General features: G+C 44.4%; 2 protein-coding genes and 1 long non-coding RNA gene across 3 annotated transcripts; 2 read left to right on the top strand and 1 right to left on the bottom strand.

Annotated features, from left to right (window-relative positions):
• Positions 1–63,377: 63,377 nt before the first annotated feature.
• On the bottom strand, positions 63,378–66,594 carry LOC129385355 (uncharacterized). Its single transcript, XR_008612924.2, has 2 exons — positions 65,281–66,594; positions 63,378–63,595 (listed from the first exon to the last, which is right to left on the bottom strand). It is a non-coding gene; the product is annotated as an uncharacterized lncRNA (long non-coding RNA).
• Positions 66,595–66,920: 326 nt separating this feature from the next.
• Positions 66,921–126,931, top strand: Polr2B (RNA polymerase II subunit RpII140). Its single transcript, XM_050180986.3, has 14 exons — positions 66,921–67,026; positions 72,729–72,952; positions 74,729–74,841; positions 81,157–81,376; positions 83,405–83,563; positions 85,389–85,750; positions 88,148–89,470; positions 99,877–99,971; positions 100,056–100,177; positions 104,972–105,190; positions 108,657–108,878; positions 117,111–117,271; positions 121,951–122,146; positions 126,788–126,931. Exons 1-14 carry the CDS (start codon positions 67,008–67,010, stop codon positions 126,875–126,877), a joined length of 3,525 nt encoding a protein of 1,174 aa, XP_050036943.1. The 5' UTR covers positions 66,921–67,007; the 3' UTR covers positions 126,878–126,931.
• LOC126533791 (uncharacterized) lies at positions 94,545–95,670 on the top strand. Its single transcript, XM_050180987.2, has one exon. The coding sequence runs from the start codon at positions 94,610–94,612 to the stop codon at positions 95,534–95,536; it is 927 nt and encodes a 308-aa protein (XP_050036944.1). The 5' UTR covers positions 94,545–94,609; the 3' UTR covers positions 95,537–95,670.
• Positions 126,932–144,179: the final 17,248 nt, after the last annotated feature.

The following is a 144,179-nucleotide window of genomic DNA, read 5'->3' as shown; positions in this document are numbered from 1 at the left end:
GTTGATCAGTAATTTACCTAAATGTCGTAATTGGAATTGTGAGTTGTTTTACTGTGTTTCCCAGTGCACACTGTCAAATGGTCTGTTGAAATGGCATAACTTTCCTTGGAATATAATTTACCAAAGTTATACCGTAGCAATACAGTCGGGTGATGGTTACGCACTAGTCACCATGTCCCAAAAGTTCTAATTTCAAATTAGTTAAGGTGACACAAACATTTTTCATGTTTCTATTTTACTGTTTAGCTAACAGTTCAGAATCATACTCCAATTAGATACAAACCCTCATGTGTAACATCACTGACATGTATATACCTTGAAATACGCGCACAACTTAGTTGCACGCGCTCATATCCTTGGTTACGCTCGACTCGGAAACGTATATGGCGGTGTTTAACACGTCGTGTTAAGCCTTCGGCTCCGGGACCTCGGCTTCCTGTACATATATATATATATATATATATATATATATATATATATATATATATATATATATATATATATATATATATATATATGCAGAAGATATGTTTGAACATGGCATAATTCCAGTGCTTCCAAATGTGCTCTTGTTAGGGTATGCACAGCCACTCTAGAGCCATTGATAATAAGGCAGCACTTCCTCCAATCTTATTTATTATTGTTAATCTTATTTTATTAACAATGTTAGTTAATTATTCATTAATGGGCAGCTCCATCACTTTTCACGAGGCCGTATACACTTACCTGACTACAGGAAATATTGTACTGTTTCTTATCCCCAAGTGACACCGACGCAGGTTGCCAAATGCCAGATTTATAATTAGAGTTGTAGAAATCTGTCTTGATGTCATTCGTTTATCTTTTAATGTCATCCAATGTATTTGCTCGTGCTTGGTAAACGGTACATCATAAACACGGTGTTCCAGTTCGATGCAGGAAACTTTGAAGGAACACGGCAAGTTCCATTCGAATAAGAACTACTAATGGTTGAAAGTGCTGTCGAGGATCCAGGCAGTAATCCTTTGCCTCAGATATCCAATACGTTCATTAAAAGTAATGAACAAGCTTTCAATTTGCTGTAATTTCCAATATGTAAACAATGAAACAAGGGTATTGGAGACAGTATCAAATGGGTGGTTTTCAAGAACATGAAGGAAGAAGAAGAAGAAGGAAGAAGAAGAAGAAGCCGGAGGGAGCGGATGCACATCACGTCGGCTCCGTATTCCACGAATGTTCTTGTAGCGCAAATCGCCAAAAAGCCACCCGCTATTGCACGCCAACGGACTCAGCTCGTTCCCCGGAACAAGTGGATACCGAAAACCAGGTGGGATTCCCATTTTTCAAGCCTCTACGACAATATTTTGGCCGGACCTCGTAGCGGGAGAGCCGCGAGGCCACGCGCCGGAGCCGGCTTCCTCAACAATTGCCGATCATTTTCTCAATGATGGAAGTCACCGTAGAGGGGTGCAGCATATCCCAGGAAGAAGTGGATACAAGCAAGGGATGGAAGGAGGTCAGACTCAGAAGATCAGACCGGCGAACCTCCCAACATCGCGAGAGCACCTTGTCGCCGACGCGGCTCGACAAGCGCAACAATAACCCATGGAAAGGCAGGCTAGAGCAAATACGCAAGGCAAGCAGAATGCCACATTTGCCAAGAGGGGATTACAAGATTGTGATCAGACCGCGTGGAGGACTCAAGATATCCGAGCACGGTATAGTTCCCCTCACAGCTGCGGTACAATATGCGGCAGGCATTCCTCGAGACGAAAGGGAGGAGGACATTGTCTGCCCCAACAATTATCAAAATATCCTCATCGTCAGTACATCGGATCAAGAGCGTGCAAACAAATATCAGGAAGTAGCACGTATCAAGATTCAAGACACGTTTTACGAGGCCAATGCTTACGAGACAGCGCCTGACATGACGGCCAAAGGAGTCATCAGAGGAATCCCACTCGACGAGGGCCCAAGAGACATCACAGCAGCGGTGGTTACGAGTAAAAACCCAACGGCGATAGCAGCAAAGAGACTGAGTAATACTACCACAGTGATTGTGCTCTTTGAAGGACACAAAGTGCCCGCGTACGTCCGATACAGGGCAGCGCTACTCCCTTGCTCCCTGTACAGGAAACAAGTGGATTTCTGTCATCAGTGCAACAGACTTGGACACAGAGGAGATGTATGTCCCAACCCTGACAACAAGATTTGTGCGGGATGTGGAACATCAAACCCAGATAAAGACCACAGGTGCCAACCTAAATGTCAGTTATGCGGCGAGGACCATCCGACCGCAGACAAGACGTGCAAAGCCAAATTCAAAAAACCCTTCATCGTTAAACAGAGACAATGGCACAGACTGCAACGAGAACGACAAGAAGAACATGAAGACGCTATCTCAACAGAAGACAGAGCAGAGTCTCGCGGAACGCCTGGCCTCCTAAACGCCAGGGAACGACGCTCCAGATCGAGAACAAGGTCTCCATCCACCACCAGATCATTATCCCGGTCCGGCTCGAGGCAACCGGGGACACGATCCCGATCCAGGTCCAGAACTAGGCCATCCTCTTCAGCAAACCAGACTAACACGGTGAGCTGGGCAGACGTGGTCGATGGCGTGCGCCCGGGTGCTGGTGGGGAGACTGCCATTAATAACGAGATCAAGCAACTAAAACACGAGAACGTGCAGTTGAGGATTTTGCTAGCACGTATGAGCGATGAAATCAAAATTCTGAAGGAAGGAAAAAGCCAAATAAATCAGGTAACTCCCACTCCACACGCGAGCACGAAAGAGCCATCTGAAATCCCGGACAATAAGATGGACGAAGGGGATGACCCCCCTCCACTCAAACGCAAGGCCCAAGCCATCAGTGATAAACAAGATACCGCAGTGGTAGATAAAGCATTAGCCGATATTCAAAAGACCCTAGCAGAAATACAAAAGTCAAATGAAAAACGGGACGAATTGATGAATCAAATGGCTAAGGCAATAGCAGCAATTATGAGTAGATTAGACATCCTAGAGGCAAACCAGTCACCAGGTAACGGACTCCCCTCCGTTGCCTCCGAACCATCACAATCATTACCCACTTCACAACCACATAACTATATAAGATCAGCTTCTCTGCAACCTCCCGTCTCCCTCCCATGGTCGCACCCGAAATGAAGCGCGCTAAAAAAGGGTTCAGGATATGGCAGTGGAATTGTAGAAGTTACGAAAACAAAAAGTCAGTTTTGCAGCAGTATTTAAAAGACAAGGATACACCAGACGTCATAATTCTGCAGGAAACACACGGTATTGCAAAGCTAGCAGGATACAGATCTTTTGGCTATGCCGAAGGGGACACCAGGGCATTAACTACGCTGGTAAAAAGAAACATAACTTGCGTGCAGCACAACACAGGCATAACGCACATTGACAATATTCTATTGGACCTCATCCCACAAAAAAAGACAGGACGTAGCTTATTTATTCTCAACATTTATAGCAACCCCATGCTACATAAACACAAATTCAAGAACCTATTCCAGAAAACACTCAGACTTGCTGGAGAAAATCCGGTAGTTATAGGAGGAGACTTTAATGCCCCGCACACCACGTGGGGATACTTATATACCAGAGCAAAAGGAAGGGACTTATGGAACGACTCGCAAGAGTTAGGCCTCACGCTCGTCACAGACCCCGCCACTCCGACCAGAGTAGGCACGGCACTAAACAGGGACACAACCCCAGACCTAACCTTTACCAAGAATATTGAAAAGGCGACGTGGCACAACACACTGGAAGATTTGGGTAGTGACCACCGCATATTGGAGTTACACGTCAGAGAAGGGCCGAATAGACCCAAGGAACGACAGATAAAATTAGTAGACTGGGAACTATTTCGTAGAACGCGAGAGACGAAACAGCAACGATCAATCGCAGACATAGAACAATGGACTAAGGAGCTCAGTGATGACGTCAAAGCTGCCACAAAAATAGCACCACCTGAATCTAACTTGGATAAATGCGACAGCAGACTTCTCCACATGTGGGAAGCTAAGCACTCGCTTCGGAATAGACTTAGCGGTCAGAAGCATAACAGAAAGTTAAGAAAGCGCATAGCACTCCTCAACAAAAAAATAGAAGAACATGCTAAGCAATTGACCAAACAACAATGGGACGAGATATGTAATTCCATGGACGGACAATTAAGCACCGGCAAAACCTGGCACCTGCTCAGGTTCCTGCTTGACCATGACAATAACAAGAAAAATCACATGCAAGCCATTAATAAGTTAATACACGCATATGAGGGTACAGAAGAGGAATTTCTCAATGAATTACAGCAGAAATACTTAAACCAGGCACCCCCTTGCATCTATCCTAGCTACAACGGGAATACAAACGCAAAATTAGACGAGGAACTCACGGAGGCAGAAATCCGCGCGGCCCTACAAAAGTTAAACACCAAATCCGCCCCAGGCCCGGACGGTATAACCAACAAGACTCTCAGGAACCTCGATGATGAATCGATAGCCAAACTAACAGAATACATAAACGAGTGTTGGGTAAAGGGAGAAGTGCCAGCTCAATTGAAGAAAGCGACGATAACGCTTATTCCAAAACCTGGTAAGAAGCTTGAGATCGACAACCTCAGACCAATCTCCCTAACATCCTGCGTCGGAAAACTAATGGAACATGTAATTTTAAACAGAGTAGACAACTTCTTAGAGGATAATAACATATACCCAGATACAATGATAGGATTTCGCAAAAATCTTTCGACACAAGATGCTATGCTCCAACTTAAGCATCAGATAATCGATTATAAAACGCGCTCGACAAGGGCCATCTTGGGCCTCGATCTTAAAAAAGCTTTCGATAATGCCAACCACGCAACCATATTGGAAAACATCGAACGAATAGGACTAGGGCAACGGACGTATAACTACATCAAGAGCTTCCTATCAGATAGGAAAGCAGTCATCTCCGTCGGAGGGCTCAAGTCGCCCGAGATCGACATAGGGGGGGCCGGCACGCCGCAAGGCGCTGTTATCTCGCCGATGCTGTTTAATCTCGTCTTGATGGGACTCCCCGAAAAATTAAATCACATAGAGTCCCTGAATCACACAATCTACGCGGACGATATTACTATCTGGACCTGTGATGGCAGCGACGGATCAATAGAACAACGACTCCAGACTGCAATTAACACAGTAGAGGAACACCTCATAGGAACAGGCCTCACATGCTCTGCAGAGAAATCTGAACTTCTATTGTACCGCCCCACACTTAGAGGCAGGCCTCCCAAAGGATACGATAGAAACAAGGCTCATGAGGAAATCAAGCTACACACCAAGAACGGGCGGCATATCCCAATAGTCAACCAGCTCAAAGTGCTGGGTCTGGTAATCGAGAACAAAGGCACAAATAGGGAAACCGTAAAGAAGTTAGACACAAAGGTAACAAACACCATGAGATTAATCAAACGAATTACTAACAAGCACCAAGGTATGAAGGAAGAAAGTATCATACGGCTGATATAATCATTCGTAATCAGTCAGATCACATACATAGCAGCCTTCCACAATTGGTTTGCAGCCGAAAAGCGTAAAATTAACAACATGATAAAAAAAGCATACAAACTAGCACTAGGTATTCCCATCAGTACGAGCACGGATCTCTTGCTAAGGTTAGGACTCCACAACACACTGGACGAACTCATAGAAGCACAACAAACATCTCAAGCAGAGCGACCAACCAAAACCAAAACGGGACGGCATATACTAAGCAAACTAGGAATGAATTACCACAATTTATACGGGGAAAAGAGGACGATAACGAGAGAAATTCGTGACAAACTCCTAGTACCAAATATACCCAAGAACATGCATCCAGGTTACAACGACGGCAGACGCAAGAGTAGAGCAGAGAAAATTATCCGAAGCTTTGGGTCAGACGACAGAGCAACCTTCGTAGACGCTGCTGAATACCCAGACAGAAATAGCTATGTAGCAGTAATCGTAGATCACACCCAAAAACTCCTTACAAGCGTATCAGTTAATACCAAACATTCCGAGACCGCAGAGGAGGTAGCCATTGCACTAGCATTGGTCTCCACGAATGCTCAGTACATCATTAGTGATTCTCAAGCGGCCATTAGAAATTATGCAAAAGGTAGGATCTCTCCTGAGGCATGGCACATCATCAGAGTCAATGAAGCAAAGTTCTCCAATGCAGAGAAGAACGGCAGGCAATTGCTCTGGTTCCCAGCGCATACGACTTTAGACATTCCCGCAATCAACCTCAACGAGGTAGCACACCGCGAAGCTCGAGGTCTCACTCGCCGAGCTGAGCAAAGAGTGACTTCCATCGGTCAGGAGAACGCGGAGGAGGAAATCTGGAGAGAAAAAGATATATTAACAAGATTTAGCGATATTACCAAATTCTATCAAAATCGGAGGCGAGTATTACCACCGCCTCACACTAAACTGAACAGAGCTGAGTCCGTTACTTGGAGGCGACTACAAACAGAAACTTATACGAGTCCCGTGCAACTAAAAACTTTCTACCCCGATATATACGAGAGCGATATGTGCAAGCTCTGCAAGTCTGTTAGAGCCACCCTTCAACACATGTTGTGGGGTTGTGAAATATACCAAAATAAAATGGCAGTCTCCCCAGAAAATCTACGGGCGCGGTGGTCGGCCGTGCTGCTCAGCTCAGAACTCCAAGACCAACTTTGGGCCGTCCAGCGAGCCAAGGAAGCCGCACGGGAGCAGCAGCTCCCAGTGGCCATCTAGGCGGCCCCAGGCCCGGGCCTCCCAATCGCCGGATTCCAAATAAAGTTATCACATCATCAACACACAAGAACATGAAACCACGTGGTAGCTTGGCTTAACAAAAAGAGAAAGCCTCAAGGTATGAAATATGCGTATCTATGCGACCGCGTTCGTGTGGTAGCGGCGTGAGAACGTAAGTTATTCTTTAGTGAGAACGCAAGTTCGTCTTTTACAGCAGCTTAGAGGTGGTGACAATAGCAGGCCTGCTTTCTTCTGTGACTCGCTTACAGATTGCGTCGATTTTTGCGCACATAAAAAAATACTGAAGTTTCCTTCAGTGACCCTGGGAGAGCACAAATTACTGAATAAGTTCAAAAGTTTCTCTAAGCATCCGTGTTTTAGTTACACATTGTAAAAGTCCATGCGCAGGGCAGCACAGTGTATGAGCGACAAAGGAGAAACAGAAGGTCAGAGTAACAAGGATACGCTCGAAAGCACGACCTTTCCCTCTTCATTTCTGACAAGGCAGCGTCGTTTACGAAATGTCAAGCAATTAGTTCTTACCACTCTTGAGTATTTCGCGCTGCTAAACTTGATGCTGACGTACATCCGAGGAAGAATTCATGCGGTGTAGTGAGCCTTCAGATTGCAATTAGTTCAGACTGGTATGATTCATTATCACCCTGAAGAGGTGACTCAGCGTTCGGCCCTTGAATCAGAGTTTTGTCTCTGCGCGATATTTGCGCCATGGCTTTATGCACTCTCAAGCCGACAAGCGTGGCAGAGCTGTAGTGCATCTGCTGCAAGTGCTGTATGTCCAACGTTTACGAGAACTTGTTCACTGAGAATAATCTTTGGGCACGAATTCATCGCTATTTCAGCAGAAATTATCGTTTTCGTCATTTGCCCTATATGCCAATCAGGCATCACATGGGGGGCGGCAGAGGCAAGACTTCCTCTTTTAATATGGTAGAAATATAGACGACAGCACTTGCACTGGAAGATGCAATACAGGAGTATAAAACAATGCCTTAAAGAAAGTAATAGATATCAAGCTAAAGAAAACGTGATGCCAACTAAAAAAATACATTCTAAATCACAGGCGTGAGAACCATGAGGAATAATGTTGTATTCATGGTAGCAGCTCTTTCTTTTTTGGTCAGTGAAAGAAATTGGCTCAATGCATCTGAAATTTTATTTGCACTGACTACGTGAGTCACTGATCTCGGCAACTGAGTCCACTCCTGATTGGCCACGTCATGTTACGAAAAACGGAGTACATCCGTCACGGCGAAGGGTTGGTGTACTGGGTAAGAGTGGTTGATGCGCGGAAAAACTGCAGGTACTGCTGTTATTATTATTGCATTATAAAGAGTTCCGTTGTGGTATATCTTGTGAAATAACGTTATTCTGGAACCCTTGACCCTTCTTCTGTCTAATGGCGCAAGGTGAAGCTGGTTTTTATATTATATATACCTAAATTATAAACGTTCACTGCGATCAACCTAATGTTGTTGTTTTGAAGTGATTTTATTCTCTTCGTGAGGCAAGAGGCATGAAAGCTCCAAATCTCTTACGAATAGTTTATATCGCACATTTGAATTGCAGGCAAGAAGTTTTGTGCCCTTGCTAGCTTGATGAACTGTGCATCAGACAAAACCAGTAGTACTATTGACTACCTATAAAAGATAGTTATGAGTTTGGTGCATGCCAGATTAGTATTTAAATTGAAACTGAATATTGAACTGACTCGACTGGTTCACTTTCCTCATTATTTACAGCATAAATGTGCGAAAAGAACTTATTTTGGGTAGTAAACCGCATTCACTTTTGTTTCTTTACATTATTGCTCATGTGCCAATCAAAACACCATTAGCGCATCTTCTGCGACATTTTTTAGCTCACTGCAGCCGTTATGCTCCTTAACCGTCCTTTAAGAACTGAGTAGTTGACAAGTGACGTATGACGGGATTTATACCAATGAGAATAGCGTTTGTGTAGATTACAATCCACGCTTGCCCAAATACTGAGCTCTGGAGCACGCCCGACTTCAGGCACTTGAAGTCAGGCACAACGTCATAATTAAATTGTTATCAACAATAAGTGTTAGCCATGTTTTGCTTTGAACCAATGCTACGACGGTAACGTTTTAACACTTGATGTGAACTTGCTCTGTTATTATCTATAGCATTGCTGGTAGAACCGAAAAGGCATTACGCATTCAAGAAAATGGCTTGTTCACTTTGTTGCACATTCATTTGTCTTTGTTTTATTTTCTGCTAATGTCTCTTTCTCTATACACGCTTTTATCTTGCCTAAAGCTATTGTGAAATCAACGCGCATGTTCGAGCGTCTGTTTCAACGGGCTGACGTAAACATAACTTGATCATTCAGAAAAAAGAACGTTATGAGAAAATTCGACAAGGACACTTAAGACTGCTTGCGTGCGGGAATGCGAAAGCATTATAGTCACTTTGGGGAAATGTTTTTTTTTTCTATCGCCCACTCCTTGCCCGCGCCAGCTCTGGCCTGCGTTTTAACTACGGCTCGGTAAGGCCAAGTAAAAACGTGTCAAGTGTATCAACGCGCTCACTTGCCAGCGAGGAGTTCGTGCTCTGAAGACGGCTCAGCGGGATTCAAAAAGATAATTATGCTTTTCGTTTCATACACTCCTTTTATACACTCATGAAGTTGCGCGACCTCTTACGCTTGGCTGCGAAGTCTCGTGCCCAACGACGCACACTATACGCCACACGTTTTGTCAGTCAAATGGCTTCGAAGTGACGTGCGCAACTTCTCCGCCGTGGCATTAGGGAAGCGTGTTCGGCTCGGATCGCAGAGGCCCGTGTTCGTTTCCGACCCCCACCAAAATTTACGTAATATTCTTATCAAGGCATTAATTTTATATCTCTATAGGAACCTCTCTGAGAAATTTGACGTCAAATCGAGTATTTTTCATAAGGTTTTACGCATTCACGCCGGCCATTTTCGGTACCATCATTCGGTCACGCTGCGGCAGATTTTCGCGTAACAAAGGATATAACGCTTTCGCATGAAAACGGATTGAGAGATTATGCTTATCATAGTATGGTGGGGAAAAAAAGTGACTCACATACCACACATGTAAGTAAGCGGCGAGGGAAGCAGCATCGTAGAATTTCGTGTGCCTGGAAATAAAAGGAAGGTGATAATTTGGTAGATATCATCTTATCTCAGAGTTCAGTGGCATTTCTTAATTGAGCTGGTGTTGATGAGCCTGTCTCCCAATTGGTTCTTTGATTGTATACTGTGATAGGTGCCGTATCGTATGTTTTTTTATTAAGTTTCTCGTTAAGTGTAGCTCTTCTCATTAAGGCCGTTTGCTTTGCCTAATGCCAAGGATACGTGCATTTTTGTGCTTCTTTCCCATCAGTATGTGGCCGACGAGGCCAGGAGACGAACCCGCCATTTAAAGAGCAGCAGGAGGATGCCACAGCCAATAAGCTACCGGGGTCGGTGCCATGCGAGAACAAATGCGAAAGAGAAAGAGCAGGCCACAACCTTCACGCATGAGACTAGAGCACCTTGGCAAACATAATCATCATTTTTACAGAACACATAGGCTTGGCTTTTATAAATCTCCCTTCGTTTCAGCGTTCCCTAATTGCAAACAAACCAATGCGCATGGCTATGCGACAAAGACATACGCATCATTACAGTAAGGTGTTAAACATTGTAAATAGCCCCGCGAAGGTAGGCATGTACTCAGAATTTTTTCTTTTTTTGTGGGTGGACCCAATTCAATGTAACTTTTCCGTGTAAATGAAGGGGGGGGGGGGGGGCACCTTTACTAGTGTATGTGTGAATAATGCCCACCGTTCGCAATAAAAACGCGTAAATCCGCAAGAGAGAAATGGAATAAGGTGTGTCGCACAAGTATACGCCTGTAAGATAGACATATCCTTTGCTTGACAAACAATCAACCACATAAAATGGACTCGCCCAGAAAAGAAGCGCAGGAAGAACACTGCCAAGAACAAGTAAACAAGCGAAAGTGTACAATAAAGATTTCTAGTAGCGTTTGTTTCTTAATTAGCTCTGGAAGAAATACAGAAAAGTATATATTTGGGAAAGATCACAATTCACAATCACCAACTTAAGTACCAAACCGTCTCTTATTGTTATTTGGGAAGTTTGGTAACGATGCGTGGCTGCCAGTACCCCACAACCGCGAAGAGCTCAGCGCGCTGCGGTTCTAGCCGTACCACGCCCGCCACGGAAGGTTAAAAAATACCCACATAAGCACAGCAGAGAAGTGGCTTTGCCGGACGGTTAAATTGATAACGGTAAATGCGTCATTCAAAACACGCCGAATCCTTCTCCACATCCTGCAGCGTGTTCTCTGCTTCCTTCTTAAATAAAAAGATGTTGATCCATAAATGGTATCACAAGCAACGGTCAACTTTAATAATTTTTCTTTATTTCTTTCCTTCGCTGTTGCTGTAGTTGCTTAACTTAATGATCACTTAATGTTGCCCTTAGTAGATCACTTAATTTCTTAACTTCTTGCGACTCTTGTTTCCAGTTGCCCACTTTCCATGAAAAGTGCTGCACAATTGGGGAAAAACGAGACAAGGCAACGGCTGTCATCTATATTGCTTATGGGTTTACAGGTTATGACAGGGTTGGATTATAGACGCTGTTTCGCAAAATTTTGTTTTCCAATTTATCTAACCTATATGTCGGTTATATGGTTCCGAGAATCTGCCAGTGTCGCGGCGAGCCGTCACTCGAGGAAATTGTGAAGCAAAAGGAAAAGTTGAACGCAACTAGCGCGGTCTCGGGCTGCAACTCGTTCTACGAGCATACAGATCAGCTTACTATGAACTGAATTCCTTTCCTGGTCCCTGCATCAGTCTAAAAAAAGGTTGAACTAACAAAGCAACAGCGATGCGCGTGACCGTTGCAATAAATGAAGACAACTGAACGCATCGCGAGTTAACTGCATGCTCACACAATCGATGAGAAAACTCGCCTTCAGACCCCAGGAGAGGCGATAACTACCGGCATCCAGACGGAGTGAAAAACACCGCAAAGTGTTGACCGCCGAATAGCTGTCAAGTCTTAAGATTGATTTGGCGGTGTTTTTTAGAAATGTGTGGGAGCAGTGGTGGCACAGGGGGGGGGGGGGGGGGGGGAGGGGTTATGCCACTCAGTTCCGGGGGGGGGCTGCCCCCCCCCCTGGGTACGTGCCTGCGCGAAGGTATCGTCCAATCATTGAGTACGTTGCAGCCGCCAGTGATAGTACATTTGCAAGGGAAGAGAATCGGGAACATTCTTATTAAGCGAAGATTTCACTGATTTACCAGTGATGCCGGAATTACGTAATAGATGCGAACGGCTGAACCTGCAAGTCCGAAAAATGTTTTGCACAAGAGCTTCCTCTCGGGTGCCATTATTCCTTAAGAAACCATAATTCCCAAACTTAGACGTCGATGTGTCAAGCTGTCGTTTCTTAATTACCAATTCAAATAAAGCAGCCTCCTCTTGATATTTTGGAAGCCGTACGCGGGCCAAGCTCAATTACCATGAGGGAATCTCTCCACCGCTCGAAAAACATTCATCATGCGGTGACGTAGGGTAGAATTGAATTGATTCGAAGAACAGAATGCTTCAACAAATTCTGCGTCTTCAATCTAAATCAGACACGATACAAGGCAGCAGATAGTAATTAAGTACATTTGAACTAAATACACAAAAATACATACTCAATAACAAATAAAACTGCAAGCGTGCATGCTCATGCGACAACGTATAGAAAATTTCTTCATAAGAGAGCAGCTTGCACGTATGCAACATAATTTCAAAAATGCACTAAAGAGCACAATTTACTCCACTGAACAACATAATTCTCCGGGCGAATATAAAGGCCAAGAATAGATCGGCTTATTTCAGCCTTAGTTATTAGTTTCAGATTTATGGCTTTTAATACCTGTTTTTATGTTTTATTTATTGCTTAAAGCACCTGAAATTTGAGGATGTAGAGTTTGGGAGCCATATTACGTCCTACTCTTGTTGTTGCTGTAAGCAAGGAGTCGAAAATGTATACGGTATGCGTTTAATGTTCTGAGATGTTATCAGATCGACAGAACCATTAGTATTGTACGATGTGTCTGACCAGCCTACGTGATGATCTTTCGTCTGTCTAAGTAGCTTATTAGGACCTGGTCTTTATGGTAATCTTCTGTGCTGGTCGGGCTAGAAGGATTGCTTAAGACTGTACAGTTTGTCATAAAGAAGAAACATGAATTCTAATATGCTTACAAAACTCGAATGCTCTTGCGGGAGAGCACATAACAATGCTAGAGCACGCCAAGCAGTCCAACTGAAGGAAATACGAACGCCCCATTCAGTACGGCCAAACTTGAGCGATATCTCTCAGTCACAACCTTACTCTGAGTAAGAAGAAGCAGGAGGCTAAACTCGGTGACCTAGAGATGATAATATTTTGTTACTGTTCTAATACATCATACGTTAGGTTTTCAGACGTTCATTACTCCACGCTTCTTGACTAGCTGGAACAGTCTTTGTCTTCAATGAATTAGACACAAATATAGTTCTCTTATTATTCTTGCAACAGCTTTTCCGGCGCAACTAGTTCTTTTCTTCCTTGCTTCACTTGATCTGGAAGTCGAAGCTGCAAACCAGGCTATTGGTAAACAACCTGCGCATAATCTAAAGAAATATGTGATAAGCAAGTAATTTCCATGATAAATATAAAAGGTGATCAATAGGTAGATGCAACAGAAATGCTGCTAGCAGTAAAGCTTCGCAAGTATTCTCCAAAACGTCTACGTTGAAACTAGTCGTTGCTCCAAAATGAGCAAAAGACGTTGGCGCTCCGCCTCTGAGGCCTTTTAAACTGGACCTTTTGGCAGCGTACTGTTGACGATCGCGCCACTTCACCTCAGCTTTTGCTCGTCTTTATTAGACATCTGCATGACACTTGGCCCCCTTCGCCTGGGTTTCTGCCTGACGATTTGCCGGCTTCCCATCAGCCTCGCAGGTTAACCACCATTGGCCTTCCTCCTCTGACTTGGCAGCATGTTTTCGGCACTTCTCTTCAGCTGGCGCAACCATATGAGGCTTGCAGACTTCTTCTGATTCGGCCTATCGCAGCAGTGACATTATCTAGGCCTTGTTTCATGGACGTTCAGTAGTACTTCTTTCCATACCGCTCGTTGATGCCCCGGCATCCACCATGGCCATGAAAAGCACATTGCATAGTGTCCTGTTGTCGGGAAGAATAGTTGTTAATTGTATTGATATTTCTTATTTACTCAGGTCTTCTTATCCTACGTTTTAACCTTCAGTGGTTGTCACAGAATTGCTTTCCTGCCCACCACGAGGAGAGCAAAGAGCAGCCACAAAGCCGTGTCCTCAACTACAGCATAATATATCTGTTAAGTTAGACCACATATCGATTGCGCCAATAAAAGGCATCTGGCGGTGCTCCCCTAGTAGGATGCGCACCTGTACTACATTCTCTTCTGCGACGATTTCACAGATGCCACTGCTCGCAAACGCTTTGAGTGCTGTAGTTTCTGTGCGTCAAACACAAAATGGGGTTGCTCCAGAATTCCAGTATCCATTTTCTGCGCAAGCACCTGTGGTCTTCTAGGTTACTCAGAAATACTCTGCTTCAGTTCCACAACGAGCTTTCCATAACCTGGTCCAAGAAGCTGCATAAAGCTGCACGTCGTACAGAAAGTGCTGTGTGTGAATAAGCGTCTTGGGAAACACGAAAGCAACGTTTAGGGCACATGTCTACGGCGTTAGTAGTCCAATGCAATGAACCCGAGTTCCAGCGAAATAGTTTGCAACTGCTAATGTCGTATCATTGCCCAAAGCAGTATAATCTCCTGATTGCAGACGCCTTCTTAATACAGAGCTGCGACAAGGCTTCTTTTCGCATTTGACAATACATGCACCTGGTTGTCAATTTTAGATGAGCGCCAGCATTAGGAATAAGTATGCGCTAAAGCTCGTAGAGGAAAATCGTCAGTGTCACATGCTACACTTCTTGCCAGTCAGCGTGCTCATGCCAAGCTTAAAAAGAAATCAACTGTGCGAGCAGCATGTCTTGCGTACTTATAATGCGGTCTGAATACGTTCTTATACATCTAGACATTTTTTATGCGCCCAGCAAAATGCACAATGGGAAAAAGTGCATAGACATAGCACATTTAAAAAGTGCCCGCACCAACTCAGAAGAAAAAGCACGTTTCATCAGACTGGAGGATCGAAAGCCGCATTCGAGGCATTTTCAATACTTGACTGAAGCCGACACAACAGAAGCGTGAAAAGAAGTAATCTAGTCGGGTTCTTGGCAGGTAGAATCTTGTGCAGGTAGAATCTTGTACAGCATCTCGAAAACAATCCGATTTGAAAATGAGAACTTGTGCAAGAAAAACGCACTACAACTGCTGTTCGCGCTGATTGGCTTCGAGGGATTGATAATCAATGGCTATGTTTGTACTTACTATTTCTTCGTGCCTTCCAAACGCAACTTGCTACTTTAAACACAATATTTCACCACTTGGTGTATTTATCATGAAGATGCCAGTATGGTCTCTCGTATACTGAGAAAGCATAAACTACTCCCTATAAAAAGTTCTGTTCAGTCCGACTGACTAATAGCACGGCAACCTACTGTGAGACCACGACGGCTCTTACGCACCAACATCGAGAGATAGAGTGAGAGACAGGAAGAGAGAAAGGGCTAATAAAAATTCAGTTTGCAGGTACAGACACGAAAGATTCAGGGCGCATACAACTATATTTTGCAGTTCTGCGTCAAATGTGACCTTTATTCGCGAACTTTATTCCGTAGAAATTATTGCTCTTAATGGAGCTTTGTTAAGATGGTAGAGTTCCAATTAACAAAGTAAAACAAACTTTACAGATACGAGGCGCATTGCTGGCCTGACGAGGTCTAACAATGGGTAGCAAATTGAGCGATTTGAATTGAGCGCACCTGTTATCGCTAAGCGGGTCCAAAACACTTGATTTGCGCTGATAGGCCTCCAGAGATAACAATCCTAAAATAACGCTGCACAAGTAACCATTGACTGAAGCCGGTTCGCGTACACTCGTGATAAAAAGTGGCCTTAGCAGGACCTGTTCCATTTGGAGCTCAACAGTGCTCGATTGCGATCGAACGTGCCCTTTTTAGACAAGAAATAAATACACTGAGTACTGTCCCGCAGCGGCCATGGGTCCACAAATCACGTCAGTGGGGTAAACGACATGTTGAATCTGGCGCATTTATCACGCGTCTTACAACCAACGACCCACCTGTGTTGCATAGCGACATGCAGCGTTAAGTAACCATGCTCATTTTCAGTGTTGTAACGCTGTATAGCGCGCGACGGGCTTTACAGGCTCCCGTGTCTGTCACTCAGAATTTCCACTAAATACCAGAGTTGCCTGACTGTAGCACACGTATTTCGGCGTTATCTGAGTCCCTTGAAATGTTTCGCTCGTTTGAAGCATTTTCGTGGCTCAGAAAACGCGCTTACTTCGTGTAAATGCATAACTAGAGCCTTCGTAAGCATAACTCACTCGTGCAAGGAATTCATCAGCCACCAACTTATTATGGCACCCTTATAGCTGATGTGTCACATTAAGCTATTGAACTTCGTAGGTAAATCTTGCAATGCGGGTCCCTCAATCCAAATTTCTGACTCCTACGCATCTGAACACGAGGTATACGAAACAAAGAGATGACCTCAATTTATTCGAAGGTCATAGTAGCCTATGTGTGTGAAGAGCAAATTGCACCACATTCAGGCGAAGAGTGGAGCAAACGGCTTCCCCATTTCTGGAAAATGTGGCCGTGAATAAGTTGTGTGTACTTTTCCTAGTCGAACAGTGAGTATCAATCTTGCCGTCAGTGCATTTATTTTTCCATGATGTGCAATACGCTTGACGTTCTTTATAGGTGCTTATCCAATACATTCACAATGCCAGTAGTCTCTCACGTCGTTTCTTCCTCGGAAAAAACTCTAGGGAAACACCGGAAGAAGATAACTAACTTCAAGAGATAATATGCCTGCACATATCCTTAGATATGCTGCTGAGAGACATAATGTATTTATCTATTGCTTATGCTATGAGGGGGGGAGGGGGTGGGTGCTGTGACGTATGGACATCAGGAAGTGGACTACCGTGTCTCACCGTTCGACGAAACAAAGCGATTTTTTCGATGTCCTCTCACTTATGATCAGCCCGCGGAGGACGAAAGTAATTTTTGACGAGAAAATAGTTATGTGCTCCTAGCAAGCACCGAAATCATGAAATATCTTGAAACGATGTTCCCGTGCTCGTTCTTTTTTTTTTTTTTGTTATTCTGTACATGTACATATACGCACTGTAAACTGACAACTCCTTGTTTATATTTTTTCTAGGAACCGCATTTCACCCACTAACAGCTATATGTTATCGCTAAGTGCTTGACGCTACTTTATGATTTGGAACTTACTCGACTGTTACCGCTTATTCTATCTTTGTAATGTAATTGCGTGCGCGACGCCAATAGTGTCGCACCTTGTTGCTGATGAAAAACTGCTGCAGCGTCTTCTTAACTATGCCCTGATTAGCAAAATTGCATACTATGAAAAACTACATCTTTCTTCTTCAATAATTTACGAAGAAAAATCGCGCTGTACTTTCAGAAGTACACTGAGCCCTAATTGGTTAAATACCAGACACACTTGCGGAGCACGATTGCATTTGGCATCTAACACACAAGCTCATCCCATTCTTGCACCTATATGCTGCTATAATATTGTGATTCGTATTCTTAGGCTACTAACATTACCCGACATTTCTGGGTTTGTATTTGGCTGGCACCACTTCATTCTTTTAAAAAATACCTCTCCAAAGGCTTGTTTCCTACCTGAATGCCGCTGCACAATAAATCGATGTTGTATGCGTTAGACCATGGGCACACACCTCTATATCCTCAATAACACATCTGCAATCTTGTATAGGAAGAACCAGTACAACGCGCATCACCAGCGGCTGTGCCAGCTGTTTGAGACTTAGGGCATGGCCTATATTGCATGCGTTTCTACCTAACCACTATCGCATTAGTGTGCTAAACAATTTGTTCGACGCTTGGTTTCAAACACAGATTGCTCAGCACGGCGGCCCGATGATCAAACTATTGGAGCACCTTGCACACCTGCTTTTGTACCCGCTTACGCAACCCACCTAACACATTTACCAGGTTCAATCCAGCATTTTTGACGCTTGGAAAGTGAGTCGCGTTACAAGGCACACTCTTCTGAAAAAAGGGAGGATGCGCGGTGTTCTAGCTGGAGCTGAAGGTGAAAGTTTTACACCTTAGAAATAAGGTTATGTGATCGCGCTGTACTTTCGTCGAAGTCAAATATGCTTAAGCCCCCTTGCACGCCCACGCGCACAATGGTCACATCACCGTGGGGCAAGTTGCCCTCCAAATAACCGTGGCCATGAATATTTGTAAAATATTTCAGTGCCTCTATTTTATTGCTGGCAGAATCCCACTTCAGAAAGCCTGAACGCAAGTCGAGGTCGAAGAGAGGAAACGTCATTATATGCCGATGCTGCACGATTTCGATATGCCACAAAATAGAGCTCATGAAGGAGGAGTTTGGTGTAGAGTAAGCGTTCAGCCAATGCATTCGCCCATTGGGAACGGGTGACTTTCTCAACCACATCCTCGTCGGGGGCCTCGACGGCTTCAGAGCTCTCAAATACTTGCTGTATTTATTGATTCATCTTTCCTCATTATTCGCGAGAGGAAATACTACTGAAGCAATGCATATATAATCGGCAAGTTATAAAGGTCTTCAGCATCGTCACGAAACTTCGTCTTCATCATTATAAGTTGGGCGTGGGCACGAGGTCACACATCTACTGAACATTCTGACGATGGCAAAGAAGGTTCTTGAGGCTTCTCGGTGGAATCATAATGCTGACAGCTGTATGCACATACAAGTGCGATACCTATTTTGAACCCCTTCTTTCATAGTGGCGCATGTCAATTCTGCAGGATTCGGTGTCGCATACAGAATGAATAAATGAACGATATAAAATAAACCAAACGATTTCGTAAATAAAAGTGCCACTTCAATAGGACGTTTGAAGTCCCGGGTGTGACAGCCCGTCTGGTCGGGAGGGTACATGACGAAAATTAGAAGCCACTGAATAAGAAAGGAAAGTTGGAATGACGTTTTGGCTCCCACACGGGAGCCTTGTTCACGATGAGCTATAGTTTTCTCTCTCTTTGTGGTAAACAATGCTCCCGTGGGAGAACCGACACGTCATTCCATCTTTCCGTTTCTTGGACCGTGCCTTTTAATTTTCGTCACAAAGTAAGACGTCGGTGTGTTTTCTGGGGAACTTGGGAGTCAATAATACATTTTGAGGTAATATGTAGTCATTTCTTTAAGGTAACATGTAGTAGTCGTCGGGCTTCATTGTTCGTTTCTCACCTCTAGAGACTTGCGGCGAGCACGCTTCACGTGTAGACATGTACGCGAAGTGGACGCTGGCACTCAATGCATATGTAATTACGTGTCTAATAGATGGTTTCGAACATACTTCTCCCAACACAGATGCCGGGTCACCTAACCACTAGGCTACAGAAGCATGCCTTGAAAACCGGAAGACAACGAGTTTATGAATTGCTTCTTTCAAGCCAAGCCTTTGAGGCTCTTAGTACATTAGCAGCGTCGCAAAGGAATAAATAAGTTCTCAGTGAACATAATTCATTAAGAAGTTTATTACATGCAGCATCTTTAGTACCATTGCATGACGTGCCGTGTTCGCTCAGTCGCTATGGTGCGGCACTCCTTACGTGATTACAGGAAATACCCTACTGTTTCTTATCGCCAAATGACACTGAAGCAGTTTATCGAATGCCAGATATATAATTAGAGTGCTTGAAAACTGTCATAACGTCATTTATTTATTTTTTACTTCAGCCAGCCTATTTGTTCGTGTTTGGCATACGGCGTATCATAAACATAGTGTCCCAGTTCAATGCAGGGAACTTTAAAGGAAGCCGTCATGTTCAATTCGAATAAAAAATGCTTATTGTTCAAAGTGGTATTGAGGATCCAGCAGTAATCTTTTGCCCCAGATATTCCTAATGTTCATTAAAAATAATTAAGCTTTCAATTTGTTGTAATTGCGAATATGTAAAACATGAAACAAGAATATTGCAGAAAATGTCTAATGGATGGTTTTCAAGAACATGCACATCACGTGATAACTTGGTCTAACAAAAAGAGAAAGCCTCAAGGTATAATTTATGCGCGTTCCTATGCGACCGCGTTCAAGTGGTAGCAGCGTGAGGACGTAAATCATTCTTTAGTGGCAACGCAAGTTCGTCTCTTACTGCAGCTTAGCGGTGGCGACAATAGCAGGCCTGCTTTTTTTTCTGTGACTTGCTAAAAGATCGCGTCGATCATTGCGCACACAAGAAAACGAAACTTTACCTCGCTGTTTTTGCCTGGGACAGCACAAATTATTGAATAAGTTAACAACTTTCGGTAAGCATCCGTGTTTTATTTACGCCCTGTAAAGGTCCATCAGCAGGGCGGCACAGTGTATGAGCACAAAGGATAAAGACAAGGTCAGAGTAACAAGGATGCGCTCGAAAGCATGACGTTTTCCCTCTTCATTTCTAACAAGGCAGTGCCGCTAACGAAATGTCAAGCAGTTAGTTCGTACCACTCTTGAGTAGGTGCTCCTGCTAATTTGAGGCTGACGTACATCCGAAGGAGAAATCATGCGTTGGAGGTAGCCTTCTGATTGCAATTAGTTCAGACTAGTATGATTCATCATCTCCCTGAACAGGTGACTCAAGTGACGGTAACGATCTTCGGGCTTTGATGCGGAGTGAATCTAATCTGTCTGCGCTATATTTGCGCCATTGTTTTATGCACTCTCAAGCCTACAGAGCTGTAGTGCACCTACGGCGAGTTGTGTATGTCGAACACTTACGAGAATCCATCGCTATTTCAGCAGAAATTACAGTTTTCGTTTTTTGCCTTATACGCCCATCAGGCCTCACACGGGGCGCGACACACGTAGATTCTTCATTTAATATTGACACGTGTACTTGTCTTCATCGGGCAACACGTTTCACCGCCTAACAAATGTCATCGCTCAGCGCAGGACGCGCTTGCAGGTGTAGGAAGTTTCTGGAATGTTATCGATGGTTCCATTCACTGTCTGTGACGGAACCTTGTGTAATCTGATTGCATGTGTGCGCGACGCGAATAATGTAGAACTTTGTGGAAGGCGCGCGGGTACCAGCGATTAGTCTGGAACATTCGACGATTGGCGTATAAAAGCCGACGCGCTTCACCCATTGATAAGATTTTCGACCATCGCCGACTGTGTTCGCCGCTTACGCCGTTCTTTGAGTGTAACCTGTTTTTGAGGGCATAAGTTTGCCCAATAAATCGCTAGTTTCGTCTTTCTCAGTTTGGCTGCTTTCTTCACAGTCACTACCGCGTGACATTTCGTGGAGGTGCTTGTGCGTTCATGTACCGAACGGGATCGGGATGGACTTGTTGGGACCCTTTCCGACATCAACAACCGGAAATAAGCGGATCGTCGTGGCGGCGGACTGCCTCAGCCGCTGCGCTGAAACTAAAGCACTGCCGAAAGGTAGCGCAGCCGAAGTGGCAAAATTCTTCGTCAAAAACAACCTGCTGCGACATGGCACCCCAGAAGTCGTCATCACCGACAGAGGAACGGCCTTTACACTGGACCTCACCCCAAGCCGATCTGCAATACAGTCAGACAAGTCACAGGAGGACAACGACCTACCACCCACAGACGAATGGTCTTACGGAGCGGCTGAATAAGACCCTCGCGGACATGCTAGCAATGTACGTCGACGTCGAACACAAGACCTGGGACGCCGTCCTGCCTTCCGTAACTTTCGCTTACAACACGGCGGTGCAAGAAACAACCCTGATCACGCCGTTCAAGTTGGTTTACGGCAGGAACCCGACGACGACGCTCGACGCCATGGTGCCGCACGTCACTGATGAGAAAAATATTGACGTCGCTACCTATCTCCAGCGCGCCGAAGAAGCCCGACAACTCGCCCGCCTGCGGATCAAGAACCAGCAGAGGACCGACAGTCGACACTACAACCTCCAACGACGCTTTGTCGAGTATCAGCCCGGCGACCGTGTTTGGGTATGGGTATGGACCCCGATACGCTGACGAGGACTATGTTAGAAACAACTGCGACGCTATTTCGGACCCTACAATATCATCCGACGTATTGGCGCACTGGACTATGAGGTCGTGCCAGATGGCATTTCGCATTCACAGCGGCGCCGCGCACGATCTGAAGTGGTCCACGTGGTGCGTCTTTAACCCTTTTACGGACGCTGACGAACTTCCTTATTTTGCTGTTTTCGTTGCTACGAGTGCTTTTCTTTATTACTTTCGTTTGTTTGCAGCATCGGGTCGATGCTTTTCTTTAAGAGGGGGGTATTGACACGTGTACATGTCTTCATCGGACGACACGTTTCACGGCCTAACAATTGTTATCGCACAGCGCAGGACGCGCTTGCATGTGTGGTAAGCTTATGGAATGTCATTGACAGTTCCATACGCTGTCTGTCACCGAACCTTGTGTAATCTGATTGCATGTGAGCGCGACACGAATAATGTAGAACTTTGTGGAAGGCGCGCGGGTCCCAGCAATTATTCTGGAACATTCGACGATTGATGTATAAAAGCCGACGCCATTGACCCGTTGATCAGATTTTCGACGATCGCCGACTGTGTTCGCCCTTGCTTTCTTCACAGTCACTACCACGTGCCAATATGGTAGAAATAGAGAAGACAATACTTGCATTGGAAAATGCAATACAGGAGTATAGAACAATGCCATGAAGAAAGCAACAGAAATAAAGCTAAAGAAAACGTGATCCCAATTAAAAAATTACATTCTAATTCACAGGCGTAAGAACAATGAGGAATAATTTTGTGTTTACGGTAGCGGTTTTTTCTTTTGGTCAGTGAAAGAAATTGGCTTAATTCATCTGAAAATTTATTTGCATTGACTACGTGAGCCACTGATCTCGGCAACTTAGTCCGCTCCTGATTGGCCACGTGCAGTTACGAAAAATAGAGTACATCCGTCTCGGCGAAAGCTCAGTGTACTGAGTAAAAGTGGTCGATGCGCGGGAAAACAGCAGCTACTGCGTTTATTATTGCATTAAAGGGAGTTACGTTCTGGTATATCTTGTGAAATAATGTTATTCGGGAAGCCTTGAGCCTTCTCTCTAGTGACGCAAGGTGAAGGCTGTTTTTAATTTTAGATGTACCTAAAAAATAAAAATTCACTGCGATCAACTCAATGTTATCTTGAAGTGATTTTATTCTCTTCGTGAGGCAAGAGGCTTGAGAGGTCTAAATACCTGACGAATAGGTTATATCGCATAATTTAATTGCAGGCAAGACGTTTTGTATCCTTGCTAGCTTGGCGAAGTGTGCATCAGGCAGAACCAGTACTACTACTAACTATCTATAAAAGACAGTTATAAGTTTGTTGCACGCGCGATTAGACATTAACTTGATACTGAATATTGAACTTACTCGGCTGGTTCGCTTTCCGCCTTAATTACTGCACAAGTGTGCGAAAAAAAGTCATTTTGGGTAGTACACCGCATAAGCTTTTGTGTCTTTATATTAATACTTATCTGCCACTCATAAAACCATTGGCGCATCTTCTGCGATACTTTTTTTTATTTCACTGTAGCCTTTATGCTGCTTAACAGTCCTATAACAACCCAATCGTTGACAAATTGACGTATCATGCATTGATACCAATGAGAATATCGTTTATGTATATTACAATCCGTGCTTGCCCAACTACGGCACTCAGGACCACGCCCGACTTCACGCACTTGAAGTTAGCCACAATACCATAATTTATTTCAAATTAACTTCATCAACAATAAGGGTTAGCCATGTTTTGCTTTGAACCAATGCTCCGACAATAACATATTAAAACATGATGTGAACTTTATTATCTATTGCATTGCTGGTGGAACCGAAAAAAGCACTACGCATTCAAGAAAATAGCTTGTTCACTTTGTTACACATTTATTTGCCTTTCGTTTATTTTCTGCTAATGCCTCTTCCTTTATTACCGCTTTTATCTTAACTAATGCTATTGTAAAATGAACGCGCATGTTCGGACGCCTGTTTCAACAGGCCGACGTAGACATAACTTGATATGTCAAAAAAAAGAGAACGTTATGAAAAAATTCGGCAAGGTCACTTAAGACTGCTTGCGTGTGGGAATACGAAAGCATTACAGTCACCTTGGAGAAATATTTTTCCATCGCGCACTGCTTGTCCGCGCCAGCTCTCGCCTGCGTTTTATAACTGCGCCTCGGTAAGGTCAAATGAAAACGCGTTAAGCGTCTGAACGCGCTCGCCTGCCCGCGAGAAGTTCGTGCTCTGACGACCGCTCAGTAGCATTCATTTGGATAATTATGCTTTTTGTTTCATACACTCATTTCATAAACTCGTGACGTGGCACCACATCTTACCCATTGGCTGCGCTGTCACGTGCCCAACGACGCACACTATACGCCACACGTTTAGTCAGCCAGATGGCTGTCACGTGACGTGACCAATGACAAGCAGAACCGTGGAGCCACCGCGAAGTCGGGCAAGCGTGTACGGATCGAACCCCGCCGGCCCAGGTTCGGTGGCCTCCCCTGCCGAAATTTACCTAATATTGTTATCACGACAATAATTCTCTATCTTTAAAGGAACGTCCCAGAGAAATTTGACGTCAGTTCGAGTATTTCTTATGGGGGTTTACGCATTCACGTCGGCCATTTTCGGTACCATCATTTGGTCACGCCGCAGATGATAACGCCATATTTTCGCGTAATAGAGCATGTAATGCTCTTGCATGAAAACTAAATCACAGACTATGCTTATCCTATTATGGTTGGAAAAAGAGTGATTCACATACCACACATGCAATTGAGCGGTGACAGAAGCCGCATTGTAGAATTTCTTGTTTGTCAGGAATTTCTGGCAATGAAAGGAATGTAATAATTTGGTAGATATTGTGACACGCTGACGAAGAAGATGTCAGCTTGGTCGGAAGAAGACACCGCTCTGGACTTCGCGCAATGTCTACCATCTTGTCAGCCGCTACGATTATTGTAAATATCCTGTAAATATATGTCTGACTGTTTTTTACCGCGTAACATTTTGGTGGAGGTTGCGGGATCATTATCAAGATGGATTTACGCAGCGGGCGCTCCTTGGATGTGTCTACAATGCCAGCACAAGGCGAGGATGCTTCGGGCCCGTTGGCACCCACGCCCACCGTCATTCTAGCACAACCCCGCAACCCAGGAACGTTTTCTGGCACAGACGACACTGATGTTGAAGACTGGCTTCAACTATATGAGCGGGTGAGCTCCAGCAACCACTGGGATCAGACCATCATGCTCGCTGTTTTGATATTTTACCTCGCAGGCACGGAACCCGTCTGGTTTCAGACCCACGAGGAGGAACTTACCAGCTGGGACATTTGTAAACAGAAGCTGAAAGATTTGTTTGGCAAGCCTGTTGGACGTCAGCGCGCCGCCCAAAAATACCTCACTTCGCGTGTCCAGACGTGCACTGAATCCTACCTCACGTACATCCAGGACGTGCTCGCTCTGTGCCGCAAAGTGGATCCAAAGATGTCCGAACCTGATACATTTGCACACTTCAGTCATCGTAAAATTTCTCTGCTTGGACATCTCGTTGATTCTTCTGGTGTACGCCCTGATCCCGATAAAATACAGGCAATGAAAGACTTTCCCGTGCCAACATGTGCCAAGAATGTTCGCAGCTTCTTGGGCCTTTGCTCCTACTTCCGTCGGTTTGTCCGAAATTTTGCGAACGTTGCGTAGCCTCTCACTCAGCTCCTCAAGAAAGACGCCGCATTCACTTGGGGCCCTGAGCAAGCTGGTGCTTTCACCGAGCTGATTGGGCTGCTTACGTCCCCGCCCGTTCTCACTCACTTTGATGCGCCAGCTCCAAGAGAAGTCCGTACCGATGCCAGTGGCCACGGTATTGGCGCTATCTTGGCACAGAAACAACAAAGGCGAGAACGTACTATTGCCTACGCCAGCCGCCTTCTTTCCTCTGCTGAGCGCAATTATACCATCACCGAACGCGATCGTCTGGCTCTCGTTTGGGCAGTGCGTAAATTCCGCCCCTATTCGTACGGCCTCCAATTCACAGTCATCACTGATCACCACGCTCTGTGCTGGCTTTCGTCCCTCAAAGATCCTTCAGGGCGCCTTGGGCGCTGGGCTCTGTTCCTTCAAAAATACAACTATTCAGTTGTATACAAGACCGGCGGGTTACATCAAGATGCGGACTGCTTGTCGCGCCATCCTGTCAACCCTCCTGACGTTTCTGCGGCCGGCATACCTGTCACCGTTCTCTCTCTGGCTGCTTTTCGCGATATTGGAGCCGAACAACGTCGGGACGCCTTCTTACAAGTCCTTATTCAACGGTTCACTTCAACGACGCCTGATCCTTCCCTTCGCATGTTTGAACTCCAATATTGTATATTGTACCGCATCTAACATGTGCCCGGACGGCCCTGCCCGACTCTTTGTTGTGCCTGAGCATCTGTGTCAGAGTGTTCTCGCCCAGCTTCATGATGGCCCGACTGCCGGTCACCTTGGCGAGTCACGGACCTATGGCCGCGTTCGTCGACGCTTCTATTGGCCTGGTCTACACCGTGACGTCGGCCGTTCCGTCGCTGCGTGTGACCTTTGTCAACGACGCAAAAAGCCGACCACACTCTCTGCTGGTCGCCTTCAACCACTTGACGTACCAGCAGAAGCATTCTTCCGTGTAGGTGTTGATCTTGTAGGCCCTTTTCCTACGTCTGATTCGGGAAACAAGTGGATTGCTGCAGCAACAGACTACGCCACTCGATATGCAATCACACGGGCTCTTCCAACAAGCTGTGCAACCGATGTCGCTGACTTCCTCCTAGAGAACGTCATCCTTCACCACGGCGTCCCTCGACAGCTCCTCACCGACCGCGGCCGCTACCTTCTTTCTAAACTTGTCAACGACATTCTGCACTCGTGCGCGGCTAAACACAAACTTGCTACTGCTTACCATCCACAAACGAACGGTCTAACCGAGCGCCTTAACCGCACCCTTACTGACATGCTGTCCATGTATGTCTCCGCTGACCATCGCGACTGGGACGTTGCGCTGCCGTTCGTTACTTTCGCCTATAATTCGTCTCGCCATGATACCGCCGGCGTCTCTCCATTCTTCCTCTTGTTTGGCCGCGACCCTACGCTACCTTACGACACCATTCTGCCTGCTAGCCTGAATTCCACGTCCGAGTACGCCCGTGAAGCCATACTCAAAGCCCAAGAAGCACGCCGTATTGCCCGACGACGACTTGTAAAGTCGCAGGACAATCAGCGGCGCTTATATGACGCCCGCCATCATGATGTCCATTACACACCGGGCATCCTGGTTGTCCTTTGGTCGCCGTCGCAACGCGTTGGCCTCTCGGAAAAGTTACTTTCACGCTACTCTGGCCCTTACCGTGTCTTGCTTGAAGTAACTGACGGCACCTACGAAATCGCCCCTCTTGAGCCAACCGTGGCTCAGAATCGCTCCGACGTGGTCCATGTCGTGCGTCTTAAGTAGCATCACTCGCCCGCCTCCTAACCAGCACCGAGCCGGTGCTTCCGCCACCGGGGGTCATGTGACACGCTGACGAAGAAGATGTTGTCAGCTTGGTCGATAGAAGACGACGCTCTGGACTTCGCGCGCTGTCTACTATCTTGTCAGCCGCTACGAGTATTGTAAGTATCCCTTAAATATACGTCTGACTGTTTAAACCCGTAACAATATCATCTTACATGAGAGTACAGTAGCACTTCCTTATTGAGCTGATGTTGGAGACACTGTCTCCCAATTGTTTCTTTGATTGTCTGCTATGATAGGCGCCATATTGTAGGCTTTCTCATTAAGTTTATCGATAAGTGTAGGTTTTATCATTAAGGCTGTTTACTTTGCCTAGTGCCAAGGACACGTGCATTTTTGCAATTCTTTCCTATCAGTATGTGGCCGGCGAGGCCAGGAGACGAGCCCGCCACATGAAGAGCAGCAAGGGGACACAACAGCCAATAAGCTATCGTAGTTGGCGCCATGCGAGAATAAATGTGAAAGAGAAGGAGTGGGCCACAGCCTTCTGGCATGACAGTAGAGCGCCTTAGCAAATATAATCAGCATCTTTCCAGAACACATACGCTTCGATTTTGCAAATCTCCCCTCGTTTCAGAGTTCCATAATTACTGACAAAGCAATGCACATTGCTTTACGGCAAGGGCATACGCATCATTACAGTGACGTGGTAAGCTTTGAAAATAACCCGCGAAGGCAGGCACCACGTACCTACGTTTTTTTTCGGGGTAGGGGGGGGGGGGCGGGGCGGGCAACCCAAAGTAACTTTTCCGTGCAAATAAGGAGAGGAGGCACCTTTATTAGTGTAAATATGAATAATGGCCACCATTCGCCAAAAAGCTCGTAAGCCCACAAAGGAGAAATGAAATAAGGTGTACCTCACAGCTATACGCTTGTGAGATAGAGATATCATTTGCTTGACAAACAACGAACCACATCAAATGGACTCGGTTCGTGCCTGCGCGACGCTATCGTCCAATTATTGAGTACGTCGCAGCCGTCAATTATAGCACACTCGCAAGGGAAGAGAATCGGGAACATTCTTATGAAGCGAACAATGCACTTAGTTAACAGTGACGCCGGAATTACGTAATGCATGCGAGTGGCTGAGCGTGCAAGTCGGAAAAAAGTTTAGCACAAGAACTTCCTCTCGGGTGCCATTTTGCCTTAAGAAACCGTCATTCCCAAACTAAGATGTCGATGTGTCAAGCTGTCATTTCTCAACTAACAATTCAAATAAAGCAGCCTCCTCTTGATATTTTGGAAGCCGTACGCGGGCCATCAATTGTGCAGCTCAATTACCATGATTGAATCTGCACACCACTGGAAAAACATTCGTCATGCGATGACGTAGGGTAGAATTTAATTGAATGGGAGAACAGAACAATTCAACAAATTCTGCTTCTTCAATCGAAAGCAGGGACGACAGAAGGCAGCAGATAGTAATTAAGTATATTTGAAGTAAGTACACGAAAACACGTATTCAATAACAAATAAAACTGCAAACGTGTATTCTCATGCGACGACGTATAGAAAATGTCTTAAGAAAAGAGCAGTACACGCACGACAAATCAATTTAAAAATGTAATGGCGAGCAGAATTTACTCCACTGGAAAACATAATCCTCCTGGTGAATATAGAGGCCCTAAATTCGGCAAGAATTCATCGGCTTCTTTCACGCTTAGTTTTTAGTTTCCGATTTGTGGTTTCTGGTATCTTTTCCTATGTTTTATTTAATGCTTAGAGTTCCTGAATTTGTGAAAGCAGGGCTAGTGAGCCATAATAAATCCTACCCTTGTTGCTCCTCTAGGAAAAGTGTCGAAAGTGTATACGATATACGCTAAATGTTCTCAGATGTTATCAGATGGACGAGATCCTTATATTACGCGATGGTTCTGACCAGCTGACCTGATGATCTTTCGCGTATGGAAGTTTATTACGGCCTGTTATTGATGGTATTCATTTGTGCTGGTCGCGCTGGAAGTATTACTTACCACTATATAGTTTGCCATAAACAAGAAATATAAATTTTAGAATGCGTAGGAAACTCGAAGGTTCTTGAGAGAGAAGATATAATAGTGGTAGCGCACGCGAAGCAGTCCAACAAAAGGAAATGCAAACGCCCCATTCATTATGGCCAAACTTGAGCCATATCTTTAAACCACAACCTTACTCTGAGTAAAAAGAAACAGGAGGCCGAACTCGGAGACTTAGAGATAATATTTTGTTACTGTTCTGATACATCCTTCGAGAGGCTTCAAACGTTCATTACTCCACGTTTCTTCAATAGGTGGAACAGCCTTTGCCTTCAATGAATTAGGAAAAAATATAGCTTCTCTTGTTAATCTTGGAACAACTTTTCCGGCGCAAATAGGTCTGTTCTTGCTTGCCTCACTTGAAGTTACAAACCAGGCTATCTGTAAACAGCGCGCGCATAATCCAAAGCGAATAGTTTCGGTGATAAAATTAAAAGGCGATCAATTGGTAGATGCAACGGAAATGCTGCTAGCAGTAAAGCTTCGCAAGTATTCTCCAAAAAGTCTACATTGAAGCTATTCGTAAGCACAAGACGTTGGGGCTCCGCCTTTGAGGCTTCTTTAAGCTGGATGCTTAGCAGCGTCCTGTTCCCGATCGCGCCACTTGACTTCAGCTTTTGCTCGTATTTATTAGACGTCTGCATGGCGCTTGACCCCCTTCACCTTGGTTTCTGCCTGACGCTTGACCGGCTTCGGTTCAGCCTCGCAGGTTAACCACCACTGACCTTTCTCCTCTGAATCGGCAGCATGCATGTGCAAGAAAAACGCACTACAACCGCTGTTCGCACTAATTGGCTTCGAGGGATTGATAATCATTAGCCATGCTTATCCTTACTTTTTCTTCATGCCTTCCAAAAGCAAGCTGCTCCTTTAACACGATTTATCACCACTTGGTGCATTTATCATGAAGATCACAGAATGGTTTCTCGTAAAGTGAGGGAGAATAAAATGCTCCCTATGAAGTTCTGTTCAATCCGACTGAGTAACAGCACGGCAACCTACTGTGAGGCCACGACGGCTCTTATGTACGAACATCCCGAGAGAGAGAATGAGAAATAGGGAGAGAGAAAGAGCCAATAAAAATTCAGTTTGCTCGCACAGACGTGGAACATTCAGCGCAATTATGAATATATTTTGCAGTATTGCGTCAAATGTGACCGTTGATCGCGAAATTTTTTCTATGGGAATTAATGCTGCTAATATAGCTTTGTTATGACGGTGGAGCTTTAATTCATAAAGGAAAATAACCTTTACAGGTATAAGGTGCATCGCTGGCTTGACGAGTTCCGGCAGCGAGTAGCAAAACGAGCACTTTGAGTTGAGCGCAGCTATTATCTCTGAACAGGTTTGAAGCACTTGAATTAAGCGGATACACCTTCAAAGATAATAATCCCACAATCAAGCTGCACGAATAACCATTGACTGAAGCCGGTTGTCGTACACCCGCGATAAAATGTGCGCTTAGCAGGACCTGTTCCATGTGGAGCTCAACAGTGCTCGGTTGAGATCGAACGTGCAGTTGTTACATAAGAAATAAATGCACAGAATACTGTCACGCAGCGGCCGTGGGTCCGCAGATCGCGTCCGTGTCGTAAACGACATGTTCAATCTGGCGCATTTATCACGCGCCTTACGACCAACGACCCACACGTGTTGCATAGCGACACGCACCAACAAGTCGCCATGCCCATTTTCAGTGCGGGAACGCTGTATAAGCAGCACAAAACATGAATGCACGTTTTGGAGCACACGATGGGCTTTACAGGCTCCCGAGTCTCTCACTCAGAATGTCTGCTAGATACCAGGGTTGCCTCACTGTATCCCAGGTTTTTCGGCGTTATGTGAGTGCCTTCATATATTTCGCTGCTTTGAAGCATTTCCGTGGCTTAGAAAACGCGCTTACTTCGTGTAAATGCATAACTAGCGCCTTCGTAAGCATGACTCACTCGTGCTAGGGATTCTTCTGCCACCCACATATTATAGCACCCTTATAGTTGATGTGTCACATTATGCTGGTGAACTTCGTCCGTAAATCTCGCAATGCGTGGCCCTCAATCCGAATTTCTGACTCCTGCGCAACTGGACACGAGGTATAGGAAACGAAGAGATGACCTCACTTTATTCCAAAGTAATAGTAGCCTATGCATGTACAGAGCACATTGCACCTCATTCAGGCCAAGAGTCGTGCAAACGGCTTCCCCATATGAGAAATATGTGGCCGTGAATAAGCTGTCTCTACTTTTCCTAGTCGAACCGTGAATATCAATCTTGCCGTCAATGCACTTATTTTTCCATGACGTGCAATACGCCTTACGTTCTTTACAGGTGCTTATACAATACGTTCGCAATGCCAGTAGTCTCTTACGTCGTTTCTTCCTTGAAAAAAGCTCTTGGTAAACACCGGGAGATAATAAATATCTTCAAGAGATAATATGCCTGTACATATGCTTAGAAATGTTGCTGAGAGAGATAATGTATATATCTATTGTTTATGCGATGAGGGGGAGGGGATAGGTGCTGTGACGTATGGACATCAGGAAGTGCACTAGCGTGCGTCACCGTTCGACGAAACAAACCGATATTTTCGATTTCCTTTCACTTATGATGAGCCCGCGGAAGACGAACGTAATTTTTGACGATACTAAAGTTGTGCGCTTCTAGCAAGCACCTGAATCATGAAATCGTTTGAAACGATGTTCATGTGCTCGTTCTCAATTTTTGTTATTCACAAATTCATAAAAAAGTCCAGGACACCTAGGCACTTGTTGTGACTTGGGAATGCGAAAAATATAATGTCCGATGGAATGACGCTGAGTGGTCCTTCGAGATATGAACTCCTCACGTGCAAGCGAGACAGTTGACAGGCTTGGTGCGCTTTGATTTGCCTTACCGAGGCCCATTTATAACGCAGGCGATAGCTTAAGGGTATAGCTCACTGCGTTGGCGGGCCAGTTGGTGCAAATCCGTAATTACTTTCTTTAGCGCAAAACAACGGACACAAAAGAGACGAAAGGACAAGCGCCTTGTCCTGTCGTATCTCTTGTGCCCGTTGTTTTGCGCTGAAGAAAGTAATTAAACTTGAGAGTAACGTGGCTTCCCAGTCATTCCCTCTCACCTCGCGAAACACTTGGCACGCTAGAGCGGCAGCAACTGTTCCATTTCACCTGCTATGCTCCGTCGTAAGGAGGTATTGCAGCCGACGGGAATTTACCTGTCGTTTTGCTGCTAGAGACGACAGGCGCCGGATTTTTGACTCAATGACCCATTTGACGCTTTCGTGTCAACAAACGACTTTCAGACAATAAGAAAAGAAGAGCTCCGCGTTTAAACATCTTTTGGAAACTTAATTAGTGCAATTGAAAAATGGGAACCCTGCGAAGTGCATAGGGAGTGGGGACAAAGTTCTTCGCGTTTGCTGACCTTCTAGCTGACCGCACGCTCCCCAGTAACACGGATCCGCTCTCCTCAGGTCAATTACCTTGATAGTCATATTATGTTTGCAGTTTGGACACACGATATGTTGGCGAAGCTTGATCTAGTGCTAAGAAATATTACCGAAATGCAGCAGTTTCGCCAGAAAGGTGAAGTTTTGCATGTGGACTTGTCTAAGTTACCGGCCATAATAAAACTCCACCTGAATGCACCTTATTCCATCCAAACACAAGAATTATCATTAATGCACCGCATGCTTTTGCGATTACCACAACAATTTTGTTAGCAAAATTGTGTCTGTGACACAAAAAAAGTGTTACGTCTTTCTCATACGAATACATAGTGCTCCTTAGAAAAGACATGGGGTTAGGTTGGCCCAACTTTATTTTGAGAGTGCATGAACATACATTTGTGGGTGATGTGGGGGTGGGCCAACGTAAATTTGCGTGTGACCCAGTGGTAGGCCAACCTAAGTTGGCTGTGATATGGGCGTGGGCCAACTTGAATTCGTTTGTGTAGGGGGTGGGTGAACCGGAATTTGTGGGTGTGCCAACATATATTTGCATGTGAGCCAACTTGATTTTGACAACGCACCAATCTACATATGCAGGTGATATGGGGATGGGCCAACCTAATTTTGGGACAAACAATTATAGGGTGTTACGTGTCAAAACAATTTTTTTATTATGAGGCACACAGTAGTGGAGGACTCCGAAAATTTCGGCCACCTGGGCACCCTTTAAGGAATGACTAAACCTAAGTACACGGGTTTTTTTCTATTTCGCCTCCATCTAAATGCGGCTGCCACGAATGGGATTCGATCCCGCAACCTCGTGCTCAGCAGCCCAGCACCATAGCCACTGAGCAACCACAACGAGTAAGTTTGGGATAGAAAAGGGGTTGGGCCAACATGAATTTCGGGGGTGATATGGGGTGGGTCACTGTGAACGTGGGGGTGGGCCAACTTGAAATTAAGGCTGCGCCTACCGAAATTCGGGGATCGCACAAGTTGAAATTTGGGGTCGTTAAACCTTTCAAATATAGGGGTGGGCCAACTTGAAGTTCGGAGTCGTCAACCTAATTTTGAGGTGATATGGGGTGGGCAGCCTAAACTTGGAGGTAGGCAAGCTAGAATTTGGGGGTAGGCCAACTTGAAATTAAGGCTGCGCCTACCTAAATTTGAGGATCCGTCACGTTGAAATTTGGGGTCGTTAAACATTTTAAATATAGGGGTGGGCCATCTTGAAATTGGGAGTGGTGAACCTAATTTTCGGGGTGACATGAGGTGGGCCAGCCTAAGCTTGGAGGTGGTCAAACTTGAATTTGGGGAGCGTCAACCTAAATTTGCGGGTGATATGGGGGGGTAACACAAGTTTGGGGATGATATAATGGTAGAATAACCTACATTTAGGGGTGATAGGGGCGCGGGCAACCTGCATAGGGGGCGAGAGGGAGTAGGCCATTCGGAATTTGGGGATGGGCCAACTTGAAAGCTGGGGTATTTGGGATGGGCCAGATAAAATTACGGTGAGGGCCACCCTTAAATTTAGGGTGGGTCAACCTAAATTTGGGGGTAGGCCAACTTAAAATTTGGGGGGGGTGAACCTCAATTAGGTGGTGCGCCAAATTTGAAATTTTGCGTTGGGCCAACAGGGAAAGAAAAACACAAACAAGACTAAAGAGAGAGAGAGAAAAATACGAGCCGAGCCAAACAATGCTACGCATTAGAAGACAACTTTCTGAATTTCTGTGGCTTTTTGATACCCCAGGAGAACAACGAGCATTCGCCGATATAATATAACGAAGTCCAATTTCCGTGAGCGGGTAAGCTAGCATTCACGTGTGTCAGCCGACTGCGGAGGTGGTGTCGATAGGTAGCTGAAGTGCCTTTCGACACCATTGACAAATGTACCGCTTATGCAAGGCACTTCGTTTCGTGTCATAGTCACTTCAAGTACGTTATCTACTATTCACCACTTAGCGAATGCCTAAAAAACGTTTCTGAAAGCGGAAACAGGCGGCCATGATGTATGTCCCCGTGTCGGCCTACGATAGTGCCGCAAAGGATGCCTTGTAGCTCTCCGTCTTCTGTTTTCCTTATGTTGCTGGAGCACTGGTCGATAGAGAAACACAACCTTGCAGCGCGCAGTAGGAGGCAAATGTGTGCACGCGTGTAGACAACCCTAGGAGCAGAGGAACAGAACGACAGCCGAAGGCGTAACATAGAATGTGCTCCTTATTGGAGGAAGGGATGAAGTGACCAAATAAAAAGAGTACTGCAAAAAGATAAAACAGGTGGAAACAGATTTTATTGCAATACATAATTGCGCTATTTAATGTAATTTTTGTAGGTTTCAAATGCATTTCTAAACATAAAAATGTATTTAGTTTTTCATAGGCCGTCAGAAACACGGCCACGTTAGTTGTCACGCTAGCGGTGGAACGGCACCCTCTTTACCAACCCGCCCATCCGTCCTGCTTCCTTGCGTGATATGCAAGACGCACTGCAAAAAAAACTTTTTTTTTTGAAAAAACAAAAATTTTCAGGCAGCTGCCTTGCCCAAAAATTTCAGGAATTCTTTGCTTTCTATTTTTCCTTTTTCTGTTGTTTTAACAAGTTCTCTCTTTTTTACACTAGGAGGAAATTGCGTTTAGAGAAAGTTCGCAGTTTTGTATTAGACGAAAAGTTCTGTTTTCTGTTAAAAAATGTTCGGTTATTTCAACAATGTTTTTTTTTATTTTACAGAGAACGTATGTATAAAACAATTATCCATATTTAGGCACAGAAAAAGGATCTATTTTCTGTTTATATATTTCTGTTATATCACACCTTTCTTTTTTCTTTTCCACTGTAAAGAAGTGCGATGTGTAAAGACAATTTCCTATCGTGTTGAATAATAGGTGAACTAAGACTTTCACTCAAGCCAACGCTTTAAAAGGGCATTTCTCTTTGTAGAATCTTTGACTGCAGCCGATATTCCTTGTTCGACCACAGTTTATAAATTCTTGCCTACATATTCATGTGAAGTTCTCTCATGTTTCCATTTTCTCTCGCGCGTCACATAATCATTATAAAATAACAAATATGTAACTATACAGCTGGTCTCAAAACAAAAATTAGGTTGTGCGCTCAAACCTTAAAATGTTTAACTGCAGCGCAAGAAGACAACGGTCACACGTGGAACTCGTGTGCGTCTCAGTTTTTACTTTAGTCAGCTTTCTTGCGCTGCTCTTAATTAAGTTCAGCACTGTTTCTCTCAGTGGGTGTAGGAAATAATTTGGAATTCAGGACATTGTAGAAGAAAATGATATTTTGCTTTATTTTACATCAAAGCATCACTGGATACATGAATATGACAACAGGTACAAAAATAGTACTGGTTATGCGCACTAAGCTCCGAAAACAAGCAGCATCAATTTTCCTCCAGGAGTTATAACAGCTTAAAAGTCAATTTCCCAGGCTATAGATAAGCTTCAGCTTTCCATGGATCGGACGCGTTCGTATAGAAAGAAGAGGAGGAAAATATACATGTCCTTTCAAAGGAAGTAAAGCGAAGTAAATAAATAAGCACAACTTCGCACAACCACCGTAGCTGCACAACCATAGTAGCTGAGTCGCAGAATTGAAAAAGAACGTTCTTACCTGAAAATTGTAAGAATGAATGAAGGAATTCTGGAGTGTTACCTGCCAAAACCACGATTTTATTATGGGGCACGTCGTGGTGGGGGACTCCGGTATAATTTTGATCACCAGGGGATCTTTAACCTCTCCCAAATGGGTGGGACGAAGGCGTTGTTTCATTTTGGCCCCATCAAAATGTGGCCGCCGCGGACGGGATTTGATCCAGCGAACTCCTGCTTAGCAGCGCAAAAGTACAGCCGCTTAGCCACCATGGCGGTGTTTCTTTTTTTTCTCGATAAACCAAGGAACCACAGATTTCATGGAGCCATGCGTCACAAAGAGGAGGTGGCAGCGCTAACACTGTGATAAATGATGCTACAAAGAAGAGCCAGGCTACAGTATTGTACGAAAATAAAAAATTGTTATATTTTAAGTAGAGAAATACTGATGGTAAATAAGCCACAGTTCCTTCCGTAGATGTGAAATCTTTTCAACAAGACAGGCTGAGTGTTTTGACTATTTAACATAAGGTGCATTTATTTTGTTGCAATTTTTTCACAACACATGGAGACGCTGTTCGAAGTCCATGACGTTATGTGCAGGTTCGAAGTGGCGTCATCACTAATCATTCACATTTCAACCTCTGCGGGCCTACTCGTTCAGGGTTTAGAATTATACTCTCGGTGTCATACGCGCATTGTTCGAAAAATTTGCGATACCTGTACGTCTTGTTTAGTACCGTTTCAACAGTTCCGAACAATACGATTTCATTCGCCTGATAGAACTCGTACAGTTTACTGCTAGGATTATCGCACGCGTGCGCGGTAAAGGACACGGCGGAATAATATTTGACCGCTACTTCACCGCGTTGGCCAACTAGCATGTAGACTACAGTGTATTCATAAATTAGGCGACTTGAGAGATGAATTCGAGGATTCCAACTCAATGCGACACATTGGGGGTATCAGGCTTGTTTCCGTATCGAAACGCAGATCTCCATATATATCACTTGGTGATTGAATGCAGTAAGGTGGCCCAGCTGTTGTCATCAAATAAAAGTTCCCTCTCCCTAGTTGGGATACGCTGTTGTAGCCCATCTCTTGATAGCACCACCAGCCACTTTCGTCTCCGTAATCAACGAGTCGAAGCCAATCGCTCCCGCATGGGTATGCCACGAAACGGCACTTCGAAGTTATTGATGCAAGGAAAAATATTCGCGCTCTTTTATGGCTGCAGCCAACCTCAAGACCTGCATGGAAGAGAAAACATGCATCAGATTATAGGATATTGAAGAATGCGTTAAATTCACCATCTTTTATGAAGCCGTGTATGTGCCAGGCTCCAGCCAATTAGTGCGCGATGCGCTTGACAAAGGGACCAAACATAGGAGACGTGAAATATTGTGGCTCAAGCTATAATCAATCGCGAGGCCTGGCGATCGCAATCGATCAACGTAAGTCTTATGCCGCGGCATCTAATTCAGTATAAAGCTACAGCTGTAAAGTACGTAGCCCTCAATATCTCAAACCATGGCACGCAAGTGTGAGCAACTTGCTACACATACCGAGCGGTGCTATCTCAACTGACATATCCCCGGAGATGATGTCTGAGTATTGAGGTCAACAGCAGCCCTCACCGATATCTCTATATGTTCACTGTAACGCGTTTTTTTTTTTTTTTACATTGGCGTAATTAGATCACTTTGGCGAAACACGAGCTTTCCGCGTTTTCGCTCTCTCGCTGCATATGCTTGGTGTACCGAAGACCTCTTGAAGTTCATGGCAATTGCAGTATATTTCAATCAGTCTGACACACGTCGAGAATACGTTGGTAAATGTCCGAGCCATTCCCAGTCTGCTTTACAGTGGGGGATGCTGAACGCAAGAATATTATCGTTTTTGTTGTTGGCAACAAAGCCATGGGCAGAAAAATACCAATTTCAATGTTACCCTTACTTCCTTTATACCAGCAACCGTCTCTTAATTTTTCGTCAGCCAGCAGACACAATATTTCTTGAAACTACTGCTAAAAAAACACAATCTATAGGTTTAGAACAAGCCAGCCACACTGGCTTCCACATATGCCTTGCATAATTTCTAAAGTGCGTCTGCATTCATGTTCATGTAACGCTATATCCATATGCGCAGTGTAATCTGGCACATGTTTGTTTATACTTTTTCTAGGAACCGCATTTCACCCACTGACAGCTATATGTTATCGCTAAGTGCAATACGCTACTTTATGATTTGGAACTAACTAGAATGTTACCCCTGATTCTATCTTTGTAATGTGATTGCGTGCGCGACTCGAATAGTGTTGCACCTTGTTGGTGAAAAAAAAAACTGCTGCAGCATTTTCTTAACAATGCCCGTGTTAGCAAAATTGCATACTATGAAAAACGACACCTTTCTTCTTCAATAATTTGCGAAGAAAAATCGTTGTGTACTTTCATAAGTACACTGACCACTAATTGGTTAAATACCAGATGCACTTGGGGAGCACAACTGCATTCGGCGTCCCGCAAACAAGCTCATCCGATTCTTGCACTTAGATCCTGCTATAATAATGTAAAACGTATTCTCTGGCTACTAACGCGACATTTCTGGGCTTGTACGTAGGTGGTAGCACTTCATTCTTTAAAAAGATAAGTTTCCAGAGACTTGTTTCTTACCTGAATCACGCAGCACAACAAAAACAATGTTGTACGCGTTAGACCAAAGGCAATCATGTCTAAATCATCAATAACACATTTGGAATCTTTCATCGGGCAAGCCAATACAACGGGCATCACCACCGGCTGTGCCAGCTGTTTGAGACTTACACCATGACCTATATGCCATGCGCTTCTACCTAACCATTATCGCATTGGTGTGCTAAACAATTTTTTCGACGGTTGGTTTCAAACACGGATTGCTCAGCACGGGTGTCCGATGCTCAGACTATTGGAGCACCTTGCACACCTGCTGTTGTACCCGCTTGTCCAACCCGCGTAACACATTTACCAGGTTCAATACAGCGCCTTTGACGCTTAGCAAGTGAGTCGCGTTGCAAGGCCCACTTTTCTGAAAAAAATTATAATGCGCGTTGTTCTAGCTGAAACTAAAAGGTAATGATTTATGCCTTAGAAATAGGGATATGTGATCGCGCTGCACTTTTTTCGAAGTCAAATATGCTTAAGCCCCATTTCACTCGCACACGCGCACGCGCACTACGGTCAAATCACGGTGGGGCAAGTTGCCCTCCAAACAACCGTGGCCATGATTTTTTTGTAAAAGTATTCAGTGCCTCTATTTTACTGCTGGCAGGATCCCACCTCAGAAAGCCTGAACGATGGTCGAGGTCGAGGAGAGGAAACGTCATTATACGCCGATGCCATACGATTTCGATACGCCACCAAGTAGAGTTCATGATGGAGGAGTTTGGCGTAGAAAAAGCATTCACCCACTACATTCTCACATTGAGGACGGATGACTTTCTCGACCACATCTTCGTCGGGGGCCTCAACAGCTTCAGAGTCCTCAAATACTTGCTGTATTTATTGATTCATCGTTCCTCATTATGCGCCATAGGAAATGCTACCGAAGCAATGGATACATAATGGGCAAGTTATATACGTCTTCAGCCTCGTCACAAAACTCATCCTTATAAACTCATCCTTTTCATCCTTATAAGTTGGGCGTGGGCACGAGGTCACACATCTACTGAGCATTCTGACGATGGCAAAGACGGTTCTTGAGGCTTCTAGGCGGAAGAATAATGATGACAGCTGTAGGCACATACATGTGCGGTACCTATTTTGTAGCCCTTCTTTTATAGGGGCGCACACCAATTTTGGAGGGCTCAGTTTCACATACAGAATGATTAGATAAAAGATATAGAATAAATCAAGGGGTCTCGTAAATAAAAGTGCCACTTCAATAACATGTTTGGAGTCAAGGGTCTGACAGCCCGTCTGGTCGGGATGGTACATGACGAAAATTAGAAGGCACTGACCAAGAAAGAAAAGTTGGAATGACCCTTCGGCTCCCCCATGGGAGATTTCTTCACAATGAGATATACCTTTCTCTCCCATTGGGGTAAACAAAGCTCTCATAGGGGAGCCCAAACGTCATTCCATCTTTCCTTTGTTTGGGCGGTGCCTTCTAATTTTCGTCACGCTGTAAGACGTCGGTGTGCTTTCTGGGGAACTTCGGAGTCAATAATACACTTTGACTTAATATGTAATCATTTCTTTAACGAAATATGTAGTAGTCGTCCATCCTTATTGTCCATTTCTTACCTCCAAAGACTTGCGGCGAGCACACTACACCTGTTGACATGGACGCCAAGTGGACGCTGTCACTCAATGAAAATGTAATTACGTGTCTAATACCTGGTCTCGAACGTACTTCTCCCAGCACAGATGCCCGATCCTCTAACTACTAGGCCGCCAAATCATGCATTGAAAAGCGGGAAAAAACGTGTTTAGGATTTGCTCCGAGCAAGCCAAGGCTTTGAGACCCTTAGTACATTAGCGCCCCCCCCCCCCCCCCCCCGAGCCACAAAGCAATAAATAAGTTCTAAGTGAACATAACTCATTTAGACATTTATTACAGGCAGCATCTTCTGAACCATTGGATAACGTTGCCGTGATGGCTCCGTCGTTATGGTGTAGCACTCCTTAGCACAGCAGACAGCGGCCTCACTTGCCGTACACTTAAGCGCATGAAGGTGTTTGTATTATCACGCAGGCATAATGCAAAAGAAGCTCGCGCGCTGTGCTCCGAAAGCACAATTAAGCACCTGGGGAGGTCAAAATATTGCCGAACATACCACTGTGGCTTCGCCTATATGTTACAGTGCAGTGTACTGTAGTGCCTAATAGGGTCTGGCTGAAGTAACTCCACGTAGATGCCATGTGACCTCCAAAGGACATAGACATGTATTCATGCGCCGCTCAGTATAAGGCCACGCGAAGATAAAAGTTTACCTGCAGTGCTCATCGGTAAATACAGCAGGATCTTGCCAAGAGATCTACATTCGTTGACCAGCCTAAATCCGCTGTACCAATGGGAAAGAGAATATCAAAGAGCCCACGTGAACCGCCGAAAAAAGAAGACACAACGTTCCACAAAATACTTGATATATTTCTATGCTCATGGGCTTTCGGTGGACAAGCACTCTAGTTATACTACAAATCACAATATGCCTACGCGCTAGGCCTAAAGCTTGTCAAGTTCGTCAACGCTAATATATACACAACTTTCGCCACAATGTACGCGAGATTCACTGTAGCTCCTCCTGAATGTCTTGGCTTGTCAATAAATAAATTGAACTCGATCACCTTTAAGGAAATCATAGCAGCATATCATTGCTTCTTACCGTCACAGCCTGGTTGTTTGCTGCCACCATTCGGGTAGAAGTCAACATGCCCTATCGGCCCCTTAATTCCAAGCTTCAGATCGAATAATTTCCCTGCGTTGGTGTGTATGACGTCAACAAAGTTCGCGTCATCCTTCGACAAGGCCGCGTTCGCGATGTCAAACAAAGGCCCAGCCGGGTCAAGACCTAGAAGAAAAATATACTATCTTAGTGGCGTTTAACATATTGCTGAAGATATGTCTATTATTAAAGTCTGACAGTCTAAATATTATTGTAATCGGCTTAGAGGTACATGTCCTTTGCGAGACGCTACAAGTTGTGTGCCTTAATAGCCAACACACACAAGTATCAGGAGTATGCAACACATTTATAGGAATTTTACTGGAAGAACTTCAAAATATCAGACACAATGTAAGCACCCTGCAAAACTATATGAGGCAGAGGCACTCTTTATTTTAGCCTAGTTTCTAGACCAAAGGGTAATACTAGGATAATAATTAAAAGGACACTCCTGCCGCATTTCTGCCGGCGCCGTCACAATCGCCGCTACCATCTGCATAAAGTGAAAGGATAAATCGCCACCGCGCACTGTATAATGTATGTACGACTGAAAACGTGCAAGGGTGAGTCGGTGATACAAGCTTACCCCTCGTATTCTTAAACACGTCTTTTCTCAATGCTTTTCCTCGAATCAGCCAAGTCGCGGCGATGGGCATACCTCGGCTCAAGGCACTGTAGCGTTTCATAAGCACTACTCCACGTTTCATGCACGTACGACCGCTTTGAAATGGCGCCCTCCATTCCAATGAAACGTTTGTTTGGGCCAGTTGGTCCATAGCTGAAAACCTTGAAGAGTAGCGCAACAAACATGTACCAAGAATGATGCGTCTTTCTTGGTTCATGTATTTTGTGCTACTCGTCAAGGTTTTCAGCCCTCGACTCGAGTGAATTGCACCGACCGAGAAAAGCGCCTCATAGCGAGGCTATTCTTAAACTTGCTTAGCTTAAGCCCCATTCTTTAAGACAGATATGTGTTTCCATAAATTTTTTATCCATAGCAAACAACAACAAGGCAAAACGCACAACTTTAGCTAGGAAACGCTGCCACTGTGAGCGTTCGACTGATAGATCATGCGGGAGCTGGGTTTGAGGTCTGGCAACAATAGCACCCCAACAGCTGAGAGCATTGCGCATGACTGAGAAACCACAACAATATCTGCGCCCACATGTTCCTTCCGCTCTTTGTTTACATGTGCATAAGTTGCGGTTAACGTTGCCGTTATCGATCGCGGTTATTATGAGTGATAGTTTCTTTCTTTGTATTGTGACGGTGCTGAAACGCGTCACTTTAGTAGTTGACACTGCACGACGGATTTTTATCCCGGCAAAACATTCCCCCCGCCCCCCCCCCCCCCCCCCGTCACTCTTGAGCATCTTCTTGTCGTGCCTTCCCATCTTCGTTCCACACTTCCCAATCAGCTTACCACAAGCCTCCTCTGGTCCTGTAGATGTCACACGCACCTATGCCCATATTTTATCACTAAGTCTAGTATGTTGCCAGCTGCGAACCCTGTCACTGACTCTAGCAGTCAATAACCCGTTCATTCAGGCCTTCAACAGTCCGTCAACCTCCCTTTGGAACTATTATTCCGCGTTTGGCTGGATCTCGTAAACCCCTTTCCGAGGTAAACATCAGGAAACAAACGGGTGGCTGCCGCATCCGAATACGTAAGGTGGCAGGCGAATACTAAGTCTAGGAAACAAATATCGGCGATTTTTATCCTACTGACTTCATTCCCAAGCACGGTGTTTATTAGCTGTTGCTTACAAATTCCGGTCCTTTTTATCCAAACTCGTTGACGGGATTGGGCGTTAATGTTCTACACAGCACAATATCGACACTGCTTGCTACACGCACACAAATGGGCTCAGTGAGTGACTAAAGCGCACACTGATTGACATGGCTTTAAGTTATACGCGTCCTCAGACTAGCGCTAATTGGACGTTGCTTTTCGTCATGTTACATTTGCCTGTATTCCGTCCCTTCGGAATACTACAGGGTACTCAGGGTTTTATTTTTGTTTCACCTACCCTTATTACTCTACTCACTCCCTAGTACGTTTTAATCTGGACTCTGTGCCTGCGTATTGTAAGGGGAGTCCGCTGGCTTGAGCAGGTTCTAATCAATCCACGACGCACCCAAATCTCAGCGGCCCCATAAACCAACCCTGATCCCCTGATCCACTGCTACGCTATCCTTCTGCCGTACCCTTCTCTTCCTCTCCTTTCACTTGCGGCGTTCTTCGTTACCGCTACACTCGCCGCCCCCTCTAACCCTTGAGTTCGCACAGGAGTAAGACAGGAAATCAGTATAGTTTTTTACGGTGGACGTAAAGCTTTATCAGGCTGGCATGAGCAGGAAAAATGCGTTTTGGACAGTTGCTATTAAATTCGGCAATCGCGGCTAAATGAAGTGTCATAGGACCCAGATCTTACGCAGCACGGAAAGGGCCATAAAACCGGCGTGGGAATATTTGGTACCGCGAAGGTAAACGCAGTTTCCGTGGAACAATGACCAAATTGCCCGGTTGCAAAGAGCGAACATGACTTTGCTGAGAAAGTGTATTGAACTGCGCTTGATTTGGCCGTATTGCTAACCGAGTTCGGAGGTGACCCTGGCGCAAGGTCTCGTTGGAATGCACCTTGGCGGGGCGTTATTCCAGAGACGTGTCGAAGTCAAGGTATTCTTGCCTTGACGTCCTCCAGTAGAGTAGCTGAAATGACGATGCGAGAGTGACTTCCTGTTGGCACCTGTTTAGAGCGAAAATCGCAAAAGGGACGTAGACATCCCAGTCATCGTGTTTGGGACAGACGTAGAAAAAATGCTGTCTTTTATGGTTCGCTTGGTTCGCTCGAACTGTCCATTTGTTTGTGGATGTTGAGGGTACGCTGGAGCGTGTCGTATTCCATGTTTAGACAAGGAAGTTTTGAAGGCGACATAAATGATGTGTCACGATCGGAAATCAGCAACTTTGGCGTGCGATGCCGGAATATGAGGCACTCGTTAATAAATGTCAAAATATAAATGTCTCCGTTTTCAGGGACTGCTCGTACTTCTACCCACTTGTTCAGGAAGCCTGGAGACACAACGAGTAATTTGTTATAATGCTTGCTCCGAGGAAACGAGCCCATGGGATGAATGCTCTCGATATCGAAGGGTTCGTTAGGAGTGGCCATTGGCTGCAACGGCGCAGGTTGTGGGTTTGTGACGACCTTATGAGCATGAAAATTGGTGCAGTATGACAAGTACAGGTAGACATCGGCGCGCATTTCAGAACATCAAAACCATTCCTTAAAGCCATCCATAGTCATCTGCTGACCCACGTGGCCAGCATCGTGACACATGAAAAGTATGAATTATCGTATGATCAAAGGCACCGATGATGAAGGGTGCGACATCGGACTGTATAGGCGGATGAAAGTCTCTAGAGGCATCGCTTCGGTGTACTGGTGTCACCAGAGATATGCGGGACGATGTCGTAGATTTTGGCAACCTTTGACTGCGCAGTTCGGAGAGTTACTACTGCAAATTCCGCCGCAGACTAGTTAGTAACGACAGGATTGCGTGAAAGGTATTAGGCCTCTTGGGGACAAGAACCTCTGCAATTAACGATCGTGAAGCTGTAGTCTTGGAGGTTAAGGGCCCACCGGACAATTTTCGCATTTAGGTATATTTGGTGTGGAGCCCCCGCAGTGCAATGCTTTCAGCAACAATAGCAAAATTATTGACGTAGAAGTAAGGCCTAAAGTTCTCAATGGCCCAGAATACCACGAGGAACTAAGGTTCTGAAGGGTAGCACCGACTGTGTGGTTCACTGAGCCGGCGACAGGCATAGGCAATGGGCTTCTGGCTCCCTTGAGAGTCGTATTTTAGAGGAACCACCCCAAGGCTAAAGCCACTGGCGTCAGTGTGGATGATGCTAGGGGCGTCCTCTTGATAGGGTGCGATTGTGGGTGGAATGTTCTGGAAGGCTGATTCCTCGTCGCGGCCTCGATGTCACTTGTGATTTTTCTTCAGAAGTTCGCTGAAGGGTGAAGCTCGAGCGGTGAAACGATGGATGAAACAGCGGAATAGGAAGCGAAATAAAAAAAAAACCTTTAATATGTTTGGCCGCTGTCGGAGGTAGAATGCTTGCTAAAGCTTCTAACTTCGAAGGGTCTGGGCTGATGCCATGGACGCTCACATCACCCAAGCAGGTAACCTATGGATAGCCTAAGAAACACTTTGAAGGCTTTATGCGGAGGCCACCATCATAGAGAGCGCGCAAAACAAACTGCAAGCGCCGTTGGTGTTCGGCATACGTGGAAGCGTACTGGGCGACGTCATATGCTGGGTTAACACGACCGCTGCCCCCACAATGTAAAGGGAGTCCAGTGCCTTGAAGGAGTTCCAAGCGATCTACGACACAGCCACATATCAGCTGTCACAAAAAGCAACTATTGCCGTGACTTTCTGCTACGCTAGCCTTATGCTTGCCCTTCCCATCATCTTCTTTGACTTGCGGCGTTCTTGGTTACCGTTGCAGTATCGAAGAGGAGTTCCAGTCCCTATTTTGTGATTGCTACCACAGTTTTAAACGGGTGACACAAGCGGCACAAAATTCAGCATTACTTTCCCGCACTACTGACTACCGAATCACACCATGTTACTTCCGTATTACCTGAACTGGCTTCAAAACAGCCTACGATAGGCATACCCTGATGCTTACGCCGCAAGTGTCGGACGACGACCGTATCCGTACGCGCATTGAATCGATGTTCCCATCCTTGGGGAGTAATGTGAACACCAAGAGCGCAAAGGCGTTTTAGTGTTATCCGCAAGTGAGGAAGAAATGGCCAAAGATCGCACAGTCTAAAACACACTTGGTTAATACCTGCCTTTCTATCCACTCGCAACATGTCAATGGCTGAAATTAGTTATTTTCTTGTAACAATATACCAACATAAAGGTGCACCTGTCTAGTCACCTGCCGGTGAACACATTTCTACAGCAGCGTACGCTCACATGCAGCAGATGCCACCGCTTTCTAAAAAAATTCCTAGGGATGCACACGTTTTCTTCATCTGGCTGCTGTATTGCACGTTGTCGTCACCAAAATACATGTGCAGTCGTCAAGATTGTCACACCTAATGACATTTATGAATCTGAACACCTCGTGCAAAATTGGAACCGTGGATACTAGGCAAAAGAGTGCAATTTTCACCGCATCTTGCTTCGAAGTAACGAGTACCACTGGTACATGAGTTTAAATCGCAGTGGAAGTTGCCGGCCAATTTTTCTTAGAAGCAATGCTCTTTTGACCTCAATGCTCGTTTTTGCGATCATTCATAGGTAAGACGTATACTGTTGAAATACGCTGTTTTATTAGTATGTCTGCGTTTCGACATCTGCATTGTGACTACTGAGCAATAATTCTTCAGTTGTGCGAAGAGAAAACTTACGCGTCCATACCGCCATGTGGTTCTTAGAGATCTCATTCCATAAGCCGGTTTTGCAATGCTTCCATTGCATGGATTCGGAGAACAGAAAGGCCACCGGCGACAAGCATTACTTTTGTTTGCGCTACGGCGAAAGTAAAAATGTGAGGATCTGGCCTGATGACGCCGTTACGTCTGTGGCATAAATCAAAGGCGGTGAGGCGCATACACATAACGACTTTGTGAGCTGGTATCTACTTTCGCGCCGGGATAAATTAGCATTATAGTCGCCACCAAGTGTAGGACTCCTGTCCTAGGACAGGGTGTAGTTGAGTGTTGTAGGCGACAACCGTTGATCAGCCACCTAACAAAACATTCTAGACTGGTTAATCATTCTGGTTTTCGCGAGTCAAGAAGGGAGTTAGAATGATGGCGTCAAGGCGGTTGTTGCGGAGGCAATAGCAGTCAATATTATAGTGTACGAAAAGCACGTGTTGTGCTAGGGCTTTTTGTGAAGGTTGCGGTGCGAGTTAAAAAACCTGCCGCTCTTCTAGCAAATGAAATGAAAACAGCAGAAATTGGTGATTCTAACAATATTTTTAAGGCGATAAATCCAAGACGTCTCTACTTGAATTAAATAATCTGCAAATTCTCAGCGATACGCAGCGCAGGGTTTAGACATAGCGATGAGAAATTTGCCTTGGATATGATCAAAATGATTGTGAATCTTGTATATATTTCGATACATTAAGCATGACCTTAACGTCTGAGTGCATTATGACTACCGATAGCAGTGTCCTGCATAAAACAAGTACAGCATTTCGTATTCTTAGATAAAAGTACTACTGCATACCCCACGAATACTCACAGAGTTGGGAGACTACGAAATAGTGACAAATAGAGCAAAACAGTAGGGCAAATTCATTTTATAAGAGTTAATTGCTGGGCTAGTTGGATATCCCACATATTAAAGGAGCTTTGCGCCAAATCCACAAACACAAGAAGAAGGGAAGCACCCGTGTTGTCTTCTTTCTTGTGTGGGGGGTTTTGACGCAAAACTCGTTTATTATGTTGACAATTATTAATTTGCTTGCACTTTCTGCAGCCCAAAAATGTTAGAAATTCGAACAATGATACAAGCATAGTACATCTTGGAAGTACCCACTTCCGACATTTACCGAATAATGAGTACGAATGACGAGTACGGAGAGGCCGCCATAGTAATTTGAACTTGGCTACGTTTAAGGTCAGGACGTTATCTAGTGAGGCGAGCCTAGCAGTGTTATTGAAGGAATTAGAGGTTAGTAAGTGGGATATAATAGGTCTCAGTGAGGTTAGGAGGAGAAAAGAAGCGTATACAATGCTAAAAAGCGGGCAGCTCCTGTGCTACCGGGTTTTAGCGGAGAGACGAGAATTAGGAGCCGGATTCCTGATTAATAAGGATATAGCTGGTAACATACAGGAATTCTATAGCATTAACGAGAGGGTGGCAGGTCTTGTCGTGAAACTTAATAAGAGGTACAAACTGAAGGTAGTACAGGTCTACGCCCCTACATCCAGTCATGATGACCTGGAATTCGAAAGCTTTTATAAAGACGTGGAATCGGCGATGGGTAAAGTCAAAACAAGATACACTATACTGAGGGGCGACTTCAATGCCAAGGTAGGCAAGAAGCAGACTGGTTACAAGTGAGTCGGAGAATATGGCATAGGCTCTAGGAATAGCAGTGGGATTGTTATTAGTAGAATTTGCAGTGCGGAATATTATGCGGATAATGAATACCTTCTTCCGTAAGTGGGTAAGCCGAAAGTTGGACGTGGAGGAGCCCAAATGGCGAGACTAGAAATGAAATAGACTTCATACTCTGCGCTAACCCTGGCATCATACAACATGTGGACGTGCTCGGCAAAGTGCGCTCCAGTGACCATAATATGGTAAGAACTCGAATTAGCCTAGACTTGAGGAGGGAACGGAAGAAACTCGTTCATAAGAAGCAAATAAATGAGCTAGCGGTAAGAAGGAAACTAGAGGAATTCCAGATCAAGCTACAGAACAGGTATTCGGCTTTAACTCAGGAAGAGGACCATAGCGTTGAAGAAATCAACCTACGGTCTTATGGGCATCATTAAGGAGTGTGCAATAGAAGTCGGCGCTAACTCCGTTAGACAGGATACCAATAAGCTATCGCAGGAGATGAAAGATCTGATCAAGAAACGCCAATGTATGAAAGCCTCTAACCCTACAGCTAGCATAGAACTGGCCGAACTTTCTAAGTTAATCAACAAGCGTTAGACAGCTGACATAAAGAGCTAAAATATGGATAGAATTGAACATGCTCTCAGAAACGGAGGAAGCCTAAAAGCAGTGAAGAAGAAACTATGAATAGGCAAGAATCAGATTTATGCGTTAAGAGACAAAGCCGGCAATATCGTTACTAATATGGATGAGATAGTGGAAGTGGCTGAGGAGTTCTATAGAGATTTATACAGTACCAGTAGCACCCACGACGATAATGTGAGAGAGAATAGTCTAGAGGAATTTGAAATCCCACAAGTAACGCCGGAAGAAGTAAAGAACGCCTTGGGAGCAATGCAAAGGGGGAAGGCAGCTGGGGAGGATCAGCAAACGGCAGATTTGTTGAACGATGGTGGGAACATTGTTCTAGAAAGACTGGCCACCCTATATACGCAATGCCTCGTGACCTCGAGCGTACCGGAATCTTGGAAGAGCGTTAACATAATCCTAATTCATAAGAAAGGGGATGCCTAAGATCTCTAAACATTATAGACCGATCAGTTTACTGTGCGTTGCTTACAAAGTATTTACTAAAGTAATCGGAAATAGATTCAGGAACACCTTAGACTTCTGTCAAACAAAAGACCAGGCAGGATTCCGTAAAGGCTACTCAACAATAGACCATATTCACACTATCAATCAGGTGATAGAGAAATGTGCGCAATATAACCAACCCTTATATATAGCTTTCATTGATTACGAAAAAGCATTTGATTCTGTCGAAACCTCAGCAGTCATGGAGGCATTACGGAATCGGAGTGTAGACGAGCCGCATGTAAAAATACTGAAATATATCTATGGCGGCTCCACAGCCACCGTAGTCCTCCATGAAGAAAGCAATAAAATCCCAATAAAGAAAGGCGTCAGGCAGGGAGATACGATCTCGCCAATGCTATCCACAGCGTGTTTACAGGAGGTATTCAGAAACCTGGAGGGGCAGAATTGGGGATAAAGTTGATGGAGAATACCTTAGCAACTTGCGATTCGCTGATGATATTACCTTGCTTAGTAACTTAGGAGACTAATTGCAATGCATGCTCAATGACCTGGAGAGGCAAAGCAGAAGGGTGGGTCTAAAAATTAATCTACGGAAAACTAAAGTAATCTTTAACAGTGTCGGAAGAGAACAGCAGTTTACGATAGGTAGCGAGGCACCGGAATTGGCAAGGGCAGGTACTTAAGGCAGGTAGGGACTACGGATCCGGATCATGAGACTGAAATAACTAGAAGAATAAAAATGGGCTGGTGTGCGTTTGGCAGGCATTCTCAAATCATGAACAACAGGTTGCCACTATCCCTCAAGAAAAAAGTTTACACCAGCTGTGTCTTACCAGTACTCACGTTTTGGGCACAAACCTGGAGGCTTACGAAAAGGGTTCTGCTTAAATTCAGGACGACGCAACGAGCTATGGAAAGAAGAATGATGGGTGTAACGTTAAGGGATAAGAAAAGAGCAGATTGGGTGAGGGAACAAACGCGGGTTAATGACATCGTAGTGGAAATCAAGAAAAGGAAATGGGCATCGGCAGAACATGTAATGAGGCGGGAAGATTAGCGATGGTCATTAAGTGTTACGGACTGGATTACAAGGGAAGAGAAGCGTAGCAGGGGGCGGTAGAACGTTAGGTGGGCGGATGACATTAAGAAGTTTGCAGGGACAACATGGTCACAATTAGTACATGACCGGGGTAGTTGGAGAAGTATGGGAGAGGCCTTTGCCCTGCAGTTGGCGTAACCAGGCTGATGATGAATGATGAATGAATGAGTACGAGTCAACTCAAATTCTTAAGATTCCATTCTCTGGGGAAAGCAGTTCCCGTGGGGTACACGCATAAAAAACAATATATGAGTAACCAAAATTGTAGTATGAGAATTGGCTCTTCGAAAACTACACAACCAATTTTATTAAGTACAGAACATCGTCCTCATCATCATCACCCTGGTTACGGCCACTGCAGGGCAAATGCCTCTCCCATACATCTCCAACTACCCCTGTCATGTAGTAATTGTGACCATGTCGTCCCTGCAAACTTCATCTCTTCTGCCCACCTAACTTAATGCCGCTCCCTGCTACGCTTCCCTTCCCTTCGAATTCAGTCGGAACCCTTAATGACCATCGGTTATCTTCCCTCCTCATTATATGTCCTGCCCATGCCCATTTATTTTTCTTGTTTTCAAATAAGATGTCATTAACCCGCGTTTATTCCCTCAACCCAATCTCCTATTTTCTTATCCCTTAACGATACAGTCATCATTCTTCTTTCCACAGCTCGTTGCGTTGTCCTCAATTTGAGTAGAACCCTTTTCGTAAGCCTCCAGGTTTCTGTCCCGTACGTGAGTAGTAGTACGCGGGATGATGGCAACCTGCTGTTCATGATCCGAAAATGCCTGCCAAACAAACCCCATCCCATTCTTATTCTTATTATTTCAGTCTCATGATCCGGATCCGCGGTTACTACCTGCCCAAAGTAGCTGTATTCCCTTACACTTCCATTGCTTCGCTACCTATCGTAAACTGCTGTTCTCTTCTGTGACTGTTAAATATTACTTTAGTTTTCTGCAGATTAAGTTTTAGACCCACCCTTCTGCTTTGCCTCTCCAGATCAGTGAGCATGCATTGCAGTTGGTCCCCTGAGTTACTAAGCAAGGCAAATACCGTCAGCGATTCGCAAGTTACTAAGGTATTCTCCATTAACGCTCATCCCCAATTCTTCCCAATCCAGGTCTCTGAATACGTCCTGTAAACACGCTGTGAATAGCATTGGAGAGATCGTATCTCCCTGCCTGACGCCTTTCTTTATTGGGATTTTGTTGCTCTCTTTATGGAAGACTACGGTGGCTGTGGAGCAGCTATAGATATCTTTCAGTATGTTTGCATGCGGCTCGTCTACACCGTGATTCCGTAATGCCTCCGCGACTGCTGAGGCTTCGACTGAATCAAACGCTTTTTAGTAATCAATGAACGCTATATATATAGGTTGGTTATATTCCGCACATTTCTCTATCACCTGATTGATAGTGAGAATATGGTCTATTGTTAAGTAGCCTTTACGGAATCCTGCCTGGTCCTTTGGTTGACGGAAGTCTAAGGTGTTCCTGATTCTATTTGCAATTACCTTAGTAAATACTTTGTAGGCAACGGACAGTAAGGTAGTTGGTCTATAATTTTTCAAGTCTTTGGCGTCCTATTTCTTAGGGATTAGGATTATGTTAGCGTTCTTCCAAGAGTATGGTACGCTCGAAGTCATGAGGGATTGCGTAAAGAGAGTGGCCAGTTTTTCTAGAACGATCTGCCCACCATCCTTCAACAAATCTGCTATTGCCCGATCCTCCCCAGCTGCCTTCCCCATTTGCATACCTCCCAAGGCTTTCTTCACTTCTTCCGGCGTTACTTGTGGGATTTCAAATTCCTCTAGACTATTCTCTCTTCCATTATCTTCGTGGGTGCCACTGGTGTGCAGTGACTCTTGAAGGAGAGGAAGAGAGAAGTGCAGTGTCGTAACTGTCTCTCAGGGGAGGACACCTCAACAGCACTGCACAGGGAAAGGGGAGTGGGGAGAAAAAGATCAGGGAGAGAAAAAAAAGAAGGCGGAAAAAAATAAGAAGAACGTTGAAGGAGCAATGCGGGGCTTACAGCCGTGCTCTCAGCTGCATCTCACAGCAAAAGTCAAGTAGGGCAGGAAGCACTCTCTTGACAATGGAAGGGTGGGCTGCCGGAAAGAGAAATGCTCCCTCCGAGTCACAGGGCAGTCCCACACGACGGTATGATGCAAAGAGCGCAGTGCGCTCAACATCGAAGGCCGGGCAGCGGAGCAGAAGGTGCTCAAGCGTCTCCTCCTCGCCGCAATCCAAGCAGGCGGGGCTGCCTCTTCCGTGCAGTCTGTGCATTCTGGCGGCCGTGTTGTAGCAACCGACGCGCAGTCGAAGGAGAAACGGGTGCCACTGGTACTGTAAATTCCTCTAGACTATTCTCTCTTCTATTATCGTCGTGGGTGCCACTGGTGCTGTATAAATCTCTATAGAACTCCTCAGCCACTTGAACTATCTCATTAATATTAGTAATGATATTCTAGGCTTTGTCTTTTAATGCATACACCTGATTCTTTCTAATTCCTAGTTTCTTCTTCACTGGTTTTAGGCTTCCTAACTTCCTGAGAGCATGTTCGATTCTATCCATATTATACTTCCTTATGTCAGCTGTCTTACGCTTGTTGATAATCTTTGAAAGTTCTGCCAGTTCTCTTCTACCTGTAGGGTTAGAGGCTGACATACATTGGCGTTTCTTGATCAGATATTTCGTCTCCTGCAATAGCTTGCTGGTATCCTGTATAACGGAGTTCACACCAACTTCTATTGCACATTCCTTTATGATGCCTTTAAGATTCTCCTTCATTGCTTCAACATTAAGGCCCTCTTCCTGAGTTAAAGCCGAACACCTGTTCTGTAGCTTGATCCAGATTTCCTCTATTTTCGCTCTCACCGCTAACTCATCGATCGGCTTCTTATGTGCCAGTTTCTTCCGTTCCGTCCACATGTATAGGCTAATTCGAGTTCTTACCATTCTATGGTCCCTGCAGCACAGCTTGCCGAGCATGTCCACATCTTGTGTGATGCCAGGGTTAGCGCAGAGTATATAATCTATTTCATTTCTAGTCTCGCCATTCTGGCTCCTCAGCGTCTACTTTCGGCTTTCCCGATTGCCGAAGAAGGTATTCATTATCCACATATTATTCTGTTTTGCAAACTCTACTAATAACTCTCCCCTGCTATTCCTATAGCCTATGCCATATTCTCCCACTGACTTGGCTTTAGCCTGCTTCTTGCCTACCCTGGCATTGAAGTCACGCATCATACGGAACATACTGAACGTAACATCGTACAGAACATAACACGCACTATATCAGATAATATTGAAGTGCATACTTTGTTTAGCATTTTGCTGTGACTATTTTTCAGCGGCTTATGACCATTAGTAAGTTGATTTTGAAGATTGAAGCACACCTAAGACAATGACTCAAAGTAAGTCGACAGGACAATGCTTGATTCTCCACTGGCTTATTGTTTGACATTGTAACACTTATAAAGGTGTTACAGTATTTTTGCGTATGCGCAGCAAGGCCAGATGAAGTATTCATGATAGGAGCGCCAAGCCTTGAGACCCCTCAAAATTCTATCACAATTCTTGCCTATCGATGCGCATACTTTAGATCATGAAGCGTAATCGTTGTCTGGCTGACGCAAACTCGAAAGAAGACAAGCGTATGGAGCACCCGCTTCAATCGCCTGCTCTGCTATCGCTGCAGGCAAGTTGGCCACCAGTATCAACGGTGTCCACATATCTAGATAGGAAGACGAGGCTTTGCAGTCGACAAGTCATATCTACAGGAAGGCGAACGATCATGTGACATCTCCTAACTCCACGCAGAACCTCGGTGCATTTATCGATTACCTTCCCACCTCCGTAAGTACGCCAACTCTGGCCTAAGCATTGAATGTGCACTGGCCCTGCCCATTGCGGGCCCATTAGCCCTAAGACGGTAATCTCCAAACTGCAACCGCTGGAAGCTCGGCATGGTTCCTGTTCCTTAATAGCCGTAGGACATCCACTCCCGCAAAACAAGTGACAAAGCAGTGACGAATGTGCAATGGCACATTGACATCCAGAGGAAGGTACAAAGCCAGGGAAATGCCGTCTCAAAAAGACCTGACGACGCAACCTACGAGCAGCGCGCAGCGCGACGCGGTCATTACCCGGCGCAACGAATAATTGCTAATTAAGACCAAGAATCACCGATGGTGACGTGCTCTTCGACGGCCCCATAGTCAAAGCTCTAGTAGACAGAGAAGCCGAAAAATCTGTGCTCAGCGGATTCTTCAGTCCATAAAACCATTCTTATGTATGAAATAGAATACAGGGACCCATATTATCTCACTGTAAAGAGATCTTAAAGAAACTAATTGCGTAACATTTCCTTTCGGCAGCTGTATATGGTTTTAGGAAACGTCTGTGCTTAGTGTAGAGCAAGTTAGAATAGATTAGACAAGAAACGCCGTTAGTACGGGATAATTTTATCCAGCAGTAAACAGATGTAGACGGGTATGACTACTGAGGAGCGTTGCAGGAGAAGTACACAACCATGCTCCAGTTAATTGGTTAGGAACGTTGCACGCATTTGTTCCAATTAAAGGAGTCAACAGTGATGCTCGAATGGCAGCGCAAATGGGCTTTGCTTAGGCCAACTACGACATCATTCCACCTTGCAGCCTGTGTGCCTCACTACATAATCGCTCTATGGTATCCCTGCCGAACGCTAGAGACTCAAATGTTTTTGTAGGTGTACCACATTACACGTGGTATTTATTTATACAGATTATTGTTATCTATAAATATTTACCTGTTATGCGTCCAAGTTTCTCTTTTGTGGCATTGTAGAAATGGCGACCGCAAAAACCTGCCGCCTGTGCGCCCAAGCTGAATCCTATAACGTGTATATCCTTTGCTTCCAACTTGCCAGCAGATGTCGCAACCATGTCTTGAAGTACCTTTGAAAGCAAGACACCGGGCATCGGGCTGTTTGCAGCCGCGGCAGCGTAATCAGGCATACGTGCTCCATTTAGCCATGTAACAATTATGACGTTGCAGTCAGCCTAAGAAAGAAAAAAGATAGTAGTTGCGTAAACAAAAAATGAAAACACTAAAACTTACGCTACCTGTTCACAAAGACAATAATAAGAAAACTATAAAAGGGCCTGTAATGTCAGTGACACTGCATATCGCATGCTGAAACATAGCGCATATACTAACAGAAGCATTCGCAGCTGTTTGATTGTCTTCTCTCATGCTATCCTTCTATTACGACAACTTTCTTACCTACATCGAACTTGATACAGTTATTCAAAAAGTCGCAGTTTCCCCGCAAGCTGAATCATCTATTGCGATAGCAAATTAATGGACTTCTATACGAAGTAAGGATGTCAGTTTTTTTTTTTGGCTTTGTAACCTTGTAAACGTAACCATACCAACTAATTTATACAAGATGGTGTCGCGCACGCACAAGCAGACATGAACATATCTCACTCGTTGTCCATGGAAACTCGCTGTCACAACGCTGAAGGGGGGAAGTGCTGCTGCAGTAGCAAACGAATGGACCTCCGTGCTGCATCTCGCACGAACGCGAACTAAGCCGCGGAAGCAGGGCGCAGCGGACTGCGTCCCCGCGACAGCTGGCTTTCAAGAGACAGCGGCCCGGGTGGGCACGTTTACACGCCCGGGCCACCCAGAGTAGAACCCCCCCCCCTCCCCACCCTGCCTCCCAGGATCCTCGCGCGCGTGGAAGACGGCGCGCATCCTTCTCGCTTCCCTACCTTACGTGCGTGAGATTGAGCCGCCATCGCCAACTCATGCTCTCAAGCTTTCTCTCGTACATAGAGCATATGTTGTTGGCGACAAATTTATCGCCCTTGGACTCTACATGTAACGGTGACGGCGACGCCAACGGCAGAATTTCCCCTAAGTATCCATATAATTGATATCGAAATAAAAGGAAAGGTTATGCTTCTTCGTGAATAATGAGGTCATATATTCGAGGGGAATGAGGAGGAGGGGGAATACACGTTTATTTTTGAATGAAACAATATCCGAGTGCGAACCCCTGGTCTACTCTAGAAGGGAGGCTTTCTCATTCCAGGAACCCTCTGGCCTTCGCTGCCTCCTTGGCCATGGCGACGAGGCGTCGGTGTTCTTTCAGGTCTTCGGGCACCAGCTTGGCCTGCCATGTTTTGATGAGGTCTTCGCTTTCTCGTGTGACATTGCACTCTTTTGATGAGGGCGAACCGTTTTTGTCTAGATATCATGGGCATTCAGAGATCACGTGTGCCAAGGTGCCCGGTATGCCGCAGATTGGGCATATTTATCCTTGTAGCATCCTACAATCCTTGTTGGGTTTATTCATGAGAACTTTATCATTATTTTAAAAAATATACTTGTATAGATATCTTAATGTTCCAGTTCAAAAGCGGGTGCTCTAGCTAAACAATAGTGTCGACGATAGGAGCGATTCGTTTATGAAAATGGCACTTATTCTACCAAACTATACAGACAGAGAGATACTGCACATGGACAGGGCGAATTTAGAATTTATGAAACAGAAGCCAATACAACAGAACTTTCAATGGTCTAATAGCAGAAGAGCGTTACCAGCACCTATATATAGGTTGGGAGCTCGGTTTAGCGGAGGCAAGGAATACAGGTTTTGTCAGCTTGAGAATGGAATGTCGAATGGCTTTATTCAAAAGTAAAAACAGGTTTTCCTAGGAATCTATGCACTGCCTTCTTGTCGATGAGCTCTGGAACTTTGTAATAGCAGCTGTCTTCTGAGGGTCAGGGCGGACTCCATATTTGCTGATGATGTGGCCCAGGAACAAAAGCTCATCGTAAGTGAAGCGGCGCTTTTCCGGCTTCAGAATGAGCCCTGATGACTCGATGGCCTCTACTACTGTCGCAAGCGGCCTAAAGTGATCGTTGAAATTTCCTGGAAAGACGATGACCTCCTCAAAATAAACAAGACAGGTCTGCCACTTCAATCCTGCTAACACCATGTCCACCACGCACTGGAACGGTGCAGGCGCCGAGCCCAGTCCAAATGGCATGGCCTTGAACTCACAGAGGCAGTCTGGCGTGATGAAGGCGATGTTTTCTCAATCTCTTTCGTCGACATATATTTTCCAGTAGCCAGACTTGAGATCCATTGACGAGAAGTATTTAGCGTTACAGAGCTGATCCAATGCCTTGTCTATCCCTAGGAGGCGGTATACCTCCTTCTTCGTCATCTTGTTCAGTCGGTGATAATGCACGCAGAAACGTACCGTTCCGTTCTTTTTTCTTCACCAAGACAACAGGAGGTGCCCACGGGCTTTTCGACGGCTGGAATGATGTCGTCATGCAGCTTTTCGCCGACTTGTCTTATAGCTTCACGCTCTCGTGTCATACCTCAGTAAGGGCTCCGGTGGAGTGGTCGAGCGCATTCTTCGATTAGTATGCGATAATTTGCAACTGGTATTTGTCGAATCCTCGATGACATCGAAAAGCAGTCTTGGTATCGTCGGAGAAGACTTTTGAGCTGTTGCTGGTTACTCAGGAGGAGACGGGTTTATTTAGAATTCTGGTTCGTGAACTATGGTAGTCGGGTAGATGTGGCAGGATCCAAAAGGACAAACGCATTGCTGGTTTCTAGAATTTCCTCGATGCATGCGATCGTAGTGCCCTTGTTGATGTGCCTGAACTCCTGGCCGAAGTTTGTAAGCACCACTTTCGCTTGTCTTTCGTGAAGTTGAGCTTTCCCTCTTGCGACGCAAATTTCACGGTCGAGCAGCAGACCTTGGTATCCCTCGATGACGCCTTCTACGTCTGCGGGTGTTTCGGTGCCGACGGAGATAACAATACTGGAGCGAGGCGGAATACTGACTTGATCTTCGACCACATTCAAGGCAGGGTGACTAGAAACACTGTCCGGCAGTATCGCTTGATCTTCGGATAGCGTTATTGACTTCCACTTCAAGTCAATGATTGCAACGCGTTGGTTCAGGAAGTACATGCCGAGAATAATGTCTCGCGAGCACTGTTTTAGGACAACGAACGTCGCAGGGTAGGTTCGGTCATGAACCGTAATTCTTGCCGTGAAGCTTTCAGTTGGAGTTGTGAAGTGTCCTCCAGCTGTCCGAATTAGAGGGCCATCCCATTCAGCCTTGACTCTATTCAACTTGGCGGCGAATGACCCACTGACGAAGGTGTAGTCGGCACCACTGTCTCGAAGCGCGGTGACTTCGTTGTTGTCGAGAAGCACGTCTAGGTATGTGGTTCTTTGTCGTGCATGGCAGTTGGTTCTTGAAGTCTGATCACGGTTGCGCCGTGTTGAGGTGTGGCTGGAGCGTCGCGTCGTGCCCTCTTCTTTTCTCAGCGTATTCTTTGCTTCTAGGCTTCGTCCGGATGGGAGCGTCTTGTGGAGAGGTCCTCGAAATAGTCGTGCCGGCGCCTTCATCGGCGGTGTTGGATCTGTGTCAGTTCGACATACAGCAACCGCACCTCCATCGCTTTCTGCTATTATTTTTCCGGATATGGGCTGACGGACCGGCCCCGGCTTGGGCCAGTGTATGGTCAGCGCTGCAGCGACAGGTAGCGTCCTGGTGATGGCGAATGGTATGGTCGTTGTGGGCTCAACTGAGTGGCGGCGAAGTAGCCGGCAAGAGGACGTGGCCGTCCCCCGGCGGTGGGCGCGGCGCATTCATGGCGAACCCTCGCAGGCACAAATCGCGGTATGGGCACTGGCAGTCGACATGTCTGGTTTCCCCACGTTGATAACAGAGCGAGCGGTGGTCGGGGGCGCATCAAATGTATGTCTTCTCCGGGTAGCTTCGCTGGCCAACGGCTGGGCGTGCTCGCAGCGGCGGCCGCGGCAGCGGTGAGCAATGGAATTGTGGCGTTACGGGGCCCTGGCGCGATCGCGTAGGTCGTTGCTTCAGGCTGGGGTGGCGGCGATGCCCGAAATTCTGGTTCTTCTTGTGACCGCTGAAGCTCTTCTTTAACTATGTCAGCGATCAAGGCAACCTGGGTCTGCTACCTTGGGTACAACTTCTGCAGCTCTTCCTGTACGATCACTCTGATCGTCCCGCGCAGGTCACCGGTGCGTACCGCTTGAGCTTCGGCGGAGTTTAATTCTTGTGTGCGCATGCCGGTTATATTGCCTGGTACGTAATTCGAGCGTCTTCTCGATCGTTGTGGCCTCCAAAACAAAATCAGCGAGTCTTGGGCGGGTTGCATATCAATCCGGCGAAGAGTTGTCTCCTTTCACAACCTGCATCAAGAACCGAACTTTCATTTCTTCAGACATGTCGGGGACGACGTGGCGGAAGAGGCGGGCGAAGCGAGTCACTTCATCTTCAAATATCGCTATTTCCTCGTTCGGCAGCTGTATACGGGTTTCCAGTGGAGCTTTGGCTCGCTCTTTGCGCACGACACTCGTAAACGTCCGCAGGATGCCGCTACGGAAAAGGTCCAATGTTGTGAGGGTTGACTCCCGGTTCTAAGCGAAGTATACATGTCGTAACTTGTCGTAGTCGCAGTTTTTGAAACTTGCGAGTCGTTCATAGGTCTCCAGCCATAACCGCCGCTTCTCAGGTCGCCTGAGTGGACATACTACGCTGGGTGATAACGGCCCCCTCCCACTTTTAGTATGCTTCACCGCGTAACTAAAATGTACTGCGGCGAAGAAGCAGTACATTTGTATTGATTGAAGAAACAAATGGTTTTTACAACAGTACAGCAATAAACGGGCACCATGCATCAGCCTACCACACGGAAGACCGTCGCAACAAAAGGTAGCTGATTCACACAGGCCGCGTAGCCCACTTATCAGTCGTAAAGGTTATTATGTGTAATTCAAAAATTCAGACACAGAAATAATATGTTTACGTTCGTACTCCTTGCGTAATAAGACTGCCAGAACTTCCACAATAGAAAGTAATTTACAACACACAAACGCAAAGTATACAGACATATGCCTCGTTTTCAACTTGGTCGTCATGCAAATGACATATAGCACGGAAAAACGTGAACATGCTGTGTGTTAGCATCGTAAACTTCATACTTGACAAGGAGCACACCACAATCCTGCGACAGCCGCTAATGAGACGAAAACGGGAGCACATGCTTGCGTACGCGCAAATGGAGCCCCTATGCCACTCTGCTCCACCACCACCTTCACTGCACGGCTGCACCACTCGTTACAAGCACAGCACACCAACCACACATTCAACACTGAACAGTGGGCGGTCGACGCAGTCGCATTCACATGACTTGCAGCTACCATCACATCCCTCGATGTCTGTTAAGCAAAGGCGGACACGGCGACGCCACATCGCGGTTCGCTGAACTGCGCTGCCGATACGCTAGGCCACTTCGACATTTCGATTGTCACCACCGCCGGGTTCTCAAGGAAGCACGGGTCACACAACGCAGATTCTGTACTGCTAGAGATCACGGCTTCCCGCCAAGTAACACAGAACCTACAACCAACACACAAGCAACGCAAGCACAATCACATGAGCAATGTTCAACAACGCGCGCTCCAGAGAACGATAAAGCCGAGAACGAACACGCCACGACGTCGCTCGGCACCACCATTGCGCCTTCTAAAATATCCCTAAGCGATCCTGTCCCTAGGCACCTAGGATAAGGTCACGTGAGGGATTTTTGTACGACATTTAGCGCACGCTCCCAGTGTAGGTCCCATGTAGGTCCCGTAGACACTAGGGTCAGAGTTCCCTCTAGTATTTTTTGTAGGACACTCTATGCTTTTCCCCTCAAGAACCACTTCTCTCTTGACTGTGCCTAGGTACCACAGAGGAGGTTTCTTAGCGCGTGTTGTGTGCGCTTGTCCCCTTGACGTGCCGCAGATGGGGTCGAGTTTGCTTACGCTTCGCCGCTGGCTGCCGGCGCGGTGAGGCAGCGGGCACGGACGCCCCATTTGCATGTGATCGCTGTGTCTGAATCCCACGAAACACGCAAGCAGCTATTTGATGTCTAAAAGATGTCTTGAACGGCTAATTCAAAAGCCTAGTAGCTGTCTTGATCAAGACATTTTGTAGCCATGGATGTCTAGAAGTACTTCAGTAAGCCCTGCTAACGTTACACTAGAAGTTGGCTAATGGACAGCTTGACAAGAACAACTGAAGACTTTTATTAGACATTCCCTCAAATTTTTGCGGCAGCTGTTACAGAAACCCGACATTTGCCCACAGTTACAATTTATTTTAAACGAGGCATGGACATCAGAAAAAAAAATTATATTGTCGGATAGAGTGATACACAGGTAGTTTTTCCAGATATGAACCATGGGAATAGTGTAGTACAGCCTCATTGGTGAATTAGTGCTTTTTAATTAGACCAATCAATTGCATGCCGCCTGTCAGAATTATTTTGCAAATAAAAGAAGATCTGTATTGTATGCTGATATCATTCCAATGTTTACCCATTGACCTAAACAAGAACATCTCTGCATGAAACACGTCATTATTGACAAAACTTCGCCCTGCTTGGTCTCCACTAAATTGAAATAGTTTCTAGCAAAGAAAAATTTTGTGAGTGATGCTGCAGTTCAGGCCAAAATTACATCCTGTTTTCAGCTACAGGGGGCACAATAGCCTTACACCAGTATACGAAACAGAACGCTGTGCTGCAATGAGTTAAGAAATAAAGGATAGTACACATCTGGAAAAACTCTGCGAACCACTCTAACTAGCAATATAAATATATTTTTTCTGATGCCCATGCTTCATTTAAAAGTAAATTGTAACTTACTTTGTGGGTGCCTCTTGTAAGATAACGCCACATGCTTGCACAGCATCACGCAGAAATAATGGCCAGTTCTTCGGCATATCGTCCATTAGTGAATTCCTTGTATGTTGCACGTTACCAGAACTGAAAGATAAATCATAATATGCTGTTATTTTTTTTTCATAAACTGTACGATGAGCTTTTCATGCATAAAAGATGATTGCAAGCGAAAATGCAGCAAGACATCAACTTCACACCACGTCACATACTCATACTTTATTACCTAATAAATGAGAAAAGATGCAGAAAGTGTAATTAACAAGAGTGACAAATAGCAGCAAAGGTGATCATGGATAAATCTTGAAGATTGCTGCCGCTGCCGGAGCAGGCCAGCCGTCGTAGGAGAGCACTTGCTGCCCACAAAAGCTTGCTGTCACAGGCCACACGTGACGGTTCTTGTAGACACAGGCAAGCAATACCTGCACAGAAGAGGGGGAAAAAAGGCGAGGGAGGAAATGGGAATATTGAAACTGGAACTTCAATTAGCAATATGTGCTAAGTAAGAAGTTTGCATCACATTAAAAATAAATTTAAGCACTCCTTTCTCTTAAGTTACGGGTATCTTAAGGTATGTACGCGATGATGTTTAAAATGACAAATATATTTCCTGGCATATAGTCATTAAATTGCATAGCAGTGTCAAAGTCAGCCTTTAAATTAATATATGGTGTTTCGTGGCTGAAAAGCCACTTATCAACCTGTCAAACAAGTCTGAGAAGCTTCGTGCACAATATAATCAGATTAAAACAGTAACCCACTCTGCAGGTAAATGATGTACTAGCTTATATAAAAAGTTAAACAGCGTTTTATATTGTTGAACTAAAAGCAAGTTTGGCATTTTGCAGTGCCTAGCTGTTGCCTTTCTTTCAAACTTAAACATGACGCAGTACAGAGTAAGCAGGTAGCATGCAAAGAAGGACTGGTGATAAAGTAGTGTTCCAAAGCAACACTCCTAGCTGGATCAATCATTTTTGTTGGTATATTTTCATGTGACCCTAATTGGCTTAGGGCAATACCTCAGACAAATGAAGCGTCATACAAAATTGAAAGTATCTAATGATGTGATCAAACGATAACATTGTCCACTGTCTTGGAAGTGTTAACATGCTGTTTGCGCGAGAAAGCGCAATATGATTCGTATAGGTAGCAAATTCATCAGTGCATCTATAGCCTGAGGTAATTCTGAGCATCTACGTTGACCTGCAATTGAGAAGCCACTGCACACAAAAAGGTGTATTCAAGTAATGGTCCATGCTGAATAATTGCCCACCTAGTGAAAAGTCAAATGTGGCAGGCTAATGGGCCAGGGCAAATAAATTGCTAAATTCTGACACCTCCAATTATATTATTGAAACAGGTGACAAAAAACAGCACAGGTAAAATTGCAGTTATGAGAAAATTTTAAAAGCACCTCTGCAAACTGCTGGAACCCTCAGCATCATGCCTGTTCTACACGCACAACTGTTGAAGCACAATCTACATCTCAGACGCAGGCGCCTCCACACATCACAAGCTACCTGATGTGATTCATTTTGCAAGCGCCAGCCAAGTGCTGACGGTGGTAGAGCGAAACTGAAGTTTGTCCTTGTATGGAAGCCTTGGCCCATGTTTTATCAATTCTAGCGGCAAAGCACACCTTTTACAGCACACATAAATTTTAAATTAGTCTGCTTGCTGATGATGTACAGTAAATTCCTGTGAAGAAACTAAATCACACAGAAAACATTTGGAATACCAAACTAATCAAATACTGGCTTGAATACATTTGTGCATTCGGGAAGCAAGGTGTAATGTACACTGTTGTAGCAAATTTTTACTCATGTATGGAATACTCATGTGACACAACAGAGTTAATTTGCGAGTTCTTACATAGCACTGACTACCTACAGTTAAATTTTGTAAGGCTTAGGGGGAAAATACTTAATAGTAGAACTGTGTATGTACACTGGAACTGAGAAATTGGTTATAATAGTGGCAGCTTATAAAGGACCAGTGCAAAAAATGCCCGTTTTGAGACACCAACTAGCTATTTTACCACGAAGCGCTCCCTGCCCCATATAAAAAGCACTGGGAGGACCTGAGAGGGTACAGTACATTGGCTTACACTGATCACGATGAGGTCCCGTCATCCAGCTAGCGCCAAGGTACAAGAAGGATGTCCAGCCGTCTATAGAGTGAAAGGAACAAAATAAGAGTGCATCAAGTCAGTTGAAAGGCTGATTTACAATTACAAATAAGGTGACCCAGTCACAGTCATTCATTAACAAATGCCAAGCTGTCGTGATTTCACTCCCAGATGAAGCACCTACTAGGTTAAAGGTTTTGCTGCTTATTTAGAACAAAACACAAGTGAAATTTGTACATCGGCAGACGATTTAATTTGGAATTGTATAGATGAAGTAAACATTGCAGTTATATTTTTGTTTTGCTATAAAGTGGGAACGCTACAAACTGCATAGTCACTGACACACACGCGCGCACACGCAAGAACAAAAGGACACAAAATAGGCCTAGTTCAGTCTCGTTCAGGATTACAGCCAGCGCGTCGTCTTCGAATACACTCCCTTCGGTTGGTTCGTAGCTACGTCGGATAGAGTTTCTCGCACCTGGGGCGCTGGTGCTGAGTCAGTCATGCCGAATTAAGCCTTTCTTGCCATTTATGGTGTTCTACCTTAAAAAAAAAATACACATATTTTTTTCGGGGGTGCAGTAGGACCGTAGTAGGCGCCCGGCCTGCTTTCCTGGTGCAGTATCTTCGCTCTTGGTAGGCTTCTCGTATGCTGCTGTCCGCGACTTTTCAGCATTTTTGAGAGGTCTCCTTTGAGTGAAACAAACGCACAGTACCTAGCAAACGCAGTTGAACACCATGAGTGCCTGATGTCACGCCGTGAGGATTATTGGCTTTGCGTCTCGCCCACGTTAGGTTAGGTTACCTTAGGTTAGGTTACGTTAGCGCAAAAGGCGTTAGGGTGGCACGGCGTATTCTCGCAACGGTTATGCCATGTTGATTACTGTCTTTTCGTATCGGCCACGTTTGCTTAGGTTAACGCTAGGTTAGATTAGGTTAGCGCGACGTATTCTCAAAGCGGTTGCCGGGCCGTCGAGTATCACCGGCGGCCTTTCAGCCACTTGAGTCCAAACGCGGTTGTTAAGGCGCTCTGACTTCTAGATTTTCAATATATTCAGCCAGGCCGCCCGACGGTCCCTACTGCTCCCACGGAAACATCAGTGATGTTATTTCCAAGGCACCGATTAGCACTGACTTAGCACGAGCGCTGCAGGTGCGAGGCAGTCTGTCCGACACAGCGGTCGCCAAATGCGGCGTCAGTGCCCGCTGCTTCACCTTCAGCGCGCCAGCAGCCAGCGTCCGAGCGCAAACAAACTCGACCCCACTCCGCAATGTCGGCACGCCTAGGGATAAACGTATACAACACGCGCTAAGGAACCTCCTCCGCAGTCTAGGCACAGCGGGAGCCAAAGCAGCAAAAGCCCCCAGATTTTCTCTGCAGTGCCCGCTCTTACTCGCGCCTGCGCACAAACGTCGGGCGATCCCTCAAATGAACGTCTCGCGTAAAGGAGTCATTGAGTGCTCGATATGTTCAAAAAATAGCTCGTCTATCCCTCTCTTTCTTCTGGATTGAATTGTTTTGTCGAGTTGGTTTGTTGTAGCGTGGCTACTTTTTTTTTTGGCTATTTTGAATTTTTTGGCTCTTTTTCTCCCGAAGACCTGGCAACCCTGCTTCTGCATTGCCTTCATTACGCACTTACGCATTACAATCTCAGGCTGTTTGACATTACTTCGTTCCTCGTTCGCTGCCTGCGGCGTCACTCATGTACGAAGCAGAAGAAGGTAAGTCGTCCATCCTTTTACGTGAGACGTTTTGTGATTTGTACAGTAATTATGCTTATGAGCTCAGAGAAAAATGCTAGCGGGAATTAACTGCTGCTGATCTGGATGAAACGTGAGGGATCGCCGGATTTGTTAGCTATGTCTCATTTCACACGCACTCCTGAATATACGCCAGTAGGTACAACGTCAGGGCTTGCTGATGCATCACACGATTTTGAATTTCGATTAGCACTCCTTGGAAGCTTCACGCAGTTTGCGGTATGTTTGTCTGTCTAACCGCTTTCACGCCGACCACTGGGTATATGCCAGCGGGTATGCGCTGCTCTTCAGTGAACCTCTTTCGCGCCTGCTTGGTTCAGTATGTATGTGGGTGCATAATCGTGGGCACGATTATATGATTTCAGGTGAATGTGGCGATGTGCTTGACGCTTCTCTACAGGGGAACAGCGCAAAAGGATCTCTACAGGAAAACAGAAATAAATAATAAACTGCACGTGATAAAGCCACTGTTAGCTTTTTGGCCCTCCGCAACAAAATCATGGCGAACAGACGTCCCATTCTGTCGTCTCAGAATAGGACACACATTTGGGACTCATAATTTTCTACTTACTGGAAATGAACCTCCAACCTGTGGTAGATGTGGTGAGAGGCTGACCGTTCTCCACGTCCTCCTGGAATGTCGGGAAGCCGAAGCTGAGAGAAAGAAACATTTTCCTCTTGCATACCGTTATTACATCCCTCTTCACCCGGCTATGTTTCTTGGTAAGGAACCGCTTTTTAATACCAAAGCAGTCCTTGATTTCCTGAATGATGTCCTACATGTTATAAGCTCGTCAAATTCATAGCGCATCCTCTTCAGAGAGGATGCTGCTGTGATAATGTTTTGTATAGCGCATGCCTCCAGGCCCTTGTGTTTCAAGAGCTCTAATGAGGCTAGTGCTCTAGCAAATTTTAACATCAGGCATATTTTGTACATCATATCGTTACCTCGCAATGCATCTTAATGCTCATAGTTTCCATCATTTGTCATCGCCATAATCTTATTACACAGATTTTACGCACTTTAGAGTGACTATTTTAAATGCCCCTTTACAGCCACGTCACATCAACCTCATAGAAATCATACCTCAACTACAAACCCATTAACACTGGCATGGTGCTCTTTGGCCATAACTGGCCCTTGGGCCAGTAAACATTACACATTCATTCACTAGCGCTGACACTTATTGTTCTTGCTGCCATCTGTCATCTTGCATTTGTGTTTGTAGAAATCAGATGTTACCTTCGGCTGCGCCACCCTGCCACCGCGGCAATGCAGCAAAAATTACGCCAAACACTGCCCGAGTTTCACATTTCGCTACGCGCCAGACAAATGTGCGAGCCACCAAACGGGATCGATGGATAAGGCTGAACCCTGTAAGGCGGGCGGCGTATTACACCAGCTAGCCATGACTATAGGGTACCTTCAGTGGTCAGGCGGCGTAGCGATCGGCTCTGCCGTCAGCGCCACAGTGTCAGTTCCGCGAAACACCATGGCAGCCACATCTACGGAGCCATGCTTTTGCGACGCTCGCTTGAGACATGTTGGTCATTCTAAATTGTGGTTTTAACGAAATCGAAAACATCGATTTTCGGTCACCATTTTCCAAAGAATACTATTTCGGCCACCAACGCCTAAGAATGGACGTCTGCTTTACTACTATAACCATGAAAATTGTTTCAAAGAAGTAAAGAGTATGGGCATTGCAGCAAAGTGCGTAAATTAAATATATTATGGGGTTTTACATGCCAGAACCAAAATCTGATTCAGGCAGGCCGTAGTGGGGGAATCCGGAATTTATACAGCCTGGGTCCTTTAATGTGCACCTAAATTTAAATACATGGGTGTCTTGGCATTTCGTCACCACTGGTAAGCCGCCGCTGCGTGTTTGCTAGAACAAAGCAAACACGCTGACGACGTCGAATTCAAAGTAAGTTAACAAATAATAACTCCACTTAAGTGAGCAAATACGGCAGTGAACGTTTTTCAACTGTAATTTGTAGCTTCATTACTTGGAGCGTGCCTTGTACCTCACAACTGTAGAGGTTTTGGCAAGTAAGTGCTCTTTTCTCCGATGACAAAGTGCCTCGAGTGCAATCTAGTATTGTCCTTCTGGGTGTAGTGTGAGGGGCCATCACCACTGAAGCATAATAGAGAGCAATCAGCTGATACTAAACAGCACGAAAACTGAACAAATGTCAGCTAGCGTGTGCAAGAGAAGTGCTAATTTGTGAATACTCAACGTAGGCTGCAGTGCACTCCAGCCTTAGCTCTGTTGCTCTGAGAGTGAGAAAACATTGGCATGAATTAGCCCGATTCCAGCAGTCGCGTCTTCATCCTGGCACAGAAATAGGCTGCACGTTGGCTTATTAATGCACAATAAAAAAAGCGCAGTGCATACAAAGCTCCAGAACAGAGTGCTTACGAAGCTAGTTTTGACACGTAACAACCACTGTGTGTTTGTTTTGAAGTCAGATGAGCTAAACGACTAGCTAAACCAATTTACAACAGCGGGAATTAGTTCATGCGTTTTTATGCGTTTGTCGCTTTATTGTGCGTTTTTGTGGATGTTGCCTGCTGGTTCTTTTTTTTTCTTTTCTTTTTGCGTTTATGTCTTCGTTCATTTAACAGAAATTCGCTAGAGTGAAACCTATTTGACATGCCGAACCGAGACGATCCACTTCATCCGCCGGGTTGCTTCCTCAGTTTTGAAGGGAAGCGGTACAATTTGATGCCGACATCGCCTTCCCGATTGTCACAATCCTTAACACAGCAGTATCTGCGTTTGTTCTTTTTGTTCACACTTCTCACTGTATAAATCTCTATAGAACTCCTCAGCCACTTGAACTGTCTCATCCATATTAGTAATGATATTGCCGGCTTTGTCTCTTTACGCATACATCTGATGCTTGCCTATTCCTAGTTTCTTCTTCACTGCTTTTAGGCTTCCTCCGTTCCTGAGAGCATGCTCAATTCTATCCATATTATACTTCCTTATGTCAGCTGTCTTATGCTTGTTGATTAACTTGGAAAGTTCTGCTAGTTTTATTCTAGCTGTAGGGTTAGAGGCTTTGTGTCTCGTCTGTGTAATCTGTAACTAAATGCCTGCTATAAGCCATCACAGGGTATGGGGATACGCACAAAAGCTGGCAGGGCACCGAAGAATATCTGTAATACTTTTGTGCACTAATGCAATGACAGCATTAATTTGTATCGTAATGGGCACAAGAACAAATGACCTTGCATTACAAAAGTTTCACTGCTTGCTTTGCTTCAGCAAATCCTAGTCTTTCTAACAACGAAAGTAAGTTTAAATCTGCTGCCTTCTAAAACAAGTTTACAACGTAGCGACACTCATTGTTTCCTTGCGCCATCCTCCTCACTCTTGCACTTACTCTCTCTTTTCTACTTCATACGATTCTGTGATTGACGCATTGCATGCATGTGATGTGCTAAATGGCTAGAGGCGATATTTAATATGTTGCAAAAGGTTCAAAACTAGGGCACATGTGCTAATCGCCTGGTCAGATTTTTGCCGGATGAAAAGGTGTAGTTGTGGCTAACATAGATAGGATGATGTTTTAGAGTGTAATACTGCAGCTGGCATAAAAAAAGCACACAGTGCTGCAATTATCGGCATGAAAAGCTGCTTCCAGCTCTGTGGAAGCTATTGGTGCCTCAGATAGTGCGGAAGGTGAACACACAGAAATCTTTCTGTCCGCATTTTGTTGCCTGCTACCGGCGCCCATAGCGTAATAAGTCTCCGCAGCGTTCATCGTTGCGCAACAATACGTTAATGTGGCCTGGTAATGGACATATTAATTATATACACCTTGCGCATCATAGTTCCCATACCTCGCAGCCTTGGCTATGCAAAATACCGCTTATGAGACAGAATATACTCCACTGAAAGCATTCTTTTTTTAAGCGATACACCGCCTGTGTCGGAGCTCCGAAACAGCTGTATGACCAGGCTGCAGGTGTGAACACGCAGCTGGACGCCGGCGTCACAACAAATGTGCAGCGCTGTAACTATAGGTGACGCTTACTTGAAGGCAGGGACTTCGTTTCATTTGCAGTACACTTTTTCTCAGCAGTTCTTTGAGGTTTGCTTAGCCAACAAGAGGGGCAAACGCCCTTCTGAATATGCTCACCCATGTCGCTTGGTCTGCTAGGCATCTAGTTAGCATTTGCATGTCACCGCCATCGTGTACCATACACGAGGGTAGTGGAAAGTGCAATGAACAAGGCTGTGGTGCCATCTGCTAGGTTAAAATCAAGCCTCTTCTATATTTCGATATTGTCTGTGTAGTCCTAACAGTGTCAAAACAAAGATCTGATCTCAATAACAATCACAAAATACACAGAATGTCCTGCCCTCAGCATGAGGTGCCATTAAGCAATGGCTGATTTCACTGCCATTATTTCTTGCTGTCAGAGTGGAGCATAAGTAACAAGCATGAATATGGATCAAAGTGGGCACATGTTAGGGAGCATGTGAGACGCCATGGCTAGTGGTGTGAAGTACAACGTGCACGGTGTTGACAGACTGCACAGATTTTGTTTCCTTATATACCTTATACAATAAACTAAACGAAAGCTTATTCTTTGTGTGGAATAATGCTTTTATGAAATAAGTGCCTATAGTTGATGTGAAAGTAACTAACAAGTATTCCTATTTTTCTGTATGGCCTGATTAGTTTTGAACTTTCTTGGGGGCGCTTCCGCACAGTGACAGAGAAGATGTTTGAAGAGGAAAGGAGGAGGCGCGCTACCTTGCCAACTTGCTTTATGTAGGGACCTTATGCTTCGAAGCCAGCCAGCAACATTTAACGGTAGTTGCTGGGATCGAGATCAGATGTGTCTAGGCACTTTTGGCAACACAGATAGACAAGCCTTGCTCTTTCACCTCCTGTGGGAGCAGACACTTACGCATCGGCTTCATCTTGCCACTGCTACTTGCTTCTGCAGCAGTTTCACTTTCGCGCAGAGCAAAGCAGTGCGAGCCGATACCGCGGTTAGTTTCAAGTGCCTTCTCACTGGTGCGCTAATCGTCCGCTTCCACGGGAGGTGAAAGAGCAAGGCTTGTCTGTAAGTGTAGCCAAATGTGCCCAGACGCACCTTATCTCGATCCCTGCTATTAGCGTTAAACATCGCTGGCTGGCTCCGGGGCACCCCGGTGACCGCTATTCCCGCGTTGTACACAAGGATGACGTGTACTGCGCATAACCAGTGAGGTCCCAGAGGTCAGAGACGCGCTTCTGCCGAGAGCTGCTCACAGCCCGCTGCATCATGACGTCGGTGCGCCGCCCTCATCGCAAACCATGGCGAGTAGAGCGCAACTGCTGACAACCGGTTGCGAGTGGGAAGGGGGTGAGGCGTAGAAATGGCAGAACAGATGATTGTGCCGGCGCATTCCTGAGTCCCCACCGTGCTCAATTTTTAGCAAGTCTTAACAACTTTTGTTTCATGTATGTGTTTGAATGTGTGAAAATAGAGCACGCATAAATGAATGTGCCAACCTGTGGTTAGCCACATTATTTTTGTCTTATTCATGGATAGAACATCTCACTTTTTAAAACCATTGTAAGGAGCTAATATTAAAGACGTACATATTTTTGGCTAAATAGATGTAACTCGGATCTTGTGTTTTCTTTCCCAGACGGCTTTGGCGAGGATGAATCGGAAGAGATCACACCTGACTTGTGGCAGGAAGCTTGCTGGATTGTCATCAGTGCCTACTTTGATGAAAAAGGCCTGGTGCGACAGCAGCTGGATTCATTTGATGAGTTCATCCAGATGTCGGTCCAGCGCATTGTGGAGGACACCCCACAGATTGACCTGCAAGCTGAAGCGCAGCACACTTCTGGCGAAATAGAGAATCCGGTAATACATTGCTTGTGGTCATAGTACCAGCTTTAATGGGGGACGTGTGTAAATCAACTTCCTTATTTCTTCATGGATTTTGATGAAAATTGGCAAAAATGTTTGGAATTTCTTCCTGATGCCTCCATAAAAGTTTCAGAGTGATACCTTGAGAACATTTATTGAGCAGAAGCTTTCACCGTCGAACTTTCTTGAAAGACCTGGGGAGCCTAAAAGCACAGACAACTGCTTTAAAGACTTGTCGCTAAAAATTTTGGGCACTCCTATGTATTAAAAAAAAAATTCTTCTAAGGCTATTTTGGGCACAGGTAACCAGTCTCTCCATAACACAGACAATAATAAACATGGATATAACAATTTATTGGGTAAAATGAAGATGTTTTCCTGTTGAATGCAACTTCACTATATTAGACTTAGTCGTTGCTCTAGATGGCCCTACAGTGTCATTGTTTGCATGTTCTGCACTAGAAGCTAAGCCAGGCAATAGCACTCATGATGAAGTTATGCTACAGGTGCTCTAGCATACATTGCTACACACAATACAAACCTGCAAACATCGGCTGGTCACTGCTGTTTGTACCTGGCCACACCAGCATGCTGAGGAACACCTTTTATACACATCGCAGGCACAAGGCACCCATGGCGCCTTGTGCCTGTGATCATACTTTCCATGTCCCATTACACTCTAAATGAAAGCAATTTGCCCACTTCCATTGTGTGGGCGAGTTGTGCGGTGACCATTATTGACACTGCTGCACTTTGTTCCTTGCACATGTCAAGCATAAAGAGCCCAAAAAGAAAGGAAAAAACAAACTGATGTAGCAATAACTGCCCCTCTTATCTCCTCCGCAGAGACTTCTGTGACATTTTTACTTTTGCAACAGTAGCCTTGAATGTCTATCGAACCTCCAGCATAATTTGCTAGACAACCGTGATCCAGTTAAAAGGCTGCATCCTGGGCCTCCCAGTGTTCTTTTCTGTGTTTTTTAATCTGTTGACAGTAACGCTGTGTCGGAAGTACCAGTGAAAGAGCAAAGGTGGCATCTACATTAACAGCAACAGAAATTGCTGGTTGACAGCACATGAATGACATGCTGGCAGCAGTGCTCCAAGTGAGGGCTTAAGTTGAGCCTTCATTCACCACTGTGGTTGCTGCACTATTAAAAGTTTTTTTTTCACTGTAATTAATGCTGCTCCTTTGCATAGGGTTCCCAAAAAACATGGAAAAAAAGGCCCCTGAAAGAAATCTTATCACTTAGTTATTCAGCAGGTGGAGATTGACAACCTGTGTGCACACATGCTGAGAAAATTAGTTCACGTGTCTGAAATTGTATTAGCAACAACCCTTGACAACTGTAAGTCTTGTGTGCATTGGCATTGATATTTTGCCATTGTATGCATGATGAAACTTCATTAATTCATATGCTGGGTTTTCCCTGAAGATGCTGTCTGAGCTGCCAGAATGAGATCTTTGTATTCGCTATGGAAAGATAATGGCATTAATAATGGGTTCATCTTTGTGTGGATCACATAACTAAATTTGATTATGCTAAAGAAGCTGATGCATACGAATGGTAGCATTCGGTAGCAAAGCATTTTGGTAGCAAAGTCTTTGTGCGGATCACATAACAAAATTTGATTATGCTAAAGAAACTGATGCATACGAATGGTAATTTTTTTATTTTTTATTCTTATAAGCAGATCACATTGTGCATGGCAGTTTTGAAGACCTGTTTGAGCTTATTTCAAGCTATGCCTACTTTTCTTGCTTGGCAGCCTCGCTATCTATTGAAGTTTGAGCAAATCTACCTTTCCAAGCCAACTCATTGGGAAAAGGATGGAGCACCTAGTCCCATGATGCCAAATGAGGCCCGGCTGCGCAACCTAACGTGAGTAAAACTCCTTAAATTGCTATTGTGAGCTTTGGGATAGTGAAATTTATATGTATGGAAGTCTCTAAGATCGCAAAACAGCCTAATGTATTGATTATTTCACATTTAAGAAAATATATTGATGTAACATCTCATTGAAATATCTACCTACCCGCCGTGGTTGCTCAGTGGCTATGGTGTTGGGCTGCTGAGCACGAGGTCGCGGGATCGAATCCCGGCCATGGCGGCCGCATTTCGATGGAGGCGAAATGCGAAAACACCCGTGTACTTAGATTTAGGTGCACGTTAAAGATCCCCAGGTGGTCGAAATTTCTGGAGTCCTCCACTACGGCGTGCCTCATAATCAGAAAGTGGTTTTGGCACGTAAAACCCCATAATTAAATTAATTAATTAAATATCTACCTATTGCTGACCATCTCTTCTGATTGTCACAGACTATCACTTCCGTTATGACATTGAGAACACATGAAACCACTGAGCTTTGAGCATTTGAACTTGGTGCGCCATGCGCACACATTGCATTGTATCAAACTTGTGCTGGCATCGGAGCATTGTCACACTTTAGTACAAAACGCAATGGCAGAAGATCTGCTTGTTCTTTTTTTGCTTCATGGCTACTATGCAGTCGACGACCGATAATTCAGACTCCACGGGAAACGTAAATATGTCGGAACTATCAAATCTTTGAAAAAATGAATGTATCCCAAAAAAGATTGTTTTTTGACATATAAGGGGGGATGCGGTCTTAAAAACCAAAAATTACGAGAAAAAAAGATTTTTCGGAACTTCTTGTTTTGGCATCAGTAATGCCTAATCTATACTGTATCAAAACGATTTGCTCTGAAACGCAACTTAAGTGTCAGAAAAAAATAATTTTATTAGCGCGGACGGTGAGAAACGACCTCAAAATCACACAGAACCAGAGTTCACGGAGCTATTTCTCGTCTTTCCCGCCGCTGAGTGCCGCCATCTTGGTATCGTTCGAAAGCTCAAAGTTCCGCCTTTCAGTTCCCCACATCCTCGCCGACAATGGCTGCATAGAAAAAGCGCAAGCATAAAATAATCAGGGGCCGATCTGACGAAGCTCGCGATGCACGCGGCCCTCCTATTGGCCCAGTGCGCCAACACGCTGCTAGGCGCCTTCTGATTGGCTGTTGCTATGGCAACTAGGCCTAGCAGACGAGCTTTTCTGCTAGGCCTGGCAGTGGGCCACTTCAAAAACTGCTGATATGCCGTTTTGTTGTTCATCGTATTGTGAACATAAGCGGCAAACGACCCTCTCTAAAAAAAGAAAGTTTGAAACCGAACATGCATCCACGAAAAACAAAGCGCAAGCCATCTCTGCTGCCTACGGCAAGAAAGAGGAGGTGGTTATCCCAAGGTTCATACGTGTCGACAAGATCGCACCGGAGATAAGTCACTGTGCCGCGCAATCTCGTACCACACTGGAAATAATGCAGCAGCGAAGCTAGCCATTGCCCTCTATCCCCGTGTGTAGGTTTACTTTGGAAACCGCAGACGATGTCAATCAAAGCCACCGTCAGCGGCATTTTGATTATCTCGCCGCCTCGAACCGGCACTTTCGCACTCAGAACCACTGGCAGCCATAGCCACCACTGCGGCCACGCTAGGCCTAGCTGCTTCGACATTCGCTATTGAGCTCCTTGCTGTCCGGTGTCATGTTTTTCATCTATTCACCGTTGTCAGCAAAGGCACTGACTCCGTTCTTGTAATCCTCACAATTGACTTCGAAGCTCGAAAAGCACAGCACCTTGCATGATGCCAGTTCCCGAAATTCAACTTTGCCTCAAAGCAGCAATGTTACGCGGTGAAGCATACGCGAAGTATTGAGGTGAAACCTAAGCGTGTGAAGGGGCAATTGTCATGGATGTATTCCTTAATTATACACGCGTGCACACGCCGTCTTCTGTTGCAGTAAAAGCACTGATATGCCCAATAAGTGTACTGGCAGGCCTTTGAGCTTTTTCGGACTTGCCTGTGGCGATTTGAACCCTTAAGGACATAAACTATAAAATTAAAAACACTAGCTTTCGTGTTTCACAAGACTTCTCGCCACAGGCCACAGAAGCTCTGGGAAGCATCCTGCTCTCATAGGGATAGTGGCTCATCTGTCCAACTTCGATTTGATCATGTATTTATAGACAGGGTATGGTACGATTGGGATAGCACATTCAATACTCTCATCAGATCATCTGCTGGTTCAACTAAACCCAATGAAACACTTCCTAAGACCAAATTCCCCTGACTGCATGGTACTGGCAATAAACTCTCCATTTTAAACGTTAATGCAAGAAGCCTTGTCAGCAATTCCTCGACATTTCTTTCCTTGGTCTCGTCTTACTCGCCACATGTTTCCGGTGTTACATGATGGTGTGCATGATTCTGAGGTAACCCCCTCTGGTTTCAAGGTGGTTGGGTGAGAGAGAAAATTTGGGATAGGAGGCGGTGTTGCTCTATTTCTTCAATCTCGTCTTCATTTTTCTGTACACCCTGCCCCACCTGATATGGTATCGAACTCGAAAATATGTCTTTAATTAGAAGGGTTGTTTACCGTCCGCCTGGTTCTAATATTGAGTATTTACACAAAATAAGTGAATTTTTGCTTAGTTATAATACTTCTTCATCCAACATTATCTACATGGGCGATTTTAATGCTCCTGGTGTTGATTGGTCTTCTATGAAAGTAAGTGGACACGAAGTAGCTATCGGGCGGGAGTTGGTCCACATTTCACTGTCCTGTGGTCTGCACCAGATCGTTCAGGATTTCACTCGGCAAACTTCAGTCCTTGATCTTGTCTCTCTTACTACATCTGTTTTTTTTTTAATGCCGGTTACGAATGCGCTGTTATTGATGGAATATCTGACCACAATGCTGTGTTCATTGCACTTACAGGCATCGTCCCTAAATCCCGCTATATTTATCCCACATTTCCTGACTTAAACCGTGCTGACGATTTGGCACTTACAGACGCCCTATGCGATTCTTTCCATGAGCTTGAACTAATAAGTACCGCTAGTGATACTAATACCTTGACAAGTTTCTTTGAAAATCTTGTCAGTAAGTGTATCAACCTTCTTATTCCTTTAAAAAAAAAGAAATCAAACACAGAAATTCCTTGGATGACTAGGGACCTTTTGCATTTATAACGTCGTGTGGCCAGATTACGTCGATCGAAATGCTCTGGTGACTCAACAAAACTCACGCAATCCCATATCGTTAAAAAGGAATTCTGTTCTGAAATGGTTGCTACAATATAATTTTATTACAAGGTAACCTTGCCGAAATTAATGACGGCTCCCCGTAAATTTTGGAAAGCCATCCTACCACCTGGGTCATCCTCGGACACGTTAATTAACAATGTTGCAATTTCTGATTTGCAGACAATAGCTTCTTCTTTTAACACCTACTTCCACTCTGTCTTTACAACTGATAACTCTGTAAACCCTGTTTTTGATTCCAAACCATACCCTCCAGTCAACGATACAGTATATCAATCTCTCCTGAGGGTGTACTCAACTTAATCCTAAACTTAGACACCAAGAAGTTGTGGGGTCCTGACGGTATCCCAACTGTTTTTCTCGTTCGATACTCCCTTTGCTGTAGCAGATATCTAACAATTATCTATAGAAAATCTCTCTCAACCGCCACCCTTTCTCTCTCGTGAAAACTTGCTTCAATTCTGCCCTTATTAAGCCGGGTAGCATTCAATTGTTATCTAACTATAGGGCAATCTCCTTAACAGCACACATGTAAATTACTCAAACACATAATCTTTAAACATATTAGGAAATTTCTTGAAACTGACAAAATTTTATGCACTTACCAGCATGGTTTTAGAAGTGGCCTTAGCACTATAACACAACTGACAGAATTCGTTCATGATATCAGCAGCTTTAGACATAGGTGACCAGATTCATGCTATATTTATAGACTTTGAAAAGGCCTTCGGCACTGTCTCACACCCTAAACTTATGCACAAGCTGTTCGCTATACTAAAGAATGCATCTTTGGTGGGCTGGATATCGGACTTTCTTTCCCAGCGTTCGCAATATGTACGTTTCAACTCTACTAACTCACCCTTGATGCCTGTTTCATCAGGGGTTCCCAAAGGCTCAGTATTGTGTCCTCTTTTATTCCTGCTTCATATTAATGATCTCCTCCTACACACCTTAGTTAAAATATGCCTTTCTGCAGATGATTGTGTTTTATATCATACAATTAAATCTGCTACTGATCATATTGTCCTTAACAATTATTTTGCTGACTTCTGTAACTGGTCCAAAGCATGGCAAATGAATATCAACTTTTCCAAAACTGTCTCCATGTCTTTTACACGATGCTCATGCCCTTCCTTCTTTGCCTATGCCTTTAACAATATTACTCTAAATAGGGTCTTCGAATTCAAATATTGAATATCTTGCTAACACACAATTTGTCATGGTCAAAACACATTGATGTCACCTGTAACTAAGGCCCTTAAAAGGCTAGGTTACTTACATCGTACGCTGCATCTTGCTCCTCAAGAAACTAAGCTTCTTACATATAAAGCCCTCATTCGCCCCATCCTTGAATATGGCTGCGTTGTATGGAACCCATACAAACACTATGATGTCAAAAAACTGGAATAGGTGCAAAAAAAAGGCAGTGCGTTTTGTTTGTAGGAGATATGACAAGGAATTTTCACTGTCTAGCTCTCTTTCCCTACTTGGTTTTACTCCTCTTGCAGAGCGTCACAAATTTGAATGCCTAAAATTCCTTCACACATTAATCAATTCTCCTCTCCTCTCTAGATAACTATTTGACTTTTTCTAAACCCTCATGTACGAGGAGTCACCATGCGCTAAATATCTCAACCTTCTTTTGCCTACACTGATTCCTTTAAAAACAGTTTTTTTCCATCAGCAATTGAAGTCTGGAATTCATTACCGGGCAACATCCGTTCACTACCATTGAGAGAATTCACGCAAGCTTGTTTATAAATGTTTGTATGTTTGTTCTTCGTCCGGCTTCTGCAATAGCCTCATTGAGGCTGCAGTATGTACACATACATAAAATAAATAAAGACATGCATTCATTTTTTCGGACTGCCCGATTTTTCTGACGTTTTCGCGACCCCTAGGAAGCCCGAAATATGGGATGTTGACTGCAACTGACCAAGAGGATGCTTCAAATGGTCCGTGGGGCAGACGCGTGGCAGAAGGAACATGAGAACAGAAAGTACCTATGCACTGAGGAATGAACAGGAAAGGAAGCGTGCCGCTGCCTCTTTCAAGGAGCTTGATCTCAAGAAACAAAGGGTTGGATCACGCTGAGATGCAGGTGTCTCTCATTCAAACCAAAATAAACTCTTTAAAGCAATCAAACGCAACGCTGAAGTGTTGTTTGCAGGCTGAGTGTATGTCGGTACAGTTGAGGTTGACTTTCCAGCTGCTGAGAGAAAATCGAACATGTGACAATGTTCGGGCCTCATACCAGTGAGCTTGCTATCAGTTGATAGAAATAGCTCATATTCGAAAATATTTCCTTCTCTATGCATCTCTTTTTATTTGTGTTTGAAAATGTTCTACTCGATTTGCAACAGGCTTTACTATGATTTTCTAAGATATTTTATTTGCTGTACATTTTACTAACCCGTCCCTTGTATTTTGTTTTTGAATAAAATAAACACTATTTCTTATTATTCAAACTGGAATAGGTCATTTTTAACTTTTACATGCATGTCAGTCCGTCTTGACATAAAACAAAGTTCTTTGTCACTCGCGAATTTCGCAAAGGCACTCAGGGAAAACCTGGGAAACTCAGGGAATTTGGAAATGTCAACCTCGTAGGCACCCTGGGTTTGGTGCATACTCCCCTGTGCAACTATCACATTGTAACCCTGGTATTGAAGTTGAGTGGCAAGGATACCACAGAACATTGGTTTTCACGAATTCTGTGCTCCAGAAGCTTGTATAGTTGCAGGTAACTTCTTGCACAAAAGCTTTGCAGTTGTGACATAGGAGAAGAAGGGTTTAACCTGGTTTTCAGTTATTAAAACTGGAAGGCTGCACTCTTGTTATACTAATTTTCCTTCTATCTCCTTGGCTTCTTTCTATATTGAACATTCTTGAGTCATGTGGCAATTGGTAAGAATTTAGATCTTTGGCATAGTAGCGGGCAAGTTGTAAATGGTTTCTGGACAAAGCATGACTTTGCTCAGGGGTCAGCGTAACAGTTCATGTCAGTTTATTCGACATGATGGCTTCATTCTTGTCACTTTTCCTTAAGTAGAAGAGGCCCCTGTCTTGCAGGTACTCGGCACCACTTTATGTGGACATTACCAAAACAGTGCTCAAAGAAAATGAAGAAGCTGTGGAGACGCAGCACCAGAAGACCTTCATCGGCAAGATTCCCATAATGCTTCGCTCCACATATTGCCTCCTTAACAACCTGACGGACCGTGACTTAAGTGAACTGAATGAGTGCCCACTGGATCCTGGGGGCTACTTCATCATCAATGGCTCTGAGAAGGTAAGCACTGTGGTCGTGAATGATGATTGTGAATATTTTCTCTGAAGCTTGCGTGAAAGACGTTATGGCAAATGCTGGTGCTATCATGCATTTTTGAAGTGGACACATTGTGCAAGAAAGCTAAGTTTTAAAGTGCTTGCTAAATATTGAAATGGGCTGATATATAGGGATCAGTCCCCATGCCGAGTTTTATGCCTATTGATCTTCAGGGAAATTATATCTAGGAATGCGCGAATAGTAGTTATTTTCAAGCCTGAACGGAATAAGAATTGAATATCAGGATAGACCGCTTATAGTGTAAGTTGCTAGAGTCACAAATACCCACATTGTAAACAAAACAATATTTTTTCAAAGGCCTGGCACACATGCAAAACATGTAGATCAAGCAGCTACGTGCATCTGAGAATGAAAGAATGTGACCTGCATACAGTTGAACCTCGCAATAACGAAATCGGCGGGAAACGCGAAAAAATTTGCTTTCGTGAGAATTTCATTGTTGCGAAAAGAGACAGCCCAAATAGGTAATGTGTCGCAGAACAAAACTTTACTGTCCAAATTCCGTTAGCCTACCTTGCAAGCTTTGCTCGAAGATGTAGAACCGCATTGCTGACAGTACAAAGTGTGCCGCATGCGTCGACCAGCAGTGGCAGTACTGCCGTAGCGCAGTATTCTCAGTCAACTGCTTTCAGAGATGTGATAACTTTGCAAAATTTTGTGTAACTCAGCACCAGACGCAGAGCAGCAGCGCATGCAGCAGCATTTCTCCAGCGCATGCTGTTGCCCGCAGGCGCCGACGCGTCCAGTGCCGGTCACAAAAGTGATCGTATCTCGTGTACGTGAAGGCAAACGATCGAAATAACAGCCCTTTCATGCAAATCTATGTCCAGCGCCGAATCCGCACACAATGCCTGTCAGGTGGCACAAAAACCAGCATTCTTGAAGCAATTGATGTGTATTCCCGGATGATCACTCAATCAAGGCCTGATGCGTGACACTCCATATGCCGCGACCGCCATCTCAAGTGCCCTAAAACAATTCCACGTAGATGGGATGTGGATTTCTTTTGTTTTTCCTGCATTTTTCTCACCGAGGCGCACATTATGCAGTGCACTGCCGCGATCGGGGATTGTCGTTCAAAACGCGCGTCCAGTTTGCTTTCAGTTTCGCCTCACGTGATTGGCCTAGACCCCGCCGAGTCATCAGCCGCAGGGAACGCAAACTGAATGCGCATTTCGAGCAACGATCTACGATATTGCCTAGTAGCATGCAAACACCGTCGTCACAGTCGGCAATGTGCGTGCCACTCATGGTGCCACTTTAAACGGGCAATCAACAAACAAGATGGCGGCCATGACGTGTTTCCAGTGCACTGGTCGCTTCCGGTGCTTGGTTGTTTTTGTGAACAAAAATGGCGGCGCCCGCACAAGTGTAATGTGGTGGTATTTTACACAATTTTAGTTCAAAACAATCGCATTTTGGCACATTTAGGAGCCTGCTAGCCTTATGCAATATGCAGAGTTACATTCCGGTGAATTTCGTTGATGCGGGATTGCAGTACAGCGACATTTCGTTGCCGAGGGGTACGAAATGCACTGAATCCTATGGGCGTTCGCCGGGGACACGAAAATGTTTCGTTGTCGCGAGAATTTCGTTGTTGCGGTACTTCTTTATCGCGGGTTCCGACTGTATTTGCATCTGTTAAATTTATGAGCGTTGAAAAGTTGATGTCGGGACCCGTGGTCATCGCATGAGGCAATTTGTCAGCAATGTCAGCAATTTTGCTTCTTTAGTGCAGTGAAGCAGCCTCGCTGGCTAACCATGGCTTTGCTGACACTATTCTATCAACCACTGCTCATTGCACTTCAAGTGTTAGCCTTCCACCACATTGCAAAGGCCGTGAAATCGGCCTTTGCATTGGTACTGAACTTGCACGCTTATTATACGTCATAAATGCGTCAGAAAAATTGCATTCGCTTGGAGCTGCAGTGCTGGCACATTTTTTACCTCGTGGTTATTTGTCTTTTGCAGGTGCTGATAGCACAGGAGAAGATGGCAACCAACACAGTGTACGTATTTCAGATGAAAGATTCCAAATATGCCTACAAGACTGAGTGCCGCTCATGCCTTGAGCACTCATCCCGACCGACCAGCACCCTCTGGGTCAACATGCTGGCCAGGGGAGGCCAGGTAAGGACAGCACGACATGCCACAAGTTCATACAGCTACATTTTGTACTTGAGTTTTGTTTTGTCATTTTGTTATTGAGTGCTGTTACTGTTCAAAAAGGAGAGAAAAGTTTGTTGTTGCCTAGAGGTCATTTGCTGAAATATGTAATGATAAATTTTATTAATGAGTTATTTCGTCTTCCTAGTAGTCTCCCTCTTCTCACCAACCCAACTATTGAGCCATTGTACTGTCACCTCCCGATGAAAAATTTTGGAATAATCGTGTTGAAGTGTTGGGATGATTTTGCCACCTGGGCACCTAAATTCAAGAAATAGTCATCACTGAACATTTCTTAGTTCAATTTATATCAACAAGTGTTCTACTATTGATGCTTACCATTTTTGAGGCTCTGAATGTGGGCAGTTTGGAATGCTAACTCTTGCAAAAGGAAGATCCTCCCTCGTCGTAAATATTTATCTTGTTCTTTCACCCTTCTTCACCCTTCACATTCCAATCGTACTTAACCCTTTCGCTGTCGGACCTTTCTGGCCGTGACGCACCCCCAGTGTCGGCTTGGTTTCAGGGAACGAGCATAACAGGGAATAAACATAGCAATTTATTTTTGATTATGATTGGTATACAAACAACACAGTCACTGCAAAATGCACATTTCAGTGTTCTGCAGCTGTTGTTAGTAAACATCATCATCATCATCAGCCTGACTATAACATCCGTTCAACATCCGAATCTGACGATGCGAAACTCCCCTCTTCCTCGCATGAGACTGTCCGAGTCCGAATCCGAGCTCGGCTCGCATTCTGAATCGGAATTGAGCCACCGCTCCAATGAGCATACGAAGGTCCGCGCGCTCAGCCATCCGAGAGTAACCGCGCGCAGGGAGGATGTGCTTTCAGTCGCCCGCACAACGGAGAGAAATGGGACGTCGCGTGATCAAGAAGACAGAGGGAGATGGAAAGAGGCTAAAACAAAGTTCGAAGGGCTTTACGTTTACTGCTGCAAGTCGGAAGCGAGGGTGCGGCGAGAGAGCGAAAGCAACAATCGAGTCACTCTTTTCGGAGAGGCAACGGCGCGGCGCGTGCCTCTGAACTTGACGCGCCACAGCAGACACACCAACAGAAGAAAAATAAAAACCTTAAAACCCGCGGAGATGGCAGAACAACCCTTTAACCCATAACCACACGCGCGCAGCGCATGATACAGCGAACGCGGAGCCACCGCGCCACTCAGCAAAGAGAGAGGGGCGAGTGGCAGTCGCACCGTACTCTTCAATACGTGACTAACACAGGTTGAGGCGAAAATACGAACTTGTAGAAAGAGTCAACAGATGGAGGGACCAGTTCAGGAGCGCCAGCGCTGCGCTCAGGCGTGAAATTTTGAACGCATGATAGAGAACGTACCGGTACGTCGGTGACACTGTGGGGGGGGAAGCGCGAAGACGTACCGGTACGTCCGTGACAGCGAAAGGGTTAAACACACAGGAAGTCAAAGGCAAGAGTATTATTAACATGCCATTCAATTTCATCCAGCTAAATTACATTTAGTCCACTGTAACAAAGTTTTCATCTTTTTAAGGTCGCTAGGCTACAACATTTTAATAGGTCATGTAACATCCGTACCAGTTGGCAAGTTATAGCCTGAGATGCCATTAACCTGATTGCCAGAACCCTGAGTATGGCGTGAAACGTAAAATAAACTTGAAATACGTGATCATATGCAAATTAAAAAGGATAAAGAAAAAGAAGTTGGAACAAGTGTTGGAGCGAATGCATGGCACCGAGTTCCTGGGATGTAATGACCTCAATATTTGTGTTTTACATTTATGCAGGGAGTCCGCAAGAGTGCAATTGGCCAAAGGATTATAGCCATATTGCCCTACATCAAGCAAGAAATTCCCATAATGATAGTGTTTCGAGCACTTGGCTTTGTGGCCGATCGTGACATACTGGAACACATCATCTATGACTTTGAAGATCCCGAAATGATGGAAATGGTCAAGCCTTCTTTAGATGAAGCCTTTGTGATTCAGGAGCAAAATGTAGCTCTGAACTTCATCGGTTCACGTGGAGCCCGCCCAGGTGTCACCAAGGAGAAGCGCATCAAATATTCCAAGGAAATCCTGCAGAAAGAAATGCTTCCCCACGTTGGTGTGAGCGACTTTTGTGAAACAAAAAAGGCTTACTACCTTGGGTGAGTTATCTGTTATTAAAAGGGCACTGCAGCTATGTTTTAGTGGAGTGGTCCACATATGAGATTCCCTTTGAATTACAGGTGGGGCTGCCAGTGGGCTGGGCTGCTGTGTGGCAACACAAGTTTTATTGTGCATTGGCATTGTGGAGGGGCAAAATAGCTGCATGGCTGCAAGAGGCAATTCTGAATCATGGAAAGCTTATGAAGGAGTCAGTAAATCATCTATTGTATTAAGCATGGCTCATTGGCCCAAGTGGTAGAAGGTGCGACAAGGAAAGGGCAAAAAAAAAAAAGGAGTCCAGTAGACAAAAATATGAAGGCGAAGGACTGGCAAGGTGACACCATCCCGGTTGTCTTCGTGGTGTTTTTTTACTACATTTCACCGCACACTATCTAAATGTAATTTGGCTGAGCAAACCTTCATTTAATCCTGTCACATCTTCGAGCCCTGTACTTAATCCTACAATGTTGTCACAAGGTAGGGATAAGGCTCAGGCAGGAACACCAGCCAACAGACTGAACGGGAAGGATAGAACTGCGCACTAGGCGAAGTTGTACCCAGGAAGTAAAGCAACACTTGGTTTGTGATCATCAAACACTGCTCCTGTCTAACTGCTATTTACGCATTCACCATTATGCATATCAGAGCAGCCAGTGACCGCCGATCAGCTTAAGTATGTACTGCAGTGTCCACAATGTAGGCATAATATGATGTGCCTATTTCCCTATAGAAATGACATCGCTTCTGAAATGTGATACGGCAAGTGTATCTTGCACAAAAAAGTGATAGCATGGCAATGACGATTTTGTAAAATTGGTCAATGGCAAAAAGGGAAACAATGCATGCATGAAAATATCTAGCAAATTACATAGAATGGTGAAAAGAAAAGGAATGTTTAAACTAGGCAGTATTTTAGAATCTTAGGTCGTCGTTGGGTGCCAGAGTAGACTGTATGTCCAGTTTGTTTCAAAAGGCAGTCACTGCTGCATAGGCTGCCAGTGATGGTAGTCCTTAGGCGACTGGGAACATGTGGTTGGATGTGCGTAATTTGTCAGACAACAAATGCGGCATTTTCTCTTTCTTTTTTTCCTTTGTGTGTTCGTATGAGATACTAAAGTGATTAGTTTATGTGAAGTTCATAGCCGTTTCCAGGTGCAGTAGAAGTAGTTGAAGCTTATTTATGATCCGACACAAGCTTACACATATTGCTCTTAATTGAACCTGTAGCCGCAGAGGCTAGTACGAGTTATAAGGATAGACTAGTATGGGGCTCATAGCACATACATTGATACATGCAAGAACGACCTCTGGCAAAGCTTTCATTTCTGTTGACCTTTGCACTGCGTGTGGTTTCCCATGTCAAGAAATAATCTTGAAGGTTTGAGGACTACCTCTATGATGGCATGGGCAGAAACCATGCATACGTGTGTAAGCATGGCAAGATGGGTATATTTAGAGACCACCCTGCTACATGTAGTTGTTAGTGCTGACCTGCCACTATGGCTTAGCGACTATGGTGTTGCGCTGCTTAGCACGAGGTTGTGGGATCACATCCCGGCTGCAGTGGTCGCATTTCAACGGAGGTGAAATGCGAAAACCCCCGTGTCCCATGCATTGGAGGCACGTTAAAGATCCCCTGGTGTGCTCAGAATTAATCCGGAGCCCTCCACTACGCCGTGCCTCATAATCAAGTCGTGGTTTTGGCACGTAAAACCACAGAATTCAGTTCATTCAATCGTTAATGCTGTGCAGCTCATCCTGTGTGGAAAACAGTCAGCAGTTTCTAGAGCATATTTATTGTCAGTTACGTAATGAGTAAAGTGGGACTGTCACAAATTGCCATTAGCAAGTGACGGATACATGATAGTGCCTTGTGTAGTAAACAGCTAGTCCCAACGCAGTACCTTGTATGACATGCTGGCTGGTGGTGAACAATAACATTATTGTTAGGACTGAGACTGTTGATAGACTGGCTGAGAGGATTTGGGTGGAGGAGAGGGAACAATCTGGTCTGATAGTTCATAAAGTAGAGCCGAGAGAGGAAGCACACACAGCTTGCTTATCTCGTCAGCAAAGAACAAACAAATTCAACACTTTGTTTCTGTCACTACTGTTTAGGCAGCCTCCACACTAATATGCTTTCTTGTCTTTATTTTTGTGGCACCGATTCCTATCTTAAGGGTTTCGTTATAGTGCCATTTGTGGCAGTTACGTTTATTCTGTAGAGCTGCATTTTGTTGTTTTGTAATGTCTCTATTTCTTTACATTTAGTGGATTTTTTTATCACTCTTAAGTTTTAGTAAACTGGTTTGAACTGTATGTGTAACTGTGCTAGAGCAGTAACAGAATCGTTGCATTCATTTGCATGTATATTTTGTCTTTTTGTGGTTTTGCAGTTACATGGTTCACCGGCTGCTGCTTGCTGCTCTCGGGCGAAGAGAGCTAGATGACCGGGATCACTACGGCAACAAGCGCCTGGATTTAGCCGGTCCCCTAATGGCTTTCCTGTTTCGGGGTCTTTTCCGTAATCTCACCAAGGAGGTACGCATGTATGCTCAGAAGTTCATAGACCGTGGCAAGGACTTTAACCTTGAATTGGCTATCAAGACCCGTATCATAACTGATGGACTCCGCTACTCCCTGGCAACAGGAAACTGGGGTGACCAAAAGAAGGCACATCAAGCACGTGCTGGAGTGTCTCAGGTGCTCAATCGTCTAACCTATGCTTCAACATTGTCACATCTTCGGCGCGTCAACTCTCCCATTGGTCGAGATGGCAAACTTGCCAAGCCCCGTCAACTCCATAACACACTGTGGGGTATGATCTGCCCTGCCGAAACACCAGAAGGCCATGCTGTTGGCCTGGTGAAGAATTTAGCTCTCATGTCCTATATTTCTGTAGGCTCACAACCTTCACCTATCCTTGAGTTCTTGGAGGAATGGAGCATGGAGAACTTGGAAGAGATAGCACCCTCAGCCATTGCAGAAGCTACAAAAATCTTTGTCAATGGCTGCTGGGTGGGCATTCACAGGGATCCTGACCAATTGATGAACACCCTCCGCAAGCTGCGCCGACAGATGGACATCATTGTCTCGGAAGTGTCAATGGTGCGAGACATTAGGGACCGAGAAATTCGCATCTACACAGATGCAGGTCGCATCTGCCGGCCCCTCCTCATTGTTGAAGACCAGAAACTCCTGCTCAAGCGACGCCACATTGACAACCTCAAGGATCGCGAATACAATAACTACAGTTGGCAAGACTTGGTGGCGAGTGGAGTGGTTGAATATATTGACACACTTGAAGAAGAGACGGTTATGCTGTCTATGACACCTGATGACCTGCAGGACAAAGGACTTGCATATTGTTCTACCTACACGCATTGCGAAATCCACCCATCCATGATTCTTGGTGTGTGCGCCTCCATCATCCCCTTTCCTGACCACAACCAGTCGCCACGTAACACATACCAATCTGCCATGGGGAAGCAAGCTATGGGCATCTACATCACAAACTTTCATGTGCGTATGGACACCCTTGCCCATGTGCTCTACTATCCCCACAAGCCACTGACCACAACACGCTCAATGGAGTACCTTCGTTTCCGTGAGCTGCCAGCCGGCATCAACTCCATTGTGGCTATTATGTCGTACACGGGATACAACCAGGAGGATTCCATCATTGTCAATGCCTCGGCAGTCGACCGGGGATTTTTCAGGTAGGCCTGTCTGCTTTGTTGTACTATCACATTACTATGCATGGCTGATGTGTCAACACGTCAAATGCATGCCAGTTCATTGTGTGTGGGACCTTTCTTCACTGCCTTCCTGCAAGCTGGACCTTAGGAAAACATTAGACATTGCAAAGTCGAAGGCAGCAAAGTGCACAGTCCTGCAGATTTCACTGCCACTGGAGCCATTGCCACTAGTTCAATGCTCATTTGGGAAAAAGAGAGTGATCAGGTGTAATTTGCTTCTAAACATATTGTATTATGTCAACATCATAACAGTCTTTGGTTTATGCTAGCTTAGAGCATATAGGACCCGTCTGCCAAGGTTTTTAATGCTAGGATGCAAAACTTGGCTGAACATCTATAATAGTTAACAAGTTAAGAATGCTTGAGAGGCTCCTCCCATACAATGATACACTTGCCTTTTGTGCTTGTGTGAACCTGGAAAATATATTCCTTGCATATCACCTCGGTAGGCATGGAGAGGAGGTATTCCTGCAGCTTAGCAACAAACGTGCTTCAGTCGTGCACCACTTCCATGAACAGCCAAGGTCGGCAAGTTTAGCTGCAGAGGTGAATTCTCATAGTACTGGCTCTTCCCGTTAAAGCACTTTAAAGATGAGTATCTATGTCATGTAGCACATACAGCGGGCATTACCATGTCATGGCTGGCAGTGTACCGCTATCCTTGAAAAAGAAAGTGTACAGTCATTGCATTCTAGTGGTACTAGCATTACTCGACAGTGTCTTTGCACTGTCTTTACTCAACAATGAAAAACAAAAACATGGATGTTTCGCCACTTATGCAGTTGGCATCGTCGGTACTCAAATGGTCTGCATAGGTGGCGCGACTTCTGAGCTTTTGTTGTTCAGTAAAGCCAGTGCAAAGTCATTGACATGTAATAATTCACTTGGCTTCTGGAAAATTTTTTCACGGTACATACTAACGTATGGTGCAGAAACTTGGAGGCTAACAAAGAAGCCCTCAATTTGTTTAACGTGCATAATCTTTTTTTTTTATCGTTTTGTATGGATTTAATACCACCTAAGAAACACCGAAACATTGATTATATTTGGATTACCCCATCAGTACAAGATATGCCATCATGTCCTATATATAGGACACCAGGGCTTGGTGGTTGTAAAGAGCAGTACAAAGTATTTCAAAATTGCGGGTTATCCTTGACTTCATCACACATTTAAATGTAGAAAAACTTGCATGATAGCAATCTGACAGTGGTTCTTGTGCGTGAAAAGCCTTAAGAACATTCTTTGGGCTCGTTATACACTGCTCATCATTGTAATTGAGTAGCTCCCATGTTACTTGACAGTTGCTTTGTCGGATGCATTTTTGTTATAGATGGCCAATTCTTCGTATACTATGCAGCAAAAGTGATCCCCAAGCCTGCAAAAGCAAATTGTATATCCTGCTTTTCATCGTCATCGTCTTCTACCTCAAGTCGCAAAGTCGCAGTTCATAATCATGTCGATAGCGGTGGCGATTTCCTCTGTAGCGATTGCAGCAAACAGTTGTTTCGTTTTGACTTGGTGCAAAGCTTTCGAGGATGGAGAGCACCAGCTGCATCGTGATGGACACGTGACCAGTTGGCAACTAGCTTGCTGGCAAAAACATGATCGAGATGAACGCTCGGTAGTGCAAAGCTTGTCACAAATGAAGGCATGCGCTGCGGCCATGCTGCGAAGGAGGTCGCGAGGCCTCGATTGCCGCTGCGAGAGCCAATCAGTCATGAGATGATAAGTGCAGCTTCCGCACTGCTTTTGTGCAAAATAGCAAAAGTATTTGCTCATCCATTTACCAACAAAAGCATGTTAACATAGTAAGCGTTTGCTTATTGTTTTTTGGATACCCTTGAAAATGCGACATTTGGTTAATTCGGACCAAGACAGCTTTTCTGTCCCAAGAAACCCTAATTGGTAAGGTTTTGCTGTAATATGTGATATATACTATTCGAACTATTCGATTGGAAATTATTCAACGAAATCTCTATTCGCTTCGAACCTCAATTTCACTATTTGCCCACCCCTGTAAGTTTTGTCATAGATGGCTAATTCTTCATCTACAGTGCAGCAGTTACTGCTCCCCAAGCCTGCAAATGCGAACTGCATATCCTTTTCATTGTCATTGTCTTCTACCTCCAACACCCACATATCCTTTAGCGCAGCAAGCATATTTGGGTCCTTGATAAACGGACTTTTCGCTATAGGAGTCGCCATGTTGCTGAGTACAGCAGCTCAGGCTGACTTATCACCTCTGAAATAATAGAGCAAGAAATTGGAAGCTGTCACAAGCCACAGCGCCCTCATTTTACATTCAACACACGCAGGGCCCTTCACAACCACTGAGCCATGGTGTCCTATATTTAGGACATGTAGATCATGGTGTGCTGTGGGCTATGCACAAATGAGAGGCAAAACTTCCCGATATAAATACACCCCAAAGCATATCGGGAACAACAAATAAAGTAATAATCGCTATCGAGACAGTAGGTATTGAGCAAAATATAAAAAGACGTACATACTGCTGCAGTCATCCTTCTTGCCTTCCGCCATTTTATTTTCGCCACTAAGGCTTTCTGAGGAAGGCAAGGATGAAGAAACTGTCGCCTGTGCTGGCAGAGGTGTATGGAGAATAGCTCATATTCTTTCTTGAGTTTGCTCTTTGTGTCACAATTTAGAACAATTGTTCTTTGTGTCCTTTTTATAGGTCATCAGGGCCGAAAGGATTAAAGGGACATTAAAGAGAAACAATAAATCAGCTTAGTCTAATGAAGCATTCTTTGAGAACCCTGCAGGCAGTCATTTAAAAAAAATAGTTTGATTATTAGATGAGAAAATGAAGGTCCAAGTATCAGTATTTGAATTCCGCGCCGTAACCCCAGCGCCGGTACGTCAGTGTGACGTCAGGGATTCCAAAGTATGTTTTCGCATTTGGGCCGCGTTGGCTGAATAAAGGTTCCCGAAACATGCCGTGCTTAATATTTGGTTCCTTTAGAACACAATGTAGTCAATCTGTACCGCTATGTGTAATTAGTAGGCCCTAGAAAATGCCATCAAAATGCAAGACGTCACAGCCCCCAGATGCGGGAACTCAAGTAGGCGTCGCAACCCATATTTCGTTCTTGCGCTTTTTCTGGCTTACCAAACGTCTTAGTGATTTTTCATTCACTTTAGTGTCCCTTTAAGGACCATGCAACGAGTCATGGAATGAAAAATAATGGGCGTAATGTTAAGAGACAGGAAGACAGCGATGTGGATTTAAAAAGCGAACATGGGTAGTCAGTTTTCTAGTTGACATGAAGTGGAAGAAAGTGTAGCTGGGCAAGTCATGTAATGTGTAGGACGAATAACATGTGCTCTGTTAGTTACACAATGGGTGCCAAGAGTAGGCAGTAAAGGACGGCTGAGAATCATCAGTGTTATGTGTTACTTGACAGCTCCGGTAGAAAAAATTTTCCACATCCACTGCCATGGCTGTGTGTGGTTAACACACCCAGGGCTAGGACCAAAAGGTATACTTAAACACCCAAGAACCTGTAGAGACAGCTGCCAACATTCATTTAGGGTGAGCATCACTTCCACCACATGGAGATTGAGGGCCTGGCTCCCACCAGCTGCAAGTTGTCTTCCCCTGTGTTTTCATCTGCATTTATTTCATTCTTCCCACATTTCATTTAAAAAAAAAGTATTTCTTCTGTGCTCTCCCTGGTTTCATTATTTGTTGGCCTTGTGGTTGTTAGTAATGAAAAAGTCGGGCCTCTTGGTTTTCCCGATTCTTTTCACTCAGTTATTAAAATTGTCTTTTACGTGAAGAAAGCTAGCCCGGTGCCTCCTTATGACAGCATTCTATTGTGCAGAGGTGTCAAATGCAAGATTACATTTTACAACTTATTGTTGTAATTTGTTCTATGCAGTGCATAAATATATGCATGAGACAGTGAAATTATGATAGGACATAGAAAATCAATGCGTGCACAGGTATTAATATTAAACTGCTTTGGAGATTTGGCCATTTATATTTTTAATTACATCCTAGCTTCTTTTGACAAACAAAAACAATATGAGTGCTGCTTGATCACTGTGTTATAATATATGTAGATATGGCATGAGCTTTGGCGGGGTCATCAATTATAGACTGTGTCGCTAATAAAACCTGCAATGTCTGTATTTTCCGAAACTATTGCAGTAGACTTCCGTTAATTAAAGTCCGGTTAATCCAAACCCAAGTGAAGTTACTGGCTTGTACCTATACATTTCTATGGGCCAACACTTTTGTTAGTTTGATACTGAAATTAGTCTTTGCTGGAAAATTTGAACTTGAGTGGTTGGAAAGTTTGTGCCTGACCCCAGTGGTTATTCCAGTAGTGACTCCAGTGGCTGAAGCACCTGTCTTTGTGGCACTAGAAGAAAGTGCGTGCAACGAAAACATATTATTTCTTAGCGAAAATGCTGGTTATTGGCCTGCTTTCAGCATATTCTAAAGCGGAAGTGGAATAGAGTTGAAGTACAAAGGAAAAAACAGGAAAGAAATGACAGACAAGTGCTCGTTTGTCTTTCCTTTTGTAGACGTCTTTTGTATCACCCTTCGGCTAAACTCGGGATGGAATACCAAATAGTCACAATCTCAAGCCTTAAAAATGGAAGCTCACAGTATATTATTCCTTATTTGCCCAATTTTACCACCTGCCTTTTTTTTTTTTCAAGAAAGTTGGTCCGAAAACTGCCTACTGTCAAAGCAGCCGCCTACTGTCAAAAGCCATTGTCATTGCAATTTTATCATAGGATTGCAGCAGAACTAGTTTTCTTGAAGGTTGATACAATGATGTACTCCTCTTACACTTTATAAAAGCTTGTCGAAACGATAAGGTATCTTAGATGCTAAGCTAGTGGAAACAGTCGTGTCACATGCTTTCGGTGCTCCGAACTTTAAATATTTTGAGAGAGCAGGCTTGAATACGGAACAGAAAAAAAGTAACTAATTACAATTACTTCATTTAAGAATGTAATTGATTGTAGTTACCAATTACTGCAAAAAGGAGCGACGATCGCTGTTTGTTACTGTTCCCGTGCCCACGGGTTTGCTGTGATATTGCTTGTGATTGTTTTTCGATGGTTCTCTTGCTATTGCGCTCGGGTGACATTGAGTCGAACCCGGGTCCTACAACTCGCTCCGAGGTCCTCCTAGATGTAGATAGCCTACCAGACGATCCATCTGATCAAATGAAGGTTATGTTTCAGCTCCTGAAAGAGGTACACTCTCGTATGCTGCAAACCTCGAAAGGTCAGGCTGAAATAACTGCGGACATAAAAACCATTAAAAATAGTCAAAAGAACATCGAATCAAAGTTAGCTGGCATGCACAAGAGGCTGGATGAACTCGAGGAGAGGGCCACGAAATTTGACAGCATTAGTCAAGAACTTTCATGCTTAAAGAAATCAATGGATCAGCAGCGCAATCGAAATGATTCTCTGCAGTCTCGTCTTGACGAAGCTGAAGATAGATCACGCCGTGACAACTTAATCTTTCGGGGTATATCAGATGCTAAGGAGTCCTGGGCGGATACCGAATCTAAGCTATTGGAAGCATTGACTGAGGTCGTCGACTCGTGCTCTGGTACTTTAATCCAGCGTGCACACCGCCTGGGCATTTTTTCACATAAGTGTCGTCCTGTCATAGCCAAATTCACCGAATCAAAAATGAAAGAAAAGATACTCTCCTTGCGTAATGAATTCAAATCAAAAGGCATCACTATCAGTGAAGATTTCTCGCCTGCAACACGCTTGGCTCGACAAAAACTGTTTGAATTCGGTAGCACCCACGCTGGCCCTCGCTCTTTTAAACTGCGATACAACAAGCTTTGCTTCAATAACAGATGCTTTATGTATAACGCAATCACTGGTACTGTCGACGAGGTCGTGACACGTGGCGAACATGGTGTGCAGGGGACAGTGACCGGTGACACTGCCAATGGGATTGTCACCCGTGGCGAAGCCAGTGGATTACATACCGAGTCTGCATCGCAAGTTGTATCATAGGGAATCGCGAGGGGCGTTGGGAAGTTATCTAATGTGTCTGTCCTTTATACCAACGTCAGAAGCGTTCTTAATAAACACACTAACTTATCTTCCGTCATTGATACATGTAGACCTCACATTATTGCACTAACAGAAACCTGGCTCCCAACGCACGTGTCTGATTTTGAAATCTTTCACGACGCTCGATGTATCGTTCCGATAGGACGGCAAGACGTGGCGGTGGTGTTCTGCTTGCCATTTCAAAAGATATTCCTTCTACATGCATTCAAATCTGCAGCGAGTTGGAGCTAGTTTTCGCTTTGGTAGTCATCAATCATCTGAAAATAATCATTGGTGTGTGCTACCGCCCTCCATCCTATTCGTCCACATTTACTAACGAACTCCATGGTGCTTTAAACTTGGTTCGCATACGCTATCCTACATCACCACTCTTTATACTCGGAGATTTTAACTTTCCAAGTATCTTGTGGACTGCTCAACCACCTTATTCATCGCCGCCCTTGTCCCAAGCTAAAGAATTCATAGATCTATGTACATTGTTTTCGCTAACACAGTTGGTAACGCAAGCCACTAGGACTGCAACAAGTACTGCAAATACTCTAGATTTAATCATAACCACAAATCCAGAGCTAGCTACAGATCTAACATATCTGCCAGGTATCAGTGATCATCTTCTGCTCAATTTCGTCATTAATACGCCACGTCCTAAAACGAATAAAATAAAGAAAACCATCCTAGATTACAAACGGGCTAACTTTGCCGCTATTAATGATGAACTATCTACATTTCTTGATCATTTTCTTTTTAAATTCGATACCCGCTCTGTCGAAGAAAATTGGCTACTGTTCAAAACGAAGGTACACCAACTATCAGAAATATATATTCCTAAGCGCGTCGTCACCTCTAAACCTCAAGCACCCTGGTACAATTCATACATCAGGCGACTATCTAACAAAAAGAAACGTCTGTTCCGTCTTGCGAAACTTTCACCTTCTATTGAGCGATGGTCGACATACAAGACTGCTTCCGACACATATGTAAGAAACCTGAAACTTGCAAAAAACAATTTCTTGTCTTCTACTTTACCATCTATTTTGAAAACAAATGTTAAAAAGTTCTGGCGCATTATACACCCTGCACACGACCCCTTAATTACATTGCAAGATACCTCCGGCAACATAATCCCAAATAACCTTTGTGCTACCATACTGAATAGAACATTCACTGAAAGCTTTTCCTCTATCACGACAGTTGATCTTCCAGATATGCCGCATCACAGATTTTCCATTATGTCACCAATAACTATCGATGCTCCTGGCATTGCTAAATTAATCGAGTCTTTGAAGCACGATTCATCTCCGGGGTGTGGTGAAATTAGTTGTGAATTCCTAAAAAGTACCTGCGCTTATAGTTCTATTATACTAACAAAACTGTTCCAGCAGTCGCTCGATTCATCAAGCCTCCCTAACGACTGGAAAATCGGGAAGGTGGTCCCACTCCACAAATCCGGTAATAAGCAATTGCCTCAAAATTATCGTCCCATTTCACTCACTAGCACATGCTGCAAATTACTAGAACATATAATTTTTAAACACATCGCCACCTTTCTTGATGATAACTGTTTTTTTTCTTCTGCGCAACATGGTTTCCGTCAAACATACTCCTGCGAAACGCAGCTACTCTCATTCACTGATAAATTGCATTGCATTCTTGACCAGTCATCTTGCGCCGATTGCATCTTTTTAGATTTCGCAAAAGCTTTTGACAAAGTATGCCATCAATTGTTGCTTTATAAATTAAGTCATCTTAATCTTGATCCACATGTCTTTAGATGGATTCAATCTTTCCTTCTCAACCGCTGGCAGTTTGTTTTCACTAATGGCACAACCTCACCGCTTACTAACGTACTATCTGGTGTACCACAAGGATCCGTCCTCGGACCCCTTCTATTCTTAATTTATATTAATGACCTTCCGTCCACCCTATCTTCTGCCAGCCACCTTTTTGCTGACGACTGTGTCATTTTCTGTGAAATACGTAACCTCAACGACATTAATACTCTCCAGACCGATCTTAATTTGGTCTCTAACTGGTGTAAAACTTGGAAAATGGAATTAAATATTAACAAATGTAAGTTCATGCGTGTTTCTCGCTGCTCTAACACTCCCCCTTCTTATTGTCTTAATGGCATTCCTCTTGATTCCGTGGCATCATATAAATATCTAGGCGTACATATATCACAAAACTTAACATGGAACGCCCATACTGAATATGTTACCAATAACACTAATCGCATGTTAGGGTATTTGCGTCGCAACTTCTCTGCTGCTCCTTCGTCCTTAAAACTCCTACTCTATAAATCACTAATACGACCTAAACTTGAATACGCATCATCTATATGGGACCCTGGGCATGAAAATCTTATATATTCTCTTAAACTTATACAAAATAACTCCGTTCGCTTCATTTTTTCAAATTACAACCGTACTGCAAGTATCACAGCCATGAAAACTAACCTCTCTCTCCCATCTTTAAAATCTCATCGGAAAATCAGTCGCCTCACTTTATTCCACAAGGTATATCATCACGTCACGCTACATGACGATTTTATTTCCCCACCGGAATACATCTCCCATCGCATTGATCATCGGCACAAGGTTGCCATCCAAAAGTGCAAAACTAAAGCTTGTTTTCAGTCATACCTTCCCCAGACATCTGTCGAATGGAACCGCCTCCCTCCCGATATTGCAGCCATTGAGGATAATCAAAGATTTCGTGATGCACTAACAACCTTTGTTTGTTTTGGAGAATGTTGAAATTATGTTCTAACAAAATTCACTGTATTGTATTTATTGTCTTTGTAACCTATATTACCCACTCCCCTCTGTAATGCCTTTGGCCCTGAGGGTATAATAAATAAATAAATAAATAAATAAATAAAAATTACAGAAATGTAGTCAATTACTTTTATTTTAACTTCCTCCAAACCTTCATTAATAACGCACTAGCACAGTAAATAAAATGAGCTATCCTGGCTCTTTCATTGCGTTCTCAGTAGCCCTTCACACGTTCTTCACTGACAGTTGCTTTTCAAAATTTCGGCGGTCATCTTCCATTGTTTTATAGTCTATACACCAGGCAACCATGCTGAAAACTCACTCAATGTGTGCACTGGAGGGAAAACATTTTGAAGGGGCAGCGCAGTATGACGAAGACAGAAGGCAGGAACACAGGGCAGTTCTGTCCTGTGTGTTCCTGCCTTCTGTCTTCATCTTATTGCGCTGCCCCTTCAAGATGTTCAACCAGTCCCAACTCGCCCAAATGTTGCTCCTTCTGCACTGGAGGGAAGTGTGGTGTTGTAACATATGGACATGTTGAGCACAATAATGGGGTTACTGAATTCAGCCGTGTTGATGTTTCCTCTATGAAGGGCAGTGCTTCATTGTTGCTGTGGTTTGGAGGAGGCACTTGTGGTAGGTCCAGTGAAAGGCTGAAAAAAATCACCCATGGTTGGTTTGTTGGCTTCAACAATTCATGTGGCCGTTGCCATTGAGCCATAGCAGTGCCGGTTGAAATCTTTGGCAGAGTGACCAGATTTGTCCATCTATACATGCTCGTACGCAAGGCTGCTGCGTGGCGTGACCACTGGTGTTCTTTGTGGTTCCCGCTAAATTTAAGTGATCAAAGCTGCTTCGCCTGTTAGAGCTTGTCTCGCAAATGAAATAACTGGTTATATGTAATTGGTTACCGAAAAAAAGTAATTGAATTACAGTTACCAAGTAAAAAAGTAATCGATCAGTTACAAAAATACCAAATAATATAATTGGTTACAAGGAATTACATGAAATTCATTACATACAAGTGTGGTAGAGACCAAACAGGTCTAGCTGATAAACTATTTGAGATTAGGAGGCAGGGGTGGATTTGGGCAGGTCCTGTAATGCATAGAACTGGTGGTTTCTTGAAGTAGCGGGGTAGGTGCCAAGGGAAGGAAAATGGAGTCGGTGATGTCATAGGATTAGATGGACTAATAAGGTTTGGAAAAGTGCAGGCATAGTTGGCCGATCTAAGACAGTAGCACTTGGGATGGCTGGAAGGGGCCTTTGTCACACAATTAGCATAAGATAGGCTGATGGTGATTCTTTGCGCATCACAAGAGTTTGGAAAGCATTGTCCGAGGCACTGTTATGTGTTTTTGTTGGTAATCGGTGAAACAAACTATGAGCTTGCTGGGGTTTTCATTTCATGAACCGCACCCGTATTTATGCGTGCATTTGGTAGTGCAGACTGCATACCATGTAGTAGAGCCATTGCAATGGAATGTGCTTGCTATTTGTCAGGTCCGTGTTTTATCGGTCATACAAGGATTCAGAATGCAAGCGGGTCGGAGACCAGGAAGAGCAGTTTGAGAAGCCAACACGAGAGACCTGCCAGGGTAGGTGTTTTATAAGTCAGCTGAAGCAACAGTATATATGTGAGCGTCACTAGACTCACGGTGTCATCTGCAATGTCTTTTCAGGCATGCGAAATGCCATTTACGACAAGCTGGACGACGATGGCATTATAGCACCTGGTACCAGGGTGTCTGGAGATGATGTCATTATTGGGAAGACCATCACCCTGCCAGAAAATGACGACGATGTAAGGCCAGCTTCTTGAATTGCAGGTTGAATCCTATTCTGTGAGCACTGAACATGTTTCAATGGGTGCTTGATTGCTTCCCTTGAAAAGTAGTTTTGACAAAATTTTTTAGTGCCTGTGACATGGCATCAGTAACAAAAAATTGTTTTGATGTTTTAAACTTTGTTGCATTATTAATAACAAACAATATGCGGCAGTATAAGTATTACAGTTTTTGAAGAATGGCTTTAAAGAATATGAAGTTGCGGAATGCAAATGCATAGCAGCCATTTTATGATCTGTGTGTTCCTTTAGCACCTTCTTGTTCATGCTGGACATGTTGGATTTTTCCTGGGACAGTACCTTGCAGGTTCTAGCTTGGTTAAAAGGTAAACAAAAACCCGGGGCACTTCGCCGACCAAATAAAGATTTAAAAGAAAAGAAGACGTTTCGGCTCCCACACGGGAGCCTTGTTCACAGGTAAAATAAACAAAAGTGCTCGAGCAGCTCGCTTAAATAGTCTAGAACACGTGACGCAGGCAGCGCGCATATACTGACGGCAGATTGCCATCGCTCCTGTTCAGAGTGTGTGGCGTAGTCTGGATCATGAGGGACTCAAGATAAAGGTGTCGGGATAGCCCTTTTTCCCTGGCAAGGACACGTGCCTTCTCCCAGTCGATTGCGTGGCCGCTTGAAGTGGCATGCTCAGCCAAGGCACTGGATTTCACATTTTCTTTTTTGACGTCATAATTGTGCTGTTTAAGACGCCTTTCAAAGTCACCAGTTTCGCCAATGTACACGTAGTCGCAATCCGCGCATGGGGCAACGTGCACAACACCTGGGAATTTCTCTTTTGGTAATTTGTCCTTAACATTGACGAGTGATTGCCGTAGTTTCTGGTTTGGAATGTGTGCCACTTGAACATTGTATGAACGCAGAATACGGCTTAGAGCTTCACTCGTGGACGGGATATAGGGTATTCCGGCGCGCTTTTGACTAGAGGCAGCATGGGGTAACTGCGGACGTGCCATTTGTCGTTCGACAGCATTCAAGAAAGAGCACGGGTAACCACAAGCTGATAGTTCCCGCCGTACCACGCTTACGTCGGCTGCGTAGTCTTCTTGTCTCGTGCAGATTTTCTCCGCGCGTCGTAGAAGCGTCGAAACCACTGCCCTTTTGTGAGAAGCAGGTTGCAAGGAGCCAAAATGCATGTAGCATCCTGTGTGAGTTGGCTTTCTGTAAACTGCGAACGACAAAGTAGGCCCCTTTCTTTCAATCAGCATATCAAGGAACGGAAGCTTGCCGTCGACTTCCTCTTCTACCGTGAACTGGATCGCTGCTTCCATGCTGTTCAGGTGTGAAGTGAACGACTGAACTGCTTCTTTATGAATGATGCAAAAACAGTCGTCCACGTAGCGAAAGAATGCCTTCGGAGCAGGGCTGAACAAAGCGAGTGCTCGACTTTCAAGTGCTTCCATTGTCAAGTTAGCGGCGGTTACCGATATAGAAGCTCCCATAGCCGTTCCGTGGACCTGTTTGTAAAAACACTCTTGGAACGTAAAGTACGTATTTGATAAACAGAACTGTATTTTACATTACTTTGTCATAATGGTTCGGCCCCTGCTCTTTATGGCCTCCCCAAGGTTCACAAGCCAGGCATTCCCATGCGTCCAATTGTAGATTTCACGCGTTCACCCCTGCACAAGCTATCAGGATTTTTACATCGTGTCATTTCACCCCTCGTCGGACAACGTGCCACTCACATACGCAATTCCTACGACTTGATGGACAAAGTCCGTGACGTCGTACTGGACAAAAACGACATCCTGGTCTCTTTTGACGTGAAATCGCTTTTTACTAGTGTGCCAACGGAACTGGCCGTGGATGTATGCAGTACCGCTCTGGAGTCGGATGCCACTCTACCCGAGAGATCGCCCATTGATGCACCGGACCTGGCTCGGCTGTTACAGAGGAATACCCTATATCCCGTCCACGAGTGAAGCTCTAAGCCGTATTCTGCATTCATACAATGTTCAAGTGGCACACATTCCAAACCAGAAACTACGGCAATCACTCGTCAATGTTAAGGACAAATTACCAAAAGAGAAATTCCCAGTTGTTGTGTACGTTGTCCCATGCGCGGATTGCGACTACGTGTACATTGGCGAAACTGGTGACTTTGAAAGGCGTCTTAAACAGCACAATTATGACGTCAAAAAAGAAAATGTGAAATCCAGTGCCTTGGCTGAGCATGCCACTTCAAGCGGCCACGCAATCGACTGGGGGAAGGCACGTGTCCTTGCCAGGGAAAAAGGGCTATCTCGACGCCTTTATCTTGAGTCCCTCATGATCCAGACTACGCCACACACTCTGAACAGGAGCGATGGCAATCTGCCGTCAGTATATGTGCGCTGCCTGCGTCACGTGTTCTAGACTATTTAAGCGAGCTGCTCGAGCACTTTTGTTTATTTTACCTGTGAACAAGGCTCCCGTGTGGGAGCCGAAACGTCTTCTTTTCTTTTAAATCTTTATTTGGTCGGTGAAGTGCCCCGGGTTTTTGTTTACCTTTTAACCATGTTTCGTCCCGACCAGACGGGCTTCCGTCGAACACTGAACTTCAGGTTCTAGCTTAATACCTATGACACATGAGCACTCCAGAGGCCTTTAGACTAGGCAACTGCTACCTGAAAGACATTCGTGCAGGGTGACACACGACAAAGGAGTATCTACATCTTAGCAGGGGTCCATTGAAGTTGGGGAGTCAGCCATGCTTCTTTACAATCTGAAAGGGATAGCCTCCTGTGAACCATGTGCAGCTCATGAGCAACAGAAAACTTGCCAAAACAGTATTACGCTTTATTAATAATATTGTTTCCAAAAATGCTTTTATCTTTGTCAAAGTACCCTCAAAGCCAAATGCAACTGGAGTTGTTTTAGCTTTTGCCGCTGTGGCTATCGTAATTGCATCTTCATAGTGGCCTTTGACCGTTTTGGCACTCGGTTCCTTCGTCCAGGTCTGGCTTGGTTCGGGCAGTTTTGTCTATCTGTTTGCTTGTTCAGTTCGGTGTGTTCAGATCGCAGTGAGAGGGAAGTCCCTACTATATTTTCATTTCAACAAAATTTTTATATTGTTATGGGTGTAATGGATTTATTTAGCGGTGAGGGTGAAAAAGGTATAAAAGATGTGGGGAAGTTCGAAACAGTGCAGCTATGGTGTACTGGAACAGGGCAGTGCGTCATCTGGAGGCGAAAACACGTCTCTTATTGCGATGATGGCTTCTGGTGCAGCAGCACTCAGTCTACTGCAGCGTCATCTGTCGCTGCAGCCTGAAATCATTCTGTCAAGCAGAGCTGTAATGGTGCAACACAGGGCCTCCAGGATCGGCAGTTACGGTTGTCGCAGAGGCCATGCATGTCTGTCTGCGGAGCTCGCTGATTGCTTGCTGTGGTTTTTCCTGCTGTGTTCGCACAGTTTTTATGTGCACAGCAAGTGCTGGGATTGGAAAAGTTTATTTTTCCTTCCTTTTTTCTTCTCTTTTTTGCATTGAGGTTCTTGCACGACAGAACAACTCCGGGCTTCTTCAGATCGGGCATGTTGAGAACACTGGCTGTATTCCTGTCCTTTGGGGTCATTTTGTGGCGCGGTATGCCCAAATTATGGTGGCTGCATTCGTCACAGGGTACTATTATATATATATATGTTTTTGTCATTGAAACCTGGTGACCACTTTTCTAGTTGATGCATTATGAAGGGAATCCTGTGCAACCCACCAGGCACAGTGCAGGTGTTCCTTCCGGGTTTCTCATCCTCGTGTGTCTCGAAATAATTTGATAACAAAAACATATGCGTGCTTACCGAATGGAATGAGCATACAAGTGCTTGTTCGTCTTTTGCAAGCAAAATACTGAGCAGACGATCAGGGACGCTACATGATCTGTGATTGTAAACGTGCCAGCTTATATGGGGTTATTGATATATCCTACCAGATTGTGTTATTCATGTTTTGCTAATTATAATAATTTCCATTGTGTTTTGAGAGCGTTTTAGCTTATAAATGCAGAACGTTTTGCACAACGTATTTAAATTTCGCATGCTAGGTACACCGTTCGATCGCAGTGCCTGTCTGGTGGCGTCATCGCAGAAGCTTCCCCGGTTCTCCCATTGTTTTGCTATATGGACGACGCGCTGCCCCGCTCTGGTACACGATAGCGCAGTTATTTTTTATAGACCCTTTTCACGGCAATTCCATGGGTGCTGCCATGTTTGATCCCGCGGTGACGCGTCCATTGCTTGCCTCAGCTGTCTCGTTGCCTTCGTGTTCACAATGGTAGTGCGTGACGCCAGTGTGGTTTCGCAAACCTCTGTTTCAGCGCCGATATTGTACACTTATTGGGTGAATTACACCAAGCTTTGCTCACAGATTCAGAGGACGTGTAATGATGTAAGCGCTTTTGGAGCTAGTTAGTTTCCTTCGCTTAGAACCAGTTAGTTAGTTTCCCTTTCTTAGTTCAGGTACTGCTACATACTAACATATTTTTCATCCTTTCAAAAATTCAAATTATTGAGATTTCTCTGTATTTTCATATCAGCTATATGTAATTATGTTATGTGTTATACCTGTAACACATGCGTGCAAACCTGTCCTTTTTTTTCTTCTCTTTTCCTTCTCACAGAAATCTTAGTTTTGCTTTCCCAGTTCAGGCACTGCTACATACTAAGTAAAATTGAACCGTTGAGATCTCGCTGTAATGCAAGCCTGCCATCTAGCAATAATTGCTGCAGCAGCCGACGAAACTGTGCTACTTCCTTTTCAGCTGGAGAGCACCAACAGGCGATTCACCAAGCGTGACGCCAGCACGTTCTTGCGAAACAGTGAGACAGGCATTGTGGACCAGGTGATGCTGACTGTGAACGCAGAAGGTTACAAGTTCTGCAAGATTCGTGTGCGCTCCGTCCGCATCCCGCAGATTGGGGACAAGTTTGCCAGCCGGCACGGCCAGAAAGGCACTTGTGGCATCACCTATCGGCAAGAGGTGGGTCTACAAATGCCTTTTCAGTGCTTTTTTGGCACGATGGCAGTCATCATGTGCAACTGTTAAAGTGTTGTATTAATCAGCCATGAAAATAGAACTAAGTGTAACGCAGTTTTATCGCCAAACAAAAACTGTCGACAGGCAGGTGTGTTAATCGAGCGTCGGGTACCGAGCGTGCAAGCTCTATCCTCGAGCGAGGCGTTGATGATTCACCCGAAGCACACGCCTGTGTTCTTTGCTGCATGAACAGTTTATGCCAGAAAAGTGCAATCAAGCGTAAAATTCTATGTGGCCGTGGAGTAACAAATTGCTAGATTCCTGCATTTGACGATATCGGGAAAATGTCCAGACACGTGTGGAGTTTAGAGATAAGCTTCAGATAGGCATTACAGTTAAACCTGGATGTAACGAACCTATATGTAACGAATTCCTGGATTTAACGAAGTTTTTGAATTCCCCAACGCTGCCCCCATTGAAGCCCATGTATTTTCGACCTTGATGTAACGAACGCGTTGCGGCGGTTAGCCTTGATGTAACGAACTCCCAAAGCTGATCAGTCATTACTTTTAGCACTTTTAAGGAAAATTCGGCCGAAGAAATGCTCTAGATTATTGAATATTAATGCTGTAAGGAGCCAGCAGCTACGCGAACGCCAGGGATTGCCGCGACCGAGCAAAGTTAGCGATGATGATGATGATGGCGGCAACTAGCGCCGCTCCGTGCCTAACGTAGCAGTCTTTTCAGGCTTTGCTTGTCTAGCGTGGCACCAGGTGGCATTGGTATCGGCAGCTGATTTCTCTTGCAGAATTATTTTGTTTCGTATGGATTTGAGGACAAGCATTCTTATTTTGTGATTTTCATTTGTTTCAACGGCTTAGACACACTTATGTGTAAGAATTCACTTGAAAAGCAACGCTGATAGCCGGTTCTTTCATTGCCAAGGCGCCGGAAGGGAGAGGGGGAGGGACGATGACGAACGATATCCGTCACTTTTTTTTCTTTCTCTATAGATGCGTTGCATTCGCCATCTTGAGTGTTGTCCTGTTCTGCACTTGTGCGTGTGTCAACTGTGCTCTGGTACTGGTTTGTCCGACTTGTTTTGGAGGTGTTAGGCCTGCCTGTCGGCGTGTAGTCGTGCGTCTCCGCTTCTAACTGCGTCGTCGGTTGGTCGTGATGAGTTCTACTGCCAGAAAACGAAAAGTTCTGTCTTTTGAAGACAAACTCGCAATTTTAAATGCAGTCTCCTCGGGCGAGAAGAAGAAGGACGTTGCCACCCGTTTCAGCATTCCAGCGAGCACACTATCAACGATTTTGAGTGCGGAACACAGCATCAGAAACGCAGTGGAGTCGGGAACAAGCTCGAAGAAAAAAAAGACTGAAGCTGTCCACATACACTGATGTGGACAAGGCAGTGTTCACGTGGTTTTTGGACACGCGAGCCAGAAATGTACCCATAAGTGGCGCGATCTTGCAACAGAAGGCAAAGGATTTTGCGTGTATCTTGGGTCATGACGATTTCAAGGCAAGCAACGGGTAGCTGCAGGGATTTAAGAGCCGGCACGGTGTCGTCGGAAGAGTAATCAGCGGCGAATCTGCCTCCGCAGACAGCGATGCTGCTGCTTCGTGGGTGGCTGACAAGCTGCCTGGAATCCTGAGTCGCTTCGAGGCGGCTGATGTCTACAATGCCGACGAGACAGCTCTATTTTATCAAATGCTTCCGGGCCGCACGCTAGCGTTAAAAGGCGATGACTGCCGCGGTGGAAAGCAGAGCAAGCTCCGCATAACGATTCTGCTGTGTGCCAACCTCGACGGCACAGACAAGCGAGTCCCGCTAGTTGTCGGCAAAAGTGCCCGTCCCAGGTGTTTTAAGGGAACGAAGCGTATGCCCGTGAAGTATGTGGCGAATTCCAAAGCGTGGATGACTCGGCCAATATTTTCTGAGTGGTTAAAGGAATTTAACCAGGACGTCAAGCGGCAAGGCCGTCAAGTTTGCCTACTGCTGGACAATTGCTCGGCGCACCACGTCGAGGGCCTGCAGCTGTCGAACATCGAACTTCATTACTTCCCAGCCAACTGCACGTCCCTAATACAACCCCTGGACAAAGGGGTCATTAACAGTTTTAAATGCTGTTACCGGCGCCGACTAATCCTGAAAATACTTCTCGACATCCGTCTGGAACGGGAGATGAAGATCGACATTTATCAAGCAGTCGAGATGCTTGCTGCCTCCTGGCAAGAGGTCAGGGCAGAAGTTATCGCGAATTGCTTTTTAAAGGCCGGAATAGCCAAAAACGCACGGGCTGGTGCCGACAAGGAGGAGGAAGACCTTTCTACTCCGTCCAATGTGGCCGAAGCGTGGAACGAGCTATGTACTAACGGTGGTGTACCCGACGACGTTGAACTGACTGACTTTTTGTTTGCCGACAACGCCGCCGTGACTACAGAAGAAATGTCTGATGCAGCAGTAGCTGAAAGCGTGCAAAATCCGGATGGCGGTGATGATGGTGCTTGTGAGGCAGATCCGTGTGACGTGCCTACTGCAAAGGAGGTGATGAACGCAATGGACGTTATGCGCCGTTTCGTCGGCTCGCTCGACGATGAAGGAGCTCTACACGATTTAGCCTCTTTGGAGCGGCGTGTTGTGCCTACACTCGTGCCGAAGAAGCAAGCGGAAATTACGCAGTTTTTTTAGTGTAAAATAAATGATTGAAGGGTGAGTTCACCTTCACGGATATATTGAGCTATTTGGTTTCGTTTCTGCATCATTCGTACGAGCCTTCACGCGAAACCTGCATGTAACGAAAACCTGCATGTAACGAAAAATTGCGAGCTTTTGTCAACTTCGTTATATCCAGGTTTAACTGTATATTAAACCATTCTGCAACTCCACCTGAGTTCGATACATTTGAGATCGACAGGGTAGTGAGGTATTTCGGTTCCCCCTTCAACTTTCATTATGTTTGGTGTTGGGCTGCTGAGCACGAGGTCGCGGGATCAAATCCTGGCCATGGTGGCCACATTTCAATGGGGGCGAAATGCGAAAACGCCTGTGTACTTAGATTTAAGTGCACGTTAAAGAACCCCAGGTGGTCGAAATTTCCGGAGCCCTCCACTACGGCGTGCATCTTAATCAGAAAGTGGTTTTGGCATGTAAAACATAAAAAGAAAAGAAAAAGAACTTCATTGTGCTGATGTTTCAAGTGTAATAGTATAATGGTTTTATGCTGTCTGTTGCACTATTATTACAATGTCGTGTTTAAAGTGTAGGCACCTGGGACCAAATTAAGAATGAAGGTTCAGCCATTTCTTGGAAACTGTGTTAGCATGAAATTAATATGGAGCTTTCAACATTTTCATTGGTCAGTCACACCTGTTTTACTTATTTGATATTGCTACTGAATCTACAAAACATGGCCTAAAAATATGAATATGCTTCCAAGGCCTTATGACTGGCTTTCTGTTTCAGGACATGCCCTTTACAGCTGAAGGACTGACACCAGATATCATCATTAATCCCCATGCCATCCCTTCTCGTATGACCATTGGCCATCTTATTGAGTGCCTGCAAGGCAAGGTCTCCGCCAACAAGGGTGAAATTGGTGATGCTACGCCTTTTAATGATTCTGTCAACGTGCAGAAGATCTCCAACCTCCTTCAGGAGTATGGCTACCACCTAAGAGGAAATGAGGTAATGAAAGCATATGCATGTCTGGCATGTCAACTGACATGGCTGTAATCTTTCTAATCTTTAATTCATTTTTTTGCTGAAAATTTGCAACACCATGGAACAGTTTGAGTGGTTACAGGGTATTGTACCAGAACTGAATCATAAACCAGACAAAACATTATTTGTGCTTGAACTGGAACATTATTAATTTTTTCACTCCAGAGTGAAACCATAAACAAGGAATAAGTTTTCAATGTGTCGTGTCGGAAGGGCAGACATGTTACTAATGCACTAAGTGTTTTAAATTGATGAACATCGAATGCTTTCTTTTAAGAATGTAAGGAGGACCATTGAAATAAAACAGTGCTTCCTAGGTGAGTGGCGGGGTCTAGTTGCACAAGGTTAAAGGCCAACTGCAATGAAATTTTGGCTGCATAAGAAAGTACAGTTTCAGATAATTTAGACATACAGTAGCCTCTGTGGAAAATTTCACTCTTGAAATGCGAGTAGGTGCATCCTAAAGCGCTTGCAAAAAGTATTGTTTTTTTAATACCACAACTGAAAAAAAAAACAGCGCCATTACCACTCGCCAGAAGTGACGTACGACTTAACTACAAAACCAGCGCCCACGTCGTCTGCTTCCCTTGCTTGTTTACCGTTCCCATGTATCAGCGAAGAGGTTCCGCACATCTGCTAGCCAAGAGTTGGTATGCTGCTAGCCGCTTTGCATGCTGTGACTAAGCCATTGAGCGCCTGCAATGTTCTTTTAATACAAAGCATTCTTCTCCAAGTCAAGCTGATTTTCTGCGTCTTGTTGTCTATGTTCAACGAGTGGAGCCTCGATGAGTTACGTCTCCACTCGGGGAGAAAGAGCACATTGCAGTGAACAAGCCGAAGGCACGTCCAGCGTAACGCGAAGCAATCCACATTTGGCCTGGTTATGCTTTCACTTTTGGTGTGGTTACACTTTGTTAGTGAAAATTGGATGCTCTACAGCCTAGCGTGGTAGGTGCGGGAATAGAACACCTCCATCTTGTGCCAGAGCTGCTGGACCAAAAGCTTGACTGGCCAGCAGCTTGCTAACCTAAGTTAGGGTTCACTGAAACGAGCATACGGAGGTTGCGCCTTCGCCAAACAACAAAGCACTCACTTGCTGTGCGCTTGTTCGCTTGCGCTGCGGCAACAACTGAACACTGTGCTGCTGCAGCCCATGTTTAAGAAATCTTAAAGTTGCCGGCATGACGTATCCAACTTTGCCGGCAGCTACTCGGCATGCTGGAAACACCAGACTATATTATTCGCACCTTTAGCCTCCAGGGTCTCCAATTGGGCTCTTGGGGCAAAGAACGATGCATTTTCGCCAATTCCGCGGAAATGCAGAGTGCGATGTTAGAAAAGAGGTTCACCTCGGAGCTTGCGGCAATTCATTGCAAGCTAACTGAGCTACTGGACATCAAATCAAAGGTTAACGCTTTGTCCCAAATTAAACCAACTGTCGATAGCATTGTGGAACTATGAAAGTTATGTCCAGTAAATACGATGCAGTTCTTGCTCAGGTGACACAGCAGTCTGCAGACATCTCAGATCTCAGAAAGCGGGGTGTGAAGCTTGAGGCCCAGGGCTAAAGAAAAAGACGGAAAAACTTCAGCGTGAGTTGAATGAGCTGGATCAGTACAACAGGCGCCTAAATCTTGGGAGTGAATGGCTTGGCCTATCACGAAAATGAGAACTTTCTGGTAAAGCTGATCTTAGGCTTCCACAGCTTTCCGAGTCTTGACATTGAAGCCGCCCACTGACTAGCTTCAAGAAACGACAGAAAGGGAGACAAGCCCAACACTGTGATGATACGATTTTCATTGTGTCAGACTGAAGAAAAATGGCTTGCGAAGAAAGGGGAACTGAAGAAAGCAAAGTTAGCTATATTCTTCAGTGAAAACCTCACGGCACGCAATAAGAAGCTTTTCTGGGAAATGAAAACTAGGGCTGTTGAAAACAAATACGATTTTTCATGGCACAAGAACGGCAAACTTTTCGTGCACCGCAGCCCGAATGATAAGGTGATTAAAATTGCAGCAGTGCAGGACCCAGAAAAAATACGATAAAATGAAAGATAGCTGATCACAAGAGGTGATTACGTCCTCTTTGCAAACATAACAAACCACTATGGCGCTGAGGTTTTCCAGAAAATTTGCTTCACGCCACAACAAACAGCTATCACTGATTCACCTTACTGCGCAAAGTCTTCAAAACAAAACAGAATGTGTTGACTTCTTTTTGAGCAACTTAAATCACCAGTTTGATTTCTTGGCTTTTACTGAAACGTGGCCTACTGATTACCATGATACTGTGCCATTTGCGAACTACAATTGTGCATCAATCTGCATGGAAAATAAAAGGGGTGGCTTAGTGTCGATTTATGTTCATGACAGCGTGAAGTGCAATATTGTCAAAGAGTATACTGTAATATCCTCACTTTGAATCTGTCATGATAAAATGTCAAGGCCTTTTAGTAGTTGCTATATATAGGCCCCCTTCAGAAACTGTCTGATTTCCTGAATTTCATAGATGAAATGCTTGAGTACTGTGAACAAAATGGCACATGCGTAATTGTTACAGATTTTTACATAGGTATGCTGTCACCAAGCAACAACAAACGTAATTTTCTTGACAGAATGCTTTCCTTTGGCTACGAAAATACAAATCATGTACACCCGGCCACAAAAGTTTACGGACCACGGCATCTCAGAAAACGTTTAATTCCAAAGCAGCCTGTAGCAGTAGCCAGTAAAACTGTATACGACAATGTTGTTAGCATATTGTAGTCGAGGCCTGAAATGCAAATACTGCGCTGCGTTGTGGGGTTGCCGAGATATTCAGCTTTTTCTCAGATTTCATGGTCCGTAATATTTTGTGGCCGGGTGTACCTACCAGGATGACACAGTTGACTAAAACTGCCTTGGATTTATGTTTCACTAACTACAAAAATGATATGCACAGGGGTTCTAACACCTGGAGTCAGCGATCACCTGCCGATTTCTGCATTTTTTCCGTGGTGCGGGAAACAACGAAATCCAGCAAATCCTATGCAGCATACAGTAGAATCTCGGTGATACGAACCCGGCTGATACGAATTTCGGTGTGATACGAATTCGTTAAATTCCCCCGCCCAAAAGCATTGTGTGCAATGGGCCAAAATTCGGATGTTCCGAACACTTTTCCGCGTCACGCCGGGTGATACGAACTTCGGTACCGCAACCGTCGAGCCACCACCAGCGAAAAAAAAAAAAAAAAAAAAGACCGGCGCAGCGTGCGCCCGTGCCGGTTTGGGATTCCGCGTCAGCGGGGAGGCGAACGAGGCAAGGGAAGCTTTCTCTCTCTCTCGTTTTTGGGGGCGGTCTCTTCGCTTTTTTCTTTTTACTTTGTTGTTGCCCGAGGCTAGCGCCGCTGCTTATTGGTCCGTTCGCCCTGCGAACCAGCCAACCCAACCGGCCGAGCGCGATTTGTCCTCTCCACATTTCTCACGGCCCTGCGCGCCCGCTCCGCCGGTCTTTCCGCGACAGCCAGCGAGGAGATCTTCACGCTAGCAGCAGCTCCCGCTTCTTTGTTTCCTCGTGCGCGACGACTACGGAAGTGCAGCGTGTTGTTTGCGTGTGTCGTTGAGCATTGATCGCGTCAGCCCGAAAGGTACAAGATGTCGCGAAAGCGGAAGGCGCTGTCCTTGAAGGACAAACTGGATATTTTGAAGAAGGTGGACGAAGAGCCCAAGAAAAGGCGCATTGACATGGCCAAGGAATTAGGCCTGCCAATTTCTACGCTGTCTACCATCGTCGGTCAGCGTGACCAAATTATGCAGAATGTGCAGCACTTTGGCGTAAACTCCAAAGAAGCGAAGACTGCTCACCATGTAAAGTTAGAAGAAGTTCTGCTAACATGGTTTAAAGAGGTCACCGCGGCTGGCGTCAACGTTGACGGAAAAGTTCTGCGTGAGAAGGCTGCGGACATCGCACTCACGCTTGGAATTGAAAATTTTCAGGCCTCTGGTGGTTGGATTCACCGATTTAAGGCACGGCATGACCTCTCCTACAAAACCGTTTGCGGCGAAGGGAAAAAGGTTGACGCCTCCGTCGTTGAAGATTGGATGGCAACCACGCTGCAGTCTCTCGTCGCGGGATATGACGCTCGCGATGTTTTTAACATTGACGAGGCAGGGCTTTTTTACAACCTTCAGCCCGAAAAGAGTCTCTGCTTCAAGGGCGAAGCCTGCCAGGGAGGACAGAAAAGTAAGCAGCGTGTGACTGTTTTGTTTTGCTGCAACGCTGACGGGTCAGAAAAAATGAAACTGACCGTCATTGGAAAATACCAAAAGCCCCGATGCTTCAAGGCAGCCGGTCGTTTGCCCTGCACATATAAAGCCAATAAAAAGGCGTGGATGACGTCGGCTCTGTTCATGGAGTTCGTGACATACTTGGACAATAGGATGTCATGCAAGAACAGAAAGATTGTTTTGCTGCTGGACCAGTGTGCGGCGCATCCAAAGCACATGACGTTACAGAGCATCAAAGTGGTATTCCTGCCCCCGAACGCCACAAGTCATTTGCAGCCACTGGATGCTGGCATTATAAGAAACGTGAAGCACCACTTTAAAGGTTTGTTGGTGCGCCGCCTCCTTGCGAAGATTGACCGCAAGGACCCAAATATGCAGATCAGTCTTTTGGACGCCATGCATTTCATTGCAGTGGCCTGGGAGCGCGTCTCCCCTGCAACCATCGCGAATTGTTTCGCTAAGTGTGGGATTTTTAAATCCGCAGTGGCTACCACCTCGCAAGTGCCAGATCCATTTACGGTTGATGTCTGGAACCAGCTTGGCGCTGACTGCAGTGCCGACGATTTCGTCACCGCGGACGACGATCTCGTCACCTGTGGTCTGCGCACAGTCGAAGACATCGTGGAGGATGTATCGTCGCAGCCTCAAATTTCGACCAGTGACGATGAAGAAGACGAGTGCCAAAATGGTGAAGAGCAAGCACCGTCGGCAGCCGAAACCATGCACGCTCTCGATATTCTGCGGCGTGCTGTGACGTCCGAGACCGTGCGTGAGAACACCACAGCCCAGTTCTTCAGCTTCCAAAATTCTCTGCTGGCCGAGCTCGCGGAGAAGAAGACGCAGAAGGACATACGCGACTTCTTTGCTCGTAAATAAATGTTTTTTTTTTTTTGTGCGTGTCTCATGGTTTCGGGACAGATTTTGCTCGTTTTTTGGTGATACGAAATTTCGGGTGATACGAATATTTTCGCCTCCCCTTCGTATCACCGATTCGTATCACCGATTCGTATCACCGAGATTCTACTGTATGTAAATTAACAAAGAAAAAATTTGGTTTTTCAGAAAGCTGTCGCCGAAACGGATTGAAGCTGTATTTTCAATGATACTGACCCTGTGAATGCCTACGAAATATTCATAACAAAGTTCACAGACCTTTATAATTTAGCTTCTCCAATTGTGGTGCATAAAAAAAAGCAAGAAGGTCAGAAAACCATGGATAGACACTTCACTTTTGAAAAAGATGAAACGAAGAGATTCACTGAAATCACTGAATTCAGTGAGTTCGCTTTTCACTGAATTAAAATAAACTAAGCGCATAGAGTACTTGGTTGAGTTTAAGCAGGTCAGAAATAAACTAGGATCTGATGTTAAAAAGGCGCAAATTAGCTACTGCGAAAAAAAGTTGGCAAACATACTCGATGATCAGAAAGCCATTTGGAACACTGTGAACGATCTTTCGCAAAAAAGAAATACGAAAACCATCTCTGAGCTTCAAATAGAGGGCAGATAGAAAGCCAATATGCTCAATGATAATTTTTTTAGTTTGGGAGCTCTGATATTTCAAATGGAGCTGACCAGTCTTACAAATAGTATATTACAGCACGCGTCTCGGAATCTATTTTTCTAACTCCCACAAATGAACTTGAAGTCTCCTCGCTGATACAGAATTTAAGTAACAAATGTGCTGTGGGTTTTGACAGTATAAAGGCAGAACCTTTAAAAGCAGTATCAAAGCATATTAGCACATCATTTGCACATATTTGCAACCTTATTTTGAGCGCTGCAATGTTCACAGAGAAATTGGAAATAGCTAGAGTATCCATTATTCACAAAGGTGGTGATGAAAATGACATGAATAACCATAGGCACATTTCTGTTTTGCAAATTTTTTTCAAAGTTTATAGAACGTGTCATATATGAGTGAATTGCCAACTTCTGTAGCTCAAAAAATATAGCAGGACATCAATATGGATTTCAAAAGAACAAGTGTACTGAAAAGGCTGTATTATCTATTAAAGATCAAATTATTGAACATTTTGAGCAAAAACATCACACAATTGGAACATTTCTTCACTTTAAAGAAGCTTTTGATTCGATCAAGCATGAAATTCTTTTGCAAAAGCTGAATGAATATGGAATAAGAGGTATGCCCCTTAATTTAATAAGAAGTTACCTTACAAATTCGTTTCAGTATACGAATATGTAGCACTCGAAGTCACAAATGGGCAAGATAAATTATGGTGTCCCACAGGGGTCTATACTTGGGCCACTTCTACTCCTATTTTATATAAATGACATCGTAAACGTACCTCTAGCACCAGATATTGTATTACCGTATGTGCAGACGACACTAACATCTTTTTTTCGGGTCAAGATATGTTTACTCTAGAACAAGAAGCGAACCTTTAGCTTAGCAATATGTCGTTATGGCTGAGAACAAATAAGTTGGAATTAAACATTAAGAAAACAAAGTACATTATTTTTCAACCACGAAACCATTGTATTCTCCGCAATACGCAGCTCACAATCTGAAAAGCTTTGATTGAGCGCGTTCAGACTCAAAAGTTTTTAGACGTTATCTTTCTCGAAACATCCAATCACACAGATAATCTTCGCACCCACATATCGTGGTCCATTGGCATAATTGGCAAAATCAGATGCTTGCTGCCTCTTTGGGTGACAAAGCAGCTTTACTACACTTTAGTTTACTCGAGCATAGTTTACTGCCTATTAATCTGGGGCACAACAGAAACAAAGATAGTATTCACAGGTAGCATAAGAGAACCTTGCTTATATAATCGAAAATGTTCTGCACCAAACGCCTCCTGCTCCACTTTTCCATAAGCAGACCATATTAAAACTTTAAAATATATTTTATAAAAAGCTAGCGACAGCCATCTATGATCAAATAAATCGAGCACAGATATATTTAAGGAAACTTATTCCCGGAAGACACATACATATAATCTTAGGAAAACCACGTATTACAGTGAAACGGTTCGGACCGACTATGGCAAGCAAAAACTAACACACCTTATTCCTTGGTTTTTAATCTATAACAGGATGGCTATGAGCATAGTGAATGAAAGCCGATCAGAAGCGATTAAAAAAAATATATACACGCTTATATACTCACGCTTCAGACATTACATTTTTTTTCTCTCTTCTGTGTAAGACTTGCTTATCTTGTATAGTTTTTTCAGAAATGTATTGTGCCCTAAAATTCAGGCGTGAAAATTTCTTTTCGATAAGCTCTTGATATTAAGTATGTTCTAGTTCACTTGTTAAAACCACGGCTTAGTTAGTTTTTTTTTTTATCACTGCATTTGTGTGTTAGAGCACCAGGCTGAGTGTTCTGCAATATTTTTGTTGTTTTTTTCACCGCATTTATGTATTACATAGAGTGACATGCTGAGTGTTGTGCAACATCGGGGTCTGGGCGGGGATCGGCGCATTGTCAGGCATTCAGTTGCGGTTTCGCCACCCCTTCCCACTTGTACCACTAGCTCAGATATGTATGCTTAAATTGATGATGCAGTAGTGTAAACAGTCAAAAACACATTTACTGCATCCTTCATATATCAGTGCCAGCTTGCCGAATCGCGACGAATAGATCGTTGAAGTTGAATCATTGAAATTTAAGATCATTGAATCGCTGCACCTGATGGCGATGGCGATAGGTGCCTGCTGCTTTGCGCCTTGTTTTAAAAAAATTCGGATTTTTACGGCATGCCAACCCGACAAAGATGAAGGCACAAACACTACCAGCGCCCATCCTGTGCATTTCGTGTTTCTGTTGTTTCATAATGGTATTGTTATGCTACTGGAAGACTGTGACGCATCCTGATGAAAGAAGGCATTTAAACCTTTCTTCTGCTGGTTTCGTTCTACAAGGGTGCGGTTACACATGTGCCTGTTTTGCTACCCAGGTGATGTTCAATGGACACACTGGCCGAAAAGTGAATGCACAGATCTTCTTGGGGCCTACTTACTATCAGCGGCTGAAGCACATGGTGGATGACAAGATCCACTCCCGAGCTCGAGGTCCCGTCCAGATTCTCGTGCGGCAACCTATGGAGGGCAGGGCCAGGTAAGCTGTAATGAGATGTACGTAACCTGCAGCTGAGTTTAGACGTTTGTCGTGTGCAGAGGCTGCAATAAGAGCATGACCTATGGTAAAAACATTTCAAAATTTTTTCACGAGACATACTACACAACATGAACTGTTGGCAGCGTCAGGTACATAAGAAGAGAAATCTCTGTCGGAGCAGATAAGAAGGGCGCACGACCATTGAATATACTCGTAAACTTACCAATTCGAAGACTGCGTTATAACTTTTTGTCCATAGAACACCGTGTAAAGTTGAACCCGTTTATAACGAACTCGATAGTTACGCAAGAAGTGGTCATTAGATCATTAGTTGTTTATATATAAACTCACCCTTATATACACTCAAAAATTAACTATACTGAAGCTGGCGTCAGCAGCTACAGCGCAGCAGCAGTTTGGTCCAAAAACCAGCTTTTCAGTGGCGTTCTTGCTCCTGACGCATTCCCGCACCTAGCTCCAGATTTTCATTAGAAACGTCCAACTAAAGAACGAAATGTGGCGTCACACATAGCTCTTTCAATATGGCGCCCAGTTCTGACATGCCGTCATTCTGGGAAGGTCTCGTACATGGTGGTCTAGGCATTACGACTAAATTACATTATCTATGTTTCTTCAAACTAAAAAAAATGCTATGTTCAATAGTTAGAACGCCACTGCGAACCATTATGAGCAATCGGCAGCACATGAACAAAGCATCGATCGTCTGATAACGGCATAGTAACCTCCGATTCTTTGCAACATTACGTGGCGGCAACACGTGGTGCAGGATTTTTGCGGGTAGCACGCTGGTAATGTGATAAAGCGCATGGTCGCATAGTCTCAAGTTTCAGAAACGCGAAAGGAGAAAGTATTAGAAGCATTTGCTCCCCTCTGTTTGTACTCTTCATTGCACCAGCATTGTGACAGCAAGTGTTCGTAGTCATTGAGTGAGGTCTGTTCGTGTTTGACTATGCCTGCGTGACGCCGTGCTTGCTATTAGTAAGTGAATGTTTGCTGCAATTTTTACGGCCGATAAAACTGCTAACCTTACTTCGTGTTGTTTGCTATTGCTATCAATGCTTCGCCTATCGTGCAAAACTGCTACTGTTTTTGTCATTGAAATTTTTTTTTTTTTCTGATTGCCTGATAATTAGGATTTTTTACGCCCCCTTCAGGGTAAGAGAAATTTGGCGGTGACTATACTTATTTGCATAGAAGGTCAAACTTTCATATAGCAAAGCTTTGATAGAACAGAGTAAAGTGCTGATTTTACCGACTTCATTTTATCGAGGTTTAACTTGTTTGCTAACATTGCATGCATCGGGACTAAGTGGCTCTTAACGTTATTTGGTTCTAGCAAAATTGGCGCCAACAATGTCATACAAGGCTTCTGCTTGGGCAATACAACTGACATGCCGTTTTTTGTTGCTTGGGTAATACAACTGACATGCCATTTTTTTGTTAGCAGATTTTCAGGAGCGTGCTATAATGTGACCAAGGCCAGCGAGCCGATTTACGGTAGAACCTCATTAATACAATCCCATTTCGTACGATTTCTCGATCACAGTGTTCCACGATCAAGAACATAAGATGTGATCCAGTACAGTTGTGCTTCTTTTTCACCAGTTATATGTGCCTGGAAAGCACAATCTTTCATTACCAACATTCAGTACATTGCCAAATTGTGATCATATGATTCGTTTTCCAGCCACTAGAACAAGAAAAAGCATGAGGTGCGCACACAAGAGTAGTAGGTGCCCACCATGGCAGCTCTCCATAGTATCCACCCGCTCATGTCATGACATTCATTCATGTCATTCATGTCATGAGATTCATGACACTCAGGTTTCTCTTCTGGTACCAGCAAATGTCCTCATGGGATGTTGCACATCACATTCACAGCTATCACCGCCAAACCTATTGCGATAAACATCTTCCCTTATCTGTTTCATAGTGCGTGGGGCATAGTGCTGTTGGAAGCATACTGTACACTTATACTGGGTGATAACCCAAGTCCGCTGTCATTCCCTGCTGCAGGCGGCACGAAGTGAGCATCTTGTTTCGCTCTGGCAGCATCGTAGGCATTGTATTCCAGCTTGATCTCGTTTCAGTTTCCTGTCGCTGTCCCGCAACACAGTTGGAAAACGACGTGTATCTGGGTTTGCTCTGGCCTCACCAGCTATATGTGCGTCAGTGTATCGTGCTGCAACAGTTCGCGCCAAGCGGGCACGTCAAAACTTCCCACCAAAATGACCCGCTCGAAGATGCCGCTAGTCGAGGCTGAGTTCAAGGAGCGCAAACGTAAGCTTGCTGAAGCCATAGAAACGATGTGCGTCTTGGGCCGCTCTGGCACCAATGGCTTGGCGTGTGTCAGCGTCTCTTGCTGCAACGAGTTGCGCAACACTTTGCATTATGTAGTTGTCAATCGCAGTGGATGGAGCCTGTAAAATTTTTTAGTGAAATAGCATGTTTCCCTGGTTAGTACTTTTTATTGTGTTTTCCTTTTTCCCAGAAGATACGAGCAAGATTCTGCTGTATCTGAACATTTTGATAGCCCCATCCACACAAGAAAATTGCTCAATGACTGTACTCCTTTGAATGCAACATGTAACTTCAGTGTAGTAAAATTTTTATATCACGAAGTACCGTATTTACCTAAATCTAGGCTGGCCCAGATTCTAATTCTAAGCCAACCCCTGACTTTCTGAAGCCAGAAAGAAAAAAAAAAGAAAGCTTGCCTCGAATATAGGTCGAACAAAAAAGTGATGATTGTGAAACAGTATTTATTCAGTGTGAACGTGCTGAGCTTATCTTGCGTCATTATCACTGCCAGCCTCGTCACTATCTTCCTTATCACTGTCATCTCCTTGTTGGTGCACACGCATAAAGCGTCTCTCGTCACCCCCTCCAACAGTGGACGTTTTTCTTATCGATGGTGAAGTTGTACCCTGCTTGAACACTTGAACATGTGATGATGCCTCAGCGGCTAGCACACCTTTTTGTTTGAAAGCGCCACTCCATTGGCATTGCCTGTTTGGTGCCGTTACGATAATGCCATGCTGCACGCCGATACAATCCACCATACCGATACAACACAGGACAAAATGGCGACATCGCTCGTGTACTTCAATTGGCTACTGGTGCAGCTAGTAGTGGCTGCAATACCAACTTTTCTAGATGGTGTCAGCTGTGCACCATATTCATCATTTTCAATTAGAGACTGGTGCGTTTTTAAAATCCTCGAATAAGCCGACCCTAGAGTTTGGTATATGATTATTTGAAAAAAACTATCAGCCTAGATTCGAATATGTACTCTAAGATGCCGTTTTTACTGACTGGATTACTTGTGTGAAGGTTACTTGTACGAGATACCTAGGTTTAACTGTACTTAGAAAATGCAAAGTCTGTGTGTGACGTGCACCGGTAGGCCCTGCCTGCAGGAGGCAGCATATAAGGTAAGAATACTCATGTACATGGGCGAATATATATATATATATATACAGTTGATCCCGGATATATCGAACTCGAAGGGGATCACAAAATAGTTTGATATATTGATAATTTGAAATATAAAATATGCATCTCAAAAGCTTCTCTAACAACTCCACGCATCTCAAGGCAGTTCACCAAGGTTGTGACTAACGGGAACTTACCGATCTGTGCCTTCAAGGCGCGTAAAAAAACAAAAACACAACGTGATGACCAGGATGTTGTGAGGAATTATGAACGCTGCAGTGACCGATTATTTTTTTGTCGCCAGCCTGCACCCGTCGAATAATGTCCACCTTTGTTGAAAAATCAAAATTCTTTCGTTTTTTCGCGGCCATGGCTCCGGAACATGTGCCAAAAGTGGAAAGAAAGACGCACTGCGCCACACGAGTCTCAAGCCTTCGCGTTGGCCTCGTGATAAAAGGAACAAAGCGAATCGAAAGATGCACCGCTCCGCGTCTCCGCACTACCACAAGCCCAAGCTGCACTGACCTCGTTTATCTCGCTGCACCAGCAGTGTCAGCCGACCAAAACACAGGAAATGGCCGCCTGCGGTCAGCGTGGTTTCTCCCTACCACCTCCCTTTCACACCCAATCGCACTCCAAGTGCATCTTGTCACGTGCCTTTTACCCACACGCCCCTTTCTCAGAGTGCAGCGCGCGCGAGATGGCGGGAACATCGCGAGAGCTTCATGAGAAGAAGCGCACTTGCGGGGGTGGATGTGATGGGAGAAGTGCACTTGCAGGGGTGGGGTATAGTGGGAGAAGCGCACTTGCTGGGGCGCAGCTCAGCATGGGGTTCGATACATCGATATGCCGTTGCAAGGGAGTTCTATATACGTGGACAATAGTGCTATACTTTTGCATGGGATTCCGAAGGGGATTTTTCAACTGTTCGATATAGGCAATAATTCAATATATCTTGGTGCGATATATCCGGGATCGACTATATGTATATCTTTAATAAGTTAATCAATTTAGCGAAACAGAACTTCACTGAATGTATGGGACATCGAACAAGCATCCCCCAAATGTGTCAACTTATTTGAGAATGTTGCCCAAACGAAATAAAGGAGGTGCATTGCCTTTAATAAATTAATCAATTTGGTTGTATTTCACTTCGGACTGTCCTCTTGTGCTGAAACCATAAACTGCCTGCAGCTGGTATCATAGTTGAATATGATATGCAGGGATGGTGGCCTGCGTTTTGGCGAGATGGAGCGTGACTGCCAGATCTCGCATGGAGCAGCCCAGTTCTTGCGTGAACGGCTGTTTGAAGTGTCGGATCCATACCGAGCACACATCTGCAACCTCTGTGGCCTGCTGGCCATTGCCAACCTGCGCAACAACACTTTTGAATGCAAGGGCTGCCGAAACAAGACACAGGTAAGGATGACCTTTTGCGTCTGCCTTCTTATTTATTTAGTTACTGTTAAATATCTGGGTTTCACGATGATGCAAGACAAGTGGGAAAGGCTGATGTGCAATTGAGGGCCAACTCTGTCTAGAATCTGCATTATCTTGGGGGGTGGGAACAAATGAAGTTCTGCTTAACTAGTTAATGAGCAGATTGGAGAAAACGGCAGAAAAATGAGAAATTTAATTGTGTTCATAAGACATTCTGTAGAAGCAAAAACAAAAACAAAGGGTAAGTAGAGGAAAAACTTAGCATCTGTATAGCATCTTTGCCACAAATTGCAAGCTGCAGTATTAAAAAGCTATTAATGATTGTGTACAAAACACTTGCCTCTCCACATGTTGTTTGGCATGTCTTGGCTTACACGTTAAACACTGAAAGCACCTTGAACTAGTCGGGGGGCAGGCACACATATGACTGCACAGTGCCTTTATGCACATGAATTGGTGTGCTTGCTAAAATTTTATGCCAACTGGCTTCTTTTAATAATGCTGCCGAGTTCTGCTTTGGCACAGTAGGTGGTGTGCAGCAGCCATGTGTCTCCACACAAGAGTGACAGGCCTTCAAGTGTGCTATGCCGCATGCACACTTGCAGGCATGCGGCATAGCATGCCTGCAAGGGGCTTAGTCTTCATGCTACCTGGTCCTGTAGTCCTAGCATTTCCACCAGGGTTCAGAAGGAAGATATTGTTTCAAGGCCCAAATGCCTAGGTGACGTTCTAGACAGGTTACTGGGTAAAAAGATTAATGCGATTCCTACAGTGCCTTGTTTTCGTGAGGGTGCATTTTTCGCTCCGCAGAGTGAAATTAAGAGCACATTTACACGACCCCTGGGAAATTCCATATTTTTGTAAGCGCTAAGCAACTGCAGCACTGATATTGTCGTGAGTGCTGCTAATTTTAATTTAAGCGATTGAAAATTTTCATGCGGTTTGCATAAATGTTGTTGTAGCACTGAAACTTCTACTGACAGATTCGCGTGCCTTCGTATGTTGGCCTCGCGATGCGTTGCTGGTACACCTATCAGATGATTCAGCATTTCAAATACAGTCAAACTCGGCTATATCGAACTCGCAAGAAAACGCCTATCAATTCGACATAGAGCATAATTCGATATAAGCCTGCTAAATAATTGGATGTCATAAAAGCACATACCATTTATAAAAGCACTTTATTGAAGAAACTAGCTTAGTTTCGCATAAATTAGTCCTGCGTTTTCTTCTGCTTGGGCAATGTCGCTGCCTGCGACGCACGCACTTCCCCACGTTGCCTAAGGAGTCGGAGCAGCTGAGGCCGCAACCTTCCACATTCGCGCAGAAGCACCGGACTAATGCAAGTGCACCAATCACTTCGGAGGATGTGGGCAAAGGACCGTAGTTGCTTTCCTCAATGTGCCTACTTTCATTTGTGCTCGGTACGATGTCGGCGATGTAGTCTTCGTTTCCGGGCTCTCCCGTGCTCGCGACACCATCATCTGCACTCACAAACTCGTCCACTGTTGATTCGAATGTCTTGGAAATTTTGACAGCTCGCTCCAAACTTCGGCAACACCGGCAATGGCTTCGTCTCATTCATCAGAATTTGCAGTCATCACCGAGCACATGGAAACCGGCATGTATGAAGAACCCCTCGTACACGGCCGTGCGTACGCGTCACGCACCACGGGCACCGGGTTGCGAGTCTGGCCACTTTAACCCTAATCGTGCCGAGAGTGCTCCTCGGAATCTTGCACGCTGCAGGGACATCCAACTTCTCATCACGTTCGACACGATTTATGATTTCGAGCTTCACGATGAAAGGCGAATTCTGCCGCTTCACCACGGCAACACTGCGGGAGAAGACCCACAAGGCGCAAACACGATAAACCAGAAAAGCAGCCAGACAACTCGCACTTTCGCCATCTTGCACGAAGAGAGCGCAAGAGCCTCTGATTGGCTGTCTGAGCAAGCGCTGTAGGCGGGCCAGGATCATTTTTTCCTGGAGAGTGTCGATAGATAGTGATCTAAAGAAAGGAAGAACGCTTGATTCTGCAACCCATGAGGGAGCACGGCAAAGCATCGTCAGGGGAGTGGGAGTGGGAAGTGAAAGATGATAGAGAAAGAGGGAGGACGTGGCCTAATAGACTCCACTATGCGCGACAGGGGGAGTGTCGACGGCTCGCCCGAACAGCCTGAGGCAGCGCGGTCATGATAGGGAGAGCAGTTGGATGGAGCGGCGCCACCGGGTTTCCCCACTGCCGCGAGGGAAAGCCAACTTCTGGGGGCACTTTTCCGCTGCTATACGTTCGATGTATCGGGAGTCACTGCAATATTTGTTCGATGTAAGTGTAATTTTTGCTATATATACTCATTGTAACTATACCGTGACGGAAATTGTTCTATATATAGAATAATTCGATGTAAACGGGTTCGATATAGTTGGGTTTGACTGTATTTGGTATTCAAAATCCAACTTCTACTTTTTGGCCAGTCACTGTTCCATTCAATTAATCGCACACTACTAGTTTTCATTCTTTCCATCTGCCCCGTGTACATGTTGGCATCTTTCAAATCCTATCAAACGCAAAAGTCCCTAAGTTCTGTCACCAGCTCGGTTTGGTAGATTGTTCGCTAGCTGCTGCTTAATAAAAAAAAAAATGGTTAGAGCCCTGTGATGGTTTGGGGGATGCTGGTTATTATCATTGATTGATGACCACTTCTTGACATAGTTGAGAAGGTGCTGCTAACATAGTTCAAATAGAGGCCCGACACTTTCCGCTGTTTGTGTTGGTCAAGTGCAGGCAGTCCTGTGCATGTAGTTCAGAAACATTGAATGGTATGATCTGAGATGTCCAAAATAACTGTCCTAGTGATATGTCTATGGGCCAGGTGACGCTGCTGTAAACGCCTCTGAATAGTCTTGCATGTGCAAGTTTTCAATGCCTGAAAAATCAATGGTTGGCACATCTGAATTTCTGTTCTAGCAGCCTTTAAAAAATTGTATTTTGCCCTATGCTGTTTTGTTCTTGCTCAGACTTTGCAATGAGACCAAATTTTTTGTCTCCAGTAAAATGTTTGACATTGTTGCTTGTGTGATTCATCTATCAAAGACGAATGACTATGATTGTCTATGTACTTTGTATTGAAGAAACAAGACAGGAACATCTCTAGCGAATGTTTGCCTAACATGCTACTCCAGATGGCACCATATGAAATTATGCTCAAGCGTCTAGTGCAGGCCACTGTCCCTGAGGTAGGGTAGGAGCGCCTTTGTTGCGCACAAAGCACTGCTCCGAGGTCCAAATGAGTACAGTCGCTGCGGAAAAAAATTACGAGTGAGTGGTGGCTGGAGCGGCAAAATTGCAATACACAGTGCTATTGTTCCCGAGGACACCGCTAGCGAGAGTCCCAGGTGCATTCCAATTCCCAAAGCAGGGGCGGCCGGCAGCGACCGACCCATCTTAATGTCCGGATTTCGAAAGCTACCATATGCCTCACTTTTATGCCAGGCTTTGCACCAACGAAACTGCGCACTTGATCCAATTTTTTTTTTATGCGCAGGCATTATTCACGATGGAAGTTCCTTTATTGCAGACTTGTATCGTAGACTTGGTGCATAGCTTGGCCGAAAAGTGAGGCATATGGTAGCTTTTGAAATGGGGGCTTTAAGACAGGTTGCCACCCCTGCCTTGGAAGATGGAATGTGCCTTGCACTCTCGCTATTGGCATGCTCGGTAACAACAGCACTGCATGTCACGATTTCGCCACTCTGTCTACGAGTCACTCATGGTAATCTTTTCCCACTAGGACTGTACATGGTGCAACACTACGTAAATTGAAATTTCACTGTAGCCCCTTCAGGCCTTATAAATTTATATGTGGACATTGAGAATACATATACAAGGACAATATGAGGTAAAGAATACACCAGGGTGCACATGTCCCCTTTATTGTTCTTTCTGCATTTTCAGTTGGTATATATAATTACACAAACACCATTGACAAAATACAAACAAGATCTTGTGAAGAATTGTAAAGGTTAACAGAAGTACGCTCCTTTCAGATGGACATATTTGTATTAGACTCAAATATTCTTCCTAAATGTTAGCCACATGTTTCGCATTCACTACATGTGCAGAATAACTTAAATTGTGTAGGTGTCCGTGCGTACACTAAACGCAAGATCTGTTCCAGGTGCCTAAATTTTCAATTACCTTTACACATTTTTTTCAAATGCATTGCTCAGCTTTCCCTGTCAAGTTGCCACAATTAATTAGAAAATTAGGAGAAACTCCAACCAAAAAAGTGGATTTATTAGCCCCATCGTTTTGGAGCCAGCTTGACTCCGTCTTCAAGGAGTCAATGACAGATGGTGGTTAGGTGCAGCTTTTAAAAGCCTTTCATAAGGAGGAGGGGTAACCTTTCATTGCTTCATTGACTGATGGGGAAACTAAGCGGGCCAGGTTGTGGCGGTGGTGGTGTCGGCGACAGGATGTGATTGTTCATTTTTTGGATTGGAGTCGCTCCTAGATGCTTAACTATGAAAATTATAACGTTACTTCTCATGGCATGGGTGAATGTGTTTTTTCTACCTTGTTCAGTGTAATGTCTTGACCTGTCTCTCTGTTTCAGATATCCCAGATTTGCCTGCCTTATGCCTGCAAGCTGTTGTTCCAAGAACTGATGTCCATGTCTATAGCACCACGCATGATGGTTTTGTAAATATGCATGATTGTTCCCTTTTTAATTGCCACATTAAATTGATTCATGTAAAAACTGCTGCAGTCCTCGTTCGTGATCGTCATTTGGACTAATTTGATAGTGTATTTAGTAGGAGTTGTGCATCCTGCCTCCCCTCAGCATTGAAGGTATGGTACACCCTACTTCTTATTCAGTTGTTTAAATGGCCCCTCACTGCATTTAAACATTGTAAACAGACAAGTGCAGTACGTCGGATCATATGAAATGAGCTGACACTTCAGCCGACACTCCAAGGGTGCCCATGCACCCTTGGAGCCCCGCTACCTGCGTGAGAGTCGAGGTCATCGATTGTCACGCGACTTTGGTAGACCACCCATACCAAAGTCGCAATATCATCACTGGAAGTGTGCTGTGCAGCGAAAAAGACTAGAAAGATACAGGGCTAGTGACAAGAAGGTGGCTCGGTCGCTCGGCATGGGAGAAGGCAGGGAAGGGATGTCTCCTGCGGACACTAGTCGAGGCAGAGGGGGCGAGTTTTAATGTTGGAACTGAAGCTCGTCTCCTGGAAGTGCAACATTTCAATTCTTCCCATATTCTCTAATAATGCACCAATTTGAAAAAGTCTTGCAGTATAAAATGCTCCCTAGATATTACTTGAGATGTTTCAGTGTGCAACCAAAACTTTCGATGGGGCCTAGTGAGTGGCCTCTTAAGGAAGAAGTTACATTTTTTACAGGTGCTTTTTCTGGCTGTTAAGCTTTACAGACAGTGGAAGGGCTAAGGAATTTAAAGTGCAAAAGAGGAAAAAAAAAAGTTGCAATTGTCGAAGTGGTGCAAAAAATGTTTTTTTTTTTCTTTACTAGCATTGTGACAACTGATACAACACCCAGTCTGGCAAGTTTGGTTTCACTTTGTGTGAGTGCACTGTGCTGCCATTTTGGTGGCTTGGTGCTACACTGTGAGAGAAACAGTCATTTGGAATTGATGGCGTTGACAATTGGATGTTACAAAAACATAATCATTACCAGGAAATGCTTGCGCTAACGTTATGTGTGAAGGCAAGCTTTCTGGTTCTCTACTTTCCCCCGCACGGCTGGCGCCGCTGCGGGTACACGCCATCTGGTGGTGCTTCAGGGAACCTAGAGGACCACGCAGTACGCACCTCCCATTGATTATCTGTGACCACGTGACTTCTTGCAGCATCTCCGACCACGCTGCCCTATTTCCCACCTCATGAGCCATATAATGCTATTGCATTAAAACAATTGGCACTGGTGTCCAGGCAGCCACATCAGCACTGTTATTTGTTCTCAAGAAAAAGATACGCTACAGTCATCCAAAGTGGTTAGTGATAAGCAGGTGCTAAAAGTGGATCTAAACACATTTGTCGGATTCTTTTAAAATAGGCATGCAGACTTCATTCTTTGGAAATAAGGTTGAGAGTGCTGCAAACCGGATGCACAAGTTTGCGGTGACGTCTTTCTTTGCTTTTTTACATCTTTTGCAGGCTTTCTTCAGAGCTCCGAAAAAAGAACCATGTAAACAACTTCATTGAATGTTTCAGAGCATGCTTTGCAACTTTTATTAGCAAACTACTGCACTTTGTTGTATAAGAAAGATTGCGTGTTGAACTTTGTTACTTTAAAAACATATACTGACTGCAAAATATGCCCATGGTCTTAATCGATGAAGATGCACTACTTTTCTTTCTCTTAACTATTTTGTTACTGTGCCTGTAGAAATCGACCAATTTGATCGACAGCTTTTCTACACATTGTTAACCCTTTGAGGGTTGAATTATTTTGAAAAAAAACTTTCCCAGGTGGTCAAATTACTTTATTGCGGATCTTCAATGTACAAAATGTATAAAGTCAGGAATAAATAGTAAAAAAAATTAGGAACAGTATTTTGGTGTCGGCATCACTCAGAACTGCAAAATGTTCAATAGTATTTCAGAGTGTGGTACTCCTTGAAAAACGGGTCTACGCACAGCGCCTTATCGCAGTCTGCACATCTAAAATGCGTGTCTGTTTTCCTCTTGGAGCGACAAGTTGTGTTCGCGCACACATGACATCTTCCCTGTGTGCGGCTGCCTTGGGCAGAGGTCTAGGCACCCTCTCGCGTAAGCGCGTTGCCGCAGGGAGCGAGAATACTTCATGACGGGTGGTGATAAATAAGCTAAGAGCAGCGCCAATCAAGATCCACCGCCCTGCAAGAGACTGCCGACAAAGAGAAAAATGACGTTTCGCCTGCCTCCGTTACGATCACGCGGCGAAACCGAAACCGCAAAAGGGGTATGGCACGTCTGCGTGACGCGCTGAAGCTAGAAATCAGTTCTCTTTATCTCCCCAAGAAGGTATCACAAATTTCAAATGCTTCTTGTAAGTCTTAAGAGATGGCAGCACCTCCCAGTGAGCCCGCATCATCATTATGGCGCGAAATTTCAAACGGAAGGTAGAAACCGTACCCGTACGGCGAAGACCTTGCGGGACGGAAAACCGCTGCCGCACATGTACGGCAAAAGCCCTCAAATGGTTAAACATTTTTGTTGGAATAATTCTACTAGCAACATTGTGCACCATCTCAAATGATTGAACTTTATTTGTAGTACAGTGAAAACTCGATATGAGATATCTTAATATAACGAAATTCTTGACATAACGAAGTATTTAACTTTTCATAACTTGTCTATAAAGACTGTAATTAGCGCTTCAATATAAAGAAGTGCGTTTGTATGTGATTTCAATATAACCAAATTTCGCTTCCACAGTAAAGGAATGCAGAGACAATAAATGGAAACTTTCACGGATGCAGATGGTCAAATTATTAAATTACAAGCAGCTGCTTGCAAATGCATCTCAAATCGCGAGGGGCGCAACAAGAGCGACCGCCGAAGTGAAGCTGCATCACGTTCCGTATAAAGTCCAAGTGCGAGAAGATCCTGTCGCACCCCGCGCACTTCGTGCTTTAAGTATGAGTGAAAGTGTGCGAGGGTGAGAAGTAAATATGGTAACTTCACACACGAGTGCCACCTCCCAGCATAGGGAAAGTGGGGGAGGGGAGCGAGCTCGCGGCAATGTGATCAAGTGCGCGCGAGGGTTGTGGGGAGTAGGCACGCATCGCGATTTCTGGCGCATGTCTCGGCCATGGCTGCGCATGGCTGTAAGCGTGGCAGAGCGCATGCACAGGCACGCACCCTGCTTTAGAAGTGCATCTGCCGAGTTTGCAAAGTGGGCGCGCCGAGACGGCGTGGCGTCGGGTAAGCTGTCTTCCTGCGCCTTTAGTATTGAAGGTTGCGCAGTCTTGAGTTTCGGTGGCCCGTTGGAGCGAGAGGCAGACTAAGCTATCGGTTCCCACTTCCACCGCTTTTCATGATAGCTTTGTCCCAGTGCGGGCGACGCTATCAGTAGCGGGGGAGGAGTGCACGCGAAATCGCGGCTGGCTTCGCTTAACTCTTGCCGCCTATGTGAAGATATCGTCGACGGGGTGTGAAACTGCATCATTCGTCGCCAACTCCCAAATTCACCAAAATTAATTGTCTCATTGAAATTAGCTTTTTTTATTGCCCGATAATTCATAAAATTCTGCAGCCCCTTTCCATGTAAGAAAAATTGATTGGTGACTGTACTAACTTGCATAAAAAGTCGTAAAATGCAACGATTATTCGATATAACGAAGCAAATCGCTGATTTTACGCACTTCGTTATATCGAGATTTAACTGTATTGACTATTTTCGGCAGTTTGAGGAGTTCGGAAAAAAAACTGACTGCAGTGATCATCGAAACTAGCCTCCAGTGCTCCTAGCACCTCTTCAATTAAAAAACGCAAAATTGGTGCCTTGGTCGTCTCAACAATCGAGTTTTTTAACGGCAGCAGTAGCGAATACAAAAGCTCCTCTTGGGCTGTCAATATTGCGATCCGACATATAGCAGGGTGTCTACCAACTGGGAAAACCGGGAATTCTCAGGGATATTGAGTAGTCTGGAAAAACTCAGGGAATTTGTGCTTCTATCAGGGAAAATTAGCTGTAATTTTATTGAAAGGGAACGAAAGTCGCGGTAATGCTGGCTAGAGTAATAGACAGGAATCGTAACGAATCGTCTTTGATGCCCCATCATCGGCTGGAAGAGTTGCCAGTGAGCAGTGAACGACCGACTTTTCGGATGGCTTCGCGATACTACCACGTACCTCATAGAGTCAATGTATCGGAACGTTTGAAATTTCGGACGCAAGAACCCTTCGCCGTACGATTTTCCTGGGTTTCCTGCCGGGGCCGCCGGTCCGAAACGGCATTAATCAAAGCCACCAACGCGGCCGTTTTGATTACCTCGCCGCCTCGAATCGGCGCTCTCGCATGCAGATCCTGCGGCAACGCTAGGCCTAGCTGCTTCGACGTTCGCTATTAAGCTTCTTGCTGTTGGGTGCAGTGTTTTTCATTGAATGAATTCGCCGCTATCAGCAATGGCACCGACTCCGCATTTGTGGTCCTCACGATTGGCTTGGAAGCTCGGAAGAAACGATCGTTGCATAATGCCAGTTTCCAAAAGTCAGCTTCGCCTCTGTACAGAAATGTTACTTCGTCAAGCATACGCAAAAGTATTGCGGGGAAGCTCAACAAGCGTGTGAAGGGGCTATTGCCACGGGACACAGTATACACGCGTGCACCCGGTATCTCCTGTCTCAGTCCGAGGACCGATATGACTAATACGTGTACTGACAGGCCTTCAGAGCTTTTTCGAATGTGCCCGTGGCGGTTTGAGTCCTTTAAGGGCTGTAAAAGACATGCATTCTTTTCCAACTGGCCGATTTCTCGGACGTTTTCTTGGCTCCTGAGTTCGAAAAATCGGACGTTGACTGTACAACTGACCAAAAAGATCCTTCAAACGGTCCGTGGGGCAAACGAGCGGCAGAAGGAGGACGAGAACAGAAAGGACGTACACGTTGAGGAATGAACAGGAAAGGAAGCGTGCTGCCACCGTTTTGAAGAAGCTTGAGCTCAAAAAAAGTGTTGGATGATGGCGAAATGCAGTTGTCCCTCATTCACACCAAAATAAACTCTTTAAAGCAGTGAAACACAACACTGGGGCATCGTGCGCAGGCTGAGAGTATCTCAGGACAGTTGAGGTTGACTTGCAAGCTGTTGAGAGCGAATCTCAATTGTGACAAAGTTCGGGCCTCATACCACTAAGCTTGCTATCAGTTGATCGAAATAGCTCATATTCGAAAATATTTGCTTCTTTATGCATCTCCTTTTTATTCGTATTCGAGAATGTCGACTCGATTTGCAATTTTTTTCGGAAACATATTATTTGCTGTGCATTTTACTAAACCCTCCCTTCTGTTCTCTTATTGAATAATATAACCACTACTCCTTAGTATTAACCCTTTCAGATACTGTGTACACAATTGTGTAAAGCAAGATAGTGCGTCAACAGCAAAAGCACTGATGAAAGAATGATATCAAAGTGTGTTGCATACATCTTGAAACATTTATGAATGGAATTGTGCTGCAATTTTGAATAACAAGCAGAATGTTTTAGCGAATTATTCGGATAGTATACGGTTGGGTGTTTTTACTCTGTCTCTGTATATTGTACGTGGCAGGTTCACTTCTTTCATTGTTTTTCACTATGTCATTCACCAGGCATAATTCTTAAGTGGCTGGAAAAGTGCTTTTCAAGCTTTTCAAAACAGGAAATAGTTTATGTCCTCATATTTGATGTTGCTGTATCAGTTCTCAAATGGAGTCCACATTCTATAAAGTTGACAAAACTCACCAAACAGTAGAAAATTATTTCGTTCCTGCAGCTGTACACTTTCTATGATTCTGAAGATGCAAGAAATGTGGTGAAAGCAAGTTTTCAATCAACAGGATAAATCGGCGTCTGAAAAAGTTAAACTGGATCAAGTCGCTTTTTTTAGTTTCTTTTCACATGCTTACTAGAGAGTGACGGCATCGGGCGACATAGTTTCAGCCCGTCTCGACATAAAACATAGTTCTGCGTCACTCCGGGAATTTTGCAAATGCACTCAGGGAAAACCTGGAAAACTCAGGGAATTTGGAAATGTGAACTTGGTAGACGCCCTGTATAGGCAGTTTTAACGATTTCTCAAACATTTCTAGATGCTGATGAGTGCATGGTATTTTGATAATTGTGGTCAACTAATATCAAGTGCTACTGTACTTCATTGTTCCCGCCATAGGTGGCTTTTATCCATGGGCGCATTGACAGTGTAGATACAAATTATTACGGGCAATCCCTCCCGTTGTGTGGGGGGGTTTTCACTCACAACATGTAGCCGACTTCAGACTGATTTTCAACGAAGCTTACTCACACAAAAAGAGAACAGAAAAGCAGACAGCTAGACAACGCTTCACTCACAAATGAAATTTCTTTATGGAACACAAAGACTGTACACAATTTCTTGCACATGCACAGCACGGCATAGAAACAACAGACTGCATCATCATAAGCACACGCGACAGGATATAACTTACAAGTAAAACACTGCTGTACCGGTGCACTTCAAGCTTCTGTATATTATGAACTTAAACCAACAGGCCAGTCTTGCCATATTGTTACAAGCTAAGAGGTTGAATAAAGGGAAAATCAGACATCCACCCATTCGTAGCAATTGCTACAAAGGAAACCCATCCGGGTTCCTCGAAAGAAAAGCCTCATAGTTGAAGAAAAATTCGTCCTGGTCCGGAACTCGAACCCGGGACCACCGCCTTTCCGGAGCAGCTGCTCTACCATCTGAGCTAACCAGGCGGCTAGCAGATGGCAGGGCTAAGTCGTATTTGTCGACAACACGAAGCATAGGCAAGAGTTTGACGTAGTAGTCAAACTTCTCATTACTTCTCTCCACCTTGCGGCTTTCCGCAGAACTACTACGTCAAACACTTACCTTTGCTTCGTAGCAAAGGCAAGTGTTTGACGTAGCAAGGCAAAGGCACGTAGCGTGGGTAAATGAGCGAGTAGCTGTTCAAGTACTGCGTCGTCATGCACGTAGTAAAGAAGAGATGATATGCATGCGCTCTTTGCCAGAATTTGCCTCTTGATGAGCCGATCCTTCTCTTCTGGTGCTTCCTGCCAGTCTTCATCGGGTTGCTGGGTTGCGATTTCACTGGGTGACTCGGTAGTCTCAAAATGAGTCAGCGCTGACCGTATGGGCCAATATAGGAATAAGCCTTAAGAGGAAGCTTTAGCTAGGGTCCAACTCCGACGCGGCCTATTCAAATACACGTAAAAGGCAAAAACGGTTTTCTGAGATAATCCCTGGACGGATTTTAATGAAATTTGTTGCATTTGAGAGAGAAAGTTGATTTCTAGTGACTGTTGGGAGCGGAATTTCGATTTAGGTCCTGTATTTTGTTAAAAAGACTTTCAAAAATTCGACCGTTTGAAAAAAATAGAAGCATGAAGTTTACAAATTCATAGCTCTGCATCAAGAACAGATAGCGCGGTTCTGTAAGTGGCATCCATTAGATCATTAAAGCGGACAAATTCGGTATATCATTTTACATCTTACGTTAATTTGTTATGTTGGTTACAGGGGTTCTGAAAAAGCTGTATTTCCTTATTACTAAAATTTTGTATATTCATGTGTAACATATCAATTTCGTCCGCTTTAGATGTACTATTAGATGCAATGCACAGAATTGTATTATCCTTCGTTATTGAGTTACAGAGTTGTAAACTTGATTGTTTCGTTTTTTGAAAATTTTCAATTTTTGCCAATTTTTAATAAAAAAATTGACGACCTAAATCGAAAATTCGAAACCAACAGTCACTAGATTTTAAGCTTTTCTTTTAAATGCAACAAGCCTCGTCAAATTTGGCGCAGCGGCTGCCGAGAAAAACGAATTTCCCTTTTACATGTATTTAGATAGGAGCACCCGAGCTAATGCTTTAGCTCGGGTGCTCCTATCTAAATACATGTAAAAGGAGGTCGTCAATTCTTTATTAAAAATTGGCAAAAATTAAAAATTTTCAGAAAACGAAACTATCAAGTTTACAACTTTGTGACTTAACAACAAAAAATGATAATACAATTATGTGATTTGCATCTAATAATACATCCAAAGCGGACAAAATTGATGTGTCACACATGAATATAAAAAAATTTGGTAATATGGAAATACAGCTTTTGTAGAACTCTTGTAACCAAAATAACAAATTCACGTAAGATGTAAAATGACATATCGAATTTGGCCGCTTTGAATGATCTAATGGATGCCGTTTACAGAAGCGCGATATCTGTTCTTGATGCAGAGCTATGACTTTGTGAACTTTCTGCTTCTATTATTTTCAAATGGCCGAATATTTAAAAATCTTTTTAACAATATTCAAGCCCTAAATCGATATTCCGCTTCCAACAGTCGCTAGAATTTAACTTTCTCTCTCAAATGCAACACATTTCATTAAAATCGGTCGTGGGGTTATCTCAGAATAACGTTTTTGCGTTTTACATGTATTTGAATAGGCCGCGTCGGAGTTGGGCCCGAGCTAAAGCTTCCTCTTAAGATGAAGCTTTAGCTCGTGCGGTCCTATCTAAATACATGTAAAAGGAGAATTTGTTTTTCTCGGCAACCACTGCACCAAATTTAACGGGGTTTGCTGAAATTAAAAGCAAAACTTAAAATCTAGTGACTGTTGGTTTCGAATTTTCGATTTTGGTCGTCAATATTTTATAAAAAATTGGAAAAAATCGCAAATTTTCAGAAAACGAAACTCTCAAGTTTACAACTCCGTAACTCAGCAAGAGAAAATGATATCGCGATTCTGTGAATTATATCTTATAGCACATCTAAAGCGGACAAAATTGATATGTTACACATGAACCTCAAAAATTTATTAATATGTAATTACAATTTTTAGAACCCTCGTAAACAACGTAACAAATTCATGTAACAAATTCATGTAATTCATGTAATTATTGAAATTTGAATAGGCCGCGTCGGAATTTGGCCCGAGCTAAAGCTTCCTCTTACGCGGCGGCCTATTGAAATACATGTAAAACGCAATAACGCTTTTCTGAGATAACCCCTGGTCCGATTTTAATGAAATTTGTTGCATTTGAGAGAAAGTTAAATTCTAGTGACTGTTGGAAGCGGAATTTTGATTTAGGGCTTGACTTTTGTTAAAAAGATTTTCAAAAATTCAGACCCTTGAAAAAAATAGAAGCACGAAGTTTACAACCTAATAGCTCTGCATCGAGAACAGATATCGCGTTTCTGTAAGCGGCATCCATTGGATCAATCAAAGGGGACAAATTTGATATGTCATTTTGCATCTTACGTGAATTTGTTACGTTGTTTACGAGGGTTCTGCAAAAGTTGTAATTACATATTAATAAATTTTTTGAGGTTCATGTGTAACATATCAATTTTGTCCACTTTAGATGTGCTATCAGATATATTTCACAGAATTGCGATATCATTTTCTCTTGCCGAGTTACCGAGTTGTAAACTTGATAGTTTCGTTTTCTGAAAATTTACGATTTTTGCCAATTTTTTATAAAATATTGACGACCTAAATCGAAAATTCGAAACCAACAGTCACTAGATTTTAAGTTTTGCTTTTAAATGCAGCAAACTCCGTTAAACTTGGCGCAGTGGTTGCCGAGAAAAACAAATTCTCTTTTTACATATATTTAGATAGGACCGCACTAGCTAAAGCTTCCTCTTAAGGCTCATTCCTATATTCGTCAGGTAGACGGGAGAGACAGCTGCAAAATGTTTGCATGGGAGTTGTCTTTCAAAAGTCGAAGCGTTTGCAGCTTGGTGTATAAAAATGCACTTCATGAAAGCCTGTGCTCCCACTCATGGAGTACACATGAAATTTTTCCCCATCACTGCCAAGTTTAATGTCCTCAGCGTTACACTTTGAAGCTCTAGAGAGTCGTCCCATCACACGCTTATTTACTGCAGGAGGCCTCCCGTGCAGGTACTTTGGCACGACATTGTGGTAGAGGCAGTAAGATCACGAAAAGCTCATATTTGACTGCAGCAATTGCTCCTCCTTCTCTGGGAAAAATCCTTGACTAGGACCCTTAAATGTCCTTGCAGGATGCGGTGACCGCTGTTTTCTGCTAAGTAAGCCTCGGGTTCTTTTTTTTTTTCACGGTCTAACCATTACATCCTTATCCACATCTCTTTGACAAGGAGCCACTTGTTTCTCACATAGGCCTGTAGTTTGTCATTTTGTTTCCAGTTTTGTGAATACTCCAAAGCCTCCATCACCATTTTCAAGTCATCCTCATTTACATCTGTAAAGTTCCATGTGAAAAGTGCCATGCGAGAAGTCCCGCGCACTTTATTGTTTTGCGGGCTTTCTTTAACGCTTGGAGAAAAAGAACTTTTATGTATCATGTATTGAGCAACAGAAAGATGAATCAAGAATATTCCATGATGGTATACAATTTTCTGATTGACAATTTTGCTCTGACTATAATATTTGAACGGTTAATTAAGAGTAACAGATTATGTACTAGGCAAAATACAAAAAAAGTCTGACTTCCTCTAAGCGACAGTAAACAACATTACCTTGGTTCTGTCCAGCTATGTGGCACTCACATAATTTTAAATTTTGGCGTAAGTTACGTGGGACAACTCGTATATAATACGGAGCTCGCATGCTTATCTTGAATTCTGAACCTTTCTACTTTACATGCATAATTGTAGTGAATTGCTGTGCAGCCTTTTTTTTTGTTCCTTGGAGCTGCACTTTCTTGCATTAAGCAGTGCTTGTGGACCAGTTTGCTTCGCTCGCTTGTTGAATAAGAAAAGAAAAAAGAAACTTTCCTTGAAATCATGTGTACTCTTAGTCATGCGATCTAACACTTTGGTAAGCTCACTATGAGATCGCAGTACACTAAAAATGTGAATTTTCACATTTGTATACCACTGTTGTCATTTTCGTGTGAGATTAATACGCACCAAGAAATGGCCTGTCGGTTCTCAACAAGATGTTCTTCCTTAATGCATAGACAAGCTTGTAAAAAACATTGTACAACATTACTGTGAAACATTGCTGTGAAGCATATCAAGAATGGAAAGGGGCTACTGTCACAATATATGTTCCTTAATTATACACGCGGACGTCCCACGTACGCTGTCATATATAATAGCACCGAGGAGTCTAATAACTGTACTGGCCGTCATACAAAGCTGATTCTGACGTTGACGTGGTCATTTAAGCCCTTTGTTCGGCTCGTTGTAGCATTTAAGCCAGGAATCCTCTAGTCACAGGGATGAGTACATCCAGGCAGTACGAGTGAAAGAATAAGGGTTTATATTACCTTATTTACACTGGCTCCAGATATCGAAGCCTACTCCTTGTAGGAGCACTTCCAATGTCTGGGCTTACTACGTATGTATGAGCACACTTCAGGACACGTCAGGACACCCTCGCTGCACCAAATGTGTCCATTTTTAAAGGTGTTAATTTCCCTAGGTGACTAGATTAGGGAATCTTATGGCCGTTTATCGGCCTATGACAATCGTCAAATGATTTGCAAAATCCCCCCCACGATGTCACACCACTCCGCCGGACTCCGTCTCCAATGTTACGCAATTACCCGCATATGGCGCAACCACGTGGCAACCTGGGAACCTACATGGTTGATGCAGTTCCCACGGGATTCTCGACGTTGGCCCCTTTCATCAATTGGTGGGCTCCCCGTGACCGTCAGCTTGCAGCAAACCGGGAAGCCTGGTTTTCACAGTTGTTACCGCGTCCCGGAAAGTTTTCAGGGGGAGGGGGAGACTGGGTGTCCCCCCGTCACACACCATCATCATCATCAGCCTATTTTATGTGCACTGCAGGACGAAGGCATCTCGCCGCGTTCTCCAATTACTCCTGTCCTGCGCCAACCGATTCCAACTAGCACCCACAAGTTTCCTAATTTTGGCGCACCACTTAGTCTTCTGTCGTCCTCTACTGCGCTTCTCTTCTCTTGGTACCCATTCTGTCACCCTAATGGTCCAACGGTTATCTGCTCTACACATTACATGACCTGCCCAGCGCCATTTTTTTTCTCTTCAAGTCAATTAGAATGTCGTCTATACCCGCTTGCTCTCTGATCCAAAGTTATCTCTGATTTTAAAGTTATGCCTAGCATTCTTCGTTCCATCGCTCTTTGCGCAGTCCTTAACTTGTTCTCAAGCTTCTTTGTCAGTCTCCAAGTCTGTGCCCCATATGTCATCACCGGTAAAATGCACTGATTTTAAACCTTCCTTTTCAATGATAACGGTAAGCTTCCAGTCAGGAGCTCATGATGTCTGCCATATGCCATCTAACCCATTTTTATTCTGTGAATTTCCTTCTCATGGTCAGGGTTCCCTGTGATTAGTATACCTAGGTAAACATACTCCTTCACAGACTCTAGAGGTTGACTGGCGATACTGAAATCTTGTTCCCTTGCCTGGTTTTTCATCATCATCTTTGTCTTGTGCATATTAATCTTCAGCCCCACTATTATACTCTCTCTGTTAAGGTCCTCAGTCATTTGTTGTAACTCGTCTCCAGTGTTGCTGAATAGAACAATGTCATCGGCAAACCGAAGGTTGCTGAGGTATTCGCCGTCGATCCTTACTCCTAAACCTTGCCAGTTTAATAGCTTGAATACTTGTTCCAAGCACGCAGCGAATAGCATTGGAGAGATTGTGTCTCCCTGTCTGACCCCTTTCTTTATAGGTATCTTCGTGCTTTTCTTGTGTATAATTAAGGTAGCTGTAGAACCTCTGTAGATATTTTTCCAGGTATCTACATAAGTGTTCTGTACTCCTTGATTACGTAATGCCTCTATGACTGCTGGTATCGCTACTGAATCAAATGCTTTTTCGTAATCTATGAAAGCCATATAGCGAGGCTTATTTTACTCTGTGGATTTCTCAATAACCTGATTAATAACGTAGATGTGATCCATTGTAGAGAATTTCTTCCTGAAGCCCGCCTGTTCCCTTGATTGAATAAAGTCCAGTGTTGCCCTTATCTTACTGGATATTATTTTGGTAAATATTTTAAATAGTACTGGGAGTAAGTTAATAGGCCTATAATTTTTCAGTTCTTTAATGTCTCCCTTTTTGTGTGTTGTAGTATAATGTTTGCATTCTTCCAGTTTTCTGGGGCCGTTGTTGCAGGTGATAGACATGTACAGAAAGCCGCCAGTTTTTCAAGCACTATGTCTCCTCCAGTTTTGATGAAAGTGACTGTTATTCCATCTTCTCCTGCAGCATTTTTCCGTCTTGCAAAGCCCTTCTGACCTCATCTCTAGTTATAGGAGGAGTGTATATATCCTGTTCATTATCGTTTCGAATGGAGTTTTCCTGAGTCCTCTGGGTACTGTACAGGTGAGTATAGAATTCTTCTGCTGCATTTATTATGCTTTTATCTATATCTTTCAGTGCATACATCTTGGTTTGTCCTATGCCAAGTTTCAGTCTCACTGATTTCAGGCTGCGTCTATTTTTTACGGCTTCCTCGGTCTTTCTAACATAATTTCGAATATCACTTATTTCCGCCTTGTTGATCAGTTTTGCCAGTTCCTTTGTTAGGTCCTTTGTTACTTGGGAGAGCTTGCCTACTGGTTGCCTTGGTGCCTTTCCTCCCACTTTAATTGCTGCCTCTGAAGCCACACTAGTTACGGTTTCATTCATTGCCTCTATGTCATCTTCATCTCTCTGTTCTAAGGCTGCATATTTGTTTGCAAGTACCAGCCTGAATTCGTCTACTTTTACCCATACTTCTTCTACTTTGACCTGTTTCTTCTTGACCAATTTTACCCTTTCTCTCTTCAAATTGAGGTGAATCCTAGCCCTCACTAACCTATGATCACTGCACTTTACCTTACCGATTCTACATCCTGCACTATGCTGGGAGCGGCAGAAAGTATGAAATCAATTTCATTCCTTGTCTCACCATAAGGGCTTTTCCAGGTCCATTTTCTGTTGCTACGCTTCCTGAAAAAGGTGTTCATTATTCTCAGCTTCTTTCTGCGAATTCTACCAGCACCTCTCATCTAGTGTTTCTAGAATCGACGCCGTAGTTGCAAATTGTATGTTCACCCGCCTGCTTTCCCCCCACTTTTGCATTGATGTCGACCATTAACTGTTTATCGAGTTTGCATTTTTCTCATCGCTAATTCAACATCTTCATAAAACTGATCTACTTCATCGTCGTGACGGGATGTTGGAGCGTAGGCTTGTACTACCTTTAATCTGTACCTCTTATTAAGTGTTATTATGACTACTGCTACCCTCTCATTAATGCTGTAGAATTCGTCAATGTTGCCCGCTATGTCCTTATGGATTAAGAATTCTACTACATAGTGCTTCTTATCAGGGAGACCTCTATAGCAGAGAACGTGGCTGTTATTTTGCAACAGGTAAGCCTCACCAGTTCTAACCTCACTAAGGCCGATGATATCCCAAACTGACAGTTCCTCAAACACTACTGCTAAGCTAGACTCACTCGACAGAGTTCGGCAATTAAAGGTTGACGGGCTCAGTTTCCATTAGCGGCCTGTCCGGACCCAGAGATTCTTAGCACCCTCTGCTGCTGTACAGGTCTGACCGCCGCCTCGGACACGTGCTCCGCAGCTGCTGGGGACTGAAGGCTGTGAGTTAATTGTAGATATCATTGGGGGATTGTGGCAGAATACTGGACTAGGGAGGCCAATTTCTGTTCTGGTGAGGGAGTGTCCTTGTTCAAGCTTAGTGGGCCTTCCTGACTTGGTTGTGCCTGGATTAGTATAGCCCCACTCGCTCTCGGCATCTTTCGCCGGTGTCAGGTGCCACTCCAAGTCTGCAGATGTAGTGCATATATATATATATATATATACCGCTTACAGGCACCTGGATGCAGTGTGTAAAGAGGGAGAGTACACTCAAGGGTTATAACATACAATAATTGGAATACATATGTGAATACATGTACAAAAACAGGGTAAGAAATGCGCTAACATACAGTAATGGGGTGTTGCAGTTGTATACTGGACAAACCGAATGCTTTTGAATGCGACAGGTAATTGAACAATACAATTTCACGCAGTAAAATATAATCGATATATTTACAGAGCGAGCGGGACATAATTAGGCTATAACAAAACAGTATTTAGCGGATAGTTGCACATTAATAATGGGAAAGTCAAGAAAAAATAATGCATTAGGTTTTGTAGAGCTTACAAAATGTTTTGTTAGAAGAAACCGGAAATTTTCTTGGTCACTCTCATAAGCTATGACGTTAGGAAGGTCGCTACAAAGGCGAATAGCTCTTGGAAGGGCGAAGTAGTTAAATGAATTGATCTTTCGGTACATGTGCATGAAATTGAACCGATTGTAGAACCGTTGTGACCTGTAAGGAGGAGTTTCAAGAGACAGAACTGTTGGCGTTGTATTATGGGCGTATTTATGAAATAATGATAGCAGGACTATGTCACGACGGTCATGCAAGTCCTGTGGTGAGAGCTCGAGTTTAATTTGTGTTATGCTTTTGTTATAGTAATAACCACGTCAACTAAAACGCGCAGCCCTGTTCTGAATAGATTCGACTTCTTTGATGAAATATTTCTGATGAGGAGATCAGACGGATGCTGCGTATTGAAGCTGGGGTCTAAGAAATGTTAGGTAAAGTAGTTTACGAATTTCTTTAGCGGAATTATGTAACTTGCGTTGTATGTACCCTAACGATATCGAAGAATTGACGCATATGCATGCAACGTGCGTTGACCACGATAGAGTTGAAGTTAACATCAAGATACTTATATTGACTATCATGCAAAATAGTGATGTTATTTATGTGATAAAAAACGTAGTATTAGTATGCTTGTGGCCGAAAGAGATAACTGTACATTTAGAAACATTAAGCTTCAGTAGCCAAGTGTTACACCAAAGAGAAATAAGTTCTAGATCTTTTTGGATGATTGTGTGATCATCGGCACCCTTAATGGAACGATAAAGAATGCAGTCGTCCGCAAAGATACGCACGTGTGAGGAAATGTTATTCGGCAAGTCATTAATGTATGTTAGAAATAGTAATGGCCCATGAACTCTGCCTTGTGGTACACCTGAAGTAACATGTGAAATAGGAGAGGAAAATTATTAACTGCTTTGAATTGCTGATGATTAGATAGGAAATTGGGAATCCATTTTAGTGTAAGAGAATCTAAAAGCAGATAATTTCAAAATGAAAAGTCAATGTACTACTAGGTCGAGCGCTTTTGCAAAGGGCAGAAAAGCACAATCAGTTTGTAGATCCTCTTCCATGTTAGTATGTAAATCAGTTAATTCGAATAATTGCATCTCGCATCATAAATTTTTCTGAAAACCGTGTTGATTAGCAAAGAATTTGTTGGCTTCTAGGTGGCTGGCCACATTTGGTGCAATAATATGATCTAGCATTTTGCAGCATGTAGATGTTAATGATGTTGGACGGTAGTTTTCCGGTGCGTATTTATTACCTGGCTTAAATATGGGTATGACTCTTGCTATCGTTCAGTCTGAGGGCAACACGCCAGTCTGTAATGATTGCCTGAAGACGCGAGACGGAATTTTACTAGATGCTATGATGGTGCCTTTCAGAATTTTAGAATGAATGTCGTCAACGTCGTGGAATGCGGTTAGTTTGAGGTTAGTAATTAGGCATGCGACACCTTCAACTGTTATTTCTACAGGTGACATATATTAGTACTATCTACTGGTACATATATTGGTAGTTCAGTGCCGATACATCCCGCAGATCAGGCTGATCTGCTGTGGTGAATATAGAAGAAAAATAAGTATTGAAAGTAGAAGCACAGTGAGCATCTGGAAGGGTAGTGTTATTGTTGTGTAAAGAAATGGTATTGTGCTCCTGATCCGGGCTTATAATGTGCCAGAACTTTCTGTGATCAGATTTTAGAAGTGATGGTAGGTCATGAGTGAAATATTTATGTTTAGCTGAAGACAGGGCCAAACAGTAAATTTTTAAGCCTGTATGTGTCCCAAGCTGCTTGCATGCGCAAGTGCTTGGCACTTTCATAGTGGCGTTTCTTGCTGTTTCTCGGTAAGCGCGGGGATCTGGTGAACCATGGGTTAGATTAATCACTGGTGATCTTGATAAGAGGGACGTGCTGGTTAACCTTTATTAACAGTTGCACTTGAAGAAACTCCATGTGACCTCGAAGAATTGTTCACTGATGTGACGGCCTTAAACGAGTATTTACAAGACCGCATAGCAGGAGACAGTTCATTCTCACAGCCCGAGTCCCCTCGCAGTATACGAAGAGACTGGTTTCACTCGGACGAGCCATGCTACGAGGAAATTCGGTTAAACATGT

The sequence above is a fragment of the Dermacentor andersoni genome, chromosome 7, assembly GCF_023375885.2.
Source record: "Dermacentor andersoni chromosome 7, qqDerAnde1_hic_scaffold, whole genome shotgun sequence".
NCBI classification, from domain to species: Eukaryota; Metazoa; Arthropoda; class Arachnida; order Ixodida; family Ixodidae; genus Dermacentor; species Dermacentor andersoni.
This window is presented reverse-complemented; position numbering and strand designations above follow the sequence as displayed.

What these genes read in the sequence shown, in the direction of transcription:
- Polr2B (XM_050180986.3), top strand. An exon ending in GCCCGGCTGCGCAACCTAAC is followed by an intron (nt 74,842 to 81,156) that starts GTGAGTAAAACT and finishes CCTGTCTTGCAG; the next exon opens with GTACTCGGCACCACTTTATG. An exon ending in TGCCAGAAAATGACGACGAT is followed by an intron (nt 100,178 to 104,971) that starts GTAAGGCCAGCT and finishes CTTCCTTTTCAG; the next exon opens with CTGGAGAGCACCAACAGGCG.
- LOC126533791 (XM_050180987.2), top strand. Translation starts at nt 94,610, where the DNA reads ATGGTTCTCTTGCTATTGCGCTCGGGTGACATTGAGTCGAACCCGGGT.